Genomic DNA, 128888 nt, shown 5'->3' with positions numbered 1-128888 from the left:
CCGAGTCCAACAAGGAGAGGACAGTCTATGGAAGGAGGACAAAGACATGGCATGGTAAGGTAAGTGTATTGCGTAGGGCACACAACTGCAAATCAGGCAGTTTTACACAAGGCATTAAAGGACGTGCGACCCTTAGAGACCCCTTGGCTTTCTCTTCACTCCAGAGGCTCAGTTCTAAAACTACAGTGAAAACTGATATTAAATTAGAGGCATTGTTGTAACACCCAGGTCTTTAGCAGCTTGACAGGAAGGGGACTAAATCAATTTAAACACAGTGCTAAACTGCATCAACATTTTAGGTTTCAAGCTTTCAGATGTTGTTTACCATTTCTGTGTGTCAAATACTGGTGACCTGCTGTCCCCCCTCTAAAAGATAGAATTGGTTGGAATAGATCTATGGTGGGTCTCTAAAGGTTAAAAGCATAAAAGTGCAACATATTAAATAAATTGAATAGCTAAATAAAAACGTCAAATACGCATAGGATGCCATTGCACAGTAGGCCTTAATGGACATTAGTGTTTTATATGATCTTATGTCCTTCCTTTTCCTGTGAATATTATCTATGGTAACAATAACCCTATGCTATAATTGATTGATGCTCTCATAATCTACATGGTTTGTAAATCTACTTTCATAACGGTCAGTGCACATCTGCTGTTGTATACTATGTATGACTGTTACCAGATCTTTGCCTGCTTTGTGAGTAAATAACGGTGTTGATGGTCGCTTTTTAACTTCATTGTTTATTGTGTAAAACTGGCTTTCTTAAGAGCAACGCCCAGCTGCTATTTTGTGTATTTTGTGGATGGTTACTCAGGGTTTTCTTTAGGCTCCTGAAGGGCTTAGGGGCTGTGGTTACGGCCGGGGGAGGGGGGCAGTTGACCCGCAGTTATTTGATGAAAAACTATGCATTTTCACAGAATTTTGGACTTCAGCAGGCAGCTGTAGTGACAGGTGTGGTTAAAATTTAGTTTCTTTGTAATCCATACTCTTTATCAGTCTGGTTCTTTATCAATATTTGTACTGGTTTTGATGACAAAATATACAGTTTTTTTGTGTTCATGTGATGTCATGTAGACGCTGTGAAAAAGCACTTATGTGCCTAAGTATTATAATATTAGAGAAAACCCTGTTTCTTGAGAACAGCCATCTGCAGAAGTAGGGGAAAGGTGATGCTTAACTCTGTCTGCTGCGATGCTCTCTGGAACTGTGGTTGTGTGGTGGTGACTTCACTGATGCTGTTGCACAGGGTGCTGGTCACCTTTTTATTAAAGTACATTAACATTATTGTGTTGCGTGTCCAAATTGCACCAAATATGCCGGTACACACCCTCAATTCCCCACTGATACACCCACTGTTTGAAGCAGATGGGATAAACGGTTGTGCAAGGGACAAATGAACAAACGTTCCTTGAATTATATGTAATAAAAATTGCTGTCAGGTCTCTTACAAAAAGATCTTAAGGAGATTTCTTGAATGACGGTAAAATATCAGAGTGCAAAACTAGAATATGCTTAAAATCCTAGATCCACACGCATATCGAACGTGTCACATTACCACGTCTCATCTCAGCAGAAACACAGCTGCAGCCAGATGTGTCGACCACATTTTCAGTCCCCATTGATGCAAGCTATGAACTAAAGTTTCCATTGAGAAGCTATTTTAGGAAACGCTACCAAGCCCACGAGGAATATTAGGATTTTCCAGTACGACCTCCCAGGTTGGGTTCAGGGAGAGAGGTCGAAGGATCACCACCCACTGTCAGCAGGGTTTAGAGAGGGTGAGGTAACTTCTGGGTCCCACGAGATAACAAGGGGACCTGGACTGTTAAGAGAGAACCTTATGGAAGAGGTCCGTCCCAAAAGCAGATGCGTGAAACATTGAATGTGCATTTATTTATAGACAAAGGAATCTGGCCATTTGAAACTATCTAAGAAGGCAAATTGGTATTTGATTCTTATTGTTTTGAATATATGAAGATCTCTTTCATTTTTGTTTGCATTACCAATAGTAAGACCAAAGATAGTGGCTAAAGCAATCTTTCAGAAAGTAAAGACAGTGCTGATGAATGAAGAGAAGCCATGTTGTTAGTAACACTTGACACACATTTGACTGACCTAAAATGCTCATAACACATCCGTGTTACACATCAAACATCAGAAGCATGTTGCTTCATGGACTCTATGAAAGGTTTATTTAACATTTTGTCATAAGGACTATTTCATTTTTCTTTCCCTTTTTCAGTTCCTGTCCTTTCCTTTCCCCTCAGCTGCAACTTTTGGCTCCTACCTGTTCATAAAGTATCAGTTTCTGCTTCCTGCAATTGTCCTACAAGATGAAGAGGAATTTCTTCTTGATTCACTTCATGCAATTAGGTCAGTTTAAATCAAATACTCATACATAAACCATCATCCCTTTTATCAGGCTGTTGAATTGCCTGTGCACTATATGTACATGCAGTTTTGACCACCAACGTCAATTAAAAAAAAAAAAAGTCAAATTTTATTCTTGGATGACAATAAACGATTCAAACCTTCATTAAAAACAAAATTACACATTTATTATTTATTTCAAATGTTGAGTTTTGCAGTATTGTTCAGAAAGATAATTGAACAAGCAGAGTGAAGTATAATTCAAGTAGAAAACAATTATATCACATACCAGTATATACAGTTCATGTTTATATTATTACCAATTAACACTGTGTATTTGATACACACTCAGTCAAACAAGCTATACAGCAAGTATTTACAAAACTTTTGTCATTATTAACATAGCTGTTATGTGCACTACTTTTAACAAAAAAACAAAACAAAAAAACCCGTCAAAATAGCCTGACATCCCATCTAAACCTTAACATATATTTGCATTTTTAATGGGGTGACAAACATTCTGCATTTTGCAACAGTAAGATTTCAGGCAGATGTTAGAAATGGCACTAAGACACCACAGTGACCTCTCCTTCATAGTTTTAAGCCCTTGTTTGGGACCAAGTCAAAGCACACAGTTGAGTTATTTCAAAAATGTGTCCCATAGTTGGAAAGTTTCCATAGCAGTGTGAGTGAATGGTTGTTGATCATCTGTGTGTATATAACCTCTGCTTTCTTCTGTCTCTTTTTATTTCATCATTACAATAGTATAATTAATTGTCTTTTTCTAGATGAAGGTGTCGGAGTGAGACTGTGCAATAGCTGTTTATTTATTCTGAAATAGGACTTTCTTGAATCTGTTGGCTACATTATATTGCAGAAGACTGCGTGCTCGTGATTTAGGCAGAACAAATTGCTTTAGTTTTATGTTCTTTGTCTTTAGAATGCTAAATTATGTCTGAAGTGTCAAAGCAGTAGGTTCGAAGGCTGCATGCAGCTATGACACTACTATTCGTCTGCACAACCCCGTGACAGATACTAACTGACCTCTTAAATCCAGGCTGTTTTGAATTAGCTTTCACAATCTACAAACGACTGTCCAGCATAGTCTGTTGTGAATGGACTGCAGCATACTCTACCCGATCTCCAGAAGTGGAGTAGCTCTATTTGTCACCAGGTTTAAGTGCTTTGATTGTACTCAGTAAGAGTGAATATAGCACTAATTAAACCCCTCGCCAGGAGAGAGAGGCAGATATATATTCTCCATGTCTTTAAACTTAAAAGAGGATTCTCATTGTATGTAAGAAAGTACCACAAAGAGCATCTTTTTTTTTTTTTTTTTTTTTTTACTGGGTTTGTATATCGATTAATAACTGTCTATACTGTACAGTTTTTGCAACTGTATTGTGTATATTATGTTATGGACCGTCCTATTGTAATCAAATGTTTAGACATATTTCAGAGACTTGAGAATTGTCTTTCAATTCAACTCATGGAAGTTATGCTTCTAGAGACACAGTCATTAGACACAACCTGGAATTAACTGTTTATAATCTCACTATTACCTGATGGCGACTCTCTGACCTATACTCTCATGCCGGTGTATCCCAGCTCTGACGGCTGCCACACGGCATTGTCTCGAGGGCAGTGACTGTGGCAGGCACAGCTCAGGGTCACCATGACCGGCCTCCTCGTGGTTTTTCCGTTGTCACACTGGAACTCCACCAGAGCGGTTTTGGTTCTGTGAGGTGTACAGCAGCGGCCGTCTGTGCAGGAGCCGCAGTAGCGAGGCTTGTAGGCTTGGACACTGGTGCAGTTCTTATAGGAGAGGTGAACTGCTTCTTCACTCCTCACCATCCTCTGGCACTTACTGCCTCTCTGCGGACAGAGGGAGATACAGGGACTGAATTCGCATGTACTATATATCTCTGGAAAACAATGCTGGTCATGAATTGTCACGGTACTGGCGTTGAAATGTGCTAAAGAAAATGCAGAAACTCGTACATGGAAAAACTATAAAAAAAAAAGTACATTTGGTATAAGCTGTGTGAGCTGGTCCCGCTGGTCGTCACACGGTCTGATCATACACAGCCGGCTCTGCTTCACCATCTCACACCGGTGGTTCTTGTTTGTGACCCGGGTGGACACCCCCACGCCGCATGATCGAGAGCAGGCGCCCCACTCTGTAGTCTGCTCTATGCAGTTCAGGCTGGGATCCCAGCCATCAAAGCTCACTGTTTCCTCCTGACGATAGGCTGAATGAACACAGTAGGACGGAACCGTTAGATGGTGGGAAATAATTTTTGCATTATTTACTAAAAAGGTAACACGATTTGAAAACTTCAAAGTGCCAATAACAAATCAAAATGTGGCAAACTAAAACTTCAGGAGCATGGTCTGATCTGTTGCATTTCTTTTCCCTGTTGACTCAAAGCCAAGATTGACTTTTTTTTTAAGTGGTGTTAAGCTTTCTCTCTGTAAACTAATCCTTTTTAAATAAAAGTTTAAAAGCATATTCTGGGAAAACCAGTGTTTGCCATATGCCTTCACAAACATGTGGCCATGCTCAGACTGGACAGAATTATCTTGCTATCTGTCATCCTACATTCGAAGCATGTGAGATGTTTAGGGCACATTGATAAATTGAAGTGTCTTTTGAAAGCTTTATTGTGAGGCGTTTAGGGGACATCTGTCAATCTCTGTTACATAAAACAACCCGGGGTTACACTTTTCACCTCTAAGCTGCATGAAAACAAGAATTGTATCGTAATGTGAAATATATTTTTGTTTTTTATAAAATGGATTTGATAAAAACAGTATCGTTCAGGAACCACTATCAAAATACATATATTGGTAGCCTCAACATTTTTTGGAACAATACCGAGCCCTAATACACACAGTCCATCTCATCTCATCTAATCTCATCTCATCATTAGTGTGATCTACTCACCTGCCATCGCAAAGCCACCCAGTGCACTGGCTTCAGCCTGGGGCTCACACACCCACTTCTCGCAGCACTCTCCGGGCACCTGGACCCTGCGTGGCATGGGGCAGTCTGGCCCAGGCAGCATGACGTCCAGGTTGCAGCGTGGCACACAGGCTATCTGCCCGTCGCGACACATACACTGGTACTTACAGCTGGGGAAGAAGGTCTGGCCGTTCTGGTAGACAGAACCGCCCAAAACGCACACATCACCCTGGTGAACTGGAGGAAGGAGAAAAAACAGTGAGAGATGGAAAAATGGTTACATTATGGTTTCGAAGTAGTGATTACTAACTATTGGTCAGGACCTGGTGCTAGCTCTAACAACTCACAACTCACCGGCACAGATGCCAGTCCTCTTGTGGACGTCGGCCGAGTAGTCACACTGCAGCCCTTTCTGTGTGTCGCAGGGGTTCATGTCAGAGCAGAGCTGTCCTTTCTGACCGGCGCACACCAGGCAGCAGACACAGTCGTCCAGGATCAGAGGGACCCCGGGAGGACACATGGGGGGCTCTTTGGGGCACTGGCATCTCCGAGGACACATCTGGGACCAGACTAGTGTAAAAACCTGAGCGGAACACAAAATTGTGTGTTGAATAATCTCACTTTCTCTAAAGTAATCAAGAGAAGTCATTCTTCTGGCATTCATGGAAAAACACATCTTAAGCAAAAATAAAGAATTCCTCATCTAAGAAAAAAAGCAGATAAAGATGAAATAGGTTTGTATACTTTTCTTAAATCATATAAAAAGATCCACAATCACATAAGTCCATAAACTTTTGTAACAGTAACTTGCTTAGTGATGTTTATTGTGGGTAAAATTCGGTAAAACAAGATTTTCCAATCAATCCATTTAATCTAGTTAAAACATACTTTAATACTTTGCGATTTCTCACAGAATCATACAGGGATACTTAGTAGCTGTTGTAATGCCTACCTGTGCTGTAACGAAGAAAATAAATAATGATTTATCTAACAGATTGGCCATCTTCCCGTTAAGCAGAGCAGAATCAAAAATATCTGCAGTCTAAAAAATAGTCTTCAGTTCAGATAACTGGAGCTGGTTGGAGTCCTTTGGTTCAGGGTTTAAGCTTCCCTCCTCTCTGGCTGTGCTGTAGCAGAAGGTTGTAATCTCTTTGTCGTTCTGGCTCAGGACTCGGGAGAGGTGGACCTTATATATAGTAGAGCTGTCCTGCTGGCACCATGACGACAAACAGGAAGGAATGCTGAAGAGATCGCCCAGAGTGTTGGATGAGAACGAAAGTCACATTTTATTGTGAGATCCTGTCAAAGAGGGTGCCATAAACATGAGAAAGTATTTAGCCTGTCCAAGTTAATGTTCTTAAAAAAAAATTTTTTTTTTTTTTTTTTTAATGTTTTTCCAAAAAAGAAAAAAATGGTATCAATATACCACATGATTATATAATTAATCATAAATGATATGCTTGGTCAACAATTAACTCATTTTCTTCAGCTATTTTTTTCAGTGGAAGTATATTTATTGTGCAGTCCAACATGTTATATTATTACTTGGGGTCTGCTGGTTTCTTTACTTTTACCCTTTGACCTCTCTCCCTGAACCCTACCTGGGAGGTCACAGTGGAAAACCGACCAAGTCCCTGCAGAATTGTTGCTACTTCCTTAAATAGCGACACAGTGGAAACTTTGGTTCATCAGCAGCAGTTTGGAACATCCGGGGGATGAAACGATTGTCAACACATCTGGTCAGAGGTGTGCTTTGGTTTCTATAGAGCACAAGTTTATGGGTGGATTAGGAAGTGAAGCTGACTGGACCGCTGAGTGAAAAATCCGTGAAAAGATCAGTCAGTCAGTTTGTCACTTCATACACGCGTTGCTTTCATGACTTTCCTAAAACCAAAATACAAGAAAAGTTGAGAGTTATCAGCCAAGATGAGGCAGACTTTTTAAAATTTGTCCAGTCGTCCCCATTTTCCAGGCGTTCATGTCATACTGATGTTTTTACTTACACAAATCATTATAATGACAGAGCGCGCTCAATTGGTTCAATGCAAAGTGGCTTCTTTTGTTACTATGTTAAAATTTTGTGGTGGTTCATTTTGCAGTAAAATAGTTTTTAAAACTCTGGTCAATTAGGAAGCAAATACCTGCAGGTCGGTGTAATCATGAAAGTACAGTACATCTGACAAATGTGTACGAAACGGTTGGTTTGATGGTGTCTGACTGGTGGACATTCATGGAAAGCAGCATTTCTATTATAATTTAGAGTTGTGCTTTTGTTATTAATCAGCAGCTAAATATATTTTCAGTTATTAAATTCAGTCTGCTTTGGATCGTAGAAATGAAACTAGATATCTGATGTTTATAAATGACTTCCAGGCTGCCGGTACTGTCATGGAGGCTGGTCTACACTGTGAGTTGGCCTACAGGACTCTGTGCTGGTAACCTGTGGCTGACGGCAATATCATCTAATTTGAGCTGATCCAGCAGATTGACATTGGATAGATGAATTGGTCGTTAGAGAAGCCAGAAAAGTCGGTTCCTTACGGTATAGTTGTGTGTAAAAACCTCTCTTGAGAATTCTTTAAAATCCATTGCCTACTTTTTCTTTCTACTGTATTAGTTAAACCACATGCTTTGGGTCGAACACTAAGTCCTAACTAGCTACTAATGATTCAGTGATTGACTATAGTTAGATAATGAGTCCGTTTTTGTTTTGTCGTGTTTCTTGAGGTAAAGTTTTCAAGAGGTTATGCAGGCTTCAGCCTAAATGAGGTGTCTGTGCATCTGTGTTTGGACTCTTGAGGTGGATTACAGCAGATGAGGGTGAAGCTGGGTTGGACTTGGTGCCCACGCATTTCTTAAAAGAAGCCCAATAAGCCAATAAAAACACCTGCGGGTTTAGTCAAGATGTGTATGGATGGCTTCTAAGAAAAGATATTGGTACTCATGTTAGAAATCCACTAAAACCTATTGAAAGAAGCTGTGTGAAAATGTAAATATTTAAAAGTTTGGCTTAAGCAGCCATTTTTTTTAGTGAATCTCATTTTTGAGTTCAGTTTTTATACTGGACATGTACCACTTTGGTTACTCTCACCGCTCCTAATGATATTTATTACAGTATGTCTATTGCCATAGCAATATCTTGCTTTTGGCAGAGTCAAATATCTAAAACGTGTGAAAGAGAAACTGTTGTTAACTACCACATCACACCAAGCCTGATTTATAACCTTTACGTTCAGATTCCAACTCAAATTCCTGTTATTGATGAAAGCTCTCGCATTGCAAATACTTCTCGGTCTGGACTTGCTGCCCATTCTCAGCGTGCTTTGTCTCCCGTTTAGTAGGAGAGAGGAAGTTAGGTCCAGAACAGCTCTCTAAATAAGTTGTGATTCCAGCGAGTGGTGCATAGCTCCGCTAGAATCTTGATTCAGTGCTGTTCAAACAGTTTTGCCAGTGGAAGTTGAAGAATGTTGAACTTCACAAGATGCCTTTGTTTGCTTGGTCTGTGTGGACTTCTGCTGCTTTACGTCTTCTGCTTTGGCATTTTACAAGAACATTTATCTTTTTTTTTTTTTTTTTTGCTGCTGAAGAATGTGACGAGAAGCGATCATACCAAATATTACAGGATCACATAGAAGTAGGGTTTTATTGTACCTGATAAAGGGATACAAATTCTTTGACAGTTTCATTCGTTCCTTCTCATGTGTATTTGATCCCTCAAAACAGCTCTACTTCCTGCTTTTGTTCTCTCTCAAGCATCTGGTCACTCTTGGCTCTTTTTATTTTTTTTTGGCTCTTGTCATTTTGCCCCCCTTTTTTGCCTCCATATTTGTCCCAGAAAACCTTTTTTGACTGGTAAAAATGTTAGTGAGAAGCCTGTCATAAAAAAAACATCCCGGACAACGTCATAAGCCTATTTGCAGTGTGACAGCTTAGCACAGTGTGGCCTACTGCGATATCTCCCAGGAATGAGGTGGGAAGTCTGCATACGCACATTCATGGTATCTGCGAAATTTTTCCACTGTCCAGAGATGAGAGAAGAACATATGGAAGAGGACAGATGGAGATGGAGGGAGGGGGGAAAAAGAAGGGAGAGTGGGAGAGAGGGAGGGAGAGGGAGTGTGTGTGTGTGTGTGTGTGTGTGTGTGTATATATATATATGTATATGTGTATATGTGTATATGTGTGTATATATGTATGTGTGTGTGTGTGTGTATATATGTATGTATGTGTGTGTATGTATGTGTGTGTGTGTGTATATATGTATGTATGTGTGTGTGTATATGTTTATGTATGTATGTGCATATGTATCTGTGTATATGTATGTGTATACAGTATGTGTATATGTATATGTGTGTGTGTATGTGTATATGTGTATGTGTATGTGTGTGTGTGTGTGTGTGTATGTATGGTTCTCTGGTTCTCTGGTTCTGTTTTGTCCAGAGGGGGTCTGTGGCAGCAACAGCAGTCGTTGAGGTTTTACACCTAGTGTTACTGTCACTTGCCTTTTGTTTCCGCCCTAAATGCACTTCGTGCTCCAGTGGTAGGAAGAAACATTTTGGTACAACTTTAAAAGTGTGGTTTGACACAGACAGATCACACACTGAAAGCGTTTTACTATCAGTCGGTGTGTCGGCCCGCTCGCTGTCGGTGTTAGACTCTGCTGTAGAGCTTCAAGCCTTTTGCCAAGTGGTCAGGCCACACAGTCGATGCCTCCTCTGAGAGAGTTTACAAGGAGAGTCCAACAACATTTCGCAACAAATCGTTAAATTTGTGGCTGACCGTCTGTATGGCGCTCCTTATGACATATTGTTCTGTTCACAGTGAGGAATTTGTGTTTTATTATATTCTGTTGACGTGGAAATCCTTTTATATTTATTTCAAATCAGTTTTCCTCTTTTTTGGAATCCCAAATAAAGTTTGGGACCTTTTACTTGTTGAAAAAGTTTGTTGTCTTGACCAGATTTTTTGGTAATATTTAGTTCATAAGATGTTATTCCACTTCAGTATGTAGTTTATTCACAGTTTTATTACAAAGGTCTTTTCTATTTTCTATTACTTTCCATGAAGTCCTTTCTCAAAAGTGACTTTGCTGTTTTTAGCAATGTAACAACGTTCACCACCTGAAAACCATCGGTGACGAGTCATATGGATCCAAACTATTGGACGGATTACTGAAGTACTTTGACTGGATTCTCTGTTGGGGAAGGACGTCATCACAGGCGCAGACTGTTGTATGTATTAACAGTTTCTGAGCATTATACACACAACATAGTCTGCTTATTCCTGTATATTTTTTTCAGTTTCATCCATGCAGAGTTCAGTTTGGGTAAACGGTTGGTTTTGTTTTTATGTATACCATAGACTATTTAGTGTGAAGTAAATGAAAGAGTTTAAACACCAGCGACTGTGGTGTTTGATCAGCGATCTTCCAGAGGGAGGAAGATGGCGTGGATAATTCCATATGATTAAAATGGCAAAGCTTCCAAATATTGCTGTTCTCAGATCGTTGAATATTGGTTGCTCGTCTTGAGGCATGTAACTCGACAGCACGCTAGCAGCGGCTTTAACTGAAAGTCATTTTTTTTTATCGTTGTTGATCTGTTTGTGTTGCTTGACATGAAACGGAAATGTCTGCTTCATTGGCTATACAACCAGGGAGTTACCTGCACTGCTGATGTTGCTTCAGGGGATTTTCCGGAGACAGTTTGGATTTTTACCGGGAGTTCATCTTGTGCTCCGGCTGGGTTCAAGAAGAGTTGAAACCTCCTGAAGCAAGTGGCTGGTTGTTGGCCAATTAAATAGGATAATTTGCTCGGGGCTCACATACTGTAGATGGAGGGAAGAGGTGTTACTTGATAAATGGCACTCTCACGCGTTCCAACAGGTCTTTACTCTCTCCGAGTCTCTCTTTTCTTGCCATCTTCCACACACAAATGCCAGTTTACAATATGTTCTCAACTGATTTAGGTATGAAGTCTAGCGCTTGTCAAAATGTCAATTTGCTGGCCAAGTGGCGATCAGGCAGTGGGTTTAACAACCTGGGAGGCCACCGCAAATCTCTCACTCAGAGTTTATTTGCTGTACGCCATTGTACATGAGCTGAATCACTGGGACAGAGGCATCTGTCTCTTGTGGTGGGTGGTACTGGATGGACACAATATGGAGCATCCACTAATAAAACACGATATGGAAAAACCTCAGGATGCATTTCAAAAGACTTTATGTTCAGACAGAGAGACCTGAAGGTTTCCTGTGTGGAAGAGGAGGAATTATTTTTAGAAACTTGAGACTCTGTCAGAGCTGTGTTAGTTCAACAGTAAAGTTTACAGTGGAATAATTGAAACTGATCATAAACCAAAGGACAGAAATAATAATAAAAAAATTCTATGTCCAAATACCTGCATACCTCAACTCTGGCTGTGTTAACATGTATTGGGGTCGACTGGCCCCGCACAAAATCAATCTCAATTATATCTGCTTGGAGTTTATTCAGTTCACTTGTGAGCTTCCAAAGTAATTAAGAAAGACTTTTTCATTATTAAAACCTACTATTCGATAACAGTAGTCAGAGACGAGCAGCAGTCATGTTTATCGTCACTCCAAGTCTCTGCATTTCTAACAGGACACCGTGTTGAATGTTCAGTTTGTCACGGTTTGCAACGAAGGGTGATGCATCTGTTCCATGGGGATGTTTGTTTGAACTTCTTGGTTGAAGAACTGAGCACATGGCCGCCACTTGAGGGAGATCTTGTATGAAAACAGACAAAAGAATTCAAATTTATTACCACATTTTCAGAGAGATTATTTTTAGCAGTGCACAGAGAGCTCCAAAAACAGAACAAACCCAGGGAGGTCTGACTGGAAAAGATGAAATACAGCCTGGACTCAGAATTTGGAGAATAATATTTATACTGTCTTTAGATGAAGGCTTATTACTGAATTTCATTTAACATATTTTTTCTTGATTCACACAAGGTATTAATAATATTTTTCCTATCAAGGTCGCATTAAAAGGGTTGTTACTGATTGCTTATTTCAAATAAATTCTTAAGAGCTCATTTAAAACACTGAAGCACAGTTGCACAAACATTTTCTTTAAAGATGCTACAAAGCAAATTCCAAGATTTGCTTCTCAGTGTGAAATGAGTTGCTGAAAACATGTGCAAAGTTTGAAAACGTTGTCGCGCTGAAATGTGGAGTTAGATCGTTAAACAATTTCTCATCCGTCTTCAGCTCAGGTTTTTTTAAGCAGGGCTAAAACCTAGCTTCAGTACGTCACCGAGTTAGCCCACAGACGGTTTATATAACCTTCTGCATGGCTCCTCCTCTCACGGTGAAACGCTATAAAAGCCTGGAGCTCATTAGCATAAGAGGTCATCCCACTCCACTTCAGTTCTACTCCTGCCGTAGTCAGATTGTTATTGTACATCAGCTAGCTGCTACAGGACGTCTCCCTCCACCCGCAAGGGAATCTTTCCTGGATGCAAGAACCTCCAAAGCGGCGCTGCATCGCTATTTCAATTTCTTACTGATGAAGAAAGGGAAAAGAGGTGGACTGATTTCATGAAGAGCCTCACTAAAGGAGACCGTAGGATTAACACCAACAGCCGCCTCTGCAGTGACCATTTCACAGCGGATTGTTTCACCAACTTCCACCGGAGACGGACGGCGTTCACAGAGGTGTCGGGGTGATGGTGAACATGGACCAGAGGAGATCTTGTCCTCCCGATTAATGAGGGTTGTTGTTTTTGTACTCCGGTGTAACGTTATAATCACCGACCTTCTCAGTTACATGTACCGGTACCGGTCCGGATAAACGAGCCCGACTACATGTGGAGGAGGAGGTGGAGGAGGAGGAGGGACATCAGTGGAAGAGAAAGACTTTCGGCTCGACCTGAGCAGGTTCAAAGTTTGAATTGACGTGATATAATACATTAATGTGATGTAATGAATTGATGTAATGCAGCGTTGTGCATGTTGCAGTCGTTACAGAACTAAATCAACTCCTCCGCTCTTATTATCTCCACTATTGTAATGCAGGTGCGTTAGAAGTAGTTGGAGACTCACTGTCTGCTGTCTCTGGTGTCCAGTTCTACTCCTGTGTTACAGCTCAGGGGGACAAGCTGGATTTATATGCATCTGTATGTTTCACTCATTGGACAAATACATTCTAATTCTATTGTGTTTTCATAAAGCAGGCTGCTCCGTCCTCCAGAGAGACAGAGTACCAGTGGGACATCATGCATAAAGTCACAGAGAGGTTGGATGTCAGACTTAGTGGGGAAAAGAACTGCAGCCACAGGACTGTCATATTGAACACCTTCCAGCGAGTGGGCGGAGCTTCAGCGCCTCCAGGACACGCCCCCCAGTCTCAGAGCAGAGAAGACTGATGATTTTCTCACGATTTCAAACCCTAATTTAACAAACTTGTCTGTGTTGTTTTTTTCATTCAAATTTGGACAGGTAGTTAACAACCCATACTTCTGTGGTGTGATGAACTTAAAACTAATTTTCATTCCTACTTTACAGCATCTTTTAAAGCAATCATCACCCAGATGTCTGTGTCACTGCTGCTCCCTGGTGTGTGTGAGGGAGTAGATTTACTTCTTTACTGCAGCCCCAGCCCCTTTTACACAGTTGACATGTTGTGTCAGCATTGTGACGTACTTGCACTCGATGATTGTTGCGGAAATAGTCATTTAAACCGCTACAAAGGAATCATTGGCACCCTAATTGCTTGGGGCATTATCTTTCAGCCCTCGCCTTTTCTTCTTTTATTGCCTCTTTCTTGTAGCAGAACGTATTTTGGCTTCTTTATAAAAAAAAATGTATCAGCTATCAGTGTGATAAAAGCGACACGGTTCATTTTTCATTCAATTCATTGTTTGCTGCCACACAATATTTGGAACATGAACGATGAATTATCCAAATAAATCAGTCAGTCAGCATCCAACAATCTGATCCTATGTAATCCACAGGAGGAAAATATTTTATATTTTTTACGTGTATCTCTCTCTCTCTCTCTCTCTCTCTCTCTCTCTCATTATATATATATATTCTATATATTCTATATATATATCAACCGGTGACCAGGCAGCTCCATACATTGTGAATTATGTTTACAATTCAGCTTATAGGTCCCATGAACCGCATTTAGCACTGGCATTTTGGGAATGCCAGTGCTTCACCTAGGAGAGGGACAGAAACGCAAACTTAAAGAAGGACAGAGGGAGACGTTTAAGGCTTACAATTTACAGCACCTTTCTTATTTGTTGTTTACTTAGTGAGAATGCCTTGAAGGCCGAGAAGAAAAGAAGCAAAAGAGAGGAAAGACATGAAATGAGTATAGGGGTCAGTCATCTGTCCCTGTGAGGAGCCCGGTGCCATTTATACGTTTAACTACTCATTGTTCTCAGCTAAACATAGACAAACACATATGGCCTCAAAGCAGCATGCTATTCTTCCAGAAAATCTTTAGGCCGTTTACTTGAAGAAAGGGCTGATCATCAGACAAAATGTGACGAAATGCATGTTTTCTCTTTGAGGATGAGTAAAAATATATTCATTGACACAAATCAGCTTTAGAAAAATTGAACATGTTATTGATGAGCTATCGGTTGCCCCGTATCTACTGGTCAACAACGGATAGGCAAATAACTATGCTTTTGATGGTTTTTCATAATCACCCTTTGCTGTTCTGCAGTTGTCCTGTCACAATTATTACATAATCTCTTGATTGGGATTATCTAAAATGATTGCAATCATTCTGCATAATTGATAGAATCGTTTCCAGTCGTCTGTATAAAAACAGCTGGATGAAACTAACAGAAATATTTCCATCACTGTTTCCTCGTTTTTCCTCCTTTTGAGATTTGACTCCAGCTCAATTCCCCCTCCCACTCCCTTCTTCCGCTTTGATTAAACGGCACGAGTGGAGAATTAGCAGCACCAACTGTTTATCTCAAGTGTCTCGACTTCGCAAAGCCAAACACTACAGCCAATAAGTGGCTCTTCTTCTTTACAAGGGTGCATGTGTATTATTATACTTTGATTAGGCTTGTACTGTAATAGTGGCATAAATGCACAATTATATCAACAAAGTCAATTATTTGTATGACAATTAATCGTCAGCTAAAATGTCATTGTTGTGACAGCCCTGTGAGTAAATAATACCTTTAATGACTACAATGACAGAAATGTTTTGTTGAAGAAGTGCTGTGAAATGTTCCTGTCAGTTGTGTAGTACCCTCTTCTGGAAAGAAAGTGAACCTCCTTTTTAAAAGTGAACAGAGACATAATTTAATTACAGGTATGAACACAAGAAGTTAATACTGCTCAACTTCTTATTCATTCCAGAGTAACACAGTTGAATTGTCTTTGATTTGTTTTTAAAATACGCAGCAGGTTGAGCAGAAAGTGCAAAGAGCATTTATTTTTATATATATTATTTTTTTTAAAAACCAGTGTGGAGAAATAGTAACTATTTCCTTTAAGATTATTATTATTATTATTATTATTATTATTATTATTATTATGAATCAAACATTTATATGAAGAACTGCAACACTTTTGCTTGGCCACAAGTGGACAGCATTATACAATGTGACGCTCTGTGTGAAAGGGAGGTTCTCTGGTGCTCTCTCTCTCTCTCTCTCTCTCTCTCTCTCTCTCTCTCTCTCTCTCTCTCTCTCTCTCACTGACACCTCTCACACACACACACACACACATGCTCATTATTTTTGACAGGTGTACCCATAATATAATAAAAGGGCCTACAGCAAACACACCAACAATACAGTACATCAACAGGTGCTTCACATGGTTTCCACAGCAGGACCGTCCGTTCACATCGGGTGTTGATATTCATTGTCCCCTACAGCACGTAACATGTCTTGGACTTTAGTGTTCAGTGTAATGCTGTCACCAGTTTCACTTATAAAAATCAAACTTCCCAAGGTTGAGAGTAAAAGACATTTCACATTTATGAACACGCCATATATCACACAACTTTGTGCAGTAAAAGGATGAAGAGAGTCCCATCAATGGTTAAGATTCTTCATCGTTAGCTTTGTTGTGCGGTCTCTGCCTTTAGTCTGGTCTTCAGCTGAAGGAATGCAGGTTAATCAGTGGGAGATCAGATGATTGACTTGTGATTAATCCTCTGAGGCTTCTGGCTCTGCTCTTCATCATTGACAATGAAACACGACGTGCAAACCATGAGAAGTGGCACTTAAATGCAGTATCTATTATTTTACTTCAAATTGAATGTCCTGAAGCACAGAGCCATATGTAACTGTCAGGCTTATGGTGGACTTTATATATGAATGCACATAGATGTGCATCTAGTCCATTCCAAAAAGATGTAGGCAGCAGTCCTGTTTGTTTGATCAAATCTCCCCCTTAACCTTTTCTTGGTCTTGCATCGTATGTGTTCCTGGCTTCATCAGATCACGCACAAGAGCTGTAAAGCCGCAGGTCAAGCACTTGTTAATGTGACAGCAAGAGAACACCACTAAACAAACAGGGTCATTACTTCAGAATTAAGTTCTACCAAACAGGTTGCTAACCTGTTTAGGAGCTTGGAGCAATGCTGATCCAGGGCCGTGTTACTTTTAGGCCACAGCTGAGGAGGGGTCACATCTCCACTGGACTATGAAACTTTTTTTTTTTACATTAGAAATTGCTTAAACAGGAAAAAATAGATGGGTATCTTTGTACTACTCAATCATCATTTTTATTAATGAAAACATAATCAGTGGCAGATGTCTCTACGTTATAATCACAATTTATTTTTTTTAAAGAAGCTTTTCACAGCATGGCTAAAAGGTCTGTGCCCAGGCCCCTGCTTGTGACTTAATATATCTCCTTGGTAGGCCGACAACCGATAACTGGAAAGTAAAGTAAAATTTTCAGTCTGAACGCACTGTTATTTTTTTATTAATGGAGCTTAAATCAATTGTAAATACAAGATTGATAAAACAATAAAAACATGTTTTTCTAAAAGTCTTGAATCTTATTTTGACCTCTTCATTTTGAACAAAAGAAAAAGGAATAAAATATTACATTACATTATTAAAGTGCATCAACTTTGATGATGAGAATTTTATTTGTTAGCGATTCCCTCCTCTCTGTCTCACAGTAACCGTTAAACATCCGGCGAACGAGTCATGTGATACAGTGAACAGCAAAGCTTTCAGCTGAAATGGGAAACTGTTTGTTTTGGAGCAACTGTGTAGCAGCTGCTCAGCCCACACAAACACACACAATACCCATCTCTCAACTGTACAGCGCAGTCCATCCACGCAAACGCACACAGGTGAATCTAACTGTAAACAAATGATGTAAAGTCTCTTTTTAACATTTGAAGTGGTGCCTGTCTGTTTAATGAACACAGACTGAGATAGAGACGATATCAAAGCACATGCTGCAGCTTTGTGGAGACTCAGAAGGGCAATCAGGCTGTCTGAAGCAGAGTAAAGCTTTTAGGTCCACACCATTAGGCCCCTTTTAGTGACCGCAGGGCTTTCCATTTACTTGGCGGTGTTGGTTTTAATTCCCTGGTCCTACTTAACAAAGACTCAACCTGCTAGCTCATGAAAAGGGTCACAATGACCTGGCTACTGTGGACCTGATTTGAAAACTGATTTGGTTGATTTGAAATGTTTCAACTCACCTGTTTAGACCTGAGTTACCTATAGATCTCTAAATACTGGAATAAAGGATTGTTTTCTTATATGAAATGTTTGTCAGATGTTTCAATTACTCAACAAACCAAGACAGTCATATTGTATCATACTGTCGGCCCTCGTTCTTTGCACTTGGTCAAACATCATGGACAATGTTTACGGTAAAACTGACAAAAGAATTCAAAAGTCTGTGTCATCTGCAAATGGCTACAGCTCTTATGTTTTACTTATTTACAGCATTCTTCCAATTTTTCACAGCATTTCTGCGATGGAGGCCCCAAAATAGTCGACTTAAGATGAGAAAAGTCTTAGTTGAGCAAGTTTTCATCAGTCATTTAGCTGAATAAATGAAAATGAAACCCCTCCAACTGCACCATGTCAGAGACGCTATAGATCATTTATAGAAACATTTGTTACCGGCTTTGTCTTTCTTTAGGAAGGTCTTGTGGATAACGGATGATGTAATGTGTGTTAAGCGGGTCCTTGTTTTGGGAAGTAAGCATGTAATGTTAGCTGCATGTAACCACAGCTATTGTGACGCACGTGACAGCAGCGGTGACCAAGTTCCTACATCCATAAAGTGTCGAGACAGTACATTACATTACATTTCATTTAGCTGACGCTTTTATCCAAAGCAACTTGCAATAAGTGCATTTCAACCATGAGGGTACAAAACCCAGAACAACAAGAATCAAGAAAATACAATTTCTTCAAGAAAGCCAAACTACAAAGTTCTATAAGTAAGTGCCATTTTAAGTGCTACTAAAGTTCAACTGTTCAAGGAAAAGTCAGAAGAGGTTTGTTTTTAGTTTGCGGCGGAAGATGTACAGAGTTTCTGCTGTCCTGATGTCGGTGGGGAGCTCATTCCACCATTTAGGAGCCAGGACAGCAAACAGTCGTGATTTTGCAGTGTTTAGCTCACAGTGAGGGAGCAACAAGCCGATTGGTAGAAGCAGAGTGGAGGGAGCGGGCTGGGATGTAGGGTTTGACCATGTCCTGGATGTACACTGGACCTGATCTGTTCGCAGCACGGTATGCAAGTACCAATGTTTTGAAACGGATGCGGGCAGCTACTGGTAACCAGTGAAGGGAGCGGAGGAGCGGAGTAGTGTGAGTGAATTTAGGAGGTTAAAGACCAGTCGAGCTGCTGCATTCTGGATGAGCTGCAGAGGTCGGATGGCGCTAACAGGTAGACCTGCCAGGAGGGAGTTACAGTAGTCCAGACATGAGATGACCAGAGCCTGGACCAGAACCTGGACCAGAACCTGGACCAGAACCTGCTCCGCCTTCTGAGTGAGAAGAGAACGTATTCTCCTGATGTTGTGTAGCATGTAGGAACGTGTCGTTGCAGTGATGTTGGCAGAAAGAGAGAGTTGACTGTCGAGTGTCACACCGAGGTTCCTAGCAGTCAGGGTCGGGGATAACAGAGTTGTCCAAGGTAGTAGTCAGGTTGAGGGTGGGAGAGTCTTTCCCTGGAAGGAAGAGCAGTTCGGTCTTGTCAAGGTTGATTTTCAGGTGGTGTGAGGACATCCACTGAGAGATGTCAGTCAGACAGGCAGAGATTCGTGCGGCTACCTGCGTTTAAGATCGGGGAAAAGAGAGGATCAATTGGGTGTCATCAGCATAGCTGTGGTAGGAAAAGCCATGAGAGTTAATGACAGAACCGGGAGAGTTGGTGTACAGAGAGAAGAGGAGGGGACCCAGGACGGAGCCTTGAGGGACACCAGTAGTGAGAGGACAATGTTCAGACACCGATCCTCTCCAAGTTATCCGGTAGGTGCGGTCGTTGAGGTAGGATGAGAACAGGGAGAGAGCAGAGCCTGAGACACCGAGGTCCTGAAGGGAGGACATAAGGATCTGGTGGTTCACTGTGTTAAATGCAGCAGAAAGGTCAAGAAGGATCAGGACAGAGGAGAGAGAGGCTGCTCTAGCAGTGTGAAGCTGCTCAGAGACAGCAAGGACGGCCATCTCTGTTAGGATCTGCAGAGCTGGAAAGGTGTGTAACAGGTTTTGTGTTCTAGGTTTTCTGAATTGCATGCACCTCCACTCAAACAGTCAGATGCACACAAATCGAAGGGTGCCGGTCCTTTTATGTCCTGGCTGATAGTCTTTTGGTCGCTTTAACAGGCACTATTTGGCCAAGATCCAACAAACCATGTTGAGATAGATTAACAAAATGTTTAGTCTCCTAGTAATGATTCCGAATGTCTTGGAACAACCATCTTTTATCGTTAGCATTGTCGTTACCAGGCGATTCACTTTGTGCATGCGCTTGTGAAATTTATATTTTAAAGGCTCAGTACAGTTTTGTGTTTCTCCGCATGTAGCTTAGTGTTCAATGTTACTTATTATTCATTCTTCCACAAACCATTTTCTGTCTTCACTAAATTTAAATAATTAGATGTAAAAATGTTATGAAACAAAGATCGGCTTGAACAACTGTTCGTCATCATTTAACGTTTTAAATGACAATTTCTCGCAGTATGCAATAAAAAATGAAGAGCTGCAATGATATTTTTATCATTTGAATAAAATGTTTCATTGTTTACACCATTTAAATTTGTATATAATTGGAAAAAAGTCATTTAATGTATTCATTTTAAGAAACAAAATACAAAAGCCATCATTTGCCATTGTTTATTTTTTCATCCACCCATTATATCAAAAGTACACCGAAGAACATCCTGTATTAAGCCATTTTTTTCAGCAGAGAAGCATGCAATGTTCCTGTAGCCAACATACTCCGAAAAAAAAACACTGTATTGCAATGAAAAACCCCGTTTTTTTTGTTTTTTTTAATACCTCCCCATTCACTGACCAGCACACTGACTAGCAGACCCAACATATTATGGCACAGAGATCTCTTTCTTCTGTGTTGGTTTCTAAAACATGCACACAAACTGATTTCAGGTCAGAGAAGATGCAAAGTCATTTGATTTCTTTAGTCACACCAAATTACATCTATCATTTTCAAGATTCAATAAGACATTATGAATTTCACCTCAATAAACCCGGTAACCAGACACATGCAACACATACAGCGTCAGTGTTTCACAATACAGCTCTCTGACTAAGCTTGAGGCCGGACTCCCAGACACAGAGCCAGCTCGTTTCTCTGGATCTTTCCATCCTTGTTGACGTCACAGTGACGCAGCAGAACGGCTCGCAGCTTGTCCAGTTCAGGACCCGTCATATTGGGCTGTAGACAAGAGAAAAGGGAGGCGAGGAAGAGAAGAAAGGCATTTAGTTAGTTAGCATGTTAGCAACACGCAAACAGAACAAATGCTTTCTAACACTTAACTAAGCTGTTTCTGTATGTTAAGCTCTACTTTCTGCCATATGTAATGAGAGCGCCTAATCAGTGTTGAATATGAACAGATTCCAGCATTTGTGCAGGTTCACAACCGTCAAACTCTCCGTGTTCAGTAACATGAACTCAGACTCATCTTTGTCCTTGAACACATGCTGGTCCACTAATGCAGCTATTAATAAGCTGAGTGTGGACTAGTACAAACACTGATATGGTGTCAAATGGATTTTGTTGTTTGTGTATATGATGTGAACAGAGTGGCACAGTCTGAATCTTTTGATTTACCAGTACAGTCCTTGAAATTTCTTGCCATAAACCCACATTTTTTTCAACAGCTTAGTATGACAAATACATGTTTATCTACTAAAACATGCAAACTCAGTCAGTATTTAATTCTATAACGAGCAAGAAATTATGCCTGAATAATAAAATATCTCATTTTGATGGAGATATTTTAGGGCAAAGATATTGTGCCAACTCATAATACTAACAACTTTTGATCAATCCTCAAACATTTTGGTTTGTTACTTAGACCTTCTTGTTTAAAAGGATTAGCAGAACTGGTATTAAAATGATCCCACCTAATAGCAATATTTTGTATATTGCTATATTTTAGTAAACAGCATTCTGGTCTGACTCATTAATTAGAAAAGACTCTTACCCTGACGAGCCCCATCATGTCTTTGACAAAGCCGTCCACCTCAGGACCCTCCAGAGCTCCTGTCTTACTCTGAACAAGAGAAAACAAAAGAACAAAAAGGAGAAGCCAAATGACAGGAAAATAAATAAATTAGAAATGACCTGCATTCAGGAAGTTAGTTTAAAAAAAAAATAATTCTTTCCTCGATGTAATCTTTAGGGACTTACAGCAGGGGAGGACTAAAACACAGCCATAGCATGCATCATCATCATCATCATCATCATTATTTTATTAGGAACATTTAAATATGAACAAGTTCTGAATGTGCTGTTGATGCTCACTATCCTCCTCCCACATTTAAAATTCAGAGGAAAAGGAAGAAAGGTTTAGAGAGGAAATACATTAATTGTGGGTCGTGGTGAAACAGCTACTAAAATCATGCTGCTCTCTGACGTTTAACTGGCAGTAAATTCAACATGGTATTAACTTAAAATGGCATTTACAAAATTTGGAAAAAGAAACAAAACACTTGCTGTGGTGTTAATGAAATTTCTTACTCATCAGTATACTTGTCTTGTACACCTACTTTATGCTGCAGCATAAATATAAGGTCAAGATATATGTTATATTATAATATATATATATATGTTATATATAAGATATATTATATATAATATAAGGGTTGATAAACTGCAGCTGTGACCACAGAGCACTTCTCAAAGCTTATCGAAACATTGACACGAGTACAGACACAATAAACCCCGTTTCAGACTGACCGTCATAGCATTTTGCATTATAGACAAGATCATAACCATGATTGCACAGAATAGAAGACACTTATCAAGTGTCCTGTTGAGCTGTGGGATTATTCAGAACCAGAGTTAACTCATCATCCCAGAGAGTGACTTGACTTTATAATGCCCGTTTCATTTCATTACAGAGGTAACAGGAACCAATTGCAGTCACTATATTGAATCCTCTTATGCACACCAATATACAAATTTGAGAGTGTTATTAATTGGCAGTGGAGCACATTAGTGGTGGTGGTGATGATGTCTACTTTAGCTTTAATGCTGTCATCACCGGTACAGTGTCATAAATTACTCACTGTGTGGCCTTTTAGGAAATTTAACAGAATTAATTGATAAGTGTCTATTTAAACCATGTTCTATGCCACAATCTGATGAAGACAAGGAAAGTGTAAAGTAACACTTGTAATACAACTGCCTGTTGTTGGTGCTTTGCCTGTGATGGTTTCAAAGCCCAGCTAAGTTTAATCAAAATTTTTTGTCTAAATCACCTGCCCTGCGGTGTGCTCTGGGTGGGAAAAAAAAATATACATGCTTTAGCCCCAAGTTTTTTATGAATTCATTGGAATGACATTTTAGTGTCCATCTGCAAAGATGCAGACTTTTTGCTCATCCATTTTTTGCATAAAGCAGTAACGTCAGAGGTTTATTAAAGGCAGAGCAGAGGGATAGCAGTGTGCTACCTACACACAGTACACGGTTTATCAGAGATGGAAAAAAAAAAGAATTACTTTTCCAAAAGTTTTTCTTTCATCAAAGTATTAAAAAAAAAAAAAAAAAAAAAAAAAAAAATCACATTGTGATTGTGTGCGTGGATGAATAAATGTGATTTTAGTTGATCTTTTAAGGAGGAAGTTGAAGATGATTGTTATCCTTCAACATATAAATTCCTACAGACTAGATGAGGATCCAACGTGAAATGCTTTAACTGGAAATGCCATGATTATATATCAGGGGTTGTTCCTTAAGCAGCAATGCCTTCAGACCACATTATCTCACATTTTTCTGCAGAAAATACTAGCAATTAGCTGAGACGTGATAAAAATGACAATCAATCTTCTGTTACTGTACTTACAACATCATAGTGGTTAAAGATCTTCTCAAAGTCTCTCTTTCTCTCATTTTTACTGGAGGCCTTGGAAAAAAAAATAGAGGACCAAGAAGGTGGGAGGAGAAAAAAATGAATAAAAATAACACGAGAACTTGATTTCTGATGATAATCAGTTATAAAAGAACAAAAAACACACTTACATCCATTTGGAACTTGAGCAGGAAATTCTCTTCTAAAGCCAAGATCCTTAGAATTGAATGCATATTTTAGTTTCAGTTTAGAAATATTTGAGTTAATAAACAGGGAAATTATCACTTTTGTCAAGTGAAGAATCTTATCTTTTCTATAAGAAATATTGTAGTGCACTTATGTTCCATTAATTTTATTCTGAGATATATTGTAATACGTCAACCACAGTGATGCTTCTTGAGCTTTTATAAATAAATAAAATACCTGGCCAAATCGTTCAGATCCAAATGGCCATCCTTGTTTTTGTCAAAGATTTTCATCTGCAAGAGAAAATAGGATGTAGTGTAAAATATGGAGTTTGCCCACAGCAGTAGCAGTCTGAACTTTTTGATCCACCCCTGTATGCATAGCAAACTGTCAGCAAGGACTAATCTCAAGCCAGATTTTCTTGACACCTGACAAAACACGTGCGGTAAAGCCTGCCGCCACCTGTTTTAGAGCAGTACTAGCTGTATACATGATCATATGCACATCAAGCAAGTTTTATATTGATGTGCGTGTTGTATTTCTACCATTGCATCAGTGTACTCCTCCAGCTTGTCAGATGACACTTCTTTGTTGTGCTGCTGGAACAAGTCTTTCAGGAAAGCCTTTAGATGCAAATGTTTGTCAGATAATTAGAAAGCAAAACAGTCAAAAACACTGAGTGATAAAGTACATGCTACACACAGTTTACAAGTTCTCCAAAAATAATAAATACTTATTTTTTGCACATCAACCGAGTAAAAGGTGATTTCAAAATAAGACGTGGCAGTAAATCCAATGCAGTCATTTGTATTTTGAAAATATTTCTAGTATTGGCTTTTCATGTCTAAAAATAATCATAGAAGTCGAACCACGAATCGAGCAAGATTCTCTATTCTGAACGAAAAGATGGTGTCCAAAGCTGAAAGAGAAAAAGATCCTCGTGTATGACGCATCAGGACATATCGAGGTCAGTCATTCTCTGCCAATGCCACCGCTGAAGGTGGAGGAGAGATGTGAAACTGTTTTTTATTGTGGAAGAAGGTCTGCATTTTGTTTGTGTTCACGACCTCACCGTCAGCTCCTGAGCCGATATGTAACCGCTGCAGTCCAAATCGTACTTCCTCCATATCTACAATGGGTTGAAGACGGTGAATCAGCAAATGGTTACATGCAATGTACACAAGTTATTGAAGGATTAGAGACCGTTTAAATACAGCTAACCGAGTATGGCACTGTAAAATCATTATAAACACTGGTATCATTCTGTTTTTATGTGCAACTAACAATGAGAAATACTTTGCTGCAGTTTGCTAGAGGAACCCCACACTTGATTAAGATGGTGCAGAATTCATTTAGTAATGGGTTATCACCACTTTGAAAATCCAGTTCAAACAGCATTCAACAGCTCAGGCTTTCTGCTTGAGCTTCCTCAAAGACTTCCTCATATTATACATTCAACTGTCTGCTGTTGGCCTGTCGCTGGTCAATCTGGTTTTTAGACAGGAAAATCTTCACATGTTGCAACCTGCCATTATCATTTTCTTAAAATATAACTATTGATCCAGTTTGTACTTCACATTTAAAAGCCTTAAATGAATGAACTACCGACTCCATGCATACAGTCCAATGGTCCCGACATACAAGAGCCATCAGAGAATGCTGTGCAGTAAAATCATTATTGATCAGGATCTGCAACAATGGTTTGCCATTAAACCATTAAATGGAGATGGAGTCTGTGTAGTGTGTTTGATAAAGTGTGTGACCTTACCTTCATGAAGTCAACACTGTTGTCCAGAGGAGCTTCTCTGTGGAAAACTAACAGGAAGTTTTCATCCTCAGGCAGGATCATATTGGCCAACTGCAAAAGAGAACAGAGCCGAGAGGTTTAAGTCAGTGATCACCAACAAGTTTACAGCAGTTATACAAACTCCAGAGCAATTCAATCTGGTCTTTAAATCCTGATTAGATCCGGGGGAAGTTTTTATTCATACTATTTTCTACAGTAAAGTAGATCGCATTAAACTCTTTGCTGTGAGGTCTGTGGATTAGCCTGCGTAACTTGGATATTTTATTTGAGAAGAGATGGTGCAATTTCTCTTATGGTGGAAAGAAATATTTCAGCTGCAGATATCTCAAAAACAGAAACTATTTAGATCGTGAGACACCATGGATAGTTTTACTGCATGTCCTTCAGATGTACCAGCTCCTCCTGGCTCCCCTCCAATTCATGTTGCTCTTCTGTCGTCTGTCCTTCTTTAACAATATAAGCCTTCCATTAGGAGATTAAACTGGCTTCGATCAATCTTATTAAAATCCAAGATGATACTGCAGTCATTTGGGTCACAGAGCTCGAGTATGGATCACAGTCAGAACAAGCGCAAGGCACCAACAGGGATGTCAACTGTAGAAGATCAGCACATGCAAAAGTCTTGCCACTGTAGGTTATTTTTAGTCAATGGATCTCAGCCAAAGCATTGATAAAAGGTAGGGCTAATTTATCATCTAATTAACTTTGATTTGTTTTTCTTCTTTCAATAATGTTTTTTTTGTATAAAGGATTTAGAGAAACATTTCAAATTACAATTTCATAGTTTTATGCCCGCCCATCCTTTTGATACACCAATGTGGCTTGCTATGGTTGGTGGCTAGAACATTTCTTATTATCATTATTCCTTATAGGAGTTCATTGAATTGAAACTTTCCGGTTTCCAAGAGTCACATTGTATCCGGATAGCGGTTTCAAATCTCCAGACCCGTCAGTTATCAGATTACCAGTGAGGAAGAGCATTGGCCAAAATGTAGCGACCCCTGCATATCTGTTGAGTTTATTTATCATGCAGGATAGTGTGCAGTTGCTGGTAATAGATAAATCTTGGGATTCAACAATAAGAATACAAACAAAAAGCTCCAGTGCACTTTGTAGCACAGAAGCAGTACCTAAACTAGCATCTACACAGTAGCAGCGTTGCCATATTAAATGTAGGAAAACAAAAGCATACACCAGCAGAATTGCTTTGACTGACTTTCACATTAGTGTCCACAAGAGTGCCTGATCTAGGACTGCTGTGTGGTAAAGGCTTTAGGAGAAAAGGTTTCCCAGTTAGGATCATCATCATTAGATATGCCACAAGTGCAATAAATGCCTGGTATGTTGCACAGTTCTTTAACCTGCAGTAATAGTGCAACTGTGATTATACTGCTATATTTTATTGACTAGTGTAAGTGAACACTATCTAAACAGACCAGTCATGTCGCTCTGCAAAGTAGCAGTTGACAGCACTTTGTGCAGCTATAACACAAGATGTTGTGGTTTTCCGATTGGCTTACTGACTTCCCTCTAATGCCAGCTGTACAGCAGAGTGGCACAGGGCATGGGGAAATGGTGTTACAAATTACTTAAAAGTGAAAACAAAAAACTGGTCTGTAGAGACACATTCAGCAACGTTTGCAGTGGGGATGCACTGACCAAGTTCACTGGATTTGTAAAGAGTTTACAAGAATGTGATCCAAATGTAATTAAAGCGGAAAGCTAGCTTTACTCACGATCAGGAGGGTCCCAGTTAACAAAATCAGGCAGGCAAACAAAAATACAAGCACGCTAAAGACCTGCGAAAGAGTACGGTACTGGGAATAAAATGCAATATAACAATCTGGGAGGTGGTGAACTGGAAGGTTTTTATACTGCAGGAGGGATCAGGGAATTGAAAAGAAGTGGGGTGATGAGGTGAGGTGTGAGACATGACAGATGAGGTGGGTGTGGCCGACAGGACACTAGACAGACTGAGACACTGGGGACCTCTAGTGGATGGAGGGCATACAGGGAACGCCCAGAACCGTGATAGTATCCACATACGGGTTGACACTGTACATGAAATTGTAAATGAATTGGATATTAACCAAATGTGGCCAATTCACACAAAACATTAATATCATACCAAAACTTAGTGTTTCTGCTATCAGCTACATTCATTCAGTCCGTTTTTTTTTTTTGCTACAGCCATCTTCCTGTAACCTTAAAAATAATCCCAGTGAGATCCATGCCAACAGATTTTAATTCTGGAAAAATAACTTTTATTAAATTGGGAATTAGTATTGGAAGATGACTGAATTACTGATTTATGGTATTGGAAGAGAAAAAGTCAGACTGGCAGAACAAGAAGCTACAGAGAGCTATGAACACACTGGTCCTGCATCAGCCACTGTAAATCAGTGTCTTCAACAGACCATTTATGGAGGAAAGTTATTGATTTTTTTTTTTACAGCTTCATGACTAAAAGCCACAGCCTTTGGGATCTGTGGGTGAAGTGCATTAAGGGATTGGCCTAATGAATGGGTGAAATGTCTTTCTTTGATCCAGTGCTGCGTCATGAGCTGCATCAATTACCCTGAGTGGACACTGAGAGAGCAGTGCCATCAAAAAAGGTTTTTATTTTCTGGGGAACAGGTGCAGCCTGTTCAGTTGTCAGTCAAGTTTGATTTAAACAAATGAGACAACGTTCATTAATTACAAGCAATTTATTTTAAATGTTTGAAAGTCCTAGCTGAAAATCCAAAAAGACAATTGGGTCTTTTCCCATTTAGAACTGTTGTTCCATCCAGAATAGATTGGTATTAGCACTTTATAATTTTTTTAACAGAAAAATACTTTCTATGTACAGTAAATTGTTGACTGCAGATGTTCAATTTCGGTAAATGGTTTGAGTGCTGTTCTCCCCTGGCTATCTCTTCACTGCAAGAGGATGGCTCAGTATGACCCTCAGCACTCCCGGAAATGAGATTTTCTTGAATAAAATACAGCCTGTATCATTGTCATGGATACATGAGATAAATAAAAGATTAAGAGTAGATACGGCGGAAAAAAGATGGAGGGAGGTTGATAAAGTAAGGGGAGAGGGAACGGAAGAGTCTGACAGAGAGACAGAGAGAGAGAGAGAGAGAGAGAGAGAGAGAGAGAGAGAGAGAGAGAGAGAGAGAGAGAGACAAGAGGGGCAGTCAAAAATGTTGCCTCAAATTCTGTTGAGCTCCAATAGAGTGCAGGCATTTTTGCTAGCAGTGGCATGTGTGCATTTGCGATTTCATCATGGATCTGAAACTTGAGTGCACAAAAACATTTTGTATTCAACTTTTGGAGAACAAAAATAAGTCACAGGGAGCCAAATCCTGTAGGGTTGGTGGGGACCTATATTTGTGTTACTGAGGGTGTTTTGGCTGCACCTCTTATGTGTGTTTAATACATACAGCAGGCGTGTTGTCATGTTGGAGAACCTAAGTGCCACTGCACCACAGTTCCGGTTATTTGTACCGAATGTTTTCCCTCAGACGCTTCAGAATTTCACAGTTAAACTTGGTGTTGAGAGTCTTAAGTTCTGACCTGATGCACCATTTCCGGTCTTGGACAGAAGGTTCTGCCACTCTAGAAAACACAAATGTCACTCAAAACACCTTGCCTGGCTCATTGCTTCCTTGATGTAGGCTTCCTGCAGCACTTCAAGGGTCTCAGTTGCCAATTTGACCCAAAATGTGATGAACGCCCCCCTGTTCAAGTTTCAGGTCCATCGTGACATCGCAAATGTGTCTTTATCAGTGGTCACAAAAACTTGTATAACTCTGGTGCTGATATTGATCGAGCGGCAAAACTTTGTAAGCTTACTTCGGAAGATTACAGCTTCCATCTGCTTAGTGCACGTCATTAGTTCAACAGGAGCAGGATCCAAAGTTTTTGAAATCTGCTTGTAAATTAGAAGGACAAAAGATATAACAGGTGCTGCGTCCCATATTTTATCTATATCATTTGACAGACACAGAAATTGTTGTACCTCCTGAATCTGTAGTTTCCCATCAGCAATGACGTCATAGGCAGACATAAACCTCTGCTTCAATCTCTGGACTCTCTCTTCAGTGACTTTCTCCTGTAGAAAGACAATAAATTCCAACTGAACATTGTCCCAGTCCTCCATTACAAATGGACACAGATATGGTGATGGTGATGGGTTAATATGAAATGGGATGTACAGTAAAACATAATACAAAACAGAATAAAATAAAAACATTGTTTTACTCGGATTACTTTCATAAATCAGATATAATATATATTTGAAAATCTTACGAAACAATTATATGAAAAAACACTTTCATGGCTGAGTCAAGCTTACTCTTAAGAAACGTCACCATGGATACTCCTTTAATCTAAGATGTGTTTTTTTTCTTTCTTAAGGTCTGCTTTTTAAACAACAACCTAACTGTTCCCAGAAGCTTTTATAGTCCGCTCTGCTGTCATTAGCCAACCCATTATTTCTCATGCACAGAATAAAGAGTTTGATGCTTTACTCCTCGAACAGAGCATGCATCGCCTTATTTGAGTGGAGAGCAGTTAGTTTACTGGTGATTTAAAAAAATATTTATATGTAAAAAGCAGTTTATAACCAAAGATAAAAAAAAAAAAACACCCTGCAATGTTCGTTTTCTAAATGCTTATCTGATTTTCGTTTCCTTCCTGTGTAGAGTAGCTTCTTTCTTAACAGCTCAAGAGCTCAGATAAAGGCTTGAAGCAACTAGAGGAGAGAATACTATCAACTGTTAAAGTTATTTGTATCCATCACTCTCCTGTCCAGTTCTTAGTCACTATACTGTAACTATAGAAACCTGTTGATGGTGCTAAAGTCCGAATCATCGTATCATGCAGCGCAGAGCACACAGTCTGCAGACTTCAAGGTGCCAGACCCTCCCTCATTAGTATTTGTCTTCAGCATCACATTTGGCTCCATCCACATCCTGTTGCTAAGTACAACATTTTAGGCAAACATATTAATATTTGACTTCATTTGCACAATTAAGATAAATTGAACACCCTCTCAATTGGAAAAGCATGTTGTCGTCCCAGTGCAAACTTGTATTCTTTAGGTTTTGCTGAAAAATGTAACTAATTATGCTGCATATAACAAATTAAGTGAGAACATGTTGTAGAAAACAGCTACATAATTACAGGGCACGATGATTTGTGGATATCCAGTAGAATGACTGTGCAGTATTTTTTGTAGCTTCAGAGAAATTCACCAAACACAACTTCTCCTAAGTGCATTAATGATGGAAAGCAAACACAGGAGACAAAGTGACATGTGGTTGGTGGTCTGTTTGTTTTCCTACAACCCAATTAGTATCCAAGGGAGTACACACACACACACACACACACACACACACACACACACACACACACACACACACACACACACACACACACACACACACAAGAACATACTAATTGATGTAAGCTCTTTTGGGTTTCCATTATAACTCCAGGTCAGTACTCAGCATTTAACTTTGCTCAGTAACAGTGATGTGCACACACTCAGTATGTACAATTTTTTTGGTTTTTTTTTTCTCAGGTTGATTTTGTAACCACGTCCAGGGCTTTTCCTCTGACCGTGCCCAGAGCTTTTTAATCATGTTGTGTCTAACATCCTTACGGTAACCCCACCCATCCAGATAGCTGCATAGAGGCTGCGCTGCCCACACAGCAGAAAAAAGACAGCAAACTGTGTCCCAATTCAATTTTCCAGAATTTTTTTTGAGCTTTAATATTTTTGAAATTCTCTCCCTTCAATTCGTGACATTAAACGGTTAGAAATGTTTAATTTAAAGGCGGCAAACTTTGATTTTAAGAGCAAATTTCTAAATCAGCAGTTGCCTGTGTTCGTAGAACATGTACACTCATATTACCACTTCCAATAGTGTCACTGATGCTGCATTTAGATTGACACGAACTGTACTAATTTGTTAATATTAGATGGAAAAGATGGAACAATCGCCTGTTCAGCTGCCCCGACAAACACTGCCTTGCTGTCATCACAAGTTTTGGGGGAATTCCTCTAAACAAAGTTGACTTACCTGTGAACCCAGTCTTTTCACCATGTGACGGAAAAAGTCATCAAGCTCTTTGCCCTCAATGTAGCCATTATCTGACAAAATAAAACAAATCGTAAGGTTGAAAATGTTGTGAAGCAAATTTTGATTTCCTTCAAAATTCAAATACTCAGTGGGTAAGTGACTCGTGTCATGAGCACCTTGTTTTTATAGTTTGAGCCGTGTCTTTTGTTACTAAACACAACTGCTTATCATTCTGCACCCTCTCCACTGTATCTAACCACTTTCCCATTGGGCATCTACATGAAATTAGATTAGAACTTCAGTTTAATATAGGACTTATCATAGAAATAGCCAAAATACACACATTTTCTTATTTTTGTAAATATATGTACCCCGATGCTGACAAATTACTACCTACACCCTTGACTAATAGTTTTCATCCGAACAAGGACGGTTATTGTCTCTCTAATGTCTAGTAACAGATGAAACTCAGTTCTAGGTGCTGTACTATGTTGTTGGTGTATTTTTTTTGGGGGGGAAATATGAACATTAAAGCATTAAATGTCCTTACCATCTGCATCAAAGTGTTGCCAGATTTCCAGGAAACCAGCTGCGTCCAGGTTATCAAAAGCACTGTCCATTTTAAGAAGGAAAAGTAAGCGGTCAACTTTTAAACATTAAAAACAATGAAGGTGACAAACTGTTGCACTGTTCAATCGCCTGCTTGGTTGACATATGCTCTATGTGACTTAAGTAAAAACCACACCTCGGGGTGTGTGGGGCAAGTGAGAGAGAGGAAGAGGAAAAAGACAAGCGCTGCATTTGCCATCTGGTGGCCGTGTTGTTACACTGCAAAGCAGATCTCCAATTTGAACTTTAGATATTACAAATGAGACAATGAAAAGGTGTTTTAGCCTGTAGAATTATTTTAATCAATATTAATATTTGTATGGAGAAATGTCCAACACTAGTGAAACATACTGATTCATAACGAAACGGAACAAATGATGCATCAAGACTGATAAAATGAGCAAACAGTCATTTGTTTTTATGGCTTTTTTTTTTTTTTTTTTTCAGCTTAAGAAAAGTCTTTGCTTTGCATTATTTCTTTTCTGAATCTTAGTGAAAGTAACACTAAACTGATTACATGTAATAACAAATTAATACATACAAAGAAATCATTTCTACATTTATGAACACCATGTACAAGTGAGAGGAAAACCAACTAAGGATCAAGACATCACCGGCCAGTTTGCTTTTAAAAAAAAAAAGAAATATTCCAAATAAGTTACAAACAAACCCCGAGTATAGTAGTGTACTTAGTACCAAAACAATATAGGATTTGCTGTGTTCACATAGGTGTGTGAATATATCCTAGTGTATATTACATGTGCGTATATTACACATACACATATACACACACACACCTATATGTATGCAAGCACATATATACATAAAATTCAACTCACAGCCACATCATGCAGTCACACACACACATAGACTCAGTGGTCCAGACTTAATGCTACTGGTTATTTTCACGTCGCTCCACTCCGCACCAACAGAAATGAAGTGGATGCAAATGTTTTCAGGATAGAACTGGAAGTTCTCATCAGTCTCTCACACAGTGTATCACACTGTTGCCTCTGAAATCCCACACAGAAGACACAACAAAACAGTAGAGGGCGTCCAGACGATTTCGTTGCATCAGGAAAGTGGTTCAAAATGCCAACAGAATAACAGCACACTGACACGTGTGCTTATTTAAGCATGTTGCAGAGTCGTAGCATTTTAGTTTTTTTTTTTTTTTGTATCCTGCAACACCTTTGAGACATAAAAGTGATGTTGGAGCGTTGAGAGTTCAAATCAAAGTAGTTGTTGACAGCATGTTCACTATATACAGCGAGAACAGTGTTATTTCTAACACGATTAGTGACAAAGAAGCAAAGTCTAATCGTAACCCTACAAAAAGACATCAATAGACACCATAGTGTAGGAAAGGTGCACCTGTAAGACCTTTGGCCCTGATTTGAATAAGACTATTGTACAGTACAATAAAATACAAGCTGTGCCCCTTTCACACTGCATGTAAAGAACCAACATCTAGTGCACATCTGAAATTAATGCTGGAGCACAGTTTGGCACACAAGTTGGATGACAAGATCTCGCATACGGGTGTTTTTGTAGAATAAGGCTGCACTCATGTCGTACTGAGTGATTGTAGATCTCAGGCCAGTTGCAGAGGAGGCTGTATTGGGGATTAAATACTGTGAACTGACATTGTAGCACCATATCTAGTAAATTTGGGTGTATTTTTTTTTATTGACAGATTGTAATTGAATTGAGGTATCCATACTTGATTTATTTTTTTCAGTTGCTCTGTTGTAATCACTAAAAACTGGTAATCAAAATAACTCCAATATGACATGAATGCAGCATGATGGAATGCAAAGGCTCAATTTTGCTCCCAAGCTATATATTAGGATTTTGTAAAAATGTCGGCTTCTTTATCAAAGAAAACAATCCAATAGTTCCCAAATCTTATTATTTCTGTTTTTCAGAAATAAGATAAACGATTTTGAACACAACATAATTTTGGGAATCTGCTTACAAACTGTAAAGCAGTGTGACGGGGACATCTCTTGCTCAGAGAAAAACTGGAGGAGTCCCATGGAGATGTCGTGAAGCATTCAGGTGCTGAAAATGAGTAGCCCAGAGGTCCATGTGGTCAAAATAAATCTTTCCAGGCTCCTCATTAAGGCAACAGGACTGCCACCTAATGCCATGAGTTTCTATATAAGCAGAACATTTTAAATATGTCCCATCCTGCAAGGAAAGAAGTGAAAGTGAACTAGATTTGAAAGATGGAGTTCCTTCAGTGTCCTGCTTTTACACAAAGAACAAACAGATGAGGTTTATTGTCAAAATCTGGATCATTCTGATGAAATAATATTTTCTATGACATTCCTCATCTGGAGCAAGTTCTTTGCTTTCATTGGACAATGAGCACACTAGGGGAAGACTAATCTATGTATGATATTAGTGCGTTTTAGGAAGAGCAGTCTATAAGAGCAATTCAGAGTCTGTAACAGTCTTACTTACTCTCAGGAATACTAGTTAGAAATTGAACTGTTAAAAACTTGACTTAACCAAATAACACTTAAGAAGTATGCCCCAAAGCGTTAAAACAATCACACCCCGTATTGCATTTTAATGACACATAATCCTCTCCCCATAAACAGCATAAATAAGATGCTTTTGCACAGTGTCTAAAACAGCGAGAACAGTGTTAGCTAACAGTGCTGAAGCCATATTGATTATCATTGAAGTTAAAGTGTACCACAGTCCTCTCAAAGCACAAACACGTCATACAGTCACTCCAGCTCTCACACGGAGATATTACTTGAGTGCAGTTACTGTGTTTGATATAGTTTATCCATCAATCCTTCTGTGACGAGTCCAACTAGCCCCCTGTGGGGAACTCATGGGTTTAGTGTTGGGTGAGCAACATCAAATGTTTATTTCTGATTTGTGTCTGTGCTGAGATTTTCAGCTGAAACCTGTATATTCCTGTAAAAAAAGGTGAATTGCATAATGGATTTAGCCCCTGAAGCCTGGAAAAAAAAAGAAGAAAGACTTTCTTGTACTGAAAATAGCACTTAAATCTATACAAATATATTGAAGGAAAAAAATGCCATTGGGTCTGGGTCTGGTTGTATGTTTCTTTTCAAGTACAGCACAGTAATCCTGGTATAATTTTTATTGTGTGTTTGGTCCCTGGGAGACAAACTATGGCGACAAAACAGTCAAAAGACGTCAGATTATTAGTCAAAGATTTTAGATGTACACTCAGTTTCTTAGTCTCTTTGCTGTTTCCTGAAGGCGCATGTCTCATTTTTAGTGGCTTACAAATGTAAATTAAGATTCCATCATTTACTGGCTGAATAAATTTGATCAACCCATTTCCTCAACCCTGAAAAGTTAATTCTTTTAGAGACATGAGATTTTCACCTGAAAGCAGATCAAGAGAAGGCTGTTTGTGAGAAGGAAGCTCTTCTGAGAATTAGCACAGTTTTGGTTTAGTTTAGGTGACATGCTGTGACCAAAGTGATGTTATCCATCAAAAATGTTAAAATACATAATCAAATTAAAACTGAATTGGAAACTGTTTTCCTCTTTATATTACACCAGGTCTTCCTGCAAACCTAACATGATTTGTACTTTGTGGTCAGACAGGACCTACGAGTACAAACTTGTGTAAATGAAATCAAATGAATTATTTCCCCCTTGGTTGCTTTTCCAAAGAAGAATGTGAGGCTTGTGAACAAACTTTTGCTTTGAATCTTGTCTTACTCATATTAAAATAAAGTCTTTGTCTGCCTCTTCCCCAGAGTCTGATGACTTCTTCCCCGATGCCTTGTCCTTGTCTGGGTTTGGACAATGGTCCTTGGTCTTGAAGGAGCCATGATCCTCAGAGTTGGTGCTGAGCGGGCTGGATCTCTGGACAGAGTCTGACGCTGACCGCACTGGAAACAACAAAGAGGGAAATTAAAGTAAGTGTTGGCCATTTTTACAGCAAGAAGAGAAGAGGTAAGGAAGAGATGGAAACTTTTTAAATGTGTCTGAATGTTTGCGCTTTCAATACATGTAGCCGTTATTAACGCAGTGGAACTTTTTTCATTGTACTGGGGACTCAGTCTTTTCCTACAAATAATATGAATTCAGTCCTGTGCAATCTAAGCTGGAAGGGATGTCCCGTATGCTGCCGTAATGATTCAGAATATTATAAAGAGGTTTAAGATCATAAAGCCTGAAGAAAAGTATAATGTAATTTGAACTAAAGTCTATTGCACACAGAAGTGGAATTATTTACATCTAGTTTTCATCTTCTTAAATATGAATAATAATGTAAACACTGGTCCATTTTTATTAGTATTTGAAGTATCCAAACCAACATCTAAAAGTGAAAGTATCTTTTCAAACCCATCTCGGTTATGTTGGACGGCGCTGTGTCTGGGATGCATTGACCGTGCCTTTATAATGTAGTGTCGGGTGGAACACTTGCATGTCAGGAGGCAAGGCTTACCATTCAAATGGTTAAATTCCCGCAAAGGAACGAAAAGAAGCACACAGTCCTGCCTCATTGAATGAGCCGCATCTTTTTGTCAAAACTTTCCATTTTGAGTGTGTATGTAGGTTGCTGCTCAAAGGGCTGTCGTTGTTATTTCTCGTCGCGATGTTATTTTTTTTTAACGGGTAACATGCAGATAGTGGAAGAGGAGGAGATGGTCACCTGATTCATTATCCTTACCATCACACACCCGCTCCCTCGCGCTCTCTTACTCTCATGCTCGCTCCCAACGCAGTCAGGAGGTTTTTACATTTTTTTGTTTAGGACTTGTGAAGAAGCACTTGGATGCTGTGCCTAAATGTTCTAATGGTAGAGAAAACCCGAAATCTAAATGATATCCAGTCAGGAAATTTGGAGACTTCAAGATGCGCAAGGTTGTGAATTTTGACTGGTAGTAAGTCCAGAATGTTCCCCACTTCTCTGGCCAATGCATGCTGGGATGGATAGACAAAAAAGGGATCCTGAGTCTGTTACATGAAACATAATAGATGAAAGATAGTAGGAATGGGTGAGAGATGTGACCTGAATCTATCACTGTGATGCCTATCATGTTGTACAATAGCAGCCTGCATGGAATGAATACAAATATGAGACCATGGAGGACGCCGACACACTGTGTGGTCCTGACAGTTACATGAAACATTTACCAGTCTGATAGAGAAACATGTAACTGCCAACATGTTGAAAAGGGGACGACTTTATGTCTTAGCTGCTATCTATTCATGTATTCATGTATTGGTATCACCGTTATGTTATTAATAGGCTTCATAGATATGCTCAAACACTTTGACTCACCTTCCTGAGAGGTTTTGTTGGTGGAGACTCCTGACTGCAGACTGGTCTGGCCCTCCTTGTCTTTCTCTGATAGCACCCTCTTGAGTGTTAGAGGGAGCACTGTGACTTTAGGGGAGATACTGCCACTGTTGGGAGGATCTGAGCTCTCATCTATGAAAAATGAGAAAAATCAATGTAAAAAGTAATGGTGTAATGTGTATCATCTATCGGACAGCCTCAGTATAGGACAAAATATGGCAGCTCTGTTAAATCTGACAGTACCTATATTCCTGCTGCTACTGGTGGTCCTCGGCTTCTGTGGGATGGTGGGTCGAGCACCCAGGGCCGGCTTCGCTCCCTGTGGCACCGGCGGTTTTGGGCTCAGTGGTCCACCGGGGGAACTTGAGGAAGACGCAGCTCTGAGACGAGGGGCAGTTTCAGGCTTAGTGTCACCACGTGGTGAGGTCTTTTCTGGGGAAGCAGGGTCTGGTTTGTTAATGGAACCACTGGGAGACCTGCTCTCTGGAGTGGTGGGCTGAGACTTGGCTGTTGACACATACAAACATAAACATATCAGCGACTTCTATGTACCGTATTGGTATAAATTAAGATCTCAATATGAACAGACAAAGTAGCTAATCGTGACTTGTCCCGCTGCATTTTTAGGCTGCGGTACAGTAGCTGCTTCAGAAAAGAACACTAAGAAGACCAACGGTGGTTCTGCATGAATCATTAACCTTTAGCTTGAATGAAAGCTCTGTGTTCTGAATTGAATATATCCCCTCTTTCACTTAAAGATCTTACCTGTCGCATTGCTGTCATGCCTGTCAGGGCTAGAAGACTAAAGGAGACACAAGGACAAAATACTGGATCACTATGCATGAGAACACAACGGTGGAAATTGTATTTTTTTTAAAAAAAATTAAGAATTTTGACACAAAAAAGTACAAACAAATATGTCTCGTTGAACCCCTTTCTGGGTGTTATTCATGTAGCTAGAACTGTATTTTTTTCTGTTTTAACAGTAACTACTGAAGTGATTCTGAATCTATGTCCACGTGTAAACTGCTAAGCAATAATTTAACACAAGGGGGTGCCTTTCTTACTCAAGATGGATCTCACACACCCAGCTTTGTATTTATGACCTCTCACTGAACAGCCCTCCCCATTTTATCTTCACACACACACACACACACACACACACACACACACACACACACACACACACACACACACACACACACACACACACACACACACACACCTGGAAGCCAGCCAGAAGAAGCAGATGGCAGGAGAGGCTTTAGTGCCACTGATACGAGGTCAGAAAAACCACAATACTACAAACACCATAAACCTCGTTCTACATGAACACGGTCTTGACTGGTTGGGGACCAATTATAATTCTAGGGAAGACACAAGAGCAACACACCAACTCGGATTTAAAGTTGTGCAAATGCATACAGAAGACCCGTACAGCACAGAAAAACGTAGTTAGTGTGCCCCCCTTGAATCAAGCAAGGATTTATTTAATATTAAAACGGACTCTTTGTATACTTTTACACGCGTTAGAGGAAATAATAAAGTTAAAGTAGAAAAGAAGAGAGAAAATGTTTTTTAGAAACAGAGACCACTTGTAGTTTAGGGCACCTTAGTGAAATTGATGAGAAATATTCCCAACATTTATGTCTTGCTGTGAATCATGACAGAGAATTTGAATATCAGACCTAATTTTTTTGTTTCCATGCTGTCATTCTCTCATTTACTTTTCATGCTTCCACCTCGTCGATTCTTTACTTCCCTCCTTCCTCCTCCTCCTTTCTAACCTCTTCCTCCTCTCTAACCTGGTAGAATCAGGGTTGTTTGTGTTTTCATGTCAACATGGTGTCAGGTGCAATGACTCGCCTGAAGATGTAAAGTCTCGGCATCTTTGTGTGGCTGTGATTGTAGCTGCCTTTTATTTTACATACTCTCCCAGCTGGAAACCGCATTTAATGAGTGTTGAATAAATCCTGTTTGACAAGGGGAGGCTGAACACCTACAGCGCTTCGTCCCCAAAACAAAGTCCAATGTGTCCTTATTCAAACAAGCATCTCTCTCTCTCTCTCACTGTTCAAGCCAATACCTGGATATCACTATCATAGCACAATTAACCTTAATTCATCTTTATTTTTTACCTTATTTTGATATTGATCAAAATGGATAAAACTAGATTTCAGTTTTTGAGAATCATTAAGAATAATTTTTAAGCACAAATGTTCCTCATATGTTATTAAAGGAATGAATAAAACATTTTACAAAACACTGTATTTATAGTTTATGTACAGATGGAAGTCGAGACCTGAGTCCAAACATAAAGTTTTGAACTTCTTCCAAGGAATACAATTACTGTAGTTTAATATTGTCATTCTTTTTTTGTTGGACCATGTGAGCTGTATTTGTTTTGCATTTTTTTTGTCTATGTAAAATGCACTTTTTCATCAATAAACCATTCTCAACTAACAAATATTGCTGGTGCAGCACATACTGTACTGTATTTATTATAAAATGTCAGGCTCATGACCTTTGCCACATATTACTGTCTCGCGTTTTCACTCACTTTCCCGCCTTCTCTGTAACCACAGTGTTTTTGGCGTCACTTTACCTTGTGTGCTCTCCTCTCCTGCTTGGCCTTCATCTCTGCCAAGAGGCCGCTGCCTATCATCTGCACCCCAGGGTACCGCCTCCCTCCCTGAGGGCTTCCTCTGCCATCTAAACCTTCCCATGGTTCGTCGATGGAGTCTGGTGTCCTCAGCTCCTCTGAGCGGTCTGAGCTGCTGCTGTAGTCGTTGGTCTGTGAGCGACTGGAGGTGTCTCTGCAGTGGAGATAGAAGTGGTCAGTCAGGCTGGGATAGACATAGAGGTCTAGATAGACCTACTATAGCCCAAAAATAATCCTGCTTTTGTTTTCCACTTTACCTTGACTTTGGCTCAGGGGCTGGACTCTTAACTGCCACCTTGGGTGAGGAGGGCTCCTCAGGGATGGTGGGCGCTGGCGCAGATGCTGCTGAGGATGTACCCGAGGAGGCTGCAGTTGCCTGGTTTTTCTCTGATTTATCTGATTTGTCTGATTTATCAGATTTAGAGGATCGTTTGATGAGGTTCAGAAATCCCCCTTTACTCTTCTTCTTCTCTCCATCCTGAGATTCTGAACTCTTGAAGAAACGTCTGAGAAGAAGCAGGACAAGAGACAGACAAAGAGGCAGAGGGTTGAAAGACTTCTGTTTGATATTTAGGAAATAAAGATGACGAATATGATAATCACCACGAACAAGTACACTTTAACTCATCTGTATTGGAAAAAAATAGGTGTAAAACAGTCCTTCACGAGCATAATTCTTACTTGGAATCCATCTTGGTGACTTTTTTCGAGAAGAACTCATCTACACCCTCATCCACCCGTCCCATGAGGCCGTTCTGTTCCCCATCTTGAGATGGAGTGCTATTGATTTGCTGAAAGAAAAGGTTGAAGAATCTGATAGCGTGTCTGGACCAGCTGACAAACAGGAGATACTGTTTCAATGCATGTTTGAGTAGTTTATATACAGTATATGTTTACTCAGATTTCATGCTTGCACTATGACTATATACATCTTTCCATTTTAGTCTTATCTTATGAGTGACTACAAGTGTACTACCCCTTTGAGGTATTGATGTCTTGAACTGAACTTTAAAAAAATAATCAATTTTGAACTGCGAAGCTTTACTTACAGGTATTTTGCTGGAATGTTTTTTTTTGTTCCTCCGTGGTCGTAGTTTGGTGAAGTGCTGTAGTTTCTTTTCTTCCTCAGACGGCAGCTCTACCATCACTCCTGTGGGACGTTTTTCCAGTTTATACTGGACCAAAGATGGAGTACGTGCAGTTTGAGATGAAGTAGAAGTGTCCTCCATGTGGACAGGGACGTCCTCCAAAGCCTTGTCTAGGTCAAATTCCATTTCTGTAGGTTTGTAGTTTGATAATTAAATCAAAGGTGGATCAATACTGAGGAATTATTTGAAAGACCAGACACAGAATAATCAAAACATGCCATCCAGTTAACCTCTTGTAGTTTAAAGTAGAAAAATATCATGCTATTGTATTCTAATAAATCTCAATATTATTTAAAATACTTACCAAAGGCTCGTGATACTGGCCGCAGCATTCTGCTGTGGATGCTTTTCCTTTTGGATTTAGGAGTCATCTGCAGAGAGGAACAGATAATTGGACATTTGTGGCAACTGAGAAAAAAACACAGCACGATTGGATGAGTAATGAAGGTTTGATAAGCCATGTATGCAGGCTTGTGTGGTTTCATCAAACGTGTAGCTCAGGATCTCTGGTAACAAACAAAAGTACCAACTGAGTGCTTTTCCAATCAGCAGGGCACACTTGTGAATTCATGACATGTTTTCTTCATTATTCATTTATCCTAAAATATAAAGTAATAGAATTAGCCCAGCTGTTGTGGCTATGCAGGAATACTGTATACACCTAATTCACTGTCTTCACATAGGTGCATATTATTATAACATTAACAAGGTGGTGATGACAGACGGTGCATTTAATGAAGAGACGCAGTGCAATGTGGCAAAAACAATTCAATTAACAACATTCAGCAGCATACAAATTATTCAAAGAAACAAATAATTATGCGTCCTATTATACTCACATTGTAATTTACCAGTTTGTGTTCTACATGACTTTTTAATGGGATCAAATTGTAGAAAAAGCTACAGAAGACTGTATAGCAGGCAAGCACAGTGAAGAGAAACATAAAAGGGAAAGCAGAGTGAGACAAAAGCAAAGTGGATAGAAAGGAGGATGTGGAGAGACAGTCCAGGATTACTTACACTGGTGCAGCACAGCACAGTCTCCATGGAGCAAAGGTAGAACAGAGAGGAAGGAAGAGAGGAAAAGGTTGAAGAGAAAGGAAGACAACACACAGTAAGGCCTAATGAAGACAAGAAGAGGAAGATGAAAGAGACAGCCATGCAGCTATGAAAGAGAGAAGAGAGGGAGGTATGAGATAGAAGATTAAATAAGGGAACAGCAGGTAACGACTAAGAGACAGCGGGAGATAGAAGAAGATGCTGCTTTTGTTAACAGCTGACCTCATTGACTCTTTCCTGCCGCATGATTACAGTGAACTTCTGTATTTTGGCAATAATCTGACCTACATAGTAAACTAGACAGATACAAATTTCAGGCTAAAACTCACACATTTTAAGTCCTAGAAAATATTCTCAAACATATGTAGGTGGTCAATAAACACTAACCCTAATGTATTTTACTCTCATTTGGTATCCATCCTTCTAATACTCACTGTAACTGTTTATGATTCATTATTTCCTTGTCATTCCTCAATGACAGAATCCATAAAATCTAGGTCTTTGCACTATTTACTCTGTGCTACAGTACATATAAGCCACCCACAACTGCTGTAATTTAATATTCAGCATTTTGACAAAAGCTGAAGACAGCTCTTTTAAGAAATACCAGAATCCAACCTCAATTGTGTTTTGGAAATGTACAGTTCCCGAGGTCTATTTTTTTTTCAGTTGAGGGTAATATTAAGGCAGGTGCAACTTTTGTAATGCAACTAAATATAACTTAGCTTTGAACTTGCATTATAACACAGAATGAACAGGTTGTAATTATTTCACTTTGCTGTAAATCCAGTCACAGCAGCCAAAACTAGAGGCCTAGTTTATGAATTATTAAAGAGGCTTTTAAAATCCACAGTATTTACTGCCTTGTTAAGTCAGCTGTTTATTTTTTTATCCAAAAAAAGAGAGTTCAAAGTCCAGCCTGCAGGGTTCCATTTATATATACGCACACACACACACACACACACACACACACACACACACACACACACACACACACACACACACACACACACACACACACACACACACACACACACACACACACACACACACACACACACACACACACCTGTTGCCTACCAAAACCTACCATACATGTTTCCAGATCATCGAGCCTCTCAGCTTCTAGTATCTCTGTCGATGCCCGTTTAGGAATCTTCTCCTCCGGGACGTCCAGATCCACCGACTCCTGCTGCACCAAGGGACGACCACGACGTACCAGATGGTCAGCCTGAGAGGACAGGAGGGGGCGAGGAGTGTTCAGAGGAGGAGATCAGAGGAGAGGAGTTGGGACGTCATTACTGAATAATCCTAAATCAACTTTAGGCTTTACTTTTTCTGGTCTGGTTGTTAAGAACTGAAACAATCCTGGCACAAATGAAAGTCAAATTAGAAAATCATTGTTAATCAATGACTGACTATGTAGTTGAGAGTGCTGTTGATTATAATCTTACCAGCGCGTGTTGTGACGTAGAAAGAGCCTCCAAAATCTCATCAACTATGCGATCGGACAGGAAGGATGCTAGACTCAGCTTCACCTCACTGACACAGAGAGAGTTATTTCAGAGGCAAAAGACAGTGTGAGAGGAGGTGCAGGATAATTAAGGACACAACAGACCCAAATGCAACTACAGCGATCTTTTCTAGAAACCCAAATCACTTACATGTACAAATCTAACACGTATAACCCACAAACACACCTGATCTTGTTGATAATGTCCACCCCAGACTGCTCCAGTAGGGTTTTGCTGACAAAGCTTTTAGGTACAACCATCTTGGCCGAGCTGGCCCTCATCAGATCTGGACGAAGATTACTCCTCTTCATCACATGAGGACACAGAGACTCTGCTGTATCCACCATGGATTCCAGCAGAGTCTGGAGGGAGAGCAGGGAAGAACAGGACAGGATGATGGGCCTGATTGGTGGTGAAATATAGATCTGATCTGCAACTTTGCTGACTTAAAGCCTACAGTGTTGACATACAAATGAGACTGTGTCATACAGTCATCATGGCAACATAAAATATAGTTTTTATTTTAGTATGGATATAGTTTGTGGTATCAGGTGTCATTTTCTTGCTTCAAAATTCCCTCAGATCAAACAAAATGAGTCTCATTAAGTCATTTTACTTTTCTTTGTCCTGGTGTAAACCACACATTTATATGTAATATGATATGAAATCTTGAGTCACAACTTTCTCCTTAATATTAGATTTGAGGACTCTGGCCAAAAATACCACATAACTCAATTATCAATAAAAGTTATAACCCTACCTGCAGTTCTTGGTCCATGACAGTCGTCACCTCCCCAGCCATGGACTCCAGTTTCTCCTGGATAGGGCCTACTGACGAACTGTTCACCTCCTCTCTGGATGCTGATCCAAGGTGGTAGAGGTTAGGAAGTAGCTGGGAACACACAGGGAGGATGACAAGGAGACAATATGAATATATAAAATAATAATAACAATAATATATAAAAATACTACATCACTAAATTATTGACATTATTCCAAAATGAAATAGTACACGTAATATTTCAATTTAAACAACCAAAAGCCAAGTATGATGGGTCTGTCCTCACCGTTTTCGAGTTCCTGGCATCTTTGATGAGGTTCTCTGCTGACCTGACGTCCTCCAAGATGGCGTCCGTCTCAGAGTTCTTCAGAGAGTTGAGGTGGTCCTGCACCTTAACACAGATCCTGTCAATCATCTGGAAGACAAAAGCAACAGGACATGGATGTCCGTGTGTGTCATTTGACGTGTCAAATATTCAGTAGGAGGTTTTTAGTTTCCCTCTATCTTTTTGACATTTTGGATTAAAACTAACTGATTTAACAATAAAAACTAGAGTGGCTGGACATGTTCAATTGGGTCATTGTAAAATAGTTTTGTCGACATTGAATGGGAACCCAATTTAACAGAAATAGCCAGGTGAGAAATGACAGCGCAACGAGGAAAATCGTACAACTCTTAAAAAGAAAGCTAAAATCCCTGTTAGAGAAATTAATTTAAAAGAGAGAAACACATTATACAGATAGAGAACAAAAAAAGTATCCAGCTGTGAAACCACGTTGTCTCAAGACTCACTCTTGACCTTTTCAAAAAGTTAGTGCGATTGTTATGATTTTTCCCGGACACTGTGTTTCTTAGAGTCTATTTCACAACCAACAACAGCTTCATTTTTGACCAAAAATAAAATAGACTACAGTGCATGTATAGTCAATAATAACTGCGTCTCCATCTGTATACACACCTGCTGTGTGGTTGTGGTTACGATGCCCTGCTGAAGCCGATACGCCTGTTCCTGTAGATATTTTCTGGTTTCGTGGTTCCTGTACAAATAATTCTCAATCTGGGGAGGAAACACAAAGCTAATGTCATGATAACAAACCAAAGTGATTGTAGCTTAAAACAGTATTTGCTGATTCAGTTTGAGTTTCATGATGTTGTTGCACACAGTATGTTTTCAACACTGCAAAAATAATACAACACTATTGTAAGACAGACGGCGGCTTAAGCAGCTGAAGGGAGTACTTGATATACCTTTAGCAATGCATCCTCCGTTTTCTCAGGGCTTGCCTTCAGAGCCTGGGAGGCATCGATGATGGGGATGGGCATGAAACGAATGGTGAAGTTCCTAATGGAGACACACAGCCAAAGGGCATTATTTCACAGTTAGTTTGTGTGATAGAGGAGGGGGAATTTCAATAAACATGAAGCAGAATGATGCATTTAAAGACGCACACAGTGTAGTGTAATGCAATGTGATAACAGTTCAGTTTTGTTTGTAATTTTGTACCACAGTGTAGTACAGAAATAAACATGTCCCTTTGTGCATTGAACTGGCACCATTTCATATAATTTATATTCACATTATTATGGAGGAAATGAAGGTATAAGCAGAAAAAAATGGAAAAAGAAAGAATATATACAATAGATGTGTGGAAATGTATTGATTCTACGATGCATCATGATGCAGGTGGAGGAGATACTGCATTGATGATAATTGCACTAAATCATAGCCAGTGTTTCCCATACATGGAGTCCATGAGGTCGAGTCTTCATCCACCTGAGCAGTTAGATAAACTCACTGTGACATCTTTGGTAAATCTTACACAAGAGCACCTTATTTCACTCTTTTCAAACTAGGTTTTGGCCGCACTTCTGTCTTCATGGTGTACAGGGCAGTTATTGGAGACCTGCCTGTGAGGCGTTTAGGGGACATATGTTAATTGTAGCTACGGACAGTAACCTGGTTTACACTCTCCTCCTCTAAACCCCATCGAGAAGCATCGTGCAATCCAATCTTTGAGAGGTGAATCTTAATCGGATCACATTGTGAGGCAGTTGGAGATTTACAACTCAAATACGTTGATAGTTTTCCACCTCAAAGCTAAACTGATTCACTGTTGTTCATACCCAGCGAAACACACCTGCAGAGAAGCATGAAAACATGGTTCTTCTTTCACCAGTGAAGATTTGACTGCTGTTTGAACCTGTTGACAGATCTACTGTGACCATGGACGAGTCCCTGAAATTCCTACAAACTACCTTCGACCTCCCTTAGATAGCTTGTACATTTCTCCTTTGTCACTTTCTCTGTTCACTTGAAAATGTCCATTATTTTGCAGTATTAAACGTCTGGAAAAAAAATCTTTAAAGAATACATAGAACACAAGAGAAGAGAGGAAATTGAGGGGACAAAAAAAAAAAAACCACAACAGTGCTCTGCTGAACAGAATGGAGATCAGAAGCAAGAAAAAAAAAAGAAATTGCTCTTTCAATAATGCAGTACAGAGACTCGGAGGGGAAATGAGGAGATGTGCTGCTGGGAGAATATGATAAACAGAGACAGGAGATGAGAGAGGGGAAAGAGGTGCATGTGCAGATGTGTCCCAGAGGCAAATTTAGTTAGACGCTCGTGTCACTTCTCACTCACGCAGAATATTGAACAGAAACATTCACAGTGAGAAGATACAGTCAACAAAAAAATCTGATTTGTTTAGTCTCAACTCGTGTTTTTTTTTTTTTTTTCTCTTAATCTGTTATGCTCTCTCTTCCTTTCCCTTCCTCAGCATATATCCTCATGCTCCTGTGTCTTTGTTGTATTCCCTGCGTTTGTCACTCTCCCCTCTGTGTCTTCCTTCCTCCCTCCCATCCTCTCTCCTTCCTGTCTAAACACACCTCAAGGTTTGCTCCTGCTCAGCACAAAGCAAAAAGACATCTGGGCTGCAACAGCTAACCGCACATCCATCCTTTCAGCAGCATTCATTCAGTACACCAGCGCATACTGTTAGAACAAAAGTTTGAAAGTGCAATGTTGCATTCAAAAGTTTGCAACACATCATTTGGAAAAAGTTAAATACAAGCAGACAATAATCAACTTAAATGTACATGCGGTGCTACTTACTTCTCCAGAGCAGCTGCTACATCCTGGAGCCCCTGAGGGCTGGTGTTGTTCTTATCCCAGATCACAGTCCTGCACAAAACATGACACAAGCAAAGGAAGTGATTAACTCAGCCAGATGGTTTACAACATTTTTGCTGCTATCTGCTGACAATCAAGAGGCATTATAGAACATGTAATAGTTAATAATAGTAAGTACATATATGCATTGGCTTCACTACATGTAGACAAAGACAGTAGTATTAAACCACCTACTGGCAAACTTTGTGACCACATAATGCACTATAAGCCATCTTATGTAGATGTAACTGTCGTATTTCTTTACTTCTTTTCCATTATCATTATTTTTGCCTATTTGTTTCTTGTTTCTTGTTATCCGTATCCTTTTATTACCCTATTTAACATGTATAAGCCATATATCATCTTTTAGTAAATCTTTTATAACACACGCTGGGTGTTGCAAGCAAATGTAGGTGTTTATCAATGTAAATGTTAAGCTCTTAACTCCTCCTGTACAAACATACTGTAGCAGGATACTGCTATATGAATACATAGTGAATGAATTGATTTTAAAAGACACTATGTTATTAAATATGTCCTTATAAGAGAAACTGTTGATGTATACTGTATATAGTCATGTGACATGGTCTCTTACACCTTAACATACTGTATGCTCACCTGAGTTTGGAGTTGATTTGTAGCGCCTTGGCCAGCATCTTGGCTCCCATGTCACCCATGGCGTTCCCGCTGATGTCGAGCCTGCTGAGCGATGAGTTGCTGCCAAGTGCGTTGAGAATGATGGTCAGATCAGTCTTGAGTCTGGAGTCTGCCAGAGACAGAGAGGTGAGGGGCTGGGGGAGGGAGGGGGGAGGGGGGGTTGAAAAAGGATTTATATTATGAGAGCTGTAGCAGAAATGCATTCATTGTATAACTGACTGTGACAGTGTTATAAGAAAGCAGGACAGTCACCACCTGCTGGCTATTCAAACAGTCACAATTGATGTTCAGCCCTCCTGTTGTGTGTATTCAGTTTATTCAAAAGGAGCTTTCTTGGATCTTGTTAGAAATCACGGCCAACTAACAAAAGCTTTTGGAAATTATGTCATTGAGACCATTATTATTCCCTTTGGCAGTGCCAGCATCTTTTCCTGCCCCTGAATTTCTTCACTGTCTGTGGATACTTGGTGTCTGTGTTTTCTGTTTATTGGGATTAATTCAGACTCTGTATGCTCCCTTCACCCACCCTGTGATCTTTGGCAGCGCCTGAAAGAAATTGTGAGCATGCAGCTTGACATCCCAGTCAGAGGTCACAGCAAGTCTGACACCATCACAAAAGTTTTGAAAGATTTTTAAAGTAAATGAAAACTATTTGCATGTTTGTCAAATGCTAAGAATTATTTAATGGCTACAATTTACCAGGATAACAAATCCAGAGTTTTTTTTTCTTAAATCAAACTAAATATTTTGCAAACATAGCGGTAATCATAAAACCCTTTTATTATTCAAAACTCTACAAATTAATGTGAAACAAATGAGCATTGGATGAAGTGGCTTTCTTTGCAATGTGAGAGTGATCTGAGGGTTCACAAACCCCAAACACTCACTCGATATTACTCCTACTGCTCACCAGATTTAAGCAGCTCTACGATGCATGCCACAGCTGGAGACTCCCATGATCTGGACTCCCATTTCAGAGTCTGTCAACTCATTTATTTATTCTCTGGTTAAACTTTTTTGGACACGACAGTAATAATGTACAGCGGGTACATCTGTTTTGCCCCTTAAATCCCAGTTTCGCATAGCCAGACCTTTCTCCTGCCCACTGTGCCAGTGCTGGAAGATGGTCTGGCTGCACCTATATATGTAATTCTGAGTAAATTTATACTAATGTTTTTCATCTACAGTTCTCAGTTGCAGGATTTTTTTTTTTGTGAGGTTTATTTTCTATTTGTTAAAAGAATATTTCAGCATTTTGGAAAAGACACACGCTTTTGAAAAAATTGACACCATTCTTATGGTTGTACGCTAAACATGAAGTTCAGAAACTAGCTATTTCCCAATGTTTCTAGTCTTCATACTAAATTAATTTAAGCAGCTGTGGGCTACAGTTTTATGTTTGGCATACAGACACAGAGTGAGATCAGTCTTCTTATCTAACTCGAGGCAGTAAATTCCAAACTTCCCCGACTGAAGCAGATATATACCTTCTCACCAGTGAAACACAGAGCACAGCTTGTGTTTGTTTATCTTCTGGCAGCCAGCAGTCATCCCCACGTCTGACTGCCTGGACTCAGACAAGAACACACAAACACAAGAACTGTGTGTGTAGCTGTGTCACACACTCTGTATGTGATGTGTGTTTTCCCTGGCTACACATGGCAACAGAGGAAAGGGATCAAATTTAAAAACATACCATCTCCACAAGCATTTACTTATCTGTCAGCTCTGGTTATAAAATACTCAAGAGACTGGTTACACACTCTCCCACACAGACATATAGACATTTGACCCCCCCGGGCCAATGAAGCACACCTTCTTTTATCATCAAGCCCTTCTCTGAGATCAAACAAACTTCATTCATGTTCCCTCCCTTCCTCAGTTTGTTTATTCCTTTGCATACATCCCTACTGGATGCCCTTTAACCTGCCACCTTCACCCTCTTCTTATATATTTTCCACTAACCGTTCATCAACACCAGCCCCCCCCCCCCCAATCCCCTGTACTCCTTTCTTTGTACTCCAGCGTCTACCTGCACAGAACAGATAACCAGCTCATAAATGCACATGCCTCCATCTCATACACATAATGACACTCACACCCATACATGGACACAGACGACAAGCACCAAGAAACCAATCCAGCACAGAGCAGTTCAATAGGATCATCAATCTAGCACATCCAGCACTGTGGGAGAGAAAGAAGGGCAGGTGCCAAGGCAAAATTTGTTCTAGCTCCCATGATGGAGGGAGAGATAAAATGAGTAAGATGGATTGAAGGACACAAAAGAGGGGAGAAGCTAAGCTATCATCTCTGGGGAATTCTTGGATATAGAGATTTTGATCAGCAGCAGTAAAAGTCACAGGATATTTCAGTCTACATACTTGGGCCGTAAGGCATTTTAATGTTATACTTTATTGATTAGATTTGGGAAATCCAATTACACACCCTTCTACTGGACAGTTCAGAGGTCAGCTGGTGGAGATTCAGTGATTTGTTTTTGCCACTGCTGAAACAGGTATTTGACCCAGAGACATCTGTTTGGAACATGATCTCTGTATAGACTAGTGTCCCTCACAAAAACACACAGAGAAGGAATTGAAAAACTCACCGAGTCCTCCTCTTGAATCATGTGAACCAGGCTGTCCAACACTGGAGCAAGGTTTCTATTTCAAGTAGAGGCAAGACAGAAAGAGAAGCTTAGGTACATGATAAAAAATTATGCTTTTCTTTTATCTAGGAACTTATTAGTAAATTACATTTCAACCAAAACACCTTAAATAACACCTTCACAATGTACTAATACTAAATAAGCAGTGGATGAATAGTTCTTAGGGGAGAGGCAGAGGCAGGCAAGTTATATGACCAAACCCCATTCAGTTCTACCCTGTAATGTCTCCCTCAGCCTAGTCTCATATTGTACACACGAGCTCAACACCATCTTCTTCCCTGCCTTCTTACTTGGATTTGATGTTGTTGAAGTTCTTGCCCAGAGACAGGTGTCTGATGGACCGGTTCTTGGCTAACCAAACAAGCAGAGTAGACAGGTCTGAGTCCAGGCCTGAAAGAAGAGGAATACGAGATTTAGTAGTAGCTTTTAGTTTAATAAATGTAGAATGCAAAATGTGTGGGAACTGCCGTCTCACCATTATCAGAGATATCTAGGCTGGAGATGTTTGGGATCTCAGCGATACAACCTTCAAGGATCTGGGATCCTCCCGACCGCAGCTGGAAAGACAGGAGATTAAATTTCAGATATTAAGCTCAATTTCCCGCTGCACTACTGCTGGAAAAAGAAAATCCTGCACTGTAACTATACAACTGGAACATAAAGTGTCACAGTTCTTCCACAAAGGATTGCATTGAGCAAATATTGTACAAATTCAACACTGATATTTATAGTTTGAACCTGTGTGAAGACAGGTGATCTAAAACAAAAACATCTGTCGGATTCTCTCAATGAAACATGCATTCAGCTTCTAAGATGACTACAAATTATTATTACTGCAGCTTTTCATTATGTGTGAAATGTTGATGGCAAAAAAAAAACCCACAGAGAATGATCAGCAGGAAAATAATGTATCTGCCACAACAGACGTGCAAATAAAAAGGAAAATGTTAGTTATTAGGAGGGAGCACATTGGTACTTACACAATGGCCAAGCTTAAGGAGGCATTAGGGGAAGAGAACAGCATGTCAAAGCCAAGCCAACAATTACCAACAACAAAATGCACACAGATGCTTAATGATCCTACTTCTATTCCAATGCACACTCTTCAAAGACACATTTGTGCGCACAACACACTCAACAGGGAGTCAAAGCGAGTCGTTATTTTGCATGCAGTCAGCCAACTTGGAGAACAGTTTCTGGCCGCCTCCACCAAACGGTTCATTAAGGCTTCGAAAAAGGGACGGATCGCATCATTTCCCTCGAAGCCTCATTTTGGGAAGATTTCTATGGGAATCTGGAATTGGGTTTCCTGTGTAATTTGTATTCATGAGTTATCTTTAGCAATCACGTTGAATTTCCAGCAAGCTCTCTTTCTGCTATTGAAAGAAGGGGGTGGATGAAGGCGAGGACCTGGTGTGTGCACATGTGGGTGAGAGATGTGATGAAACAATTAGAGAGGGAAACTGAACAACACAAAACCCTCCCCCAAACCCCCACTTCCCCCTTCCCTCTCTCCGCTCATCACCTGCTGTCTGCCAAGTACTCCATTATGCAGCTTCTTTGCAGTGTCACTGGCCTGTCAAATGATTTTGGAGTGGGTCCTAAAAATCTGATGCAATTGGATGAGTATTACCTCCAACCTATTAAAAACCACACTCACCAGACTTTAGCTGACAAGGGCACTTAGACAAATACTTCTACTGCCAGAAACCGGGAGAATAAAGGAGAACAATCAAGGAAACAAAGCTAATGTCCCCTTAAAGCCACTGGTTGCAATACTTTGACTCACTCAAGACAGCTTGCACTGTATTTTGCAGCATTGTGCTTAATCTCGTCAGCCAACGTAGTTATTTGCTAATGTGATTTATCAATATTTAATAAACGTTAGGGGCTTCAACATATCAAATATCCACATCATTTAGTATTCATTTTCATTTTGAACATGGTGTGAATAGCTCCCAGATCTCTGCTTGCCTTGCACACAGTGCACTGAAAAATGTGAAATATTGTGATCCAGATTTGGAGTGAAAGTGCATTGTGTCTCTGTGGGTCTTACCTCACAGCAGCTGAGGTCCAGAGACACATCCTTCAGGTTAAGGTTACTGGCCAAGCCGAGCAGGAGCGCTCTACAGCATTAGCAGGATATGCAATTAATAGTTAATACATTAAAGAATCAAATAATTTTCAAAGTCAAGGACTTTGTCTTACAAATAGCAATTGTTCCTCCACCCATCTGAGCACCCATGGTCTACAAATGAGGTGTGGCCAGGCGCATTGTTGGTGTATGGCTATCTTTGAGGCAGTGAAACGTGATTGTTTGATTGACCAATGAAAAACTGTTCTTAAGTCAATGGTGCAGTATTTTACTGTTATTTTGAGGGTGCATTATTATTAAGAGAGTATTATGTGCCCACATACTCTCAGGGATGCGCAGCAGCTCACAAACATGCAAGGGGTGCTCTTTTCTACTGCTTGGAAAATCTGCTGTTAAAATAGCAATCCCTCAAGGTGCAAGCACACCTGCTATAATAGGTGATGGGAGATGACATTCTGATTGGTTTATTTTATGTTACGCTGAAAACACTAACACCCCTTTCAACCATGCGCTTTACTTTGCAATCACATTATCAGCCATTAAACTAGAAAAAGTGGATTTTGAAAGCCCTAAATGCACCTATGCCATGTGAATTAGATTGTGCGCTTAGATCATTAAAATAGAGCCTGAAATGTGAATGAAGTGTCGACTCACTTGAGAGCCTCTGGTGGCAGCTTGGTTCCCGACACGTTGATGGAGCTCAGAGACGCGGCACTGCTGAAGAAATGCTTAAATGAGGGAGGCACCTCTTTGCCTTTCCTACGGAAACAGAAAGAGAACAGGAATAAAATAATGCCACTATTCACAGATGATGTCACCAACTTTTCAGACAACTTTCTTTTGATCTGATCCCTCCAGAATGCTCAATGATGCAGGAGACCTGACATTAACATTTTACTACTCTTGTCATCTGTTAAAAGCCCCTGACCCACTTCATGTTTTATCTATTGTTTAACTCTTCTGGCTCCACAAATCAGGTAATACAGGAGGGGTTTATAAAAGGAGAATCATTCTAAGTCCCAGATATTATGTCACTTTTATACTGTAACACTTATGTGCACTCAATTGCGCACCTCTTCCTCACTCTCCACTAGCCCCCACTGCCTTTCTGTCCTTCTACATTGACTACACCCATGTTTTCTCCTCCTCTCTCTGTCTCTCTCACCTGAATGTACTCATCTACCTCCACTACCCACCACCCCCATCCCTATGCTCCCCTTTTCCCTGGTGAATTGCTCAAGTCCCTCGAGACACACTGGACACAGAGAGAGATAATGATGGGGAGAAAACCCCACCCCTCACCCATCTGTTACGCACAAGATCTGCATACACACAACAAAGCCATGCTATTTAAATTCACTGGAAATGCAATGTAATGACTGCTGGTCACCAGCAGGTGTCACACACCAACATACAGACAGATTGTTTGGCAAAAATAAACTCTGATGTAGACAGGAATATTAAGGTAGAGAGGATAACCACAGATAAGCCTCAGTGGGCAGCTGTAACGAGAACATACTGTACACGTACAATAAGAGGCTCCACCAGGTCAAAGCCTTCCAGCAAGCACATACTGGATTCAAATGCACAGGATACTACAGACCTATTTCTTGTTAAGACATTCTGCCTTTAGGTACTGATTTTACAAAAAGATGCAGTTATAAATAACTAGATTGGTCATTTCATGTTTTGATTTCCCACATTTTTTATCCTTGGTGCAAACAAATCAACACCTCTAAACCATACTTAAAGATGCATAACTGCTCATTGTTTTTAAAATGTATTTGCTATATTCGTCTCTTAATATAAAAAAAAACCACAATATGTATTCTTTACAAAAATTACACCTAACTCAGTTGACTGCATACATACAGCACGATGAGGATTTAGACTGAGCTGTTAGACCAATCAGGTGACCAGTGCTGTCATTTCTAGAATTTATTTTTAAATGCAACTTTCGCAATTTTGTTACTGTTAAGCAAATTATTACTGCAAATTCCCCTTATGGTCCGATGTCACACAGATTAGATGTCTTCAATTGTGGCATGTGGAGTTGTTCCAATGTAAACAAATGCACTCTTTTGTTTGTAATGCCGAGACACCTTTTTACCTGTGAGGGAAGACACTCTTTGACACATTGAGAACGGAGAGGTGTTGGACCGAGCCTCGCAGCAGAGCCGAGCAAACCTGTAACACGCATAATATGTCTCCTTAACATTATAACGATGTGAGATGTCTGAAGCACTGGCACTTTTGCTGATTTCTTTTATACTTTGAATCTTTATTTTGGGCTTAAAATATCCGTTGTCCAACTTCCAACCCTGCTGTGTATTTAGAAATGTGTACATGTATTTATATGTGGTTGCATGTGAGAGAGAAAGAATATGATTTCGAAGCTAATCAGTATCCTCAGTGACTGGCTGACAGCTGGCTACATCTCAAACTAATCAATCGGCTGTGTTTGGCTCTCAGACCCACATCAATACATCACATACAGTATTCACAAGCAGTCGACAGCAACACAGATTGAGTGGGTGAGCAAAATTGGATAACATTGCGTGCAACACAGATATTAACGACCAGCACTTCATCTTATAATGCTGCACAATCAGGTACAGCTCTAATTGCATGTTTACAGAAAGTAATAATCTTTTGTGGTGTCTTTATAATTAAAGATGTGTAATCCCTTATCATACAACAGTAATGTGATGATTTTTGTTTTTGTTTTTAGTTTAGCTGCATCAGGCTGGACGTCATATCAGTTGCAGGGACTCACCTGGTCCAATGAGCAGTCAGTGTTGGAGAGGTCGAGGGTTGCCAGGCTGTTAGGTTGACCGAGAAAGTGGTAGAAATGCTAGAAACAGAAGGCATCAAAAACACAGTAGTGTTACAATGGAGAAAAAAAATACATAACCACATCTGACAGTCTGTTGTTGGAGGATGATCTTAAAGCATCGTCACAATCCTGTCCTGTCTTTCAAACAAACTGATCAGATCTACATCATTTTAAAGCTAAATTAAATATTATTTTCCTTGTGTGGAAAATACGCGTTCATTCACATTCCAAACAGGCAAACTCAGCATAGTGGATAAACAAGGGAACGCATTTATTTCCGTTTAGAAATCCAGCTAACTTGGAAATAGATAAGAGTAACTGTTTTCTTACTGACTGTAAATGAAAGGAAAAACTCATTTACACTTTGGGAAGTAAATTAATTTGCTTTCTTGACAGCTAGTGTAGCTAACACAGGCCCTCTACCATCACTTGTAAAGTTCGCGAACATGTTTAATTTGTTTCTTTAATCTGTACAAAAACCAAAGTGTAACATGTTATAGAGGCTTTACTATTTCCTCTGCAACTTCCTGGAGTCTCTTTGCCATGCAACCAATGGATCCTGTTTATTAGGGAACTTTGCGAGCTGTACTAAGCTAAACTAACCTGCAACTTGTGCTCGCTTCATAGTTCCTGCACAGGCATAAAAATGATGGCAATCTCCTCATCTAACTCTCACCAAGAACACAAATAAGTGTTTAAAATGTGCAACTATTCCTTCAAACCAATCATACTTACTGTCACTGCAGCAACAAATGATAAATAATGTGTATATGTGTGAAGCCATATATATAACACAACACGTTGATGGGTTCGTGTCTGCTTGTATCTGTGCTCTGAACAGATCTTGAACTTCCCGACACAATGCTTTCCAGTGGAGTGGCAAGATAACTGATTCGAATTGATCTGAAAAAGCCCCCACAGTACTGCTTTAATCAGATAAGAGTCGCTGATATCAGCTCTGAGACGGAGCTTGTGAGTTTGTGTCTTGTGTTGGAGAGCTGTATGTGTGATGAGTGAACAGACTTAAATAAATCCTCCGCAGACAGCAAACGAGCCCTAATGCACTGTTCATTTGTATTTGAATTAATTTGAGAAACATTTATTTATTTACTCCTTTCCCCTTGAAAAATCAACAAGACGTGTTTTTTGCCATGAAGTGTGCAATCATTGTCATGCAGCTACAGTGTGTATGTACCTGCATGTCGTCTCCTCGGAGCATGTTCCCTGAGAGGTCCAGATGGACGAGGCTGCTGGGGATGGACGGGTTGGCACTCAGTGACTGGCAAAGGCTATTCACCCCTAAAACACACACACACGCGCACACACACACACGCACGCACACGCACACGCACACACACGCACACGCACACACACACACACACGCGCGCACGCAGTGTCAGCATTATCAAAACCCTCAAATCTCCACTTGATGTTTTGACAGCACATTTAAGGAAATGGCAGAGGAAATGAGTAGCGAGTGAAGACAGGAAAGAACAGAAGCAGAATGTAGATTGAAGGCATGGAAAGTAAAAGAGAGAAGGCATCCTCGTAGTTTTGTATATGTAATGCAATGCTATTTCAAAGTGTCACACCATATTTAGTATCCCTTTTCCGTCATACAATGCACATACAAATAATTAGAATAAAGGAATGACAACATCAGGCTCTAAACAGCCTCATAAAGTCTTCCAATACTTAAAATGATCAGTGCGTTTGAGAGAAAATGAATGTGTGTGTGTGTCTTTTCATGCATGGCTTTGTGTGGCACATTATGTATGCGTGATGTTGACATGCTGTGCGTACAACCACGTGTGTCTATCACATGGCTGACACACTGAGCTGACGCTTTTACACTATGAAGTCCTGACTGCCTGCAAATCACGTGACTGATTTTATCAAGCTGGACAGATGGAAAAGAATGCGATGAAAGAAAAATGTGGGAAACGAACTGGAAATGCGGGAGATCAAATCAGCGACGTGCTGAATTACAACTTACAGCAACCCTTTAGCGAGACGAGCAGGGCTCAGTTTAAGCAGCACAAGCCCTGACTAACCCGACACCATGGAATATGATAGTGCTTTATTGATTGCCTGAGAGCAGAGCATGTTTACAGTGACTCCCAACAGATGGTGCCTGGGCCCGGAGAGTTTAATTTGGATGAGAACCAACAAGAGATTTAACCTGCTAGTAATTGTTGACAACACATTCAGTCTAGAAAATATGACAAGACTATAAATCCTCTGCAGTTTTGTGCAGAATAGCTTTTACACAATCGGCCTCTTCACAGCATTTTGTTAAAGGCCAGAAGGGCTGTTCCATCATGTCAGACATGTCTGCCTCCAGTGTCTGAAGGAAAGTGGTCTAGAGAGCAGCGTTTATGCAAATGAAAGCATGCATACTGTTTACGGATTGCCTTTGTACACTCACATAACGAGTCTGTTTCTCTCACTCACAGTGCGTTAATAGTGCAATAATTAAAGTCTCATTAGCATCCCAGCAGTAGGTGCGATCAGAGAAATGAAAGATATGAGTTGCATCTGCTCGTAGGCAAGGAAGTAAATTAAGACACAAGCAGAGAAGCGAGATGATTCCAGTCCAATACTCGTGTTTCTTTTCACGTCTTAATCAGTCTATTAGCTTCATTAGACAACTGCAAATCTGCCTACTTTTCATTCAACTGTTTCAGCGACTAAATACACACAAACACAGAGTGAAGACAGCACATACCTTTGGGCGATAGTGAGGTTTTGGAAAAGTTTAAATGTTTGAGCCCCATACGAAGTTTGGCAAACTGAGCACCCAGAGAGGAAACACCTGCAGCAGGAGAACAGACATCATTATCCTCCTGTCACTTCTGCTTCGTGGTGTTGTTGAGCTTGTTTCATTCACAGTCAGCATCACTATAAGGACTTTTTCATTAAAAAAGAAAAGAAAAGAAAAAGCACCTTCCACCTGTATTCCAAACAGATATTTCCTTCGTATAGGTATATACCAGTATAGGTCACCACCCAACTTCTATATTTCTTCTTCTTTCAAATCTGACTTTATTCTACATTCGGTTGCCTATATAAATAATCAAATTAAAACAGCTAAAAATATACGTAATTCTCAAACAGTAACTCCAGTGCAGCTAAAATTCTATTTTTTTTTTTTTTGGTGTATTACTGTATGTTATCAGTGATGTATGTAGTGGTAAATGACACCACTAATGTACATATACACGTATGTCTATTGAGACATTTCTGGTTAGAGCAAGAACATATTCAACAGATCTTTGTGATAAATATTACATGGTTATAGTGAGCCCCCGAAATCTGTAGCATGTTTACATGCGACTGACTGAATATTTGATTAAATGTATTTTAAATGAATGTGCCCTGGATACACATTAAATACAACGTATTAAACCTGGTGCACTCATTGCTCTATATCTTTATGCATTATCATACTATATACCTGTAGCAGGCTGTAGGAAATATATATGATGAATGAATGTTGCAGGAGTTGACAAGCAGAGTTCAAGCTTGACTTCTGCTCTGCTTGCATGTAACTTCTAACTGTCCACCTGCTCTGTCTCCCGAGTCTGATTTTGGTCATATTACTGTTGATAGCAAGGGGACTGTGGAAATATGACTGCATGTAAAAGACCGAAAAGTATCCTACTATACTGCTTTATCATCTTTAAGTATTTATACCCATCTGGTAGCTGTAAAGAAAGTCGAGCTGAATAGAGACGAACATCATACCTCTGTCCTCCAGTGGGTTGTTGGCAAGATTGATGGTGGTGAGTCCTGAGCTGGGGTTGTGGGCCAGGGCAGCTGCTAGCTTCTGGGCAAAATCACTGTAGGTTGCGAAAGGTTGTATCTATTATGTGTATGACCAGTGTAACACACACATAGAGCCCATCAAAAAGGCTTTAGGAGCATAAATATTCATTTTCATGCCATACTGGTAAAACAGAGCTGAGTGGAGCAAAACTGAAATGTTACATCAGGAAAGTAAGGTAGCTGTTCTTTAACTAAAATCGTTTTAAACAGCTGAATACACAGTAACAGCATAAACAAAAGTGTGGCAGCACTGATTAGGGCATCGAAACTGAACCCAGAAGTATGACAAAAGTCAACAGCCCTCTGCAATATTGCTGCAGTTCTCAGTACATGCATTATTGGTCACCTTAACATTGGTTTTAAAGTCAAAATATTGTGTAAATGTACAACATTTACTTTGGCTGCATACACACTGAACAGTTTTCGACTGAAATGATACTCATTAAATGTAATAAAAAAAGGGTTTTATCAAAGATATCTGCAGTATAAAATTAAATTACACTAAATCACAAATCTGCCACCTCTATGTAGTTAGGGGATTTGTGATAGACACTTTAAAAAATAATGTTACAACTATATTCAACTTTTAGTTGTCACTATGGGTCGAGCTCCAAAATAAATGGCTCCTATGCTTCTCATAATGCAAGATAGCATCTTCTGTTAGACCCCTCCTGGTTGGGAAATGCAAACATCTTTCAAACTTCACATCCCCAGCACTGAATGTAATTTGTTAAAAATGTGTCGCCTTAAAGCTAAAAATTAAGCTTTCGCACTTTGAAAGTTGCCTCAAAAATTTGACCTTTATAATTTGATTTGATCAATTTAATTATTACCTAGCCTCCAAGCACAAGCTGAGATTACACTCGAGTCATTTTCACAGACTTGAAGAGCCGTTGTAGCATCAGTCCTCACTACGAGTTAATTGGCTTTGACATGTAAAACTGCTGGAGTGCCTCTTTAAAAGTTAGCTTACGTTTTGAGCCCTGCGTTGTCCAGAACCAACTCTTCTAGTCGACTGGATCGAGACACCACCCGAAGGATCTGCTCACACACATCTGCAGACTGAAGACACACAGATGTAGTGGTAGTATAATATTAACAAGACAGAAAAACATATAGTAATGTCGCTGAATTCACAAGTGTTATAAAACCTAAGAAAGAAATATCATGTTATGTATTAATAGTCACCTTCAAAGCTGTTCCGTATAGGTATTTTCTCACTGATTAAAGAAAGTGCTTTTCTTCACCATTCTTAATCAAAGGCTTTAAAAAATATACTAATTAACTGAACCAGCTCCGAGGCTTAAAATGCATTTTTATCTACAACAGTAAAACTGAAACCGAAACTTTCAAGGGTGCAGGAATAACACTACTTTTGGTTTGATTCCCCCAAGTGCAGTTCATTTATGCTAATTAAGCTGCGCTGTAGAACATAAAAATGCAGCGTACAAGTGAATTCTGTGTCTTCCACTTAAAGACCATTTATGCGTGACGAGGAAAGACTGGGGAGCGCAGACTTTGGACACTGAGGAGGGAGAAAGTTCTCTCGCTTCTGTGGTCTGAAAGTCACGGGAGACGTAGCCGGGGGAGCGAAAGCACTCATATTTAGACAAAATTAAAAATTCAACAGTTGAATGTCCATGCCCTACCTAGATGTTCACTGACCCAGATCACTGTGTGCTGCCTCGCACTCAAGACATGTACAATATACACTACACGTCAGTTTGTGTTGCTGCAATTATCAGCACTGACTCGTAACACAAACAGTTTCCATTTTACTGGACCATTGTGTCGTTGGTATTCTTGATAATTGACATGATTGCTATAAGGGGCTGATTCTGTTAGCCAGCAGCCTCAGTGTGGCCAAAACAGTAGCGGCATTGTCCAGGAGAGAGACGGGGAGTAAAGGAGAGAGGGATAATGGAAACAGAAAGAGACAATGACAGAAAAAACACAGACGAAAGGGGCTGTTGTTCACATGTTTACTGCGCGAAACTATGAGTATTAAAAAAAAGAGGAATGAAAGGGATGGGGAGCAGCGAGGGATGGCACATAATACAGAGAAAGGAGATAGGAGGGTAGTGAGGGATGAAATAGAGGAAAAAGAGGGGAGATGGAAGACGTAGCGTAGCAGAGGAGAGCACAAAGAAGTCAGTATTGTCACTGTAACACTGTCGGGGACAGCACAGTGACACTGTCAGCATGTGTATTGTACCATTTACCACTGATTAAATAACAGCCTTGTCATGCTGTGCTGCTCTGACCCGACATCCGGCAAAAACATCACATGCTCTCACACATGTAAGAGCTCACACACATGCTGTGCGATTATGAGGTAATCAGAGCTGCTGCTGGTCCTCTTATCGCTGCTGTCCGCTCCTCCTCTCTCATTTTTGGCTCAGCATCTTGATTAGACCGCAAGACAAACAGCCTGATTGAACTGAGGACGAGCAGTATAATCCCTCGCTCTGATAGCCTGCTGTGTGTGTGGGGTGGGGGTGGGGGGGTTAAATCATCCAGTCGGCTACACTGAAAGATTCCTTATCTATTTTATAGAGATGGTTAGACTGCAAATGTAAGGTTTTGAACTTTTACTTCTTCTTTCTGCTTTGTGATCCACAGAGTGTTTCTTCTTAGATACCCGTAATGTAACACTGTGCTTCAGCAGCAAAAACTATAGTTCAGGCTGTGTTGCCCTTGAGTTGAACTTTTGTGTCGACTGGGCTTACGTCTGACTTGTTTCCCAGGATTGAAATGTCAAGTTCCTCTCATGTTGATCTCTGTTTCTGGCTTAATTGTTAAAATCAGATTTCTCATTCCTGATACCCTCTGGCTCATTTCCTTTTTCATCTGGCGTCTCTGCCTTTCTCTGACCTCTCCACTGACCTCATACGTTTCTGTCTCACAGCTCCACTCGCTGTCATCACTTTCTGTCTTTCACTCCCTGTTCCTCTCCCTCATTCCTCTATCAGAGGAATATTGTTTCCATTGGCACAGGATTCAAACTCCTGCTCCAGATCACATCTCTCGTTTCAGCTTCCAACTTCTCCTTTATCACTGTATAAACATGCGTACTTAGGAAAAGAGGGGGGAAATACATTTATATATTTCATTAAAAACACCCAAAGGAGACTGGGTTGCAATTTAGGATAACAATGACCTTTCAAACCCACAAAATAAAACTCAAACTGTCCAAACACAGGAAGTGGTATCTATGGCTAACATTGCAAAAACACATTCAGGTAACACACACAAACAATGCTAACACACACGCCTTAGGGTCCATTATAACACACACTAATCTAGAATAGAAAGGACCCACGTTCTGCTGCACATGTGCCTGTGTGATCATTTGCGCCTAAATCTGCCCATGGCATGGTGAGGGACCGGGTTTTAAAATTCAATACAAAAGGAATGGTCTGTGACGGAGGCGTGAGGTAATTGTTTGGACTGAGGAAGCTGCGTGGGGTAATTGGTGAGACTGAGCGAAGCTCTGACACTCAGAGCTGGTAATAGAGTGCTGCAGGGGGGCAACAGCCTGAGACATTGAGCCCCTTTGTCTCGTTTGGATTAGAAGTCTTATCAAACAGGAACATTGGACTGATCCTCAGTCAACAGACAGGAGGGGGAGATGGAGGAAACAAAGGGGCAAATATTCGGTACAGGCACATATATACGGTTCGAAAAAGTAGAAGTAAATATGCCGGCAGTATAGTAAATTCTGATAGGGAAGGGAACTGCGCACGGAACTATACAATACAGAAAGAGACAGGAATAATGCAGATATGAGAACGATAAGCATAAACAAGTGGAGTTCAAATAATTTGTAATAAGATCCATCATCCAACCAAAGGTAGACAGACCAGTGATGCAACAACTGTAAAGTTATAAATGTTGACCTTTAATTAGTTATTAACTGCCATAACAGAGTAATAAAATCCAGTCTTCTGCTCTTCATCAGAAATAGGATTAAAGTATTATCGCATGATAATGCTCTCATTCAACTCTGAATGCATTTTTTCTTTTCTTTTAAGCATTGAGTTTAGGATTTGACAGATGGACGAACGGGCACACCCTAAGCCCTCACCTCAAAAGACCAACAAATATCATAGCAGACAAAGCAGAAACCAGTGCACCAGAGCTGTAATAGTGGAGCACAGAAGTGAAAAGCAGCATTACACAAGTGAAAGTAAGAGAGAGGAAACTCACGGTGACTTCTCTCACTACTTAACGCTGGGACAGGATTCAATCGGGCCATTTTGTAGCAGACACCTAATGCTAAATACTTTTTATTCAGCACAATGAAGAATGATGATTGGATGGGAAAAAAGGTAAAAAAAAAATCTATTCCTTCTGATATATCCAGTCTACTTTCATTGAAACAAATGGGGATGATAAAATACCCTTCTCCCTATCACACAGTACAACGCAACAGCGGCAAACTACAGCCTCTGAAATATCCATACAGCTGGAACAACACCCCTTGAAAACAGTTTAAAAAAACAAAACAACTAAACTGTCATGAGAGAAGTTCTTTGCACATCAGTTGCATTAAACTGCATTAGTTTTAGTTAGATGTAATAAATGTGAGGGGTACTAACCAGTTTGTAGTCCTTGGTCGAGAGCTTGGTGAACCACTGGTTAAACTCCAGGACTGCTATTATAGCTACCAGATCCCTGAGGAGGACAACACATGGAGGAGAGAAAAAAATCAGAGCTACCACTGAATATTTATCTTCACCAGCACCACTTCAGACGAGGTGGTAACTTCAGCATATTTACATCAAGAATACTTTGTATAGCACCAACAATGCCTTTCTTCGTTTTGTGACAAATGGTCTTCATCTGTGTACAACTTGATTTTTTTTTTTCTTCATTATGGTGGTGTGCTTTGTTAATATTTAGATGTGTTGGCCAGCAGTCACCTGTTCTCCAGATGGCTGAAATCCTGCAGGTTGAGCTCTCTGGTGTCTTGCGTTAAATAGATGGTGTCGACATCCTGTAAAGGAAACATTTAATTAAAACTGACTGTAGACACATGCACTTGCACAGAGTAGACAAAATAGAAAATCAGGACAAGAAGAAGCAAGAGCTTGAAAAAGATCTCAAGAATTGAAGACATGGGGGAAAGGCTACTGTAGTCTTTTGGCTATCCAGTTTATCAAAGGACTTTATTCAGTTTTATGTTTTCAGTCAACATGCACTGAAAAAATAGTTGAACCAGAATCTGTCAATGCTTTACAACTGTACAAAAAAATATGTGAATAATCCTTACCCACTGCACCTCTTCTCTGTAAGGCAGCCCCAACCAGTCACAAACACATCTGTACATCTGAGAAAACCCACCTACGCACAAAGACAACGGGACAATCCAATAGAAGGAGAGAGAAAAATAAAGACCTGTAGCAAATACAATGTAGATTCAAAATTTGACGCAAGAACTGATTTAATGAGAAATCACAATTGCTCAGACCATAGAAATCTCCTACAGTAGCAGCAGCAGTGTTGTGACTTGAGCCCCTTGCACACACAGACACATCACAGGCTGTAGAAGAACACACAGTAATTAGAGTTAAGTTAGAGGTTCGTACCACAGGGTCCAGGTTCAGCAGGCTTGTTGTTCTCCCACAGAGTCTGCAGAGAGGGCAGCCTGTCTGGAGGCTCCATGCAGAGCTTCTTCATCACTTTACTGAGAGGACAAGACACATGACAACATTTAGCACTACTTTTTCTACGCTGTCGCTGGTTTCAAAACTCCTTTTAAAAGCAACCCTGAGCCACATTTACAAAGCATCACTTTTCAACGGACATTTTCCAAGAAAACAATCAGGGAGTTGCTGTGTACCTGCAGAGTAATCCAGTAATTTAAATTGAAACTGAGTTTAACTGATCACACAAATTCATATCTAACGGTAAAAAAAGAACATGAGCAGCATTAAGTCGACTGCAGCTCAAAACTACAAACACTAGCTTCTCGATCAAATTCAGGACTTTGTCCCACTAACAACACAAAGTTATAAAATGTAAAGGTTTTACTTCTTCATTTATATTCACACTTCCTGTTCTCAACAAAACATAATAAATAACATTCACATCCATATTGCAATACATTAAATCATATTCAGATATATGATTTTTTTTTTAAATGTAAAATACAGTATGTGTGGCTGTGGCGTGCAAACTGTGACTGTGAAATTACCTGAATTGTTATTAGGACGGATTAAAATGATTAAACGTGACTGATGAATTTAAATCGACAGTAAAGAGTGCACACAATATATTGTTATGTTACACACAAACACACATGCTGGGAATAAACTCACCTTGGTGGAAGACCAGGACATATCCTGAGCAGACAGTTTCCTATGTGAGCCACCACCTCATTCACCTCCTCTGTGGAGGGCAGCTTCAGAGAGAACGAGCCTCGCTCGTACTCTATGAACAGCTAAATGGACACACACATTGTTAACCACGAGTGGCTTCACCTACACTCGTATGAACGTGTATTTAGTTTAGACTGTTTTCATATCTTTACTTATTCTGTCTGGTTTTTAAGAATAGTATTTTTGAGAATAGTTTACAGGCAGTGGAAGGATTAATTATAAATCCAGTATCTGTTTATATGTAGACATTCTTCCCTTCATTTCTTATTGAACTTTTCTGTCTCCCTGCTTCCATGTATCTCCACTGAATCCATTGATGAATAATTTAAGCGAGAAAAATAAATCTAACACATCCATCTACCCACTCGACTACATCTATATCCCACATCTTTAAGTTAAGTGAAGTAAAAATGTAATGACATTAACCAAGATGGGCTAACCATTTCAGCATTCACCACAATTATGGAAACGCTGATATAAAGTGATGTGAGCCTCTTCTACAGGCCAGAATTAGCATAATCTTGTCTGGTGCGCAGGAGTCCAAGATATTAAGAGGACTGACATCTCAAGAGATGAGTGGGACAGAGGTTCAGCTGCAGGAACAGTGTGGTTAGTGAGGGATTATCATATTTTGTAGATCCTGCTGACTGACAGCTTGCCAGCTTTGGTCAGAAAGCCAATAGAAACTCAGCCTAGATGGTTTTTTTGGTGCCATATGTTAATGAGTTACAGATTATACTGGCATTCAACATGTTTTCCTGACATCTTTTCAGATGTGTCTGTCTCTCTGCTTCCCAATATGGCATCTGTCATGATTCCAGGCACTTTTCAAAGTGGTAAAGTTGAGTTTGAGTACGCATTTGAGAAAGCATCAATGCTGCTGAAGTATCCCTGAGCAAGACACTGAATCCTGACACTAGGTTAGGCTAAGATAATCACCAGGCTGTAGCTCCATATATAAAAAGACATGCATCTTTTCTTCTAATTTAGTAAGTGTATTGCCTAAAATGTAGAACTATATTCTATGCTCTCAGTGTTGATGTTGGTGTAAGGTTCTTTACCTGCGTTGGCTTGTTGCAAACAATTCCCTGGATCTCCAAATAATTAAAGGAGTGTTCCACCTAAAAGAAGAGCATATAAATTGTACTGTTATACAAAGACATTACCTTCTAATATGGAGAAGGGACAGTGAAAGTAAAAGTCAAGGATTACCTAAACTACTACTGATCATTACAGGACAACGTAACTCATTTTGAACACACAAAACATGCAGTACAGTAAACTAAATATAGCATTATGTTGAATCAGACAGGAAAGCTGCAGTTGTATTTGAGTGTGCACTTGGTTGTAAGTTCTTAAATGCATGAATAAGTCATGTTTTTCTATACAGAAGTATGTCTACGAGTAAATAATAAATAACAACAGTCTTGTCCAGTGACTGTCTGTCTAAGGAATGTTGTGTAAAAGTATGTCTGTTCCATAATTAACAGGTTGGGTGGCAATAATTTCTTCTTTCTATCTCTGCTCCAGTACAGACTTCATCATTGACTCACATTATTTGTCATAGTGCAATTAAACTCATTAGTTGGTTAAAACTAAAATGAAGGCAGATATAAGATATTTTATTGTTAAACCCAATCAGCTGTTTTATCCCACATACTTCTCAGTATGTCTCAGTACTTGATTTCCACTAATTTAATTCAGATAAAATGCAAAAACATACTACATGTATTGTAGTTGAAACAGTCACACATTTTTGTGTGTTTTCTCTTTTTCACGATTTTATGTGAATCATTTTATTTGAGCATGAGTCTTCTGCAGTTTTGACAGAAAATGCAAAGTGAAGTGAAAAAGGTCTCATTGATCCTCATTTACTTTTCTCAACATCAGGCTAAAGAAAAACAGAGCAGTCTAACATCCACCTTTTTAATTTATGTTTCAAGGGAGCATCTCAGGACAAAGGAAAGCAGAGGTCTGCCTTGCTCTGCTTAAAACGGAGAGAAAAAGAGATGCCTTTGTGTGTGATGGGAAACCTGTGCATTCGACTGCAGTATATACTAAGCACAGTTATTCTCAGCTTCAGAAACACATACTGTTCAGTGCCTGAGGGCAGGCCAGGCAGGGAGGCCGGACTATTCCAGGTGGGCGCTGTGTTCCTGAGGCTTGGCTCAGAGATGAGAGGATAAACAGACTGTCTGTCTACTGTCTGACTACAGTGTGTGTGTGTGTGTGTGTGTGTGTGTGTGTGTGTGTGTGTGTGTGTGTGTGTGTGTGTGTGTGTGTGTGTGTGTGTGTGTGTGTGTGCGCGCGCGCGCGCGTGCGCTTGTCTCAGCATGTGGCTGTGCCTGTGGCTACTAATTCCACAGTATAAACACAGTAACAATTCCTCCATTAAAAGGACATTGTAAACACACACACACTAATTCCCATTCAATATCTTAATTGTCAGATAAAACAAAAATACACACATAATTAGCTATTATGAAGGATAAAAAAAAAAACTATGGAAACAGCACAACTCGGGGCATTTGGTGTTGATGTATTTAAGGCAGATTACGTCAGTTATGGAAGACTAAATAACATAAAACTTGACTTCATGAATACAAATAAAACCTTATTTCATTGAAAAAAAAAAACTTTGCTCTTTTTGATGCTTCAGCCCACTTTGTCTGGGAAGACCAGTAGCTTGAGGTGATTTATTTTACCTCATTTTAACACCCCTTTCGGTACATGTTGCAGTGCATCTGACAAAACCTCTTTGTTGAATTCATGACTCCTTTCTACTTATTCTACATTTTATCATTGACCATTATCTCATAGTTTATTACAGCTACAACTCAGCAAAGGCTTCATGGTCTATTGTGACCAACTAATGCCTTTAACATACCATCTACAACTGATGTCACCTTCGATAGAAAATAACAACAAATGATTACATTACAATCAACACATGATACAGAATGAGCAGGTAAAATGTTTGGAATTCCATTAAACAAAGCTAATAGCGGCAGTATATGAGCTAAATTTTGGTTGCTGTAGCGATGTTGTGATACATCAGTCAATAATGAATATAACTGCTTACCAGGTCAGTATGAGGATGTATCTTTTTACTCAATATTTAAAGTAAAATGATAAAATGAAATTTCAACATACTGAGAGAATAGGACAATATTAACTCTAATAGTTTATTACCTTTGTCTCATTACATATTGTATGAAGGGAAGTCAAGATAGCACACATCATTGTGAGATACTGAATTTATTTACAGCATGTGAGAATAGTGAATTTGTCTATTGAATATGGCAGGGTCTAGTACATAGGCTACACAGTACAAATGCAGTATATACTACAATATGTACGAGGTAATGTAGTACAAGGAGTAGAGAGGTCTGCAATATTACTTACTACAGACTTTGATGTTGATATTTTTACCAAGCATTTATTTTTTCTGTTTGTTACAATGAGCAGGAAACAATGCCCAGACTTATCTTGAAAGAGGTCACTCAGTTTTATTTAATTCAGCCAGTAAATTATGTGGCAGCAGTCTGGGCTGATTCAAGCCAGTGTGGTGATACATTTGAGTTGTAGCCAATGGCAAGTGTCATGCTGAGGTGTATGGAGGAACCAAATGCCTCAGTAATTGTGTTGGTCACTCATTCGTTCACTGTCCGTCTGTCAGTTTAACTACTCTTTTCTTTTAGTCCTAATTTTTATGAAAAACTTAAATTATGTTTGTTTTTCTGTAGAGAAGATTATTAGATGTGCAGGTACTGATTATCACTGTGAACATTCAGGATACTGTTAACTTTTAGTGACAATCCTAAGTTTTAAGCAGCTGCATATTTATTTTTCTTTCAAGTTTGATTTCAGGTTGAGATAGTTAGCATTATGTTATGTCCTGGTTCTGAAAGTTATGGCCAGTGTGAACTGTTGTCATATAAATCCCCTTTCTTCTGACAATAAACAATGACAATACACATATACAAACATGTAAGATATATAGCAACAAGGGGCTAAAAAACTAAACAGACAATAGGCAAGAATAGAAATATGAATGACGTGTGTGCTTGTGTGTGTGTGTGTGTGTGTGTGTGTGTGTGTGTGTGTGTGTGTGTGTGTGTGTGTGTGTGTGTGTGTGTGTGTGTGTGTGTGTGTGTGTGTGTGTGTGTGTGTGTGTGTGTGTGTGTGTGTGTGTTTGAGAACATGTGTGTATGTATTGTTGGAGACACTAGCAGACAGTCAGACCCTGCAGCTTCTCAAGAGGAGCCAAACCATCAATCGGAGAGACACATAGACAAAAAAAAAAAAAATCTACTGAGAAGGGCAGGACAGAGCTAGAGGGGGATTTCAGCTATTACTAAGGGAAGAGAAATACACAGTGAGGTGTTTAACTGAGGGTTTACATCTACTGCAATACAATACTTCAACCACAAGGCCTTGGGCTGCCTTCAGGAATACAATACAGCTCTGACAAAATACTGACTAGTTCTCTTGTGTTTTTTACACACCACCACTTTCAAATCCCACTTTCATATAACATAACATAGATTAAAACATAGCCTACAGTACATTCAGATGAATGAACAGCCAACACTGTCTGAGCTTTAAGCAGAACACAGCTTTAAGCAAAGAGCTAGAAAATTAATCTACAGAGGATGTACAGTGATTAGCTCGTGTGCTGGAACATTGAGCAGAAGATAATCTTCATTTGCAGTTGACTTATATCCACTGTATTATCGATTTCACATTAAAAACAAGTCAATAGAAGGAGAAATATGGTAACAGCTGTTTCCATGGATGTCTGCAGGCTTCATCTTTTAACTAGATGCTGCAAAAACCCAGAACAGGCACCGTTGGTAACAATGAGGAAATTGGAAAGTAAAATAAAATATTCCTAATGATGAAGAGTTTCATAAAGATGTTACAGAAATTTAAGTATTTTTGAAAATCTGGAAATATGAATAGTGACTAAATTTGGACTCGACAAACTTTTAAGCGCCAAAACAATTATACCATGAACAATAATGTTTTTTTTTTTTTTTTTAAATAATCTCTGTAAACAATGAAGAAAAAAATGTAAAGAACTTCTTAAATGTAAGAATTTGCTGCTTTTCCCTTTATAACATCATTGTAGTTGAATATCTGTTGAATTATCTGTTGTTGGTGACACAAAACAAGCTGTTTAAATCATCATGTTCGGCTGAGAATTTGTGGTGGGCCCTCTTCACTGTTGTGTGACATTGTATTGACTGAATGATTACTGTAAGTGGTAATGAAAATATTCTATAGTCACAAAGAGTCCCTATAGGTCAAACTATACACTGGTTCTTTTGAGATAAAAACATCAGATTGGATTGGATTTAAGACATCGATTATCCCTGCTGAACTTTGGCACAGTGGTGAGTGGGGGATGAAAAAACATGGAGGTAGGGAAAGAGACAGAGGGAGTGGATGAAGTAATCTGGATTGTTGGAAAAGAAGAGGAGGATGAGGGTGGGAAAGCTGAACGAATAGAGAGCAGAGGTGATCTGTGTCTGTAATCTGGCCGAGTAGAGAGAAAAATATAGAGATTTACTGCAAAAGACCTGCCTCGCACCACAGGAGGGATTGAGACCAAGAAAAAGAAAAAAAAACTGAGACATGCAGTAGGCAGAGTTGATAAAGGAGGATTATATCTTCATAAAAGAGGTGTCTAATCCTCCCTGGTCGAAAGACAGCACGCAGATATAAACCAGATGCCGAGCCAGTTGAATAAACGGATCCGAAACCTGTGACTCACAACACTGGAAACACACTGTATGATGTCATATGAAACAGGGTCAGCTGGAATGTTCTTTCCCCCACTAAAACTATAAATCAGTTTTCAAGCAAACAACCAATCAACTTAACATCTCTGTGAGCATCTTATTGACTGGAGAGCACACAGCTATCTGAAGAGCAAGTGTTGCGTATTTACATGACCTGGTACAAGATATGATGTAATGTGATATCATGACTCGAGGAAAATACTGCTGAGTGATACTTTCTCTAATCAAGAGGTTTCATCAGTCAAGATTTGTAGGTAGTAGTTTCCATCTAAGGTCACAGACCCATTTGATTTTGTGAATCTGTGCTTTAGTCAGCGTGTGGTCACTTGAGGATATTAAATTTCATTACTGCCAATGAGGGCCCACTGGTGTTGAAAGTTGCTGACACAGGAAAGTCGGTTAATTACATTTTGCGTGAATGAATAATCATCGGAGAATGAACAGAGTATATTAAAAAGCTTGATCTAAAGCTGTCTCTGCTGAGCGAAATTCATCCCGATCAAGATCATGTGATATGGTCAAAGAGCTGTATGAAGATCCAAAATAAACCTTGAAACCCTTAAAGCAAAGTGATTTGTGCAGTAACCACTTATTTGCAATACTTATATGCAAAGAGATGTCTATAAACTAGGATTGCTTCCACTGGTGAAAATCTGATAGGGATGCACTGGGTTTGAGGTTTACTGTGTGTCCATACAGTTTCTGGAAACAGGCAGACCCAGCTCACTGAGTTACCAACAGTAGCACAAGTCTGATGTTAAATTTGATAATGGAAGGAGTGATAGACTCAGTTTGGCATCGCTGGCAGTTTCAGTGAACATCTGCATTGTGTTACTGCACTGCTGGTTTTCATGTGGTAGTGGTGACGATGCTGGTAAAGATGATGACAGATGTTTCATTGCTGGTGACGGTGCTAACAGTGGCCATCTGCTCTCCATTATGGCCCCGCAGTTTAAAAAAAGGTTGTCAATTCACTGTGCAATTGCACTATAACCAGGTGCACACAGAGTTATGACTTAAGCCTAAATCTACTCTTTGTATCATCAGTGAAAACAATCACACGTGTGCAAACATACACGATAATTCAAAGATGTGCTCAGCTGGGAAAATATCTACAAGAGGGTACACAAATTATTGCTATTCAGTGAAACTTCATAATACAAACTTAAGAAACTAATACCTTTAGCCATATTCAGCAATAACAACACATTTTTAGTAAATAACAGAGATTCAAAGGACTAAAGCTGCTCTCTATTAATATTTATTTAGATACATATTAGGACAGATTGAAATCACGATGTAGTAAAAGTCACTTGAGACAACAAGTTAACGGATATCTGGAGTCTGCTGTGTCCCTCAGGTTTTTTAGCACAGCGTTTTAGCTCATTGTTTTGGTTTTGATTGTGACAGCTTACAGCTCTCAAATCGTCTGTACACTAGAATTACTGAAAAATGAGTGAACATGCATTTACCAGCTAATGAGCCAAAAAAGTTCTCTCCTAAGTTGTGGGGACCCAAACTGAGTAAAAAGGAGAGTGAATACTTCATGGACAGAAACATGACTCTAAATTACAGCTACAAAATCTTTTGTAACATGTTATGTCATATCAACTTCATAGAGTTCAGTACGTCAGTGTGGTGTTCAGACCTTCTTCTTTTCAGTAAACTAGTACAGGTTTAAAGAATCAAAATTTCTGGAGTTGTATTGTGTCATTAATTTAAATTTAGATAACTCACATTTTTTTGGAGATTGTCTACTGTTTATCATTGTAATTCCACCATAAAAAAAGAACGGTAAACTCCGATGACTGTACAAGCAGACTTAAAACGCAACTGCTGCTCTTACCTTGGTGGGAATGCGTGCTGTCAGGAGGTAGGCTCGATGAGACGCGAGAGCCTAAGAGGGAACAGACAGAATAATGAGTGTGTAGCTGTAAATATATACTCTAGCTGTAAATATACTCTCTGAACAACACAAACAAGGAAATGACAAAGAGCACAGAGAAGTGCTCCACTGACTCATCAAGATGAAAGGACTTGTGACTCTGAAACATCTCAGTCGGTACAAAAAGAGAGAAACAAACAAAGAGGAATAAGAAAGATTCCTCTCTACTTAAAACATAAAACAGACAATCATTTCAGAAGCATTTAAAGAAGTGTTTGGCCTTAATTAGCACAACACACTAACATACATATTACATGTGGGAAATTAGGCTTTGTTTTTATTGGAACTCCCCTTGTCGTAGTGATGCCATGGTAGTTCACTGTGTATTTCTTGATTTTGTGTTTGTGTTGCTCCTGCATGCTGAGCAAACTGGGAAGCAGCAGCTGCTGGTTATTGTAGCACATGACGAGGACTGAGCTTGCTTTTGTTGCCGCTCTGTGGGAGAAAAGTCCCGGCTCAAGGAGGCATAACTGGAGAACATAAACTTGACATTCCTAACCAGACAAACGTTAACAAAGGTTATTTGTCTGGTTTACTGAGATGGATGCCACAGAATGTGATATTGTTATAAAGCTGATTTGAACAACTCGCATGACTCCACGTGTGTCAACACTGAAAAAGACGCAACTTTAGGAAAGATTCCAGTGTTGCTCACATTGACCCATCTGAACTTTAAACTTCTTGATGATTATATTCAAAAATGTGGTTTTCCTCTTGTTCTTTCAGTTAAATGTTTGAGCTTCACTGTGCTGTGATGAATGTGCACAGTTATAAGTACTGTTTTCTACTGAAAGGGGAACGTTTCTCTGTGCTCATTGAAAATCTGATTTTGAGCAGTGGGCATAGAGAAGAATTTGTGACATCACAAATAGCCTTTAAGCCAATCCTGGTCCAACATTCAATTTACACAAGCCTGATTTGGAATTCAAAATGTTAAAATGTGCTATTCTATTCAAAATGAAAAAAAGATCAACGCCTAATAGAAAGTGATATTAAATATAAACGCGTGTTTATGACACTATTTTCTCCTGTCAAACAAAATAACCCAACGCACCAACGGCTGACCTTTAAGACATTAAGGGGACACTTCCACCTTTTTTCGGAGAAAACATCCAGCAAAGTTGGTCAGCAAAGGCACACACCAGGAAAGGCGGCAACTAATAATTGTTTTACATTAGCACCTCATCTACCAATTATCTTTAGATTCGTCATTAAATCGATTGGTCCCTAAAATTTTTTAAAACATTGACAAATCAATTGACCCTATGGCAGAGCAGTTTGGTCAAATAATGGATGAGATAAAATACCCTGAGCATTTGGTTTGACTCCAGGCTGGTCCTTTGTTTTATGTCATTCCTCTGCTGTCTTTAATTTCCTGTTTATTTGAATAAAGCAAAAGCTATTTTTTTCACAACTACTTAATTTTTTTGCTAAAAGATCTTCGAGCCATGCTGATTGCATATAAGAATACTCAATAAATATATTAGTCAAATATATATATAAAAGGATTCATAATCTTGGTGTTTAGAGGACAGCTCAAAGCCTCTTTCACCTGTTGGGTTTGGAATGCTACACCAAAAAGATGGAGCTTTGAGGCTGATGAGAGGGAGCAGAAAAAAAGATCAGAAGAGAGAGAGGATTGGAGAGAAGGTTCAAAAGCAGAAGAGAAAATAAAGTAGTTCAAAGGAAGGAAGAAGAGAGGGGAGAGCACAGCATATTAACAAGTCTCAGATAAACATTGGCTTGAAGGGCAGAGAGGGAAAAAAAGACATAAAAAAGAGGTGAGGAGAGAACACACGGGCAAACTGGATTAAGGAAAGTCGAGAAACCGTCGCAATCTTTTTACAGCATGTGAAAAGAGAAACAGAGGGATGAGAGACGGGGGTAAAAGGGATGACAGTGTTTCCAAGCCTTCTGTGGCTCATCTCCACGGGCAGCGTTTGTGTGGTTTGATGTGATGGAGACAGACAGGCAGGCCTGTATGGCCAAAGATAACCTCTTCGAAAGAGCACCAGTCACCACTGCTACGCCCAGCTCTCCGTCTCTCTTTCTCAGTCTCATTTCTGTAATGTAGCTCTCATTTACATACCGTGTGCATCCAGCTATGATGATGGAATACATTTTGTAGTTTCACTTTAAAAGTCTTACGAGTTTCTTAAGGATCATTTTGGTTAGTTCCTACAAAATCATCCTTTAAGCTGTGATGGATACATACAATTGGCAATTTGAGTAATAATTTTACAGTTTGAGTTTGTTTTATCTTGTAAATAAGTTTGGCTCAGTTTGGGATTTGTTAAAGGGGCTCTCCGCTGACTTGACACATTTGGTAAAGTTTACTCATAAAATAATTTAGCCGGTGCAACAGCTGGAAAATATCCAATATAAAAATAAGAGGAACTTTCCAAAATAAAAAAAATAAAAATAAAAAAAATGTGTTGAACTTACTAGGGTTGTTTTTTAGGGACTAAATGCCAGAATGTCTTGACCTCTGCAGCACAGATGGGACCATTATTTGTTTAACAGCTTTTTGAGAGTTATCCAACTTTATGCACGGGTCAAGATAAATTACTGGAATTACTCTTTAAAAGCTGTACTTTTATCGGGCTCCCCTTTTCCCCCCCCCCCCCCCCCCCCCCCCCCCCCCCCCCCCCCCCCCCCCCCCCCCCCCCCCCCCCCCCCCCCCCCCCCCCCCCCCCCCCCCCCCCCCCCCCCCCCCCCCCCCCCCCCCCCCCCCCCCCCCCCCCCCCCCCCCCCCCCCCCCCCCCCCCCCCCCCCCCCCCCCCCCCCCCCCCCCCCCCCCCCCCCCCCCCCCCCCCCCCCCCCCCCCCCCCCCCCCCCCCCCCCCCCCCCCCCCCCCCCCCCCCCCCCCCCCCCCCCCCCCCCCCCCCCCCCCCCCCCCCCCCCCCCCCCCCCCCCCCCCCCCCCCCCCCCCCCCCCCCCCCCCCCCCCCTGCCTGGTCATTTTTTTTTTTTTAGCAATGTTGTTAATCAATATTATACAAAATGTTATATGTAGCCAAAACTAACTGAGTTGCAACAATTAGGTAATTCATTGACTAGTTGATCAACAGAAAACAAATGAAGTGTTTATGAACCAATTAACTATTCTAAGTCATTTATTGATGACAAAAAGCTCAAATTCTTTGACTCCAGCTTCTTGTGATTATTTTATGCTTCCTTTAGAACTCCATGATAATAAATCGAATATCTTTTGATTGTGGACTGTTGGTCGGGACAAAAGCAAGACATTTTTGGCTGCACCTTGGGCTTTGTGAAACATTGGTCACCATTTTTCAATATTTCTAACATTTTAAAGACCAGCTAATGGATTAATCAAGAAAATAACCAATTTGTCAACAATTAAATGAATGTTTATTTGGGGCCCTAAACTGATGATCCAACCTTCGGAAATAAAGTCCCACCAGGTATTGCCGTAGATCTCGCTGACTGTGAGTAGAAGAGAAATAAACTGAGCACTGAGGATTTGTCTTCTATGTCAGTCTTAGTTGACAGGATTTTAAAGCATTCACTACTTAAATAATCAATTACATGAATGCATTAAAGCAGTACAGTAGACGGCCAGATAAAAAGGTCACACCGCTGAGACTTTCTGCTAAAATGAATTCAGTGCTCTTCATGTCTTGTTAAAACAGTTTTGAATACTCTAATCTAAGTTTTCACAGCCTCTTGGATTTTCATTTAGTTTCCCCCCTCCCATCCTCCACCCTGTCGATGCATGACTGCCCTCTGCCCTCTCCCAGTGCACCGCTCTCTCCATCTGCCCTTTTGAGCGGACAAAAGCAGAATTCCCCATGACCCCCCTTCTCCTCTGCAACTTGCCCTCTACCTCGCTCTGTCTTTACTCTCTATCTTAAATGGATTTAAGCCCTGAGCCTTCCCACCAGCCAGTGATTTCACAGCGACCACCATAGCGCCTTCAGCTCCACTCAGCCAACCAGATGGCAGCAGCATTGGAGCATGTTTACCAGAGCAGAGAGAGCATCTGCTATTATTCTCTCTCTCTCTCACTGTAATACACACACACACACACACACACACACACACACACACACACACACACACACACACACACACACACACACACACACACACACACACACACACACACACACAAACATCCATACGCAGACTGGTGGCTCACATGCAAGACCACTGCCACAAGCTCTAAAGCAACATTTGTCTTCTTGGCCTGCAACACGAGCCAGACACACACACTTACACACACTAAGTGCATGAGAAAGAAAGTTGACAAGGTCTTGAACCCCATTAAAAGGTTAGCAATAAAGGCACAGGTCTAACTCTGTGTGTGTGTGTGTGTGTGTGTGTGTGTGTGTGTGTGTGTGTGTGTGTGTGTGTGTGTGTGTGTGTGTGTGTGTGTGTGTGTGTATCTGCTGTGTAGTCCATTCACAGTTATATCATTCCCAGATTATCTTTTTTTTTCTGTCAAACCCCCTCTCTCCATGTATCCACATGTGTAAAGCCACACGTGCACACTTACACACATTTATGTTGCTATGGCAACAGCTAGCCATGCATTTGTGAATACACACACTGATAGACACTCACGCATGAAAGTAGCACACTGGAGAGCCAAACCCTGCTCAAGAATGTCAATGAGTTTTCAGCCCCTTAAACAACATTCATGCTGGACTACAGTAACACTGAGTCTCTGTAGGAAACGAAGCACCGCAGAGAAGTGTTTTCATCCGCACTCATTCAGCTGTGGCAGCACTCAACCACAGGAAATCTACCCCCACCCAAAATGCTTTTATTCATCCATCATGTCTTGGGGTGCATTCACGCTCAATTATATCTTCCTGTCCCACGAGTTCACATCTATTCTTTTAGTTTGGCTTTGTTTGGTTAGGAGCCATTTCTCCTCTCTACTCTGGTGGCATCACCAGAAATGCTTATTACAAATGCATCACGTGTTTCACTTCCACAGCCGATTCATCTTCTCGGAAATGCAGCCATTAAAAAAACAAAACAAGCATTTGCAGTGTTCTTAGTTCTTTACAGCTGATTAGCTTATTTTAGGACCAAGAGAAACAGAGGGAAACTGCTTGGACGGCTACATTAAAAGGTTAAAAACAACACTTTAAAGTTCAAACACCTGCAATATCTAGTTTGTCTAATCCATTCAAAACCTACAAGTTTTCTTTTTTTTTTATAGTGGGTTATGAGCTCCAGTACCACTGGACAGAGGCAAGCTAGTGTTCATGCTAAGCTACTCCATGTGTGAATTAGATTTTTTTTTTTTTTTTTTAAAGAAAAGAAAAAAAGGATGAATTTGAGGCTTTTATTGTCAGTTGATTCAGAAAACCATTATAATATTTTCGAGTTCTAACTTCAAAAATGTGGCTTGCTGTTTTATACAATTATGATATGAGAGGCCCATGTGGTCAAATCACCTTAGCCTCTGGGATATTGTAAGTGTCATTTCCCGTGATTTTTTTTTTTAAATCTTAAAGAGAATAAATCAACAAGAGATTAATCAAGAAGGACAGAGAGTTGCAATTGTAGAAATGTAACTCACAACTATCATCCTTCTTCATTAACGTACCCAAAGCTATGTGAGTATAGTGTATTTTTTTTTTATTTTTTTTTTAGGAAATGAGGGCCAAAATCTTTATTAACCAGTATTATCATACAAAAAAAAAAAAGAAAAGCAGCAACATTTTACATTTCAGAAGCTGGAAACAGAAAACTGTGATTTGAATTTGAATAACCATCAATGATCAACATTTTTGGCATTGGACAAATGTGTTCAAGTAATTGTTGCAGTTTGAAATGAAAATCAGGTTGCAGCCATAAAATGAACAGACTAGTGGAAAACACACTGACACGATTCCATTCATCCCCTCACTCCACTGCTGACACAGAGTCCTTGTTACATAACTAATGCCAGTATGTCCTTCACGTGGATGTGTGTCTATGGCTAGTATTAATGAGTCATGATGCGTTGGCCGCAAACTCAAACTGTCAACAGCACAGTAGAGGCGAGTATTTTTAGGGCTGTGCAGAAAAAAGGGAGAGAGAGAGAGCACATGCAGAGCTCAGCCACTGAGAGGAGCAGAGTGGACACCAGAGAGAGGGAGAGAAGGAGAGTGGAGGCAGAAGAGCAAAGCAAGTGAGATGACTTAATAGATTGTAAGTGCTGTTTTGCTGATAAGGAGCCAAGATTTAAATCCAATCATAGGGAGGAGGTCTTTAATGAATGGAAGTGTTTAAAAACTGTTTCATCTCTGTCAGGACTGATGCTGCTGGGATGACTCTCTCTTAGCTTTTCGTAAACTGAAATCAATCAGCTCAGCCTGAATTCAATGCAGTGAATTTCTCTCCCTATCTTATCCTGCACTTCCTTGCTTTTCCTATTTTTTCTTCCATAATTCCTTCATGTCATCATGCTTTTTTGGCCCCATGCTCTCTCACTTTATTTTTTAACAGAAGGTTCTAGATGGTTAAAAAAAAAAAAGGGACCATGATGCTCCCTTTTTAAATGATATGAACTATTTTTGTGACACTTCGATGAGAAATGGATGATAATTGTATAATCGAACCGTCACTGCACAGCATTTTTGTAAAGCAGAAATCCATTCTGTGGAAGAAAAACAATTCCCAGGCTTTGTTTCACCTCCTGCATGCTTGCCCTCTCTGTCTTCCTTATCTGGAATCCAAAGCCACATAGCATCCTCCATAAAGAGATGTATGTTGTACATGAGGAACAACACACACACACACACACACACACACACACCACACACACACACACACACACACACACACACACACACGCACACGCACACGCACACGCACGCACGCTTCACTTTTATCCTGGAATAATCAGGGATGATGTAACTCAGTGTAAGAGAGGAGCAAGACTCTCCAGGCTGCTGATTATTGGGTTAGCATAAAGCAGCAATTATACAGGACAGAACCGGTGTCAGTATCGTCTGTGAAGTGTAGAGGTCTTCACACATCTCAGGTCCACATTATCCCATCGGGTCGGGTGGGGTCTTTGGTCCAAATGTTTCCGAGTGTATGATGTCGTAATCACCACAGGAGGAAGTATTTTAGGAAATCATTAGCCGATTAAATAATGGCCGGCGAATACTTATTTTGGGGAATTTTGTTTCATAGATGTTAAATTGGGAAAGATAGAAAGTAAAGTTTTCTGTCTGGGTTCGAAAATGTTTTATTGATGGTGCAGAAGAGATAATTAAGACTTTCACTTTGCATTTAAACTAATTCTTTTTGGAGTTAGTTGCTATGACTTTACATGGGTTCTCTCTCTTTGACCGTGACAGCTTGGTAACTTCATTATGCTCCTGTCAGTGTTGCTCTTCTCTTTCTTTTAAGGTCTGTTCAGGGTGTCTGCATTTTGAATTAGCTCTAATCATCCCACTTTTCCTTCGAATCGTGTCTCTCTTTTATCCTGTCTTGCCTAAAAACTCATCTTAGTTCATCAAAACTTTATATGAATTCATGGTTTTGAGGAAGATTTTCTGGTATGTCCCAAAGTTCTTTCTCTCGTTAACTCTAACATTTTAGACCTGTGAAGACCTCTAGAGCATGGCAGTGATAAAACTAGTGGCACCTCTTGAGCACTCATTCATTGAGTTACTGAATTAGTTTATGGTATGGCCACACAAGTGTTGTATACATGCCTTTTTGGCTGGACCACAACATGCACGCCCATGTCTGTCACTGAGTGAGTCAGGGACTGAGTGATAAAGTCACACCATTGGTTGGCCGAATGCTGCAACTTCCTCTATCCAGTTCAAATGTTAGGACATACATGGTAAAAGGGTTTTGACCTTGTCTTGTTTGCACGTAATACAATTCCTGACACAGGTTAGTTGACCCCAGTGATACAATGTTACATTTAAACCAATCTCTTGCATAAACTTAGCCTTCAAATCTTCAAAACATCTTAAAAAAACGACCTTGAACCTTTAATTTAGACTTGGTTAATCACTTCAGCTGCAGAGAGAACACACTCTTCTGTTTCCCTGCCACCATGTGCATGCAGTGGGAATTGGCTCTGAAACCTGCATTGATAGAGTGGGATTAGAGAGAAGGAGACCTGATTGGACTGACACAGGAGAAATCACTGATGGGATTTACTGTGAGGCCAACTTGAACCCAAACTGGCTCCAGAAAAGAGTCTCCTCACCGCTCCAAACTCAGGCACAGAAATCATTTGTTTTACAATACACTGATTCTCTGCTGCGAAGACAAACTGCTGACAGTGCAGCTGAGGTCTGGTCCTGTAACGTCTGCAGACTCACACTGCGCCAAACCCACAGCACAATGCGAGTATGTTGTACTCTTTCAAAGTACAGCATGGTTCAATGAGACAACAGCTAACATGATGTGTAGTCAGGACAGCAACCCGAGAAGTAAAGACATTCCCTCGCCTTTAAATATGTAGCATCATTTATAGCACTTATGGGAATAACAAAAAAAAAAAACGTATTGTTTAGGTTGCACAAATGCTTAATAATTCACCACTTCTTTTGGAAAGGGTCCTCAGACAGACAAGCTACAAATTACTTCGTCAGGATAATTCCATATCCTTCTGCACTGAACCAAGGAGAGAATTGAAAGAGAGACATCAATTTTCTTTTATTACTGCCCTGCTCATCATTATGTGTTTTACTGCTGGAGAGATGAGCGTGGTGAGGAACAAAGGCAGCTGACAGTGGTACTTCCTGAACAGATTTGATTGGCTGGTTTCATCAGACCACAGCTGCTGTGAGGTGAGGCATCAATAACTGTGGTGTCTGGTTACGTCACATTTAATTCTCTATTTTCAATTTGTTTTGTTGTTACTGCTACTGCATTTATTTATTTTTTTTGTCAGAATACGAACTGTCATCTTAAATGCACAATGTGTTGAATAATGAATGAGAGGCGATATAAGCTTGAGAAATGGAAACGTATCAGAGCACTTTAGAACCAATAAAAATTCCACACATCTGATAATCTGTTTTCAGACTAAAAACAGACCCATTTTTTCTGTAATTGTGTACCATTTATTGCACATTATCTCTGCATGCTGCCTGTGTGCCTGACAAGCTTAAAATGTTCAGTCAACCTCCTCAACATGTCTGACTACACAACTACTGAGACTGACAGAGCATTGCCTTTTCAGATTAGGATTATATTCCAGGTTCCAGGTCCAGGCTAGAAATCAGGTTGTTGTTTTTTTTAACCTGGACTCTGGTGGGAGTAAAGGGGGTTTCCTCACAGAACAGTAACACCCTCTATGAGCCTTGTGCATGTTACAGAGATAAGGAATACTCACACGGGTTCATTCATTCATCAGCATGCCAGCCAGACACAATGGGGAGGAGGTGCTGGTGTGTGTGTGTGTGTGTGTGTGTGTGTGTGTGTGTGTGTGTGTGTGTGTGTGTGTGTGTGTGTGTGTGTGTGTGTGTGTGTGTAGCTATGTGATTGTGAGCCAAGGTTTCTGGGTAAATAGGATATTACTGCAGACCACAGGGATAAAAGAGCAGGATAGAAAGAAACAGAGCGTGGCGGTGGAGAGAGCATCATTTTTTACAACTCAAGTCAAAAATAAATTCAAAGTGGGGAACCTCCTCAGACTGGCATACAGTGCTTTGTTAAGGGGAGAGAGAGACACACTGTACACGTGTGAGACGGTGGTGAGAGAGGGAAAAAAAAAAAGGGAATGACAGAGACAAAGGCAGAGCACTGAGGGGGAGGAGGGAGAGGAGTTTCGGTCTGGGCTGGTGTTGGCATTACCCATGGTGTCCCTCTGGAGTGGCAGTCTGCACTAAAACACATACACATACACATACAAACACATACTCAGCGTGCGGTGCACTAATGACTGATCACATTTATATTTATATCTTAAACTGCAGTGAAGTAAAGGTTATCTCAAGATGATGTTATCAAGGTAAAAATTATGAAAAGAAGACGTGGATGATGTAAGATTAATTCTGGGTTTCCTTGTTAGGACCCTAATGGGACCATTCAGAGGAACCGAAAGCAGAATTGGGAAAGTACACCACCGAACAGACATCAAATGTTCTGTTTTAAGTAATAGTTTAAACATTGTTGTAAATATGCATTTTTCATCCCTGTGGCATTCGATAAAAAAAAATCAATACCATTGTCATATCTGTCCATTATGGACACAGCCAGTGAGTTTAGCTTAGCACAAAGACTGGAAACAGGAGGACATTGTCCTACACTGTCCAATGGTATTAAAATCTACTGGCCAGTACCTTGAAACCTCAGTAATCAACCTGTCCTGCTCTTTTTTCCCAGTCTTTGTGTTTACCAGCTGCAGCGTTACATTTAATGGACAGTTTCGACAATTAACGATCTTCTCATCTAACTCTTACAAAGCGAATAATCATAAGAATTCCACAAAATTATAATAGAAAAACAAAGTATTGCTTGAAGAATAAAGACAAAACTCATACTGGGAAATAGAAAAAGAAGATGCTGCAACTTTCACCCATTTCTGCTCAGCATTGCCGAGGAAATGTATTCTACTTCATTGAGTTAGGGTCATAAAACATCGATATTCAGTCCAACATACTGCTGATCTGTCAGAATCCACACTCAGGATGAACACACCCACATCTGGAAACATGGACACGCCTGACTGCAGACAAAGACCAAGAACATAGTGACTATAGGGAGAGTATACAGTGCCTAACGTGTGTGTGTGTGTGTGTGTGTGTGTGTGTGTGTGTGTGTGTGTGTGTGTGTGTGTGTGTGTGTGTGTGTGTGTGTGTGTGTGTGTGTGTGTGTGTGTGTGTGTGTGTGTGTGTGTGTGTGTGTGTGTGTGTGTGTTATAATGACAAAAAATGTAATAAATATCAATCATCCCTGGAATAAAGTCCAGTGAAATAAAACAACAGAGAAATAGGCATGAAGGTTAGATGTCTGCAGACGATAAAAACAGTAATGTGACATCAACTGCAAGGACGCCATAAAAACCAACCATGCAGCAGAAGAATATGACAGTGCTGGTAGACAAGTTACAACAGTTGTTTTGCTGAAAAGTAGCTGCATGTGTGCAAAATGTGGCAGAATCCTGGAAGTCAGAGAACTGTCCAATATCATACACGTGCTTTAATTTCCATCTGATCTTAGTTGTTTAATCAAACCTCATCGTCCGAGCAGTCATACAGTCATCAGACAGGCAATGAAAGAGACAAGTAAGACATTCTTTTAACAAAAAAAACATCACATTGATTAGACCCAATTGTTTAGTGGCTGTTTACTATGACATGCTGTACAAATGTCATTACCATCCAATCAATGCTGACTGTTGCTGTGACCCACAAACCCCATTCAATTGTAGTCAGCGAGAGCCAGCCAGCTGTCTCTGTATCAGCCAGGCTGCTGCATTTTAACACCTAACAGACACTTTTACCACAGTAGGGACCAGAATATGCTGATTATCAAAACAGGAATATATAAACTGATGTCATCAAAATGGAAATAGAAAGACAGGAAGTAACAAGATCTAATTTGGCTCATGTGATCTTGAGGTTGAAATCAGACATATTGGAAAGCAATAGTGCAAAATTATAAAAAACAAACCCATCGAGTCAATGACCTGAGGCGGGGTCAATTATATTACTAAGACTGTCTGAGTGACAATGACCCTGACCTATAAGATAATAAAGATGAATGACTAGGGGCGGGGCTTGCGTGGGACCAGGCTGTGTGGCTGGTTGATATCTCTCCAGGGAGGTTTAGTAGGGCACTGTGGGCTGGAGATATGCAATAACAAAATCCCCATTGAGCCTGGTGAGGAGTAATACTACACAGAGATAGACCAGATATTCAGCCTGGGAAAGAACTGACTGTAGGTCAGGGGATGTTTTGTCTTTCGCTGTCTCACACACGATGCAGCTATAGTTCCAACTTTTTCATGTCTTAGTGTTGTTATGCTGTGTATCCTTATGGAATTGTAGCCATGCTTTTCTACATGCTTGAATGTTTAGTATATTCACAGAAGGTTTAGTGCTTTGTTAGTTGCATATTCGCCAGCTTGATTTCCTGGTTTTGCTAGCTTGTTTTAAACATGTGTAAAGACAAAATGTTGATATTTTTATATTTTTGAGCTTGCATAACATTTATTTTGTGCAAAATTGTGTTAATTAGAAGGTACGTTTGTGGAAGTAAATGTGTGGCTGAGTTGGCATGTAGCTACAGCAGTGATGCTGCAGTGTACAGCTGAGACCATGTTGGCTCATGGAGCATTTTACTTATTTACGCTGTGAGAATTTGATTTACCTTTTTGTAATATCAGTGCACACGATGCAAAATTAATGCTGTATTTCTCTACAATTTGCTTTGCACTCAGTAGCTAAAAGCCCATCTGGTCGCTTTTCCACTACACAATAGAAAACAGAGTTTGACCCACACACACGCTGAGAACCAACTCCATGCACACTGACTCCTCCTTAACCCAGCCATTTAGCTGAGTCTGTTCCAGCACTTTACATGAACCACTCATAAAGAGACTGAGAAAAAAACCTGTGATAGCACGGTGCAGATGTATAGTGTGCTAAAATTAGACTCCCTGACTAGAACCTAAACTGAATTCTGCATTCACTCTTTTCTGAAAGGCTGTTCTGGTTGAATTAGTGTTTTGGTCTCTTTGATCCTATTTAAATAAGGGAGGAGATATCACATTGCCGTATATAATGAGAGGCAAAGAAGTGTAGCTAAGGAGATTATTTCCAGCTGGGAACACAAAGGCTTAAATACATCTAAAACTTTGATCTGTGTTTAGTAAAGAACTGAGTCATTTCTTATGTCTTCAAGCTGGACTGAACTAACCCTCACAAATGTTTACTGTGCTTATGTTTGTATGTTTCCTCTCCCACATTGCAGGTGAAGTGAGTGAGGTGAGATTGCTCATAGGTGTGACTGCATGTGAAAAGATACAAGGGTAGCAAATTAAATTCGGATCCAAAAATCACATCCAAAAACACAACTGCATCTTTGCCTCTAAAATGTTTAGGATTTGCTGTTTTGTTTCCATCTCACTTAGCTAAACCCTTCTCCACTGTGCTGCGCCAGTGCTGGAGGATGGTCAGACTGTACCCATATTAAGTTCTTAATCAGAGAAAAAAAACTGCCTCACTTGTGTGTACTCCTTTAAGCCAATCACAATTATCGTGGGCGGTGCTAAACTCATGATGCAGCAATGGTGCTCTCTGCAAAATGGTAAATAGTAAGTAAGCAAGTTTATTCAATATAGCACCTTTCACAAAATGCTTCACAACAGAAATAACAGCAGAATACAACAATATTAAAAGCAACCTACAATCACAGTACACAACAACAGACCACTGAAACAAAAGCACTAGCTATCAAGAGGTGAGACAAAGGACCATCTGAAAAGATATGTCTTAAGAGGTAACTGACGCTGGCGAACGTAGATCGAGTGGAAAAGCGTTCCACAGAGTTGGAGCAACTGTTTCAAAAGCGTGATCACCTTTAGTTTTCAAACGGGTGCGCAGGACAGCCAGTACGCCCAGATCAGAAGACCTTAGTGACCTACTGGTGGTATAATGTTGGAGCAGGTCAATTATATATTCCGGGGTCTGACCATGGAGGGCTCTATAAGTAACAACAAGGATTTTAAACTGGATCCTGAACCTGATGGGCAATCAGTGAAGGGAGGATAAAATGGGCGTGACGTGAGTCATAAACACCAAGGTTTCTAAGGTTGGACTGAACGGCTGAGGTAAGGGATCCAATACACCGAGATGCCTTAGTGGCTACACTGTCTGAAGCTAAGATCAGGACCTCAGTTTTGTCTGCATTAAGCTGTAGGAAGTTGTCAGCCATTTGTGCAATAGGTCCAGTTTGTCTTTTGTCCGTCTCATCAGGTTTAAAGGACGTGTACGTCATCATGCATAACAGTGATATGAGATTCCTTTGAACTGCTTTTTAATTTGGCCGAGAGGGAGCATATACAGTGTAAATAAAATGGGACCCAGGACAGAGCCCTGAGGCACACCACAGGACAGAGCTCGTGTCAGGGGGGATCTCGTTTGGCAGAACATTTGCACGTGAGGAGGCGAGACCTGGCAAAGAAATGACTACTGTAAGTCCCCACAAATAACTTTCGCGAAAATACCGCGAAAACTTTCCATTTTCAGTGTTTAGGTTGCTAGCTCAGAGATTGTTGTTGTTGTTTATTATTGTGACAGGGGTTTTGGAAATGGTAAAACAGGTAGAGGAGGATGAAGAGAATATTGACAGAAAAAGTCGGCTAATAACCACAATCTACATCCAGTAAGTCAGACTAGTGTTTTATATAACTGTAAATCTTGCATGGACTATGTTTTATCTCCTGTATTCATACCAGTTTTGAGTAAACCTAAATTGTTCAACTTTAAAGTAAAAATTATTTTTTTCCTTTTCCTTTTCAATGTGACCCTTTTCAGCATCAAAGTCTAAATTGTCATTTAAAAATTCTTTCATGAATTTAATTAGAAGAGACTCATCCATTTGACCAAACACAAACCACAGAAGACAACTCTATAGTGGACTACATAGTACCTGCAGTGTGTCCTCAGCAGGGACATTGTGACCCGTTTGACACATTTTCTCTGCCTGGTTAGCTCTGAATGTCACCCTAATTATGTTAATTATCAGCACAGCATAATGATAGAAAACACAGAGGACCTCAAAGCAGGGTTAACTATTTAATAGACACAAGGATGACATGCTTCACAACATTATAACTGTTTGAACTCGCACTGAACCTCGAGTTAAAGGACAAAGAACAGTATTTCTATGTTCGTGTCCACTCAACCAGTCAAAGTTTCAAAATGATTCCCGACCTCAGAAATGACCAACGAGCTAAAAATAGATTTATTTAGGCAGGAAAGACCCCTGTGGTCACTGTGGTTTTTGTCAGACTCAGCTCTGACCACACATCTCAAAATACAAACACCCAGTGAATGACTTGAGAGGGAAAAACAGAACATCATGCATCATGATTCATAAAGTTGACTAAAACTAAGAAAACAAACAGATAAAAAAATAATTTCTCTCAGCAAAATGGTAAACATGTTCAACATGATATAAATTTGCATATAAAAAAAAAATCCCAATAATACACTGGATTGTAGGTCTTTAAAAGCTAAACAGCTTCCATTTTCCCACTGCCCCTAATGACAGACCTTGAGGTTAAAGAAAAGGGAGGGACGGGGAAAAGACAAGTTGGACAGGATTTCTGGGGTCAGAGATATATCTGTGATTTCCTTCCTGCGAGAGTTTTTCAGTCTGCAACTGTTACACTTCTTTCTCATCCCCTCTGCCCTTTACAGTACGTTTTCCTTGCCCATTTTGCTCTCCCGCCCTCCCTCCGTCCCTCCCTCTCCCCTCCTCTTCCCCGGGGTGTGTTTGATAGACTGATGTTATTATCTCTACCTCCTTCTTCCCCCCGTCTTCAAAGGAGGGAGGGGAGGTGACTGTATCTATCAAGCTTTAGTGTGCCTGAGAGACGCCTGGGGCGCTGTAGTGCAGCACTCCCCAGCCTGTGCAAAGGAGGAAAGCCTCGTGTGTCTTTGACAGACAAGCAAATTGATACAGGAAATTACCATATCCCTTCCTTCATTATCTGTGCACACTGTAGACAGATGCTTTGTAAATCAACTCTGTAGTGTGTGGCTGCAGGAAGCTGGCATGGAAAATATAATGTCCAAGAAAAACATCAAAACTGGGCTGTAAGTCTCAGTGGGAGATCGATAGCTTGTGAGCAGATTTCCAATGATTTATAGCTGGAAATGGGACAAATATGTGCATAGGTTTAAACTACATCTTATATTAATAGTAAGACAACTGCTCATTATTCATTATATAGTAGTCCATCGGCGGTTTAGAGATTGAATGTCACACCCACAGGTTCAACTCAGCCTCAGGAAGCAGACGGCAGAATTAGTCAGTCCATTATATTCGTCACTTTTTTTTTATCTCCTATTAGTCACAAAGAGAGCAGTGCTGCTGACAGACTTCTCAAACTCCTCATTTCATTGGTCTCTTTGTTGTTCTGCCATCTTTTATAATGCGTATTTCACTGGGACTGTGTTAACCAATTCATTTAACTTTGCCATAATGTAACATGTGTAATATATATATAATGTATATAAAGATATAAGACTTGGGAGACAATTTTCTTCAAAGAAAGGTTGACATCAATATTAATATACATTGAATCCTACACTTCCCAAAATGCAACTGGATAGATGCATTGGATCAACCTTAAGTGACTAAACTCCAATGCCGGTTTTCTATTAAAAAAAATGTTTAAGCCCAAGCTAAAATTTAAAAAAAAAAAAAATCTGTTGACATCTTCAGGGTTACTTTTTTATTTTGGAAACCCTCCTCCAGAGCTGCTGTTGTTCAACTCACGGTGATCTTCATGTGTAAAATCAGTGGTGGCCCTTGTAACTTTTTTTTGCTGCTTCCTGTTTGCACACTTCTCAGAAACTTGCTATTTGATTACAACATCTGATCTCCAAACAATCTGTAAATATATTGTTCTTTCATCATGTCCAACATTAGCTACAATAACTCTCACAGGTTACAGCTCCATGACATGTTTGTTATCTCTCCGAGCCACTTCCTCCATAATCAGTCTCTGAAGTTCTGCTTTTCTGCAGACAAACAAACATAGGTTTACTTGTTCAGTTCAGTGGAGCAGAGCACTGATAGAGATTTCTGCTCTGCCTCTGGATGAAATACCAGAACCACTCCACTGGAATTCCTCACTCCCCAGTACTGACCCCCACTCCTTCGCATTGTTCAGTGTGTGTGTGTGCGTGTGCGTGTGCGTGTGTGTGTGTGTGTGTGTGTGTACAGACTCTGTGTCCAGCTCCCACATGGTGACATTGTTGTCATAGCCACGTCAAGTTAGCCTCAAACCAGTCGTTAGAATGGACTACATTAGATAATAAAAGACAAAAAGACTTTTTTAGGAGTGTTCATTGCTTTACAAAGTGGGTGATAATCAAATTCAGAAATGCGTGGCTGCTGCAGATGCATTTTACAGAGAATTTTTTTTTTCAACCTAGCTTAAAATTAGGGACACTGATTGACTTTCGCTGACATTAAATAACTTAAATGCATGTGCTGTTTTACACTTGCAAATTGCTGAGGATCAAGAAACACGTGCAGAATAGAGTTGATAATAGAGCAGATAAAAAAAAAAACGGATTCCTGTCAAATACACATTTGTGTATCATTAAGAATATAATTTTGCTGAATTGTTCAGGCCACTCTGTATTCTGAACTTTCTGTCAAGACAAATTAAAAAAAAAAAAATCAAACCAGGGTATTTTCATAACTGTGGCCATGGCTCATTTATATATGGTATGTAACCAGCCAAGTTTCCTAGAAGTACATTTCTACACATTTAGCCTATATTAGCTGAACCAGGGGGCTACATTACTATTTTGAATTTTTTTTGGAAAGTTTAAGGAGGCTCAAACTGCTTTAACGTTGGGATTCGGATTCAAACTAACATATCAAAACAACACTGAAGTCACACAGTAACAAACTAACTAACTAAGCTGACAGATCAAGGCAGAAAGAGATCAGCAACTTCAGTTCTGTGACGTAAAATTACCGTTTTTGTCCAAAGTGTTTTGTGGGTTTGAAGAGAGTGCAAATGGATATAAAGGCTGTCTTATAGCAAGGTGAACCAGTGAAAATATTCTAAAAATAGCAGACACTTAAACTGATATACATTTTTTAGGTGGTTAAAATGCCTGCTTCTCCAAAAGGACCCATGCGGACCTCCATCTGCAGCAGGTAACGCACTGACTGTGGAAAAGTACCTCATGCAACCCCACTTTAAAAACACCCAAACTATCTCTGTTTGAGTTTGACCCTGGATTAAAAATACTAGAAATACTTCAAAAAAGCTGATAAATATTAGAAGTCTATATTTTACCTTTGAAAAAAAAAATCATCACATACAGCTTTAAATGAATGTTGCAGTACATCTTCCATGTCCATTATCCTGGCTGATAAAACGCTGATGGCTCCAGATTCCAGCAGTAATAATGTCTCCAGTTAATTATTACATTATAAACTGACAAATGAAATTTTCCTGCAAACGAACTTGTTCTCTCCTGCTGCTTCTCACCTTTGCATGCTCGCAGATCATTTAGCAAGTACAGAAGATGTAAAGAAGAAGCTCATCACCTCTGTCTCTCACCTCTCTCCCTCTCTGCTTGTGTCCCCGGATGACTTCTCCATTAGGTCCTGACGTAGCCACACGTCTGGATAGATAAGCTGATACTGTAGTTGTCTTAATATGCGAGAGTATTACATCCTGAAGCGCAAATGTTAGCTTCTTATTCACAAAGCTTTTTGAAATGTCTTCTTTCTCATAACAGTCTATGCCACAGAGAGCTGTATAACTAAAAGCTCCCTGTTCCCCTGAGAGTTGTATAACTAAAAGTCTGCTGCCGGTTCCACTCAGAGCCACACGTATTAAAAGTTCACAGCAACTGAAAGCTTTCTGATTCAACCATCAAACTTTATGGACTCTGCTCAGACACTGATTTACTGAGAACGGTTCTGTTCTCATCATCTTCAGCTTCTTATCCTTGTTCATCCCCAAAAGGGCCAATATGCATTTTTAATGATCCACCAGGTATTAATTATTCAGCAGTCAGTGGATTTACTGCTCTGCAGCCAAAAGTTAATGGTCTGAGCTGCTATTTCCACCTGACTAGCAGACACACTGATGGCTGATGTGTATTTACATGGAGCTGCCACCCAATGAATGAATGAATGACCTTATTGGACCAATGTGTCTAACTTTAGCTGCTAGGTTTATTTTTTAACAGGACTTTTCCTTCAGGCCAAAGTCTGAACCAGAGGCCTTTAAGCTGTGACACTCCCTGCCCTCTCTGACGTGAAGAAAGGAAAAGATACTGCGTGAGCAGGAACGGGTGCATGACAGGAAGCTAGTTATTGTAGTCTGGCTTAGAAGATAAACATAGTCTGCAGTAGAAACAGAACTGTTTGTGGCACACAGAGACAGCAGGCAACTTTAAAATGTACTTTAAAACCCGAATTGCCCAACTGCCTCAACCTGCATCAAAATGAATCAGTATTCTTTTTTGGACTCAAACCTTCAGTCAAATCTGGACACAAAAGTGTATTACTTAACTTATCTCTAATGTCCAACGTGAATAAATATCCTTAAAAATGACAGAAAAAAGTGCTTCTCATAACTGCAGAACTTTACTGAGTATTAAAGTATCAAAGTAATGTAGTGATAATTGCAAGACTTCTGCAGATACACTACAGATCAGAATGGTTAATAGCGTCCCTAAGTCTGATGCAAACTGCGATCATTAGCCATTCAGATCTTGTGCTGTGTTCACTGGAGTCTTAAAACTTTATCAAACACAGAAAATCACGAGCAAGACAGTGAGAAGTAAAAATTATTTATTTAAACGTTCTCACTGTGATCTGCGGGACTGAAAGATAACGATGCTTCTGAAAACTGTCCCATTACTGCCACACACACACACACACACACACACACACACACGCACACACGCACACACGCACACACGCACACACGCACACACGCACACACACCTACTAATCACAGACTGAATGAGACAGGTGATGTTCAGGTTGGTGTCAGTACTTTTCACAGCCTCTCTACCATTGATATGCAGGAAATTACCCCAAAATCAAAGCAGTGAAATTAACCTCCAAAAAAACAAGAGTAACACAGCAATGGAGTGATGTTCTCTATGTAGGTTAAAAAAAAAAATGAATACCTTTCGAATGCTGAAGATGAGAGCGGGAAAAGCAGGAAGGTTTTGATGTTCTTAAGCGAAAAAGTGTATATTTCAAGAGCGATTGAAAGATTGAACTGCCCTTAATGAAGAAGTAGTTTGAAAAGCAGCAGGAGTTGACTTACCAAGACTCTGTTCTCCATCTTGTCTCCTTTGATCTCCAGTTTGACTCTCTTCCTCAGTGACAGCTTCACCTTCCTCCCCACTGCATCCCTCACACTCTCTACACAAAAGAGGAGGAGAAAGGAGATGAAATGAGGAGCGATTCAGACAAGTCAAATAGAAAATTGGCATATGTGATTTGAAACCAGGAGAGGAGAGGAGAGGAGAGGAGAGGAGAGGAGAGGAGAGGAGAGGAGAGGAGAGGAGAGGAGAGGAGAGGAGAGGAGGGGAGGGGAGGGGAGGGGAGACTTTTTGTGGCCTTTTCATTGTCTGTGGTCAGATGTGAAACGCTGCGTTTCGTATTGCATACTTTTTCTTTTTACTTTTAGTACGTACTGCAGCTTTCCTCACAAATGATGTACTGTTGCATGTAATATGCATTGGGACATACTACTTTTTCGATGCGATCAATTGCGATCAATCGTGTCTTCCTTTTAATGCCTCTTCTTGTTCTTCTTCCTCTTTTTGCGAATTGCATCCAGGTGAAGCTTTAGCGCCACCAACTCTCTCTGAGGCTCAGTCGATGTGATATATCTTACTCTGCTCAGAGGATTGTGGGTCAGAACAACCAGAGAAGCATGCTGGTCTATATACTACATCATCCTGGTATCTCTGGCATCCTACATTTCCCATACTATGTATTGGAACATCCTAACTCATATGGTGTTATAGGTATTGGAACGCACAGACTCCCACCAGTGATTCTGAAAACAAATACACATGCAAGAAAAATCTGTCTGCATGCCCAAGCCAGGCTGTAAAATCATATTTTCTGACAGATTCTCGGCCAAAAAAAAAATTGAATTAAACCAAACAGTAATCAGAAATAGAAATTACGTTCAGAGTCATATGCCGAGTGTGTGTTCTGCTTTTCTGATTGATTGTTCACACCAGTAGAAGTGTGCACAACCAGAAAACTGGCTTAAAGGGCAGAAGTGGGTCAGACGTCTTTCTCCACTGCTTAAGCACCCAACACACAGCAGTTGATATGGTCTGTGCTCATGTGTCTGACAGAGACAAGGAGTCTGTGTGTGTGCATCTGTGCTGGCGTGCATATATCCTCCCCACACAGGCTCCCTCACTACCATCAGATCAAAGTAAAACTAATAATTAGCCAATGTGCTAAATGGTTCATCTGCCAGCCGTCAGCTTCCTAAAGGAACTCCACTGCAAATGTGCACCATTTCCTCCTGCGGAATTTCTTCAACTATAGCTTAGAGACTTATGAGTCACAGAGATGTCTCTCGTGGATTTCTACACAAAATGAGGCCTTGTGTGTTTTAATGAGCCTGGGCACGTTTAGCTCTCGAAATCTCCTGACAGACTCTCCTATAGAATTTTTCTGCTAATTTATTAAAACTGTGAGAGGAGGGCATATTTTACTAGCCCCTTGTTTCTGTTAGGTCACTGAGGCATGTGCACCAGGTCACACCAGTTTGAATTTCAGCAGGGAATCGTGTGGAAGGTGGGGAAATGGGAGACCTACTGCCTTGTAAAAGCTTAAACAAGCAGTTCACAAGCCTATAAAATCACTCTCCCATTTACTGACCCAGAGCCAATCCAGATCTGTCTCAATGATGTCACAGACAAGGTCCTCAGCTTTAAGCTTTCAGCTAGTGTTCACATGAAAATGTTTTTTCGAGGCACGTCAAGTGATGAAAAGTTGTAGATTTGGGCTATATTTTCATCCCCAACTATTAATGAAATCAATATGTATTCAATCGGAAATGAATATAAACACGCATGATCAATTAATTCATTTTACCTCCCAAGAAACTGAGTTAAGTCTCTTTCCCCTTGTTGCACCTCAAAAATGTAACTTCATTCTATTTTGTCTCTTCTATGCAAAGACGCCAGGAAACAGTTAAAAAAAAATATTTCGACCTTTAACACATCTCTCTCACAAACAGAAGACATTTCAGGTGAAAGGCATGCCAGCATGCTTAGCTCAGAGAGAAACATCTTCCTCCAGTTTTTACAGTACAACACAGTGTCCTTATTTTCTCGTTTTTGACGCAGCATGACACCGCTAACTGCTCAAAGATGCAGCTTTGTCTGTCTGTTGAACTGTGATGGGTAATTGGACTAATTTCTTTGTCTTGTCACCTAAAAGAAAATATTCCCCACGACATCACATAAAATATTGTTCGCTTGCTTGTTTCTCTCATTTCTCTTAATCTTGCATGTAGGTGAGGGTTAGTGCTTAAGTATGTTTTGATAAGCACGGTTTCTGAATAAATCCTCACGTGAATGTTTTTACATCCTGAGCTCCTCATTAACTACAGGACCAAGCAGATAAGATGGAAATGGCAAAATAAACCCGGTTTTGGTGTAACTCTGCAGAGAAAAGACTGTTTTCCAGGACTGTTCCATCTGCAGCGTCATCCTGGAATTCCTTTTGTGAGCTGGATGATGCTGAATCACAGGCACCAGTGAATGTTTCCAACAATGGCTGGTCATACTCATTCCGACAACACCTCATGACATGGCATCATTCATGAAAAAAAACTAATTCTTTACATTATATGTGCAGTTTAGTCAACAGAAATCAGAAAAATGTGCAATGAGGAGATGTGAAAATACAGAACAGATGCAGAGAATGAGCTCGCTCAAGGTCTGAGAGGAAGTTACACTATAAATCATTAAAATGCTTCTGCTCCTGGAAAAGAGGTTCATCAAACACATAGCATGCATGTCCTATTTAAATCAAACTATCAGTTGGTTAATCTTTCATTTCAAAAGTACAAGTGAAATTACTAATGACATTTCTAATAAAAGGCTCTCACCCAATTATTACCTGGATAGTTCATATATCTACAGGAAAAAATATGACCATAAAAAGAGGACTAATGTGACAGACTGGTAATTTCAGTGACATATTCAACCCCATTAAACAACCAGAGGATAATAAACCCAAACATTCAAATCTACAAAACAAATGTATTTGAAAGTGTCATGGCGATCCAAGCCTTCGTAAAAGACACCTTATATGTCCACAACCCCATATCACGCCAAATAGTGTAATACACCCACCAGCCCACTAAAGGACAGTGTGTCAGTGTCACGATTTTGCCTCGCCTAAGTGTAAAAAAAAAACATGTGGTTCGATTTATGAAAAGAAAAACAGTATTACATTTAGCAAAAAAAAAAAAAAAAAAACCCCAAAAACAGGGTTATGTTTAGGAAAAAAAAACGCATTACGTTTCGGAAAAAACAACAACATCGGGTTACTTATAAGACAAAAAATGATGGGGTTAACTTTAGGAAAACAAAACTAGTTGGTTAGGTAAATATTTCTTTTAAGATTCCACGTGTTTTCGTGCAAACCCAAACCCAGATATCCCGAGTGAAAGTTCAGCGTTTTATCCATCCAACCTTTGTCCTAATGTGTCTGCTTTTCAAATGTGAACAAAATTACGCAAAGGGTATCCAGAAGTTATTCAGTGAAAACAGCACGAGTTAAACCAAAGGGTTGCTCTACAGTTGAACGTCAAGGAACTTAAATTCCCACATCAGTCTGACCAAGAGATACAGTTTTTAGCCCTGTGCTGGCTTCTGTTCAAACCACAGATAGCCGTGTTAAGGTGCAAGGATATAAATGATGCCACACTTCAATAGAAGTGCCTGGTTGGGGTATTCTGTGACTCAGCGAATACTGCATGCCTGACCAAGTGACTACATGACCCAACAACATTTTCCTATAAACCCCGCTGACACCGCACAGTCTTTGTGTCTCTTACACTGAAGAAACGGAGCCACAGGAGCATATTAGCTTGTGTGTGAGAAATAAAGAGAAAGAGCTTGTCTAACATTACACCAGGGTGTCACAAAATCTCAACCACTCTCCCAAACAAAGAGCCCTTCCAGGACATTGAGGTTTGCCCACACTCAGCACAAATAAGTACAGCGAAACATGATGAAAGGACTCGTGACTGAGGCTACCAGCAATGTTAGAACTCCAGGATTTAGAGATGGAAGAGTGGACCAAGGTTACTGCGTGGAAAATACGCCTTCAAGTTGAGTGCACAGGGCTGACGGGCTGACCACTGACTGTCTTTTCTTCCTAATATAGGCTGTAGTCCACGTTACATTGACAGTATGAAAGCAGTGAGACAGTAATGTATAAACATCTTCAAGCATTACTGCAGCCAAAGAATTTACAGTCTCATAAGATGATTGGAGAATAATGTAAAGCCTGTTTACACAGGAGATATAATGTTTGTTTTAGTAATCCTACAATAGTAAAATAACTGCTAATTATCACAATAAATTTAGCCCCATGAAGGATAATGGTTGGATATTAGTATTGTGTCTCAGCATAGCAGGTCCGGCTGCATTAAAGGAATATAATGCCTTATATGGATACAATAATGATATTAAAAAACTTGTTACCACCAGGAGCACATTCACACTGTGAATTGCGAATAATGATAGAGGAAGCATCATTGATTGTTCCAGTCTGGACACAGCCACAAATCCCCGTCTGTTCTTACCCAGAAGCTCTTTTGGGACCTCTGACACTTCCTCGCTCATTTTGCTGAAGATAAAATCCAAAAATAACGACAATAATTCGCTCAACACATCGAGAATCCTCAGATAATGAGGAAATTTTGGAGGGAAGAGAGGGAAAAGTGTCAGGTGGTGCCGCCGCCGGTGCGTCTCTCCCGGTTACATGCTCCTCTCCTCCTCTCGCGGTGTCCGGACAATGTGTCCGCGTTTGTCTGGGTGCATCTCTCGGCGGTGTAAACGGCGTGGCGCTCAAGGGGTGGTATGCACCAGAGACGGTGAGGGAAAAACAGCTAGAGTCCTCTTAAAATCATGTTGAAAGCCGGCAGACTGTGCGCTTCGGGCAGATGAAAGGAACCACCGCTCATGCACATCCTCCGTGACCGTGGTACTGTGCCGTAAAGCTGTCGGTTATACAGCAGCAGCCAATAGAGAGAAACGGGGCCCCTCCCCGCTCGGTGATGCGACAGCCGGGGAGCCGATGCGATGCCGGGGCGGTGTGGCGTGGCAGGAGGAGGCGGTGGCGGTGATGGTGTCAGACCGATATTAATGAGCAGGCTGTACTGCCGCGGATCCTGGAAACCAGGGACCTCTAGTGGTCCTACGGGAGTCCCGATCCACACGCCTGAGTAGCAGTGCAGGAGAAGGCTGCAAGTAACCTCAATTTATTACCAATTCAACTCCCGGTGCACGTGTAGCCATAACATACAGGCCTGAACTATAATTAGTTTAAATAAAGTCACTATGAGGCACAAATATTAATACACAATAGGCAAAATCCCCTGGGGAATTGTGGGGGCTACTGTGTCCTTATGAGAAATGCTCTTTAAAATAAACATTGATGAACTGTGCCAACTGCCCAGCCAGATCCCTGGAAATACTAGGAAATATGTAATGTATGGGCATTTTTTTGTTAATGCAGTTAAGAATAAGTGTAATCTAGATGTTGAAGAAGGACAGTTAAGACTGGTTCCACTGTTATTATCAATACGACTCCATTAGCCAGTCCAGGTTTGGCATGAGTGTGTTATATTACAAATTAGAACAGCCCATTTACTAAGTTGCAACCTCAAAGGGACAAATCACAGGTGGAAATAACGGAAGAATAAAATCCAACAAATAAAACTTTAGTTTATGTTGCACCCCTTCCAACCTCAAAGTCTCAATAAAACGTTTTTTGGTGATTTGTAGTTGGAAACACATTTATGTGTAATTTTATAAGTCACTGTATCATAAAGACGGACAGTCTAGTTTATTCTCGGCTGGGGATGAATCCATCATATGGGCTATTTGGCTGAGGAAAGATGATATTGGGTATCATATTATGTAATATTGTTATGTTTTGCTCCTCTTCTTTTCTCGTAAACTTCTGCAAATTGATATGCATTGATATCAACTGTATGAGGAAATGAAACTAACTACGGAGTTTGTTCAGCACACACTGATGACCTGATGACCGACACAGAGTCACGTGGTTTCTGTTTTGGGAGAAAGAAACTCAGGGTTTTCCTCAACTCGGGGTTTTTAAGAGTTTTCCCAAACCTACTTTCTGTAATAACTACAGAAATTGGATCATGATTCGTCAAAAGAGTGACAAAGTTACTTGATTGCAAAATACAGTGCACTCGGTTATTTTGAAGAAACGCAAAAACTCTCTTCACTATCTCTGATTTGTTTGATAAGAAAATAGCCTATAATATAGGCTAATGTTAAAGTGCAGAGCCAACAGTTAAACAGAAATGGTGCGACACCTTGTGGTCATTTCTTTAAATTACAAGTTCTTACAGTTGTTTGCTTGCTTTTGTCGGTTAGAAACATTTTAAATTACATCTACTTTATTTTGGTGTTGCATGTGACGTCAAACATTTCAGCCTAATATCACACATATTTGTTTATAGCTCATTTTCGAATGAAGCGTAGTTTCTGTGTACTACTTTTATAATCAATTAATGTCACACTGATGTTCAAGATATTTGCATATTTCATTATTACTTGTGTAAATTCTGCCACTTTTGAACCGTTAGTTATTTTAGGCTACCTCCTATAATAAATCCAAAGTAAAGTCCAACATATAGGATGCAAAAAACAATTATTGTAATACAAATAAGCAGTGGTATGTTTTGACATCTTGTTCATTGCAACTCATTAAGTATACAAATCAACATTTTCATTTTCATTTGAAGTATATGTCTAACTGGTACATGTTTTATGGCCTCTGCAGTCTTTTAGAGTGCTTCAGCTACAGTTAAGTTACAGTTTTCCCTCTGCTGCTCAATCCCATTGAATTGCTTCTCTAGTTTTTCTGCCATAAAGTTGAGCTGGGAAGCCCTCAGCATCTGTGGCATTTTCCTCAGCTGCTCTTCGGGAGCCTGGGACAGCCACTTGTTGATTTGATCCCGGAGAGACTCTCTCTTTCCGGAGGAATTTGTTTCCATGATGCACCCCTCCTCCTCTGATGTATAGATGTACCTGTTGGAAGGAGGATTGTATGTGTGAATTAAGAGGTGGAGGGAATAGTTGAAAAAGGCAAGAAAATGAAAGATGGGAAGATTTAAAATGTGGGGTGTGGGCTCACCTGGTGACAAATTTCCTCATTTTTCCTAAACGCATCTTGTGCGTACCAAAGAATTTGGAGAGGAATGTCCTGAGCATCTCACCTGAGAAAGAAAGTTTGAAATCTAAACCTTGTAGTTTTTCTTTAACCAAAAATCTGTAAAATATGTCTCAAATGGTGTTATTCTTGGGCAGTTATATTCACTGTACAAAGTACACACCTCCATTTGAAAGATCGTCACAGGAGCCACACATTGTGTCTTGATCCAATTTGCCGGCGAACAGCACAATCTGTCCATTTGCGCATTCCTGGTGTTTTACGCACGAATCCAGCGCAGAAGATGAGTTGGAAAAGTAGCCCTCGGAACATTTTCCACATACAGTGTCCATTTGCCTCGTAGCTAGGAGAGGATGTCAAAGCATTCTGAGTCATTACCATGTTTTAACCCACAGCTGCGCCTCCTGAAAGCCAGTAGCCTATCCATGTCGTCAGTGGAGGTGCCATGCACTTCGCAGACTCTTACTTTGAAAACCAAATGCTGAAAAGCTGCAGTAAACATTGGCATAATGGTGATTTGGTAGTTGATATATAACTTAAGTGTTTTTATTAAGATTCTGTGAATCTATTCAAGATTATTAATTTTCCCTCGTGCGCCATGGGGTGCACATGTATTACCAAAACGTCCGTCTTAACAAATGTTATCGATCTGAATCCAAATCCGCATCTACAATTCACTTAACAAGTGAGACAGAAAAGGCCATTCTTTTATTCTCTGAAGACCGTACCTTTGGTGTGCACACCGTATCCGGGGCCGCACTCAGACTGTCTGACACAGAAGTCATCAACCGAGTAGAAGCCCTCTTTGCACCGGCAGACCCTGTTGCTGTCCGGGGTGCACTCTGTCGCCGCCTCTTGGTTGTCAGTGCAGAAGTTGTTGCAGTAGAGACATCTGGGCAGGTAGTTCCACAGCTCGGTGAAGTGGTTATCTCTGCACGGCGCGCACTGTGTTAGCGTGGTGGTGGTGCAGTGGGAGGCCATATGAGTGCCCGGTGGACACTTAGTGCAGTGGAGGATTTCTCCGGTTAACGGATCTCGGTGCTTATAGGTGACAGCGGGATCCACCGCTGAGGCAAGCACAGCAGAGACCAGGAACAGCAGTGGCAGGGCGAGCTGTGGAGAAGGCTATGATTACGGCTGAGTACATAGGCTATTAATTACTACTATCTTTATATAGTTACAATTTCAGCCCACTACGTATTAATCATAACTTACTTTCTGATATTCTACAACACTACCACATGTAAACTAGATACTGGCTAGAAATAAAACCAGCTGACTGTTAATGGTACAAACTGAACTGAAATACAAACATATGGGATTGATATTCCTATAGAACATATACATCTAAAATGATAGAAGTCATTACAGCAGTATTAACTCCTGATATCATGTAACTCAGTATGCAAACTTATTGAATGTTTCATGTGTTTCGAAAAGCCTCAGACATTATTTGTGTTTTGTGACTTGGAAAAGTGCCTATGATTTTATATTTTATTGGAAATTGCCACTTTATTAGCATAATTGGTTATTTGCTCTACCTGCAGCAGAAAGCATTTGTCTTAGACTTGATATTGCCACAGTTAACAACTGTTAATAACAAACACAAAACATAGCATTATCTTAAAAAAAGATGAGCTCACTTGCTGCATTTTGATATTTTAACTGTAGAGATCAAATAAAAATGTTTGCAAAACAACTTCTGAGTAATATTATCTTGCCTCTGACTAAACCTGACATTTAGCTCTCACAATGAGTCTTTACTGTCCAGGAACTCAAATAAATCTGCAGCTAAAGGCAGTTCTAAATGTGAGCCACAATACTGGAGCACTAAATATATCCAAACTCATAGCATCTGCTACAAAATCCAAGATTAGAGTGATTAAGTTTGAGACCATTTCCCATGAGACCATTTAAACATATTTTAAATAATTAAAAAAACAACAAAAAAACACACAATTTTTCAATTCATTTACATAGTTTCTTCCACTATTTTGCTTTTGTAGGGTATATATCCTACACTGATTTACAGTTTATGAAATGTAAAAAAAAAACTTTAAAAAAAGCTTAACTGCCCATGTAATAAAAATATTTCAATGCCCATATTCTGCTTTTGTGGGGTATATATCCTACACTGATTTACAGTTTATAAAATGTTAAAAAAAAACTTTAAAAAAAAGCTTGACTGCCCATGTAATACAAATATTTTAATGCCCATATTCTTTTCAATAAACATTGTCTAATCATTACTAACTCTCACATCTGTCCCTGCTACGCTGGAGACTGTCATCTGAAACTGTCACAGAATGGTGTGGTCGAAAGTACTCACCGTGCTCATGATGCTGTCACTTCTGTCAACGAGGGTTTGACAGCAGGCTCATGTTCATTTTATAATGTGGGAACTCCTTTGTGGGGGTGGGGGGGGGGGGCGTCGTCTCTAAAACACTGTTAATTCTCTGCTTGAAAGGTCAAACCACTTCCACATGAAGAGTGATTAAAGTTGAATTCTAAAACCAGGTGATAAAGAGCCTATAGAAAATGTAGGTAGTATTAGGAAGTGGTAGGTTTACATACAAAAGAGCAACATATCAAACCATCATTTATGGGTCCGGTTCCCTCTTGTCTGTAAGAAGAAACGGATGTTTGCAGTCAACAAGCTAGTTTCTCCTTTACCCAAATGTAGTGGTTACCAGGGCCACCAATATGTTAATACAACATGTACTCCCATTAATCTCTCCTGACTGTTCCTCCGCCGCAAGTAAAGAATATAACTCCCTAAATCATCAGCAGGGTGTTATATAATAATATATATAATAATAATTATATATATATAATGTTGTTTACATTTCCACTATGTGTTTTCTTTTGATAAGACAAATCCTGGAACTCCACACAATTTAAAATAAATGGCTGAAAGTTAACCCTTTAAGCCCTAGAGGCCCCCAATTGGGGGCCAGGGAGAAGACTTAGCAAAACTATTATTAAAATATGGACATATATACTTATATTTACACATCTGAACAAATCTCAAAAGTGTTCCCTTTATTCTTACACCAACATTATTCAAATAGACCTTGTGGTTGCAGAGATATGCTATTTTTATTATGGGTATGAAATTTTCGAGCAGAGGCCTAAAAAAAAAATAGGTGTGTTTTTAAAAGGTTAAATATCATAAAGGAATTTCCACAAACACTGTTATGTTCTTCAAATCATGTCCGGTAAAAGAACATGTTCAGTATTGTAATCTAGAGTAATTTCACTGTGCCTACATTAATCTTTCAAAAATGATCAGCTTGTACAACTTTAAAAAAAAAAAAAGACTTGTTTAATTGACATAAAGTACATTTCTATGTGAAATTCATATTTAGCTTATGAACTCATATGTGTTACAGTAATATATTACAATTCATGTCTCAGTGGTTTTGAAAAATGTAATTCCAAAAGTTTTGAAGGAAATATCTCCTTTTGCACAACTTGAAAAAGTCCTAATTGTAAAGGTTCCAGGAAATGTCTCTGTACTGTCATTTCTGTGGACATGCAGCGTCATCGTTGTCCTGCAATGGATGAAACTTAACAAAAAACTATCATTTTGGCTGGTTTTCTACAAGCATGACATACATTTGAATAAGTCAACCTTTTCGTTTGAAGAATGTGTCAGGGGAGTCACTGAATAATGTGCACAGTATATGAATTTGCTGATGTATGAAATAGAATACGCAGTGAGTCAGACGCGTGTCTACTTGTCATCTCATCCTGTTTCCACAGAATATGACAACACGTTACAACCATACTAGAGTATATAGAAACGGTGTTATACATTTATTCATTCAACTTTATGGGTCCCTTTCACCAATTTATACTTTTCAGTTGAAGAAAAACACATTCATCTTCCTTTTACTTTAAAGCTGCTGTGTGGAGCTTTTGTCTCCCTCTTCTGTCAGTGAGAGTAATTACAAAAATCCTGTAGACAAGAGCTTGCAACATAGGCTCTGGCGTAGTCTACTCCATCACTACAGTTGTGGCTGCAAAACTGTGAATAAATTGCTGTTACATTGTGGATAAATGAAACAAAAGGTGTCACAACTGTGGCAATATGACGGTAATATGGAAAGTGTAGAAGAGACGCACGATTTAATTATTTTATCCCATTCAAGTTAGCATCGGGCTAAACCACGCATGCCATGCACACAAAGCAAAGTTTGCATTCATCCGACCTGGGCGGGAATGTTTCACCAGACACCAGGTTTAAAAACTCTGTAAATTGTGAAATAGAAATATTTATCTGGAGGTGACAGGTTTAATCAGCATTGTGTGAACTAATTTGACAAGGGCTTGAATATAACAGACGTTTATTTATATGTAAAGTCCTCTACTATACGTTTAAATTGAGTGGCATGTGGTCATGCGCTCTGATTTAATGGTCATGGTGTCTTTTTGAAAGCAAGTATGTGCACCTTGGAGCTCAGTTGATTGTTATTAAAGGTCAAGAACGAACTTCCAACCCTAAAATATTAGTGTTGGAAGGACCAAGAATTTCATAGCAGCTGATGGTATTTGACAGTTTTGGATATTTGATGCAAGAAATACATTTTTGGAAGTAGTTTGATTCCAAGTCCTCGTTATGGGTCCTGAAACATTTACTGTTTATTGTTCTCTAAAGTGCTGCTTCTGCAAAAGTCATGTATGAGACGTAATGATATCAAGTGTTGTACGTGTGATGAGTCAAAGTCAGGTTAAGTTTATGTCCACATTTGTATCCAAACCCTTTAACACAAAACATTTAATTAAGCCCAGCAATCAGATCTTAACCTGACAATAACCATCAAGGCATAAATGTAAACACTTAGACTCGAAGTCAAACTTTTGGTTTGTCCACAATACATTACAGCACTTCTACTCATAACCCTGGAAGGAATTCATATGTATTTTGTGTGACTGAAGGATACGATGGCATGTTGGGAAAGTTATTCTACTGGGAGCTTAAGTTGCTCAGCAAGACACTCATCACGCCAGAGGACCGGAGAGATGTCTGGCTATGTTGATGCAAGAAGTTCAGGACCATGATCCAGTTAGTCAGCAGTTTCAGGTGATGGATACCAGGACTGATATCGTTGATTCACCAGTAAACCTGCTCAAAATTCTTTTCAAACAACCACTCATCTCTCTGTTCATTGCTTATTTATGACGAAACAATGCATTTTTACAAACTGAATTTAGTCAGATCATAATTATGTTCACAAGTTACACAAGCTTAAAGAGAACCAGACGGGCATAATATATACATTAAAGATCATACATTATTAATATAAAAGTGATCCAACAAAATATAAAACAAATATCACTTTATGAATTTGCAGCATTCGGAATCCAGTATTTCTGATAAAGTAATAAAAATATGCCTTTACACCATCAGGAAGTAAATTTACTTTTTAAATAGAAAACAATTGCACTCCTTTGTACATTCATATAAAAACAAAAATCAGATGAGCTTTACTCTGGACTCAGTGGTCCAGAACAAACAAACAAACAATGGACAGCTGAGGAAAATAATTGTATTTCATTATGAAACCAAATCCTTCCTCTCAAACAGCGAGAAAGCAAATAATAATATAAACAAAACATCTGCCAGCCCAACTTTCATAAAATAGTGATCTATTTACATCTTAAATAGTTTTTCTTTTTTCACAGACTACGGTCAAAGAGTTCCCAGGACACTTTAAAAAAAAAAAAACATTTTGTTAACATCTGCCTGGAGTACACAGATGTGTGAACACATCAGATGTGGTGATCGGTTGGATTTGTTAAGGCTCATCAGATTCATCACCGCAGACAGATAGACTGATGGTGACATCATTAGCATCACTTGTTTTAAAAAGTCCACATTTTGGCATCTAGTCTTTTTCAAAAAATTTAGAATGGCAAAATATATGTTTCTTCCCATTTGGCCTTTTTTGTTAAATAGTGAGACAAAACACATCTTGGCAGTAGACACATAGCTTGATATCATTTGGTGATATCTCAAAGACCTGAAATTATCATGTGACCCATGTCTGTTACTCTGATACTTTCTTTTTATGTTCACTATCTGACAATGCATTAGTGTTTGGTTTAGACTGCATATAATTCTGTTTGTACCTCTCAGTTCTTCATTCATTTAACGGTTTATGAGCCTTAAAACACGACTCGTCCTGCAGCATGCTAATGAACATCTTCTCATACATCTTGTGCGCCAAGGTGGTTCCAATGATGCGGCTGATCTTCTTCAAGCCTTTCAGCAGATAGCGTGGTGCCTTCTGGCTGCGCAGCGCCTTCAGACTGTGAGAAAGACCTTTAGCCAGATCCAGGTTGTGGTTTGCTGTTTTCCAGAGGTGTAGAAGCTGCAGGATGTACTGCTGTGGCAGGCAGGTAGACACCACAGCCTGGATATCCTCCTCTTGAACTCTGATCCCCGGCAGGCTGTTGGTGACCTTTAGGAGGTCATCAAGGGTCAGGTTTTTTAGATTGTTGCAGCGGGAGACTTTCCTCTCACAGTGGTTCACACCTGGATGAACAGGATGCTAGTATTAATACGGAAAGGCAAAACTGCACCAACAACTGGCTGAAAGAAAAAAACAAACTTAAACTAGAGCATCCCGATGCGTCTCTCAGTCATACCTTGTATGATGCCATACAGCTTGTCCTGGTCCTTGTTCTGCTCCCTCCAAAGTCGCAGCAGCTGCAGGACCTGCTGCTGGGGTGAGCAGGTCTTCTTCAGCCTCTCCAGGCTCTTATGATCCACCCTTTTCCCAGGAAGACTTTCCAACAGTCGCTCCAGGGGCACCGAGGACAGTCGTAGCGAGGCTAGTGACTGGAAGACCGCCTCCTCACAAAGAGTCACATCTGGAATAAATCAGAAGAGACAGACAGAGGATGTGGGCTTAAAAACACATAAAAATGTGGTAATATCGATGCTGAAATGTTGGATGGTGTCGCTGGTGGACGTCCAACTGCTTAAAGCGAGAGGAAATATCCTATTCTTCCTTTTACAAATGCACGGTTCATTTCATCTGAAAGTTGTATGTTGTCCAGAGTCGAGGCATTACTGATACGTCACATTTACGAGCATGGGATGGACATGGGGTCACAGTGACCTTAATCTTTGACCTTTGACCAGCAAAATATTTTCAGGTCATCCTTGAGTCCAAGTGAATGTTTGTGCAAAATATGAAAAAAATTCCCTCAAGTCATTCCTGAGACATCGTGTTCACCAAAATGGAACAAAGGATATGTTACACCTTGACCTTTGATAGTCCATAGTCCATAGTCTAATCAGTTCATCTCTGAGACCATTTCTGCCACATTTGAAAATATTCCCTGGGAGAGATGTACTGACAGATGGACAATCCCAAAACATACTGCCTCCAGCTCCAGCTGTTGCTCGCGCGGAGCTATAATAAAACACAGCTTCCGTAAATTCAAAACACCCATCAGCTTTGCCGCTGCAGTCGGACTTGTTTTGGTTTGACCAGTAGGCTGTGGTGGCAAATTTGAGCTCATGTTGGCAAACTTAGAAATAGACAGTGCTGTGTAACTGTCATTACTGACTAGTTTGTTGACATAATGACGTAACTGTTTCACCATGTTTTAACTTTTACCATTATCCAGCATTTGTCACTGCAACACATAACAACATACCAACAACAAAATCTACATAGTCTCATCTTAATCATCTCAACGTGATCATAGTAAATGAGGATGAGTGGGAATCTAGGTTGAAAGTATCTTTCTCTGTTTGTCTTGCCAGTTGAATATTAGACGATGTTGATGGCAGCTTCATAGGAGAGGACACATAACATCTCATCAGTCTACTACTGATGTATTTATCTGTGTTTGTGTGTGTGTTTAGATTGTTGCCTTGTAATTTTACCTCAGCATCTTTCTGTTCCCTATTGAGAGTTCAGAACCACCACGGACTCGTTACTCTGCACGAAAGTGACACAAACTGCATTTTGTAATGCAGCCAAGTCTTCTGAGTCTTCCTTTTAAGGCAAAAGTATGTTTCTGATGTTCAGGTTTCTTTGCCATTTGTGAAACCTTAAATATTTCACTGAAGATAATCCTGACCTGAGACAATTTATATATCCAGCACCTCTGAGCTGAAGGTGATATGAAATTGGTGACATGAGATTGTAACTTTCATACAGTTATGAAGCATTTCTGTATGATTGACATGGCAACATGAGGGATATCAGTAAATATGAAAAAAGGTTTAGTAAAACCAATGTCGTTGAAGTCTGATTGACTTTAATGTGATGAGGATATTTGGCTTCCCTGATGCCTGGGTGATGTAACTGTGGCTCGCTCTATAATTGACATTGACATCCTGGTGGTTTCTCCAAATCACACAGTAACTATGGGAATCCCAACTGCTTTCAGTATCACATTTTTCTTCTTAAAAACTGCTAAACTGTTCCAGAATTTGCTGCAGACAATCTGCGGTTGTCATTCACTGGAGGACAATTTGTGAATGAATATTTGAGGAGAGCATCACCCTCCCGGAGGGACAACAGCTGTATGTGTGCGTGTGCGCGTGCGTGTGTGTGTGTGTGTGTGTGTGTGTGTGTGTGTGTGTGTGTGTGTGTGTGTGTGTGTGTGTGTGTGTGCGTGCGTGCGTGTGTGTGTGACACAAGGTCTCTACATCTGCATGTGTGTGTTCTGCAGTGACTGTGGTTTGTCAGGATCTGGGAATTCAGTGTCACATTTGAGGCTTCTTTTCTCGCATTATATTTCAACATGTGTCATGGTTAAATTCTGAGTAACAAAGACTAACCAGCTCGTCTTGTGTCTCGCTTTGTGTTTGATTCAGTTTCCTCTGTTATTGTGTTTGAGGATGTGACAGTTAAAGGAGTAATTGATCCATCGTGGGCCATTTTGACAGCAGTGCCATAAACATCCACTTCAACCCTTTGCTTTTCTCTCTCGTGTTGGTTTTCAGACACGCAAGAATTTAGAAAAGAATGGAATCTGGACAAGGAACCTGACCGAGGAAATCCCCTGCCTTCAGGAATGATAATGACCACATGTCTGAAATAATTCAGTCCTTACTGATTTTAGGTTGTTGACAATTGAGGTTTACTCAAAGCATTGTCACATGTGTGTGTGTGTGTGTGTGTGTGTGTGTGTGTGTGTACACCAGTGATCTCTACCCTGATTGCACTGCGCATTAGTCCTAAAACCTTCCATATGGTTCTTACAGCAGCACCTGCAGTGTGTTCGTTCTCACCGGTGAGGCACAAAGTGTGATGTTGGGAGCACTCCAGCGTGGCCTTCTTGTCCGGAGAGCAACAGATGCTGTCCGAAGTGGATGTGCCCCACCTCAGTGTCTTCAGGCCCGAATCGGAGCAGTTTCTGTGGGGCTGACATGGCTCGCTGGACGAGCCGCCGGTAGAGAAATGACCATCGTGACAGTGTTCACACACCGTGTCGCTCTGCGGTGTGCCTGTAGGAAACATACAAAGAATCCTTTTGTGAATTAGAGGTGACAGTTTCGACTTGTCAGCGGCATACGTTAAGCTAAGAAACCACACGACTGTACAGATTTTTCTCATCTTTCGTTTCATATAAAACACCTCAGTCATTTTCAGTGTGTGAACATGATCGATATCATTTAGGTAATAAAAACAAGGTGATGTGATTCTAAGAACTATGACCACAGTGACGTGACAACCCATCAGAACGACAGATCACTGCGTGAGTCGGAAAATGACTCATCTGGCTGGCTGACTAAACCTCTTTAGTTTCTATAGCGTGTACCAGGCTCGTACTATGACAGCATGTGACTTAAACTGCACCGCAAAGTGATTTGTCAACAGATTTTTTTAGACAGATTTATAAAAAACATCGGATGTTAGTGTTTTAGAAATGATCAATTTAAAACAATTTAACAAATAAGATATGGTATTATTGATAACGCAATAATGCAACTCATCTATTTAACCCCCAACTTTAATCCCTTTAAAGTGATATCACATTTTTTTAACATCATTTGGCAGCTTCCATGACGTTACACCCAACCCTGACAACTTCTGGTTTGTGACCTGTAGCACACATGACAATCCATGTAGTGCAAGTACTGTTTTTATCACATCCTCATTCTATTTTTTTTATCTGTGAGTCATAGAAATGAAAATGTGTGGGATGGCGAGTTACGCTTAAATCAGATTTGACATTTAAATAGTTTCCCGCTATTACGGCTAAGTGTGCTCTTTCTTGAAAGCATTTCACCATTCAGCAATAAAACATAAAACCACCGGCTGATATGCAGATGTCAACTGTTTCCTGTTACACTGATGACAAAGCATGTACAGTACATGCTTGTGTCAGCCTGACTGTAACATGGTGTCATATTATTGTACTTTTTAGAGTTTCCTCTGTGGAAAACAAAAAGCATGTTGACACTTTATTGTAAGATGTCATTTTAAGCAGATGTGTTAGATTTACTGTAATAACTAAACTGGCAAGGACTTAGAAATGAAAAAAAACTCTATTTAAAGAACAGCAGATACTATTTGAATAAGTCATTAATTGATTGACAAAACTATTTTGATAATCTATTCATTTGTGAGATATTTTCAAGCAATATAATGTCTATATAACAACATGTCTTATGTATAATCTAAAAATTGCCTAGCTTTTCTGAAAATTAACTGTTTCCTTGTCTTAAAATACTATACAGTAAATATAACAACAATAATAATAATAATAATAACAATAATATCATGATGAATCTCACATGTCTGGCCAAATTCCTGCCTTGAACTTTTCTTAAGTATGTTGTTTTGTCTGTAAACTTCTTCTGCGACCATATTGGTCAGCTCTACCATGCAAAACATGCTCAATGCTTTCATGTTTTATTTAACCAAGTTAAGTCTTTCCTAGTTACATAAATACCCCCCTTACCCCTCCCACCAAAAAACCAAACAGATATTTTGGGATATCTTGGACAAAAAGGAGCGATTCAATGACTTCGCCTTTGTCATTTTGATGGCCATCACTATTGTCCAGCACCGATCAAACAAATACCTAATGGAAAACCAAAAACCAGGTGTTTCAGTTGTCCATTCTTCTTAACAATGTACAATAAATCACCTCGGGTAAAATCCATCACACAACAATAACTCCCTTGTGCTGCTGTTTTGTATGTTGTTTTATTCTAATTCATCGCACTGTTGTTTAGGTTTAGGTTTAGGTTTAGGTTTTGTTTGGGTTAGTTTATTTCATATTATTTATCTTATTGTATAGAATGTGCATTTTTTTATGCTGCTGTAACATAAAAATTTCCCTCTGAGAGATTAATAAAGTATCATTCTATCGATCGATCTATCGATCTATCTATCTATCTATCTATCTATCTATCTATCTATCTATCTATCTATCTATCTATCTATCTATCTATCTATCTATCTATCTATCTATCTATCTATCTATCTATCTATCTATCTATCGTTCTATCTATCTATCTATCTATCTATCTATCTATCTATCTATCTATCTATCTATCTATCTATCTATCTATCTATCTATCTATCTATCTATCTATCTATCTATCTATCTATCTATCTATCTATCTATCTATCTATCTATCTATCTATCTATCTATCTATCTATCTATCTATCTATCTATCTATCTATCTATCTAACATAGACTCTTTCTCAATACAATTACATTCCAAAAACACCTATAAACCAGCTAGAAAGACATCATATACCCCATGCAGAGAGCGCAAAGAATCACAACCAGAAACAAACAAATCAGGAGATCAAGAGAGAAGAGAAGGAGTCATAAAAGGCATGTGTTGTTAGGAGACTGGACTGACATCCTGTGGTTTAGAGGTCTAAACCCCAACTCTAGGCATTACATAACAAATCCTTCAGCTTCAAGGGGGGGAATCCCCTGAACTGCTGTCTCATGTCTGATTGTGGAGCCATGTTGGGAGGAATTTGTGGAAAATGTTGTCTCATGTTTGAGAGGTACAGCTCTACATGGGGTCACATGATGACCACAATCACCAGAAAATATTGTTTCATCCTTGTGGTGGCTTGATTCTGGTCTCAGGTCTGAGATTAAGTCATGAGAAATGCAGTGCCAATTTGTGCTCTGGAACAAGGAGAAATATCAGTTTCTGTTCAGTGGGATGTTACAATTCAGCATCAGCCCCTGTCAACACTACAGGTAAGAGTCTGTAATTCCTGAATAACAAAACCTATTTCTGATCAGCTTTAGAAACAGTCTTTGAGTCTGGAGAGACATAGACAATATTGTAGTCTGTTATAATTCAAATGTTCTTATGCCTTTGGTTAAGAAAATAATAATTTCATATAATACACACATGTACTGGACTAATGGTCTCAACTTAGTCTTTGTTTGGTCTCAAACAGCATCAGTCTGAAGGAGCTGCAGCTGTCAGATATATTTCTTTCTTTCTTGGATATTGTTTGAGCAAATTTTCACACAATGACCAAGTCACTTCACAATGTATTAACAAATCAATCTTTATGGTAAATAATATATTTGAATGCGTTACAAGCGAGCCCAACTTCAGTAAAATCTAAGAGGAAGCAGTATCAGGAATGCAGGGGAAAGGTTATGTCATTTTATTGAGACAAAACAAATAGATGATCAACGTCTTTGAAGTTTCCTCTTTCACTGCTATACAATATGCATGTGGGAAAGGAACAAATGAAAATGTCATGTTATCCTCTATGGCCAATTTTAAAACGGATAACGCCCATTGAGGATTAGACGAATAATGATATCTTTTAACTGAGTGATATACAATAGAAGTTTTCACTGAAACACGCATCAGCTGATACTCCTGCAGACAAGAAGCTTAAAATTCAAGAGAACTGAGCTAGACCTTTAAAGATGAGGTTAGCTTTTCCACAAGATTTTCCAGTTTTATGATTGATTCTGCATTTGTTAAAGTTTGACATTGTACTGCTGGAGAACATATCAGCATGTTCCCCCTATTAGAACCCACCACATAGATTTATAATAATCAGGTATTGTGGTTAAGCGGAACCAGAATAGGAGAATGCAAAAAATGTGAATGGTACTCACATTACTAATCTGTAATGCAAGATTATTACCTTATTATTTCTGACTGATGCTGGCAAATATGCTTCCATGGTTTGATGAACTATGACGGCATGGAATATAATAGAAGAGACTGAATTGGCTCAGACACAAATTCATTACGTGGTTGTTACAATTAGAATTACCATTGTAACGTAGTGCAAGTAATGGAGATAATGAGAAGTATCATGTGAGCCTTTTTCACACTGTAACAATGTAAAAAAGTATTTCCACAGTGATTCTCAATTCAGAAATTTACATTGTTATGCAGTTACTTCAGCATTAAATTACTTATTTAATTGTCTGAAAAGAAATAATTTTCTTATTGGGCTAACGCACAATCAGATTCCATTAAAACTGTATTCATCCCTCAGTTAATCATCTAAATCTACATCAGTTGTAACGGCGCAGTGCTGCAAATGAAGCGATAACATTGTGGGGAAACAATGTTAAAAGAAATGTTTGTTCTCACACGACTGAGAAATGTCTGAGTTCTCCAATGGCAAATTATAGCTACAACTAGATTGGGTGTTCCTGACATCTTTAAAAAAAAAATCACTATAGACAGTGAACCCCAATTGCTTCTCTGTGCAGTCATACATCACTTCTAAGCTCGAAAATACATGATAGGCGATGGAGGAAAAAGAGGAGGTCACAAGCAGATCAAACTGGCCACAACATACTCTATCTGTGAGAATGAAAGCCATTTTTTAAAAGCTGTTTCTGCGAAAAGGAAGAACTGCATCTGGAACAGATCTGATTCACAGACTCAGAGGGAGAGGAGGAAAGACAGACAAACATGCAGTGATACAAGAAAGAGGACATCCTAATGTGAGAATGGAACTGATGTTTGTCTTTACTTTGGCAGGGTGCGTGTTCCTGGCATTCCAGTAAAGTATATTTTGGAATGGATTAATTTGAGACAGTGAAAGAGTAGAGCAGGAGATGAGAAGATTAAAGAAAAGATCAAATATACAGCAACATGTTGCATCTAAAAACACTGGAAATACAAACATACTGTACTGTACATCCCCATAAATTCACATGCAACTCTTCTCTTATTGAGGTGATAGGGGTTTTATTCGCTGGCATTAACATCTGCTTCCTCCTTGCTTGTGTGCTGACTGGATTCCTAATTTTCTCTGGTTTTAGTATGGATAGCTTCTGTTATTCATCAAGCCCTTGATTTAAATCCAATTTATTTGATGAACCTTCAGAAAGAAAACCCACAAAATAGCTCAGGTCAATTGATGTAAAAGAAGCCAGTACAATTAACTTTACTAGTGTTAGAGTGAATCATAGTCTTACCTAAAGCTGTCACTCCATGGCCAGGTAGGCAGGTACTGTGCGCAATACAGAACTCCACCACTAGGTGGAAACCTGGAGCGCACTCGCACAGCTGGTCGTGGGTGCTGTTGCACTGCTGCCTCACTAGCTGTCTCTCTTTACACACCTAAACACAACAGACACAGAGGATCATGGTCACACACATGAAGCTGTGGTGCTGCATGAACTTATACAGTGAAGTTTGATTTATATGAACATGGACAGAGAGCACAGTAAGTCACAGTAACAACAGGTTTTGGTGATTGTCTCTGCTCCACAAGCTGCCCTGAACATGTAATATGTTGAAAAGGGATATAACAAGCAGACTAAACAGGAATGTAACACCATCCCAAGGCAGACATCAGTATGGTGAAGTGGTGATTACGTAATTTATCTCAAGTGGCAAAGAGAAAAACATCTATACTCTGGGGGAAGATCAGTCTACCACAATGAGCACATTGAGACTTTCATTTTTAGCACTGGCTTCGAAAAATTACAAATGCCACGTCAAAATATAAACAATCAGTATGGTCACGCATTGGAGGAAAAGACACCAAGAAAATCACCAAAGAGTAGCATAGAGGACTAGCTGGAGGATTAAAAAACACTAAAGGGATCTTGTATTTGAGCTCAACTTCTGACCATGATATGAGTTCAACTTGCGTGTGACTGAACTTTATAAGGAGAAACTTTGTGAGTAAAAAAAACCTGGTGTTTCTCATGAAAAACATAGCCCAAAAATTAAGTGACAGGGAGACTTTTTGGCGTCATACATACCGAGGTACAGTATTGGCATGTATCCCCCCAGTGCCAGCTCTCAGCAAAATGCCTCTCAGGACAGGGCTGACACTCTGTGGGCATGTCAGCGGTGCAGTGTCGTTTCACAGCTGTGCCCGGAGGACACTGGTCACACAGTAGAAGGTCAGAGGTCACAAGGTCGGGGTGCTGGTACTTTGGCGGTACAGCTTGTTGCTGAAAGGCCAAAGAAAGAGAAGCTGTGAAGAGCTGCAAGAGAAAGAGAGAGAAAGTGGGTTTAGCACTGACTCAACAGCAGTGACAAAGTCTCTAATGAAACCCATCTCGTGCACAGCTCGCTCCTCTTTGGCAAATGGTTCAAATATTTGTATATTTTGGAGCACTCGCCAACCCAAAGCTTCCAGTAAGAAAGAGTTGAAATAAAGGTCACAGCAGTAAAGTTGAAGCTCCTGGTGGACAGCAGTTTCATGAACATTGAAAACGGGAGTGGGGCAACCTTTCAAAGAATAACACTGATACATTTTAGATCTTTGCGCGTTTGTAGTAGGCGATATTGTCCCTTTATATTGCCTCAAGTCGCAAGATTATATCATCGCTATTAGTCTTGATTAGGGGATCAAATTTGTCTTATTGCACTTTTGGCATCTTCTTTTATCTGTTTAATTGGTTTCCAAAGCTTTTAACTGAGTTTCAGTTATGCCAAATTCTGCACACACTGGATTAAAACAAGTGTATGATGCAGGATTTTCAAAATGATTAGCTAAGCCCTGCATTCGCTGACCTCACCAGCAGTCATCTACCCGTGTCAGCATCTCTGAGACCCACTGCTGTGCAGCTGAAAAGCATCGGATTTGATTCATTGGTGATCTACAGCACTTTGATGCTTCCCCACAGCAGGAAGCACACCACACCCATACACCCCTCACCCACCCAAAAGCAGCCCATCATTATGGAAACACTGTAAAAGTGGGAGGCTGTTAGCGAAGCCTCTGAGATGGGCCTGTGGAGCTGATGTTTCAAAAGCAAGCCCATGTTCCATCCCCTGAGCAGGAACTGAAAAGCTTTGGTCAGACCTAAAATACAAGATATCAGTTGGCGAGCATGCTTGACATGTAACCATGTAGCTGGTCGAGGCCACATGCAGACCAGATGTCACACAACAGGCTCCTTCCACCCTGGCAGCCCTCAGCCATTGGTTCTGTGGACTTTCCCGTTGGCCTGGATACATGCTCACTGCTTGGACAACTGACTAACAATAGACGCTCCGAGCATTGTGTGTGTGTGTGTGTGTGTGTGTGTGTGTGTGTGTGTGCATGTTCTTGTGCGTTTTACTTTGCTTTTTATCATGTTTTTTTGTGTGTTCGAAAACGAACAAACATACAACAAACAACTATATATATATTTTTAAAAAAAAGCCTTAATGTATATGCGTGCAGGAGAGCACACATGCAGAAATGTGTTTGTTGCACATGTATGTGTGTGTGTGTGTGTGTGTGTACGCATGTTTGACGAGGTTCATGTCCAATTACCGTCTTCCTTGGTCTGCGTGCTCTGCGGTCTCCTCTCCTGGCTGCTGTTCATAAAGAGTACTGTTGGAGGTTACTGGGCATTCCCCATTCACCACCACAATACAAAACACTCACCCACTATGTTCTACAGTTTACCCGCCGCACACAATTGATCTCCTTCCTGCGTGTATGCATTTGTACTTCTCCCATTTACCTTAAAACTTGAGGCCACCAAACACTATCGACTATATGAGTGTGAAGCAACGGACTATTGCAAAACGTGAGGCAATATCAGTGGGGGCTTGTTAATGGTGCTTCTGCATCTTTTATTCTCTATTTTAATCTTTTCAATAGTAATCTGTGTTTATGTGTTTGAGAGTGTCAAAACGACATCTGTGTCTTCCCCATCTGCCATATGTAACTGAACATAATACTTGTTCTCCAAACTCCTTTAATCTGCTATTCATAAGTGACTGTTCTCTCTCAATAATGTACTGCTCTTTATGTATTGCTGATATATTCCTGTTTTCAGTGTCATTCATTTTTATTGAATTGTATATTTATTTTTCCCTTTGCAATGGAAGTCACTGAAAAGGATAGTAAAAATAGATGAATGGGTTTTACACACCATAATAGAACCCTGAGCTTCAAACAGCCTGGCGAGCGCAGCGGTTTTCCCGGCAAAACCTATCGACCTCTGAACGCAACATTTGGTGGAAGACTTTCATCCGCCGCGACTTGCCGAGCGGTACCATGACTGCATGAGTTTGTTTGTAGCATGGGTGGCCCCAGCAGGAATCAAACCCATAATCATAGTCTTGCTCTTCAAATTAAGAAGTGTATGTACACACTATTAAGCCGTGAGACCACATCCAATCAATTCAGGGAGATCGGGAGGGTGGAGCGTAAAGAGGGGACCGACACAGGGTCACCTGGGTTTTGGCAAATCTGGGTATGGTTACACTTGTTGCTACGACTTTAATCTTTGGTTGAAGTCAGGAGGATTTTTCTGGCAGGACTGCACTGCCGTCGGTCGGAGCCAATAAGAGCGAGCACATGTGTGAGTGTTCAGAGATGCTTTTGAAATCCTTTATATAATAAAGCAGTTTGACAAGACTTGGAGGAATTAAGTAAAAGTAAAGAGAGAATAACACACAGCAAAACTGTACACATATGTTTTGCTGTGTGTTATTCTCTCTTTTACATGTCCCAATTTCATGCACCATGAAGCCTGTGCTAAGAAGTAAATAAAGTGGACTGAAAAAAAAAACCTCCGCATGAAGCATGTGAGCTAACAGTGAACATCATGGTGGTCTGGCAGCAATTAGTTTTAACATTTCACACTTAGCTTTGAGGAGGAAGTTCAACAGATGTGTCAAACCAAGTGAGAAATTACCCATTTTTAACGAGCACAATTAGGTAGCTTTTACTCAAATAACATCTAACATGCATTTCGATTCAAACTCAAATCAGCCTTCATATTAAGTCTAAAATGATCTGTTTACCTGCATCATTTTTGCAGTAAAAAACCTGGACAATGTTTAATGTCTTCAGTCACATCTGTTATGTTATCTGTTCACTTCAGGCTGAACGACACACTTTCCAAACGAACCAGCACAGTAGCTTTCTGCTACTGAAGAGAAGAAAATGTCAACTTTGTAGAAATGAACTCGTTGGGAAGATGTCCTGTGGTGTCTGTGAGTCTATCTATCAACAGCTAAAAGAGATATTGAACTCTTCACCCCGCTTGTCGCCTAGAAGCTGCCATCTGACTACATCATGGATGACCGCTGGAAACCCAAATTACACAGCAGAAAGTGGCCACTGACAGCTGTAATTATACTGCTAGCATCATCAGAGAAAGGCTCAGCAAGAGGCCTGTCCTACGTGGAGCACAGCCAGCTGAGAGGAACGGATGGATGAAGGTAATGAGGTGACGATTATTTTCTACCGTCTCTGTGTAGATGACTAGGAGCAACTCAGGATATATATGCAGAACTGCATGTTGGAAAAGTAGGCTCAGTTTGTCATCATGATCTGGATAAACAATGGTTCAAGTAAAAACACTATATATTTGTACTGGTAAGATCAGCTTTATTCAATACAGTTTGCTTATGTAATCTTTGCCAGCAAGTTCCATCTGAACCATTTAAAGAGAAAGCCTTGTTATTATGAAGAGCAAAGACAAACTAACGGAGAACATGTGTTATTTCACAGATGTTATACTCTTGAATGAAACAAACAACAGCACGAGTGTGTTTCAGTCTGTGAAGGGTGGTGTTACACATGGTCGCGTTGGATCGAGGAGATGGACCACGCTCCCCACAACTGGCAACACAGTAAGAAATCTATGAAGATGTTGAGAGCAAAGTTACAGATGTTCATGCTGTGCTTATCTATCAATATGTTGATATACTCTGACTGGGCACCAGTGGTGGAAACTAACTAAGTACATTTAGAGGTACTTGTACTTATACTTGAGTATTTCCATTCGATGGCAACTATTTAGTTCCACTCCACTAAGTCGGAGGGAAATAATGTACACCGTACTCCACTACATTTATCTGACAGCTGTAGTTACCAGTTCCTTTTCAGATCAATATATTTTGCCAAAAAAATATGATCAGTTGCTCTATATGCATTAAAATACATTGATTAGATGCTTCAACAAAATCATGTGTTGAAATTAACTCTACCATGACAACATTAAAATACTGCTCACATGTACATAACGATGCCGTGACATTTCAGTAATCTATGTATGATAAACATAACACCCTAAACGGCATAATACATTCTGGATAATGAGTTCTTTTACTTTTATTTATTTTTTTTTACTTTAAGGACATTTTGCTGACAGTACTTACTGTATGTACTTTTACCTAATCAGATTTTGTATACAGGACTTTTACTTGTAATTGAATATTTTTTCTTTGTGCTATTATGACTTTTACTTAAGTAAATGATCTGATTACTCCTTCCACCATTGCTGGGCACACATGTAATATAAAGAGCACTTTGAGTAGTGTAAGAAAGGCAGGGTGTAGCAGCAAACTGCAGAGTTCAGACACCAGACAGAAAAGCCCTGAAAAGAATCACACCTGCTTTGCTTGTAAAGAGAGCTACATCAGATAGTAAGCGGGTAGTGGGCCTATTAATCTCACACCTGGGTAAATAGTAAATAAGGTAATAAATGTATTACAATAAATGTAATAAAATATAAATTGGTGCAAAAATGCTTTTTATTAGAAGTTTATGACACCGGGTTGTGAAAAAGCATACAGGTCTGGCAGTGATTTGTTCTGATGAGATACAAACTTATATTTACAGGATAAAAATAAACACAAGTATACAACCTAATTTGACTCAGTAAATCACAGTTGTGAAAAAGAAAGCATACCCTATTTTGTGTGTAAATGTTAAAATGTTGCCAGAAGAAATTGGCCACTGTATTTAAAAATCTTCCAACAGATAGAGTGGAGGGTTCGAGTTTCGTTGAATTTGGAGCATGCTGAAATGCAAAGCAAGAAGAGATTCAATGTTAGGCTTGCCTGAGGTCAGCTTTAAATGCATGACATGAGCAGAAGAGTCATGGCACAAAGGGACCAAACCAGGCACATGGATTCAGTTAACTGTAGAGCGCAGGTGGTCTGAGGGGGGATTCCAGCTCATGAGTGTGTGTGTGTGTGTGTGTGTGTGTGTGTGTGTGTGTGTGTGTGTGTGTGTGTGTGTGTGTGTGTGTGTGTGTATGTGCGTGCGTGCGTGCGTGCGAGTTAGTTCATGTGAATACTGGATCTGTCTTTTTTCACTCATACGGAGACAGAGAGGAACTTTGGGAAATGCTGCCATGCTACATCACGCACAGTGTTCGGTCCATAAACTCACTCATTATCTCAAGACGGAGGTGTTTCTCATTTGGAATTTGCTGCTAAAAATCTTTAAGATTAAACTCATATATTGAGTCATTTTTGCATGTAAGCAAACGTTTAATGTGGATATTTTGTCAAGACTCAAAGATTTTGTGGTCGATTGACTAAACTCAGGCAATCTGAGAAAGATTCTTAATTGTGATATTTGCAGGTTTAATTTAAGATGTTAATCAGAACATGTTTGTATGATGGACTGTTTGGTAGAAAAATCAAACATCTGAATAGGCTCTTTTAGCATTAAGAAATAACTAAATGTATGGTTTAAACAAATGTTTGAACAGTTAATTGAGAAAATAATCAGCAGATTAATCAATAATGAAAAATCAGCAGATTAATCAATAATGAAAATATGTTAGTTGCAACCCTGATGTTGAATGGTAAAGGTAGGATGACTCTATCTTTGGTTTGAATTCAGACTTATGATTCATTTCACACAATTCTTGCTTCTTGTCACCTTTCAGATGTTTGTGAGTTGTTTCAATAAAGAGAGATGCCCCCTTTAAACTCCTCAGATGGATTCACAGAAATTAATGTTTAAGGCCCAGAGGGGTAAAATTACCCAACACTTCAAAGTTTCGATAAAAATACTAGAAATTAATGAAAGCAGAACTCCAAGAATCCTTCATTGCTATCCAATAATCATCTCTAGACCCTGCAGTTTCATAGTGTGATCATATGGAGGGAACCACTGGACTAAATTACGTAACTGTGCATAAAGTCTTTACTTCTGTCTAAGTAGAATTTTAAATGCAGGGCTTCTACTTGAGGTTGAGTATTTTTTTTTTAACAGCATTACACTGCTACTTCTTCTGCCTCTGCATCTGATATCTCCAACTAGTTACAAAGATGACCCCCCCCCCCCCTCCGCCGCCCGCCTTTATCCAACAGGAGGATCTTTGAATCATATTGAAAGTTTAAGGCAAATGAATCAACCTCGTCTCATGTTCTAACATCTAAGGTCAGGTGAACTGTCACTAAAGAAATTTGCATTAGGTCAGTCATGCTGTTTTTAATATGAGTCATACAGTAGTAGGATACAACACAGGTGAAGGCCTGTCTGACAGGAACACAGTTGTATCTCTGTTGCCTCTTCATCTCTCCTCTTTGTGTCCCTTAATCACTTAGTCCTAAACACACACACACACACACACACACACACACACACACACACACACACACACACACACACACACACACACACACACACACACACACACACACACACACACACACACATCCACACTTCTGCTATCAGCACTACTGTTGATAGAAAAGGGGAAGTTAGGTGTGCGGAAGCAGCTTCCAGAGGTAATTGTTGCTTTCTGAATAAACATTTGTACTTGTCTGTTTAAAACATGTCTATCCCGTACCTTCACACACCCTCTCCATGTCTCCCGCCCGTCCCACTCACTTCCTCACCCTTTCTCCTGTGTTTGTCTTGGAGAAAAAAAAAGAAATGATGTTGAGTCTGTTTGGCTGAGTAATCTCTCCATAGTTTCTCTAGTCTGCGTGTGAACCTGCTGCTGGGTTTAGGGAAGTTGGTGTGGCTAAAGCCAACGGCCACAACAGAGAGTAAAGGAGAGGAAGCGTAAAGATAAAGATAGCAGAGATAATAGATAATAGATAATAATAGCGGGGATAAAGCATGGTCCTCCACAGGGATTAGAGGTGGGATTATGGGATCAATGGATAGATAGATGGATGACATGCATGTCAGCTACAGGCAGGATGACTGACTCCTCTGACAGAGTCGCATTATTTTGCTCTAAAGAATACTTTTCCACCCTAAGTCACTGTTTACACACTGAAACATGTGTCTTTCTAAAAACAGGCAGACTGACAACATTAACTGTTCCACTGACATCATCCTGGGCGAGTACCCAGACAAAATGTGTGTGCTCAAGGAGACAACGCAACCACATGTGTCAGGAGCATGCAGGGCAACAGGAAGAGCACACAGGTGCAGGAGGTGTATTTACTTTTGGACTTCTACACAAAAACAATGTTTTGGACACGAAATTGCAGAGTGTCCCTTTAACATAGAATTACTTACAGACAGACTGCAAGGCTGGCTGACAAACACATAAACAGCCATAGAGTCGTAATGAATCCAGAGGAGGTGAAGATTGATTTATTGGCTGGATGTTGACAGTCAAGACTGACTGAGTGTTTGAATGGCTGACTTGTTCGTTGGCTAAAAAGAGGCTTGTCTGGCTGATCAAATCACTGAAAGACTGGCTGAATAACTGATTGACGGAGAAACACAACAACACCATGTAGGAAATTGTAAAAATAAAATATTTGCCTGTTTTAGGGCAGACTGCTCTGAGTTAGAGGAGCTAATTTGTACAAATGATATCACGTGTGGTGGTGTAATGTGTGTGCATGCACACACACACACTCACACTCACACACACTCCTCATTTGCATTTCACTGCCTTGTACACCTACTTTACACACAAAGAGGCAACACATCTCACAAAGAGAATTACTAACTGACCACTCGGCTCAAAATAGGACCTCTCCCTCTCTCTCTCTCTCTCTCTCTCTCTCTCACACACACACACACACACACACACACACACACACACACACACACACACACACACACACACACACACACACACACACACACACACACACACACACACACACACTGACAAACACCCACAGGCCACAAGGCTACATAGTAGATCCAGTGTTTTGTAGCGATAGTGAATGATCTGTTTCTGCCCTGATACACATCTGCACCTGAACATATGCAAAACGTGCAAGGGCCCCGACACAGCACAGCATGCAAAACACACCAAAGGAAATAACTGCTCTTCACCTGGAGGCACCCATTAAAAAAAAATTTAAAAAAAAAGTTGAAAAAAAGTTGTAGAACAAATTAGTTTTATGTCAGACACACAGCAAACACCACCTGCTGGGAGCTCACCAAGTGACTCTGTTTTGAGAGTGTACAATTTCATTCGTTTTAAACATGGGATAGAAGAAGGCAATGAAATGTGAGCCAAAGTCAACTTTCATTCATTGATGAAAATTGTGGATCTTGTTTGCAGGTGGACAGAGAGTATTCACAGAAGTGATTAAAATGGAAGGCAAAACATGAGCTCCATTCATCACCAAAAGGCAAACAACCTCTAACATAAACAGTGTAGAACTTAATTAGCAAAGACCGAATAATTTATCAAAATATCTCATAATCATAAAGCACCAAGTCACACACTACATTTAATATTCTGTACTTTGTAAATCAACCCACTGAGGCAAGAAACAAAACACAACACAATATGATACAATCTTATGCATCAGCCACAGAAATTGCACTTTCAGTTGTGTCACACGTAGCCCATATGCCATTAGGTACTGGGTCAGGCATACGAACTATGTTAGCATTAATCCATGAAACCTAAACCATCACTCGCTCCACAAAAAAACAAGACCGAACTTGATATTAATTGTCATCCAAATGTCAAATCTCAATAATTGACTACATCTCAGGGGACATACTGCACAGATGAATCACTGGCCCCTGTAATAAAGTCGATACCATCAACCTGCGCAGAGGCAACATGATCAACGAATACGTGGCTTTTTTATATAAAATTCCTTGTCGCGAATACACAGACTACGAGTCTCCACATGCAATTGATTCCCGTGTATCTGAAGCTGAGTGTAGCGCGACAATCATCCATGTCTCGCCATAATCGCTCTAAAATAAAAAGGACAAATATAAGAATAAAAACGGTGATTGTTTCAGAAAGCAATAGCCCAATACTCCATCCGACCAGGTCCTGTCCAAGGAGAAGAGCTGCAGACACTCTGCTTACTTACCACTATAAATTTCATGGCCGGGTTGGATTTCGGTATCCGTGCGCTCATCTCTGCGTAAAAGTGAACTGCGGTGTGATGGGGTCTCCATCACAGATACTTATACCGTGTAGAGAAAGTGAGAGAGGAAGGAAGGAAGGAAGAACGAGAGAGAGAGCGAGCATGAGCCCACCCACCTCCCTGTTACAGCCCTCTCTCCGTTTCTGTCTCAACCCTCAGCACTAAAAATAAAATGTTGCATCCTCACAAATTGCGTTGGGATTACGCTAAACAGGGAATGGTGTGGGTGACTTCAAAAGAAACAAAGTTGGATCTGAAACGCTGCATCCAATAATCGTCAGATGATGCGGATTCATTCATGATTTAGACTCCCTAAAATCCCTGATAAATGTGGCACGTGTTGGAGAAATAGTCTCTGTAACATCATAGTGAATATAATCACAGCTGATTGTGTGTTGTACAGAAACATATATAAGATACGTTTTTCATATACATTTTTCTTATGTAGAGAAAAAGAAAGTCAATAAGTTAGCCTATGTGCTTGACATTTTCCTGACAACTAAAACACAAAAGCAGAATTATATAAGTAACTATTTCCATGTATCTTCAATATAAATGATAGGCTTCAATGCAAACATATTTTTATACAGTATATGGTACCGTATTTGACAATCCATCTGTAACACACCCAATTTGTCAAAGTAAAGAAAACCTGAAGCTTCAATCAGAGTGAATAAAGAATCATTTTCCAGAATAAATGTTTTGAGTCCTGGTTTGACAGCATGTAAATACAACGATTGACAGCTGTTTATTTGGACCAGCCAAAATCATTTAGTTCGACTGGTTAGGCTTATTTGAACATTCAATGAGGTAATGTGGAAATCTTGCCTCAGCGTGGATGGACAACAGTGCGCTGAGAGGAACTGTTATAGCCACAAGATCTAACAATTAGAGACCGAAATATCGTCTTTCTCGAGGCTGTGAACGATCACAGCATGTGTGTGGTGAAAACCCAAAGACGAAAGAGCTTTAAGGGGTCTGCACATGTGTTGCAAACATCTTAGAGTATTTCCCGCAAAGTGTATATTCTGGTGTTTGTTCCCTGAAATGTATAATATTTCACAAAAAATCCTACTGTGGGTTTTAATTTTATGTGGCCAACAACAGATTTTCAGCTCACAAATTGTCTTAACACTTTATTTATTCAATGGAACCCTCAGTTTCCAACATTCACAGTTAAAAGTTGCCCTCTTTCACTTTTCCCAACCAGATATAATCTGTCTCTGGATTAAAGACATCATCATGTCAGTCAAAAGTCCTCTTGTATCTTCAGGCCACGTACTGTACACTGGACTTGTGTAATCAAATCCACTTTGATTGGAGGCAACATTTCTGCTGTATTACAATATTTTCTGTTCTTCATAGTAATATCCAGGACCCCAACACACCTCTGAGAACAAAATAAACCCACAGTTTTCAGATATTGAATCTTACTTTGAATATCTTTCTGCATTAAAGCTAGACTTTGATGGCATGATTGGACATAGTAGTTGTTTCATTTTATTGTAGGTCTATATTATTATTATTATTATTATTATAATGCGTGCACCCCAAATATGCTGTAGGCATTATGTTAATCGGATCTAGAGGGGGAAATATATCTGTTCCTACGATAAAATAACTAAGCAATTTCATACTTTACAAAATTAAGCTTAACCATAATTAAGTGAAATAAAGAAAATAAATATTCTTAATATTTGGAAAGAAAACTTGGCCCTTGGTCCACTTACTCTAGCTTTACAAATACCCCAAATATCTCCTGCCTTAATACCACTTTATACCATAGGATTGAATTTCCAGATGCCCCGGAGACACCTGATGAGGGCTGTACCGTGTGGTTATAAATGCTGTAATACAATATGTTTAATATGTAATACAAATGTAAATTGTGTTTAAAACATTTAAAAATGAACCAAAATGATCAACATAACGAGAAGAAATAACACTTCTGACATTAGGCTATGGCTAAAGAAGTCTATGTTTTGTGTTGCAGAGATATCTACTGAATTTACCATGTTAACCAGCTAGCCGTGGCTGTCCCATCTTATAACACCACCTTCATGTCAAAGAGTTTTGATTCTGAACTTGCAACGTCTCTTTTAGACCGGTAAATAAACATCTGTTTAATGTGTGCTATGTTGTGGTAGTTTATAAATTTAAATGACTGTATGACAGTGTTACGACATTAAGTTTACGGTTTGTGGATATATGGCTCAGACAATTAATTAGCTTGCTGTCAAACTAAGGTATTTTTATATAACACTGGTTTCACTGCTGTTGTTTGGATAATTCAAAACGGATCTTTAGTGCAGATAATGACAGAAACTGTACCGATGAACCAAATGGCATCAATATATGGTTTTCTATGGCTGTTCTCTTGCTATTATAATCTTGCTAAAAATGGAGTTAAGCACATGAAAACAAAAACTATACTCTAATCTGATGGCCTTATTTTTTGTTTATCAACTACTGGGTCAATATGAGCTGTCATAAAAAAATTAAAAAAAACTATTAACTAACAGCAGGGTAAGAGTACATAAAATTCTACCAAAACTGACGAGGGTGAATTTGGAGTGAGGGTAGACTGAACTCTACAGTGACTCACTATTGCCTCCTAACATACCAAAGTGATATTACATGATGGGACTTGAATCTTATATATTGCACCTTTAAAATAAACTTTTTTTTAATCTCAAAGGTCAAGAATGAATTTACACAAAAACGTTTTTTGTTGTTCTAAATAAATTGTCTAATCAACTTTGAAACATAAAATCTTTGGGTAAGTTCATTTCGCCACAGTCC

At 39.8% G+C, this 128888-nt stretch overlaps 5 protein-coding genes across 6 annotated transcripts; all 5 read right to left on the bottom strand.

The window, feature by feature from the left end:
- Nucleotides 1–2486: 2486 nt before the first annotated feature.
- Nucleotides 2487–6476, bottom strand: LOC138617764 (CCN family member 3-like). Its single transcript, XM_069693021.1, has 5 exons — nt 6292–6476; nt 5694–5922; nt 5322–5576; nt 4403–4626; nt 2487–4249 (listed from the first exon to the last, which is right to left on the bottom strand). Exons 1-5 carry the CDS (start codon nt 6340–6342, stop codon nt 3956–3958), a joined length of 1053 nt encoding a protein of 350 aa, XP_069549122.1. The 5' UTR covers nt 6343–6476; the 3' UTR covers nt 2487–3955.
- A 14172-nt stretch (nt 6477–20648) lies between these two features.
- LOC138617884 (secretagogin-like) lies at nt 20649–32633 on the bottom strand. Its single transcript, XM_069693224.1, has 11 exons — nt 32486–32633; nt 31936–32006; nt 29868–29960; nt 25820–25909; nt 25124–25180; nt 24597–24674; nt 24289–24344; nt 24036–24081; nt 23860–23919; nt 21997–22065; nt 20649–21224 (listed from the first exon to the last, which is right to left on the bottom strand). The coding sequence occupies exons 1-11, from the start codon at nt 32553–32555 to the stop codon at nt 21096–21098; spliced, it is 819 nt and encodes a 272-aa protein (XP_069549325.1). The 5' UTR covers nt 32556–32633; the 3' UTR covers nt 20649–21095.
- Nucleotides 32634–33177: 544 nt separating this feature from the next.
- LOC138617877 (F-actin-uncapping protein LRRC16A-like) lies at nt 33178–99342 on the bottom strand. Of its 2 annotated transcripts, XM_069693208.1 has the most exons (39): nt 98936–99342; nt 94406–94503; nt 74315–74365; nt 67723–67782; nt 66602–66723; nt 65870–65967; nt 65554–65624; nt 65204–65277; nt 64880–64955; nt 61252–61340; nt 60198–60292; nt 59179–59265; nt 57646–57749; nt 56391–56468; nt 55725–55801; nt 54269–54373; nt 53576–53645; nt 51995–52076; nt 51810–51909; nt 51460–51514; nt 48810–48982; nt 48135–48203; nt 46268–46361; nt 45978–46076; nt 45306–45434; nt 44999–45130; nt 44425–44600; nt 44179–44266; nt 43815–43955; nt 42686–42706; nt 41970–42036; nt 41567–41793; nt 41199–41308; nt 40775–41023; nt 40461–40671; nt 38621–38657; nt 38099–38362; nt 37838–37987; nt 33178–36437 (listed from the first exon to the last, which is right to left on the bottom strand). In XM_069693208.1, exons 1-39 carry the CDS (start codon nt 98973–98975, stop codon nt 36265–36267), a joined length of 4242 nt encoding a protein of 1413 aa, XP_069549309.1. In that variant the 5' UTR covers nt 98976–99342; the 3' UTR covers nt 33178–36264. The 2 variants fall into 2 exon arrangements, with proteins under 2 accessions (XP_069549309.1, XP_069549310.1); XM_069693209.1 differs by lacking the exon at nt 42686–42706.
- A 1791-nt stretch (nt 99343–101133) lies between these two features.
- LOC138617955 (tumor necrosis factor receptor superfamily member 6B-like) lies at nt 101134–103897 on the bottom strand. Its single transcript, XM_069693354.1, has 5 exons — nt 103889–103897; nt 102288–102672; nt 101723–101902; nt 101524–101605; nt 101134–101417 (listed from the first exon to the last, which is right to left on the bottom strand). The coding sequence occupies exons 1-5, from the start codon at nt 103895–103897 to the stop codon at nt 101174–101176; spliced, it is 900 nt and encodes a 299-aa protein (XP_069549455.1). The 3' UTR covers nt 101134–101173.
- A 2825-nt stretch (nt 103898–106722) lies between these two features.
- Nucleotides 106723–126095, bottom strand: LOC138617873 (tumor necrosis factor receptor superfamily member 11B-like). The gene is made up of 6 exons (XM_069693201.1): nt 126030–126095; nt 116777–117004; nt 115982–116126; nt 110822–111037; nt 108214–108438; nt 106723–108100 (listed from the first exon to the last, which is right to left on the bottom strand). The coding sequence occupies exons 1-6, from the start codon at nt 126075–126077 to the stop codon at nt 107706–107708; spliced, it is 1257 nt and encodes a 418-aa protein (XP_069549302.1). The 5' UTR covers nt 126078–126095; the 3' UTR covers nt 106723–107705.
- Nucleotides 126096–128888: the final 2793 nt, after the last annotated feature.

This window comes from Brachyistius frenatus, unplaced genomic scaffold, assembly GCF_029030835.1.
Source record: "Brachyistius frenatus isolate BFR_SWC_R1_liver_20210118 unplaced genomic scaffold, ASM2903083v1 Contig_14, whole genome shotgun sequence".
NCBI lineage: Eukaryota > Metazoa > Chordata > Actinopteri > Embiotocidae > Brachyistius > Brachyistius frenatus.
This window is presented reverse-complemented; position numbering and strand designations above follow the sequence as displayed.

Coding starts and splice junctions, on each gene's coding strand:
- LOC138617764 (XM_069693021.1), bottom strand. CDS start 6,342: ATGGCCAATCTGTTAGATAAATCATTATTTATTTTCTTCGTTACAGCA. Junction 5,577..5,693: donor GAGGACTGGCATCTGTGCCG/GTGAGTTGTGAG, acceptor TCCTTCCTCCAG/TTCACCAGGGTGATGTGTGC. Junction 4,627..5,321: donor GGGTGGCTTTGCGATGGCAG/GTGAGTAGATCA, acceptor GTGTTCATTCAG/CCTATCGTCAGGAGGAAACA.
- LOC138617884 (XM_069693224.1), bottom strand. CDS start 32,555: ATGGACAGTGCTTTTGATAACCTGGACGCAGCTGGTTTCCTGGAAATC. Junction 25,181..25,819: donor ACAGTGTTGACTTCATGAAG/GTAAGGTCACAC, acceptor AACCCATTGTAG/ATATGGAGGAAGTACGATTT. Junction 24,675..25,123: donor TATCGGCTCAGGAGCTGACG/GTGAGGTCGTGA, acceptor TTGCATCTAAAG/GCTTTCCTGAAAGACTTGTT.
- LOC138617877 (XM_069693208.1), bottom strand. CDS start 98,975: ATGAGCGAGGAAGTGTCAGAGGTCCCAAAAGAGCTTCTGG. Junction 51,910..51,994: donor CCTAGATATCTCTGATAATG/GTGAGACGGCAG, acceptor CTCTTCTTTCAG/GCCTGGACTCAGACCTGTCT. Junction 38,363..38,620: donor GCATGACAGCAATGCGACAG/GTAAGATCTTTA, acceptor ATGTGTCAACAG/CCAAGTCTCAGCCCACCACT.
- LOC138617955 (XM_069693354.1), bottom strand. Junction 101,606..101,722: donor TGACGATCTTTCAAATGGAG/GTGTGTACTTTG, acceptor TTTCTTTCTCAG/GTGAGATGCTCAGGACATTC. Junction 101,418..101,523: donor ATGAGGAAATTTGTCACCAG/GTGAGCCCACAC, acceptor TCCTTCCAACAG/GTACATCTATACATCAGAGG.
- LOC138617873 (XM_069693201.1), bottom strand. CDS start 126,077: ATGAGCGCACGGATACCGAAATCCAACCCGGCCATGAAATTTATAGTG. Junction 117,005..126,029: donor CGGCCATGAAATTTATAGTG/GTAAGTAAGCAG, acceptor TTTCTCTTGCAG/CTCTTCACAGCTTCTCTTTC. Junction 108,439..110,821: donor TCACACTTTGTGCCTCACCG/GTGAGAACGAAC, acceptor GATTTATTCCAG/ATGTGACTCTTTGTGAGGAG.